Source organism: Panthera pardus, unplaced genomic scaffold (assembly GCF_024362965.1).
Source record: "Panthera pardus isolate Hobbes unplaced genomic scaffold, ASM2436296v1 HiC_scaffold_17, whole genome shotgun sequence".
Classification (NCBI taxonomy): domain Eukaryota; kingdom Metazoa; phylum Chordata; class Mammalia; order Carnivora; family Felidae; genus Panthera; species Panthera pardus.
In genome coordinates, this window is record NW_026526732.1 from 33,130,593 (window position 1) to 33,274,771 (window position 144,179).

General features: G+C 38.5%; 2 protein-coding genes and 1 pseudogene across 3 annotated transcripts; 2 read left to right on the forward strand and 1 right to left on the reverse strand.

The window, feature by feature from the left end:
* Positions 1-2,421: 2,421 nt before the first annotated feature.
* On the forward strand, positions 2,422-46,554 carry MED23 (mediator complex subunit 23). Of its 2 annotated transcripts, XM_019420579.2 has the most exons (30): positions 2,422-2,616; positions 2,958-2,989; positions 3,152-3,239; positions 5,881-6,005; positions 7,010-7,121; positions 8,859-8,957; positions 9,558-9,659; positions 10,246-10,315; positions 11,801-11,913; positions 13,382-13,477; positions 14,023-14,040; positions 19,124-19,324; positions 20,909-21,052; positions 23,101-23,246; positions 24,242-24,487; positions 26,297-26,439; positions 27,456-27,630; positions 29,243-29,406; positions 31,830-31,954; positions 32,986-33,191; positions 33,281-33,461; positions 34,904-35,074; positions 35,511-35,727; positions 37,286-37,522; positions 38,841-39,006; positions 39,826-39,898; positions 40,907-41,121; positions 42,065-42,185; positions 42,935-43,066; positions 44,880-46,554. In XM_019420579.2, the coding sequence occupies exons 1-30, from the start codon at positions 2,569-2,571 to the stop codon at positions 45,045-45,047; spliced, it is 4,134 nt and encodes a 1,377-aa protein (XP_019276124.1). In that variant the 5' UTR covers positions 2,422-2,568; the 3' UTR covers positions 45,048-46,554. The 2 variants fall into 2 exon arrangements, with proteins under 2 accessions (XP_019276124.1, XP_019276125.1); XM_019420580.2 differs by lacking the exon at positions 14,023-14,040.
* A 1,735-nt stretch (positions 46,555-48,289) lies between these two features.
* ARG1 (arginase 1) lies at positions 48,290-59,508 on the reverse strand. The gene is made up of 8 exons (XM_019420581.2): positions 59,374-59,508; positions 55,790-55,862; positions 53,124-53,298; positions 51,407-51,566; positions 50,113-50,207; positions 49,687-49,791; positions 49,111-49,247; positions 48,290-48,889 (listed from the first exon to the last, which is right to left on the reverse strand). Exons 1-8 carry the CDS (start codon positions 59,428-59,430, stop codon positions 48,723-48,725), a joined length of 969 nt encoding a protein of 322 aa, XP_019276126.1. The 5' UTR covers positions 59,431-59,508; the 3' UTR covers positions 48,290-48,722.
* Positions 59,509-84,398: 24,890 nt separating this feature from the next.
* LOC109249819 (actin-related protein 2/3 complex subunit 5-like) lies at positions 84,399-87,612 on the forward strand (annotated as a pseudogene).
* The last annotated feature ends 56,567 nt before the right edge of the window (positions 87,613-144,179 follow it).

The window sequence follows — 144,179 nt, forward strand, 5'->3', positions numbered from 1 at the left end:
GAGTAATATATTTGGGGTTCCTGAGTGGCTCAGTCCATTGAGCATCCAACTCTTGATTTAGGTTCAGGTCATGATCCAAGGATCCTGGGTTCCAGGCCCTCCTCTGGCTCCTCGCTGAGCATGAAGCCTGCTTAAGATACTCTCTCTCTCTCTCTCTCTCTCTCTCTCTCTCTCTCTCTCCCCCCTCTCTCTCTTCCCCCCTTTCTCTCTCAACAAAAAAAAAAATTAAAAAAGAAATGAGCAAAGGACCCAGAATAACCAAAATAAGCTTGAAAAAAATAATAAAACTGGAGAACTTAGGCTACCCTATTTTGAGACTTGCTAATAAGCTACAGCAATTGAGACAATATGATACTGGCATAACAGTTGGAACCCTCACACATTTGTTGTATTAGAATATAAAAATGGTAAAAACCATTTTAGGGAACTGTTTGGCAATTTATTATAAAATTAAACATATACTTCCCATATGACCCCAAAATTGCGTTCCTAGGCATTTACCTAAGAGAAAAGATAACATATGTCTGGTTGAAGACTTGTTCAAGAATGTTTATAGCAACTTTATTCAAATCATTCAAAAACTGAGAATAATCTAAATGCCTCCTAACAGGTGAATTGATAAATAATCTGTAGTATACTACAGATTGACATACATGGATGGTTCTCCAAATATAAAGTTATGTGAAAGAAGCTAGGCACAAAAGAATACATACTGTGTGATTCCAGTTATATAAACTTCAAGAACATGCAAATTAATTCATAGTTACATAAGTTAAAACAGTGTTTGGGGGTTTGGCTGCAAAGGAACACCAGGAACTTCCTGGTGTGATAAATATACTCCATCTCTTCACTGAATTGGCAGTTGGACCAGTGTAAACATTTGTCAAGATTCATGGATCTGTACATGCAAAATGTATGTATTTCATTGTTTATAGATTACACATCAAATGAAGAAATTAATATCAGGGGAAACACATGAAGGTATAGGAATAGATGGTCAATTTTTATTCAAAGGATGGAACATCAGCAAGCATGTTATAAAAATTAATTTGTATTTGGTTATAAAAAAATATAATTCTTTCTTGACCATTCTTCCTTTTTAACTATACAAGCCCTGGCCAATATTGAGATTTCAAGCATTTGCTAACACACTCATTTGGAAACAGAGTGAAAGCCTGGAAATCTGCTAGACAGTAACTGAAAACTATCTTAAAAGTGTTTCTGGGGCCGTCCGGGTGGCTCAGTCGGTTAAGGGTCCGACTCTTGATTTCGGGTCAGGTCATGATCTCAAGGTTCTTGACATCAAGTCCTGCATTGGCTGTGCTGACAGGCTGACAGCGGGAACCTGCTTGGGATTCTCTCTCTCTCCCCTTCTCCTTGTCTCTGCCCCTCCTCACCCCAAACAAACTTAAGAAAAGGTGCATCTGATCAAAGATAGTCCAAAATAAGATAGTCTGTTTAGCACACAAAAATAACTCTGGTCTGTCATTCTTCTAGCTTGGATATTTTACAAAATTGATTAATGCATTATGGTTCATTAAGTACCTAACATTGTGTCTAGCTCTGAGCAAAGGGTGAACAAATATTTCATAAATGAAGTACTCCACTACTTATGCACCAAGGTGTTAAATGAAGATAAAGAAGAGACCCTAAATCAGCTTAACTGAGGAGGTCAGGCTTCCAGGAATATGTCAAACTGATGCTTGAAAAAATAAAGTGGTGAGTGAGGGGTATACTCCACAGTGCACTTAGCCACTGATTTGACCATGCCAGTAGATCAGCCTTCCTATTTGCCAACCCTTCTCCACCCCTACCCTCACCAAAGAGGCTAGGTATTCAGTAATAGGTAATAAATAACATTTATTATTTTATATGATTATAACTAAAAATGGTAGATATTATTATTTGATTATTCTAATTAAAAATCAGTAATAATGCGTTCACTTATTTTTTCAACCTTTTTTGAAAGCCTGCTATGTGTCACACACTGTGCAAGTCACTGAAGTTACCGTACTTGAGAAGATAAGGTCCCTGTCGTCAAGAAAGGTGTGGTCTCAAATCCAGGCTCCAGAAAGTCAGCAGGTGACAGACATCATGTTCACCTAGGTTGCAGGAGGAGCATTTCTCGCTGGCTGCCATTCCCTGGGCTCCAAGCTTTTTTCCTTCCCAGGAGCCAAAAGCACTAGCCCTGAGCCGGAAGCATCTTCCTCTCCAGCCGGGAGGTGGCGACCTGCAGCAGACGACGCCTCGGGGTACTTAGGTTCAAAGTTCCACTTGGGGGCGCTCTCGTCTGGCTCGCAGGCTGGCCTTCTCCACCGGCGGAACATTTGGCTGGGTCTCTGGTTTCTGCAGGTTTCATAACCCGCACGCACCCGGCACTTCCGGGCTTCCGGGCAGACTCCTGCGGTTTGCTGGGCCTCGAAAGGGGATCCTTTCCGCTGAGCGCTAGAGAAAGCGACTCCTGAGAGCCCAGGTTTCCGGCGGGCGTCTCCGCCCCTCTGCCCCTCAATTCCCGGAGCTCGGGTCTAACCCGGGCCGCTCGCTGGGCGTCCTAGGAAGGCAGGGGCGATGGTCCAAATGGAGACGCAACTGCAGAGCATTTTTGAGGACGTGGTGGTGAGTGGAGCCACCAGGGATAAAGGGCAGTGGCCGGGCGAGGGGGACACTCGGTGGCTGACTCAAGGAACCCGGCCCAGGCAACCTGTCCCCTTCCTCTCCTTTGTTGTGACACCGTGCAGGTCCGCAAGGGTTTAGGAATCTCCAACAGCTGTCAACTTCAAAGTCGCCTTTGAAATCCACAATACCCTTCGTGACAGACCAGGCCGGGATTGTTATTTTGTGTGTGTCTCTGATTGAGTTGATTTGTCCTATGTTACATTGTAGTGTTTTTCTCGAGGTCCCTCCTTTTTTCTTCTTCTTTTGTTTGTTTTACATCGTTTACTTTTTGTTTTTTACAGAAAACGGAAATTATAGAAGAGGCTTTTCCTGGGTGAGTATATATGCATGGCAGATTTTTGTGTTTTTACATGAGTGTATTTTTGTAAGATTTTACTTTGGTTTGTCTTGGAGATATGTAAGATCCATAAGATTCTGGTTATGTTGAATTACCGTTTTAGAACTAGTAGCAAATAATCTGACTTTTGTGTTTTAGAATGTTTATGGACACCCCTGAAGATGAAAAAACAAAACTAATTAGCTGTTTGGGGGCCTTCAGACAGTTTTGGGGTGGTCTTTCTCAGGTGAGCACTGCATTTTTACGACATTCAGCTGATGATTTTTGATGCCTTCTTTTTTACATTATTTTGTTGTTGCTGTTAAGGTATTTCTGGAAAGGGAGAAATAAGTTTGTCAATACTTTTTATTTGTATATTCGGGCTTCCATTTGTTTCCATTTGTATTCTTCTAGTGGAGAACCAGTACTGAGAAGTCAAGTTGATAACAGCACAGTGTGAGATGTCTTTAAAAATCTACCCCATGTTAGATTATATAAAACCATTTTCATCCTATTTTGATTTATTTGGTGCAAGGGAAAAGAGCTGTGGTAGAAGTGTAAAAGATACAAATTTCATTCATTTTCTCAACAAAGGAGCTACAAAGCATTGATACAAAGATACTATGATCAAAGATACTAAAGTAAAGGTACAAAAAAATGCCACAATAAGGATACTATAATAAAGATACTAAGATATTACAATAAAAACGAGGAAAGGAGCAGCAAAACTTAGTAACAAAGAACAGTCACCAGAAAATATGTTCATGAAAAAGACAAAATGTGTGATCCTTAAAGAGCTGCTGTTCCAGTAGTGTATTATCTTCTCATGGTGAATTATTTGTAGGAAAATGAGAACCGTTCCCATTTAAGCCACTGGTGATAAGACTTGCTGCTCAAACATGGGTTACATAATGGCATATATTCTCTTTTTTTTAATTTTTTTTTTTTTATTAGAGACCCTGAGAGGAGGAGAGGGGCAGAGGGACAGAGGGGGAGAAAGAGACAGAGAGAGAGTGTCTTAAGCAGGCTCTGTGCTCAGCACACAGCCCGATGCTAAACTTGATTACTTGACCCTGAGATCATGACCTGAGCCAAAATCAAGAGTCGGATGCTCAACTGACTGAGCCACCCAGGCGCCCCGGCATATATTCATTTAAAAAAAAAAAATGTTTTAATTACTTTCTAATAGGTAATATATTCATATGACTCCAAATGCAAAAGGTACCAAAAAGGGGGACCCTACGAATAGTCTGCCTTCTATCTTTCTTAACTTAATCACCTACTTTTTCATGTCAGCAGCCAGTATCCCCAGTTTGTTGCCTTCTGGAAGTATTTTACACATGTAGAATCAATTTTTATAAAACATTCATATAATGTGTACACTGTTCATTAGCACCTTTTTTCCTCTTACTATTAAATTCTGAAAGTAATTCTACATTAATCCATTGAAAGTTACTTCTGCCTTTCATACAGTAGCATAATCCATTATATGACTGTACCTTCCTTTATTTAACCAGTCTCCTACTGAGTGACATTTAGGTTATTTCTTAGGTTATTTAAACAATACTAAATGAATAACAATACTTTAAACAGTACTAAAATGAATAATATTCTGCATAGGACACTGTGCAGAATAAATTCCTGAAAGTAGTATTGGTAGGTTAGAGGGTATGTCTATTTATAATTTTTATACAGATTGCCTAATAGCTTTTCCTAAGGGTCATACCAGGCAAGGGGAGAATAAGCGTACCTGTTCCCAGCCTCACAGTAGGGTGTTAATGAATGTTTCTTGATGTTTACCAGTCTAAAACAGGAGAAATTATATGTCATCATGGTTTATTTTGCATTTCTCTAATATCGAACATCTTTTCAACATATTTTAATTTTTAAATAATTTATTAAACATTTTATTTTAATTTGGGTTAAGGATGGCCTGTGTGTTCAAGAAGTTTATATTCTAATGGGGGAGCCAGGAAGAAAATAGATATTTCTTTTTTTTTTTTTAACGTTTTTTTTAATTAATTTATTTATTTATTTTTGAGACAGAGACAGAGCATGAACGGGGGAGGGTCAGAGAGAGGGAGACACAGAATCTGAAACAGGCTCCAGGCTCTGAGCTGTCAGCACAGAGCCCGACGCGGGGCTCGAACTCACGGACTGCGAGATCGTGACCTGAGCCGAAGTCGGCTGCTTAACCAACTGAGCCACCCAGGCGCCCCAGAAAATAGATATTTCTAAATCATCATTATATTTTCAACAATAGAAGTGTGTTTGAGGGACAGTAGTAGTGCAGAAGAGGAGGACATGTAGGTCCCTCTTGAGGGTATCCTAGAAGACAAACTGATATGGGTACTACATTTTGGTATCAGGTTATACAAGTCTAGAAATTTGATATGTCATTGGATTCATAATTAGGCTCTTAGGGATTAGATTTCACACAATTCTCATGAGGCTGATATACTGACTCACAGTGGATCCCCACCCCACCCCCCTCCCCCAGCCCAATGACAGGAATGTTTATATCTGCCATTAAGGGCATTGCTTACAATTTCTTACACAGTACACAGTCTTTGTTAGCGCTTTCTACTGACCATGAAAATACTAAGAAAATCTTACTCCCTCTGGCAGTCTCATGTAATAAAAATAGTGGGAATTTAATCTATAGAATTGTATTGATTTTAAGTTTAATATGACTGAAATACTAAATCTGAATTTTTTCATTTTGTCTTTTTTTTTTAATTGTTTTCATTCATGAATGTTTATAGTGGAGTATTTCATTCATAGTCTTGATATACTCCCAGGTATATTAGCTATTTGTTAGCTCTGTATATGGCTATATGTAAAATATCACTTTGGACCTAAAATATAATCATTTTTTAATTTTCCAGGAATCTCATGAACAGTGCATCCAGTGGATTGTTAAATTTATTCATGGCCAGCATAGTCCTAAAAGAATTTCTTTTCTTTATGACTGCTTAGCGATGGCAGTGGAGACTGGTCTCCTTCCACCCAGGTATGTTCACTGATAGAGCAATCCAAAGAGTTTTTTTTTATTAATATTTGGAAATTGATCCAGGTTGTTATAATAGAGTAAAAGAATGAAAAAGGAGGTTAGGCTCAACAAGTAATCCTTCATAAAACGTCAGGTTTTAGTTTCTAGCATATAGTATTCTTAGAATTGTGTACATAAAAGCTCAAAACCCGGCGGGCTTTGCCTTTCAACTCAGGAGCTAGGATCACTTAACTTTTCCTGCACAATGAACTACATGAACACATTGTGACTTAAAACAATAATAACCCTCTTATTAACACTCATGGTTGCAGTGATTGACTGAGTTCAGTAGGCAGTTTTTCTCAGGATCTTGAGATTGCAGTCGGATGGTAGCTATGGCTATAGTTATCACAAAGGTTTCCCCATTCATGTCTGGTGGTTGATGCCTGGCTGTCATCTGAGACTCTAGCTGGGGCTATCATCTGGAATCTACACATGCCCTCTCCTTGTGATCTGGACTTTCTCACAGCATGATGGCACCCAACACAAGCATTCAAAAGAAGGCTAGACAGAAGCTACATTACCTTGCCTTGGATGTCATAAGCGCCCCTTTTGCCATAATCTTAGGCCTGCCCAGATTTTAGGGAAGAGAGTGTAGACCCTTCTCCCACCTCTTCATGGGAGTAGTGTCAGTGTCACACTTTAAAAGAGCGTGTGGGATTGAAAATCTTGTTTCAGTCATCTTGGAAAAATACAATCTACCGCAAACTGATAGATGGTAAGCATTTCATCTATAGTTTCTGGTAGATTTCTGTCTAGCAAGAATATACACAATATTATCGTGTTCAGTTTTGTGTTCTTTCACTTAAGTGAAAAAAATGTACATAATTTTTTAAAGTACGTTTGAAAAGTAATGTTCCTTTCGCAGAAACGCTATGATAAATACACAGAATACACAGACCTTGGCTGTTAGAGAATTTGAAAAAATCTGTTATGTAACTGGAATGGGTATTCTTATTTTCTAGGATGGTTTGTGAATCCCTGATAAACTCTGACACACTGGAATGGGAAAGAACGCAGCTTTGGGCCTTAACATTTAAACTAGTTCGGAAAATAATTGGGGGAGTGGATTACAAGGTATTTTTTCCTAATTATAAAAAGTAATCACTTTCAGACATGATTGATTTTTAGTGTGTAGATCTTAATTTCAGATGGAATAAATGAAATGGAAGCATTTATTTTTTGTTGTATTTCCTAAAGGAACTTAAAATTGCTCAGTGTTTCCCATAGCTTCTCTGCTCTCCTCCCAACATTCTTTTTATTTTTAAATTAAAAAAAAATTTTTTTTAATGTTTATTTATTTTTGACAGAGAGAGAGACAGAGCATGAGCAGGGGAGGGCCAGAGAGAGAGAGGGAGACACAGAATCCGAAGCAGACTCCAGGCTCTGAGCTGTCAGCACAGAGCTCGACGCGGGGCTCGAACTCACGGACCGCGAGATCATGACCTGAGCCGAAGTCGGCCGCTTAACTGACTGAGCCACCCAGGCAGCCCTCTCCTCCCAACATTCTTAAAAATTCCAGTCCTAATATATATGATGAGTAGGAAAGTCACCAGCAGATTCTGTTGCCTTTTCATGTCACAGATCTTACAATGTTGCGCCCCTTTCAAATGAAAGAGCACAGAGCAGGGGCATGTGAAACCATGAAGGGATGTAGTCATCAGCTGCTAAAGGGAGCAAGCCCTGTTTCACCTCTGCTTTGACCTCCTTTGACCATATATGCTTCAGCGCTCTTCTCTTGACCCAGAATAACAGCACACACTCTCACTGTGTCTCGTAATACAACTCAGGGTCTCCCTTGCTGCAAACACCATTCTCCTCCATTCAGACTACCTTTGTTATTGTCCTTTTTGAAAGGATTGCCATTGTCTGACCCTAGGCTTTATCTGTATTATCTGTATTTTCTCTAATCAGAAATGACTTAAACTGCCTAATTATTGATCTGCATCATGATTTCATACAAAATTAATTCTAAGAAACTTTTTTATTTCTTTCTTTCTTTTTTTAATTTTCTCTTTACTTACACTTCACTTTCCTTAGCAGGTTTACTTGGAGTTTTTCTTTCTTCACTTGATCTTAGCCAAAAAGCCGAGAAACAATGGAGTTTTTGCTTTCTAATTTGTAGGATGCCTTATAATTTTTTTTTCTAATTTCTTTCATGTGTATGTTTTGTCTCTTTTTTGCAAGACTGATCACACAGTTTATACTCAATAAATGCATGTTAAATGAAATTTTTTCTCTATATATCTGATTCTGCTCTGAAATAAGGCAACTAGTAATAGATAGGAGATGACCAATTAACAGAATAGCCTTATTGGATAAGTTTGAGTGATTAGGTATGTGATAGATGAGAAGGGGGAGTAAAGTTAGAATACGACAAAGCGAGTAAGCAGAAGGGATCACCTGCCAGAAAATTTAATATTATGGCCCATGTCTCAGAGTGTTTTCGAATTCTATTTAAATACATTTTTGTAAGCTCAAATTAAACTTTTTGGACTCTCATAATAATAGAAAGTGTAGTAATGTTGTGAGGGTCCGAAAAACTTAGCAGAGTGTGGACTGATTTTTATTTGTAAGTGACTTTCTTTGTTCATTCATATTGTAGGACATTCTTTAGAATTCTGTTTTGCAACATGACTCTTCTCTTGGGTTAATGTTAGGGACTTAAATGTTAGCTCTGATTCAGAAAAATTGAAAATGTGACATTGAAGGTAACATTTTTTTCTGATTATGTGATGTTGAAATTTTTAGGTGTTTTAACCTAGCACGGGGGGCACTACTTAGTTTTAACCTATGAGTTTTTTCTTATATCAGGGTGTTCGAGATCTCTTAAAAGTGATTTTGGAGAAAATCTTGACAATTCCCAATACAGTGAGCTCAGCTGTTGTACAGCAGCTTCTAGCAGCAAGAGAGGTAATTTAGGACATGTTTGCAATTCATTGATCATAATCTCAAAAAAGTCTATTTTTATATAGATCTGTGCCTTTAAAACATATGGTAGTTTGTGAACTGTTCCATTTGGGTACTTCTACAAAAATCACTTCTAGTTTTACTGTTTATTATATTTTTATGATATGATTAAAATGTATTTTACTTTTATTGTATTTCTAATGAAAATTTTAATTAAGTCATAGCTTTTAATTATGAAAACAATATAGACTTAAAGTATTTTCAGCTGTTACAAGACCATAGCCTGTGGACCACTGAAAGATCTTTGTGCTTAGTGACTAATGTTGCAAGAGTTGTTACTTTGATCTGTTGCTTTCCTCTTAGAGGCTACCAATATTTAAAGCAAGGTTATTTACTAACATCCATTTCATTGTCCATTAATCTTCATTTTTAGAGATTCTTCACATATAAATGAATTCTTTTATGCTATAGTGTAAGCCCATTAAACCCATAATATCATATCCTTGCTTTTAATATCTTTGTTCTTGTTGCCACTGTTGCATATAAAGGGCTTATCTGTGGAACTAATCAAGAACAATAACATTGTTCTTTTATTTTTCTTAGGTTATAGCATATATCTTGGAGAGAAATGCCTGTCTATTACCAGCCTATTTTGCAGTCACAGAGATCAGGAAACTATATCCTGAGGGAAAACTTCCACACTGGGTAAATCTGATATTTTCTATATTTTTTAATAGAAATTTTAATCAAAAATAGTTATATTAATCTAATTTTTGTGGGTTTTTTTACTTATTTTTTTAAAAATTTACATCCAAATTAGTTAGCATATAGTGCAACAATGATTTCAAGAGTAGATTCCTTAGTGCCCTTACCCATTTAGCCCATCCCCCCTCCCACAACCCCTCCCGTTATATTAATCTAATTTTTGTGTGCTTATTTTCAAAATGGTCACTTTTATCCTGAGATAAAATGTGCTTTTTTTTTTAATCATTATAATGTATTTGTTTTATTTTTCTGCTATCTTCTTGAGACAGTTTCTATATCATGTGTTAAAATATACCAGCTTCATCAAATAGCTAAGGACATGGTGGTATGATTTGGCTTAATTCAGGGACAGATGAACTGGGAAGTAATTCTTTGTAAGGAAGTATAAGAGGACTAACTTTTGAGTCATTTTTATATGCTAGGTATTGTATTAAATCTTAACATATTGTCTCATTTTATATAAATGATGGTTATATTCAGAGCAGTCTTGATTTTATTTTTGTACTTGTTTTTGTTTTGTTTTTAGTTACTTGGAAACTTGGTATCAGACTTTGTGGATACCTTCAGGCCCACAGCAAGGATAAACTCCATTTGTGGTAGGATTATAATTTAAAATACACTAAATAATACCTGGTTTTTAGTCAGCTACTGAACAAAATTTGCAGATGTACCTTACACATGTCCTAGTGGTTTGTTATTTTGATAATTCTGTAGAAGCTTAATAATAGCCATTTCCTTGTTTTCAGGTACTTTTTGTGTTGAGTGTAGGGAGGAAAACACAGGTGTCTGGACTAGGTCTAAGCTTCAGGTGGAATCATTCTAGAAGATGTTTTTCCTGGTGAAAAGAGGGAACTTTTATTAGAGCTAGTAAAGCCCCATGGAATCTCCAGGCAACTAGAAGTCTCATCCGATCTGTCCCTCTGAGGCCATAGTACACAAGACTATCAGGTTCTTTCAGCCCATTCCAATTCACACTTTTGTTCTATACTTCATTTCTTTTGTTTTTCATTTTTTCATGTTTTGTTAGACTCTCGGAATTTTTTAATTTATTTTTTCCTTAGATTGTTCTTTTTGAGAAAAAGAGAGAGAGCAGGGGAGGGGCAGAGAAAGAGAATCTGAAGCAGTCTCCACTATCAGCACTGAGCCTGATGCAGGACTTGATCTCACAACCCTGAGATCATGACCTAAGCTGAAACCAAGAGTAGGACATTTAACTGACTTAGCCACCCAGGCACCCCTCAGAATTTTCTTTTAAAAATAATCATGTGATTTGGCAATTTGTGCAGTGCGCAGCAGTGTTTGGGTATATAGACCATTATTTAGTTGATGACCAAATTTTCAGCACTTCTTGTGAGTCAGGTGCTATTCTAGATTGGAAATACAAAAATAAAGCAAACAGACACTAGACAGGTAGTTCTCAGACGTCTAGCTTTTGTAACTGAGTGGATATTGGTATCATTTAATGAATTCTAGAAGTGGTGCAGATTTGAGAAGCATGATGAGTTCAACTTAAGATGTGTTAAGCTTGAGGTGCCTGTGGGACATCCAAGTGACAATATTCATTAGGCAGTCGGGTATCTGAGTTGATGGTCATATGCTACATCTAAGGCCTCTAGGAACATCATGTGTAAAGTGAATCGTGTTGACCCTAGACTAGAGATCTGTAAACTTTTTCTATAAATGGTGATATAGTAAATATTTTAGGCTTTAGGAGCCATTCAATCTGTTGGAACTACTCAGCTCTGTCATTGTGGTGCAAAAGCATCAGTGTTCCAGTAAGACTTTACAAAAACAGGCAGCAAGCTGCATCTGGCCCACAGATTATAGTTTGCTATCTCTAACCTAGATACTTGGACAAATGTAACATTTTTGAATTTGGAATGTCTGTACAATTGGTCTTCGACCATCTGGACTAAAAATAATCAAAGAAAATTCCCGAAATTTATATCTAACTACAAGCTTTTTACAATCAGTGTCTGATTCAGCCCAGATATTTATTAAATATTCACAGAATGATCAAAGGACCAGGCACTTCTGTGTTCATGTTTACTTAAAAACATTTTTTTTTGTAATACATACAGGCCGCTGCAGCCTTCTGCCAGTTGTAAATAACTCGGGAGCCATTTGTAACTCGTGGAAATTGGATCCTGCAACTCTTCGTTTTCCCTTGAAAGGCCTCTTGCCATATGATAAGGTATGTAGATAAATATAATGGAATTTTCGATCCATCTAACAGCCTTCATCCTGGATTATTTGATGTGTTGTGCTAAATTATCTCTTCATAGGCTGAAGAAGTACATATTTAATGAAAAATGGTTTGTGGTTTATCATGTGATTCTAGTATCCAATTATTCCCTGTGGTTTGTGATATTGTGGATGTTTATGCTCCAGTGGACAAAGCACATAGACTAAGAAAACTGAATCTTTAAGTAGAATCCTTGTTTTTATTCTTCCTTTACAAAGTGAGGACCAAAAATGAATTTGTGTGGTTCTTAAAATTTGAAGAGTGAACCTCTCCTTTGTTAGATTTTTTATTTTTATTTTTTTAAGTTTCTTTAAGTAATCTCTACACCCAACATGGGGCTTGAACTCACAACCCTAAGATCAAGAGTCACATGCTCTTCTGACTGAGCCAGCCAGGTGCCCTGACTTTTGTTAGATTTTTTAAAGAGGGGATGGAAAGGACAAAAGTGAAATAGAGTATTCCCAAAGGAAAAAAATCTATAAGTATCAATAAAATGAAGCATGACATACAGATACAACACTATACTGAAATTTGATAGATTCATTATAGTATGGTTGAAATGGTTACAGAGCAGGGTATGGGGAAGACTAGATATTTTTCATGTAAATGTTTCGTGTCAAAAATGATGTACAGAGCGATTAGGAAACTTGCTCAGAAGTGAGGAGAGTGAATAGTGAAACTAAGGTCACAATTCTGAGTTCTCGGCATATTATTAGTCAGCAAACTTTGGAATGTGAAAGAGTGGTAAACTACATGGAATTTATAGTTACCATGATAGCAATGATATTGAAAATAGATAAATAACTTATGCACTTACTGTATGCCCAGCACTAAGAACTTTTTTGCAATAACCCTTATTCTCGACTATCGTCTTCGTGTCTCCATTATACATATGATGCAACTGAGACAGAGTGGGGTAGCAGTTTGGCTAAGGCCCCTTGTTTAGGAAATGGTAGAGTCAGTATTTGAACTCAGACAATCTGATTCCAGAATCTACACTCTTAACCCCTTTACTATCAAGTCATTTTCCTCCAAATTTGGAAGTGGTGTTTATATTAACACTATGAAAGTGATTGGAAACTGCCTCCATTCCTTTGGTTAGATTTCTGAGCAGAAGATTCTTTCCTTACAGTGATGCTTAAGACTTTCATGTGACTGTAACTGAAGTCATTTCAAAATTTAGCCTCTGTATGACCTTGGGCAAGTCCCTTCATCTCAGTTTTATCACCTATGAAATGAGGGGTGGGGTCAGATTAACTGTAAGCACTAAAATCCTATGATTTTTTTCCACTAGATACTGCCTACTGTATGAAGGTAACAAGTGCCTTTAGTGGATTTTTTTTATCCCAATTTCAAATTATTTGAATTAACATTTACTTTGATCTTGAAGCAATAATTTTTTTTATTTTCTTTAAAGGATCTGTTTGAACCACAGACTGCTTTGTTGAGATATGTATTGGAGCAGCCTTATTCCAGGGATATGGTCTGCAATATGCTAGGTTTAAATAAGCAGGTACTGTACTATGCTGGAAACCTAGTAAATTCTGCATAGAATCTGCACTATTCTTTTCTCTTTTCTTTGCTAGAGCTAACTGAGCAAAACAGTTAAGAACTATTTGGTGATTTTTTTTTTTTAATATGTGGTTTATTAAACAATGAATTGTTCCTATCATTTATATATTGCTTTAAAAATGTTTAAATTAAAAAGGAGATATTTTAAAAGTTGGTTTATTTTGCATTGCTTTTTTTTCTATAAGGCCAGTTTCAAGTATACCTTTTGCCAGAGAAACCTACACATGACTTAACCATAATTTTTGACTTTTTTGTTGTTTGGGTGCCTATTTTTATAACCCTTGGTATCTTCAGCGTGGCCTGGCTGCTGATTTTTTCCCCCCTTTTTGGTGTATGTTTGTTTTTGGTGGTTTAACATGTGGGAGGGTTTGTGCTGACTCTGGGTTCCTTGAGGCTGGCCTCATAGTCACTGTTTTGTCTTTTCTTTTTTTCTTCCTTTATTTTTGTTCTGTCCTGTCTTGTCCTGCCCATCCTCCAATGCTCTAGACCTTGAACATTGCTCAGGTATGTTCACAACCTTACTGTTGTATTGTGACTAACGATACGCTGGCCGCTTTGTAGCCACTGATTCCATTTAGAGAATACATGTATGGTCGGGGCTTGAAATTGGCAGGACCATGCTGAGACCAAGGCCACTAAAACGAATTTCTTCTTGGGATATGAGAGTTGTTTTTGGTGGATTGTTTTTGGTTTTGGTTTTTGGTGTTTGTTTTTTTATATTCTTTTTTTTTCTTTTTTCTTTTTTCCTTTTTTTTTTTTTTTTTTAACAAAAAGAGACAACACCTGGCACACAATAACACCTGTCACTTTTTGATGGGTGGTTTTTCCTTCCCACTCCATTTTCCTTTTTTTTTTTTTTTTCTTTTTTTATACTTTAGGGCTAAAGCTCGCCTTGTGGAATTTTCAGACATGGAAAGATTTGTGGTGGCCTTTATCTTTCCGGATTATTAAAACATAAATAAATAACATCTATAAAACTATTTACATTGCTTTGCCTTAAAACAAAAACAAATTAAAAACAAAACAAAAAAGAGGGAAAAGCACTTTACTAGAGATACGTTATTTTAAAAGTTGGAGTGGTAAACTTTATGCAGGGAAGGTTTTTTTGGAAACATGGGGATTGACTAAGAAATGTCACACTCTTAGGTGACCCCACACCTGCTTGACAAACACCCTTCTTTGTCAGTCTTTGCCAGAAGTGTCCTCCTCCTAGAGTGGGCTCCTTGCAATTGAAGCTCACCTGTGGTGGGAGAAAAACACTATGGCCAAACTTTACGAACCAAACTCTTATACAGTCCCAAGTCTGTTCCAGGACTTTTCACCTTTGAGATTTTAAGCAAAATAGTGGTTCCAATTATTTTTGTTAAAAATTTTTGAGCCCAACATATTAAAATAGACCAGCTTTTTGATTTTAAAAAGACGTTCTTGTCTAGGTTACATAAAATAGCGTTACTGTTTGCAATACTATAGTGAAGGTTGTGCCAGTGCTTCCATTTATAAAGCCCTATTTTTAAGGACATATAGCTTGGCCATAAAACTTGCTCAGTGTTGAAACTTTGCATGCCAAACCTCACCCTAGTAGCAGTATCTCTTTTATTATTTTAAGTTTTTTCTTCTGAAAAATTTACCAAGTTTCCTTGTTTGGACAAGCCTATGTTCATGTGAAACTGAACTGCCTCACACTACAGTACCTGACAGTCACTTCACACAATCTGTCAATTTAACATCTTAAATAGCAAGTCATTATTTCTGATCAGCTTTCACTTGAGTTAGAGGTAAGTATTCAGCCAACTTTGAAAGAATGCTTCATGCTATGTCTTAAAACTAATTTTTGCAATGAACTTTAAGTCATACTTGACTCAATTTTTTTTTTTTACAGTTTGGTGGATAAATGTACCCATGGTCATTTGAGCTGCGAGTACCTTCCCCCAGATAGCCTTGGCTATCATTAGCTTTTTTCTCTTGGGATGCAGCTCTTCTCAGACTAGAAATTGACAAAACAATTCATAGAAGAGTATTTCTGATTTGATTATTTTAATAACAAGTTTCAACCTAAAAAAAGTTTATGACTAAGACATAAATCCGTAAAAAATAAAGTTTATAATGGAAATGCTGACAGAACATTATTAGTATTGGTCCCACTGTAAACATTGTCAAAAGTTCACAATTCATCAGTAATTGTTTGGTACAAAACTCTGTAGTGAATGGACTTGTAGATGGAAGATATATGCTGAACTGACTTGATATATTAATTTTACCACCTGGAAAGTAGAGTAGAAAGTGAGAATACAAAGTATAAGGCATATGATTAAAAATAAACAAGTTATCTTATCACATCTTTTATCATTACAGAACTATATCCTGCACTATACTTTCTTGTCCTTTCTCTAGCAATGCAATAATTTACTCAAAGCTTGAAACTTTTTAAGAGCTGTCCATATTGCATTTTCCAGTAGGAATTGGGCTGTATTTTATCCTAAAGTTGGTCACATTCAAAAAGTCGTAAATAGCCCAGTTCTGTGACCAGCAAGGTGGAGTGTTCCCAGTGGAAGAATCCTGTTTTATATGTTCACACAGCTTCATGTTCTTTCTGCCCAAGAAGAACATCATATAACAGATACACCCCTCAAGCTCTTATGTGGTGGTGTGTGAACTCTGGCCACCCTGAGACAGTGATAGACCAATCACTCAATTATCTTTGAAAGGCACCATTGAAAGTGGTATTAACTGGCATAGGGCTGATTGGCAGAGAATATGATAAATAACGTACAAAGGGATTTTTCTTCCCAACTTGTCCTGAATAGGTATTGCTCTAAAATTGATTTCTAGCACTGAAATAATGGTTTGAAATTAACTTAAGCCCACCTAAGTACAGTATGTTAAAATTTTGCCACAAAAGCAGTACCAGAACTGTTACATCAAAAGGGTCAGGGGCCACTTAATCTAGGATATGGTTACTTGGACTGAAAAGCATTATCATTTTCCACTTGAAATAGTGGTGGGAAAGAATCAGGGGCATGAGTGGAGGTCAATGTTAATATTTCTATTAATGCCTTGTGCCTCCTTTTTAGCTTTTACCAAAGCTGAACATTTTAAATAAGTTTCCAATACAGTTTGAACTATCATGCAGAAATTGAAATGGTAAAATATTGAACTTAGATTCTTAATGTTAAAACAAGTTTTAACTAAATATTCATGTAAATATATAAACTAGCTAATTCAACTAAATGCCTAGATCTCGAAGGATTAAATTTACAGAAGCTTTCAGAAAGCATGTTGTGAACAGCCATAGAGCATCCATTGGCTTACAGAAGTATCATAGCCTAGTGATTGATAATCTTTATCAGATCATTAAACTGCTTTACAAATTTTCATTTGTTCCACTTTGTAAAATAATATACATGGTGGAGAGTATTAATTTTAATGTACTTATTTTTTAGTAATGAAAACTAAAGCCAAACTTACTATTCTAAAGTAGTTAGCGTAGATCATTTTATATTTCAACAGGGGTTTGTTTGTTTTTTTTTTTTGTATTAATAAAATTGGCAAATAAACAGAGGAACTAACCTATCTTGAAACTTGGTTTGAGAAATATCCTTGGCTTTCATCAAAACACCTGGGAAACACAGAGTTAATCCTGATAAATGTTCTGGCACACTCAGACGCCAGGGCATTAGATGTCATAGAGATTCCAGGCTGATTTAATTCTTAACAGAAAACTTAGAGGGAATTTGAATTGTGGTATGTATTGAAAGATCGTCAGCTTTAACTGTAAATTTCCTAGTTGTTCTTACTTTGTCAAAATCTTAATATTTTTGGTTTTCCTCTTTAAGTCATTAACTGTATGACTATTACTACACCCTAAAAATATGTAGGTAAAAGTCTGGTTTTTTAAAGACACACAGCTAATACTAAAAAGGGAAACTCCAAAATGACTCAGGTGCTAAAAACCAATTTTATTTAGTTTGCTCTTTTTTCCCCGAAGCAGACTGATGGAAGACCATCATGGATGGAAGAGTAGATGACAAATTGGTTAGTTTCCAAACTAGAAGGAAATTCCCATCAGTAATGAAAAATTCCTACTGGAAATCCTGGCTTTACTTCTTTTCACAAATTTTTCTGACTCTTGTATACTTTGAATGATTTCACTCTAAATTTGTGTTGTCTGACACATTCCTTAGGTTGTTGGTGGTTGGCAGAACTAGTGAATTTCAAGCCCTGTACACAGTAGTTTTGCATGCTGATTTAAGAAATAGTTCGTAGTGTTGTCTGTTGCACTTTGCTCTGCTTCATAATGATAATTACATTTGGAGGGAAAGTACTGTAGTCCCAACTGGTGGTGTTAATATTGCTATTTGTAAACCTGTAATGTGGTTGAACTGTGATCATGGCATTGTGTTTTGGAAAAAATATGAAACAACCATTGATGCTTACTGTTTCGGATAGATGTTTGTTTTATTTGCATGCTTTAAGAAAGTGCAGCTATATTGGAGCTTTACAAGTTTGGAGCTGGCAAAGAGCATGCAAAAGAGGGGATGCTATTCATTATGTTTTGTTTTTTTCCCAAATCCGTCCCCATTTTGCATTTTTTCCCTAAATTTAAAGAAATCATATCCCTTTTTCATGGCAAAAGACTAATAATCACATCTAAAGCTTAGAAGGAAAGCATCTGTATTAGTAATTGTATTCACTAGAAAGGCTTCCAACTGCCTGGCTATTAAGTCATATAACATATTTTATAAAAGAAATATGAAAATGGCTTAAAATATGGCTTAACATATTTCTTTTGGTAAAAGCATATTTTTTAAATCACTTTAAAAGCATAAATCTTTTTGCCTCTAGAAAGGGAAGTTGCATTTTCATTTTAGTGTTTAAATTCAATTCTTTTTCTTGTTTTAGATTTTAAAATAGTCTAATTTGAAATTAAAGCTGCATTATGTTTGGCTTTTAAGAAGGAAGAGCAGAGATTAACTTTGAGGTCGGTTATTCAGTAGAGGAAGTTTCCATTTCAATATCAGGATCAATACCACACACCGAAAAACAGATACTGAGTGTAATCTGGCAGCTATTTAGATATATCTCTGTGTGTAAAGGTACTGTAAACTTGTGGTGGTTGCTTTAAAATACATAGATTCTCACTGCCTTGTTTGTTCTCCTCACGATATTTGATTCTTGGAAATTCGGGGTTCTTCTATTTTGAGTTAGAATAGAAAATTAATACTACTATCCTCATTTCCTATGCTTTTTAAATTATCTTTTTTTCAAAGGATAAATAACTAAATTTTCTGCCTTGCAGTACCCTTTGTCAAATTGAAGCAGTGATGTCTGATGTCTGTAGTAAAAGTTAAAAGTGAATAGGAAGTCTGTTTTGTGTGAGATCTGAAAAATAATCTTTGTAATGGAACTCACCCTCTATGATAATGTAACGTGATGCAGCTTTAATAGACTAAACCTAACCTTAACTTTCTAAGTTCAACTTCATTCCATGCTTCTCAGCCTCTTGTTACAATTAATGCCCATTAACCGGTAAACTTCTGAAACTAACCGGGAGGCTTTTGGAATACTGTATCTAATCTCTGCCCTACAGCACAAGCAGCGTTGCCCTGTGCTGGAGGACCAGTTGGTGGATCTGGTGGTCTATGCCATGGAGCGGTCCGAGACCGAGGAGAAGTTTGACGATGGGGGCACGAGCCAACTCCTGTGGCAGCACCTCTCGAGTCAGCTCATTTTCTTTGTGCTTTTCCAGTTTGCAAGTTTCCCACATATGGTCCTTTCTCTTCATCAGAAGGTGAGTACCAACTGTCCTGTCGGAGCCACTTCACCTGTCGATTGGTCGGCTTTAGACGGGTATCGACGCTGCCTAGTGGTTTTGGCAGTGGCAGAAGCTCTGAGCCCTGATGGCCGTTTTGTTCAGTGCCTTTATGGCTTCTAAACTTTCCACTTTCTTGTCACTGTAAATATTGGTTTCAGTCATTCATTCCACATATTCATAGTGCGAGGACCAGGGGATACAAAATGAAAAGGCACTACAGTACCCTCAAGGAGCTCCTTACTCATGGGAAGATATAGCCATAAACAATTTGATTACAATAATAGTTCGCATAATGGAAGCATGTTTTCCTGCAATGGAAACAAAGGAGAATAATCCCTGTTAAAGACATCAGGAATGGCTTTAGCAAAGAGATATTGAAGACAAATAGAAATTTGCCAAGAGGAAAAGATAAGAAAGTGTTTCCATAGCAGTAAGATGATCATTTTGGAAAGGACAAAAGTGTGTGAGAATTGGAGAGAAAAATATAAATGGGGAAGTGTTAGTGAGAACAGAAAGGCAGTAAGGCAAGACCAGACGTGGAAAGCTTTATGTGGACAAACGTATTTGTTCTAATGAGTTTAGATTCTCTTTGGGCGGCAAATGAGGAGGGGAATGACCTCATCATATATACGTTGGAATAATTACTGCTAATTGCCACATGTAGGAAGATGGGGACATAAAGATGGACAGGTCCAAAGTCAGAGGCAAGGATGTTGGTAAGGGAACCTTTGCAGTGATCTGGGTGGGAGATGCTGACGGCCTAAGCCAGAAAAGAGAGGAGGAGCCCAAGACCAGAAAAGCTGAGAGGTGAATAGGACTTGGTAATGGGTAGGTAACAGAGGGAGTAACAGGAGTCTGGCATCACTCACTGGTTTCTACTTTGGCAGTGAATGAAAAAGTGGGACAATGAATCCAAAACAGGGAACACAAATGGACGAGTAAATTTGTAGAAGAGTTGGTTTTATCATAATGTTTTAGACATGTTGAATGCAAATAAATGTTGTTATAACATCTCTACAGCATGATTTTTGGGGGGAAAATTTTTCGTAAGTATTGTTAAAATCCTTCTAACCACCAGTTCCCCCCACTGCCACCCCCACCACCACTGATTTCTGTTCTAATCTACAGGAAACCAGGAAAAGTGTTTTTTGATACCCACTCCTCAAGGATTTTAAATTAAAGAAAAAAAAATCCTTTTTGTATAATGAAGTATTTCTTGTGTTTTGATGAAAGATTTTTAGCAATTATCTTATATTAAACTTGATTCTCTTGCATACATGATCAACTTAGTTATGCTCTAAAACATTGAACTTTTGATATGTATAGTTGTTTTGGGATCAGGGAGGAACTCTATATATAATATTAAAATAAAAGGCTTTGCTTGGTGTGTCTTAAGTTGAGATTAAGTATTGTAAATGCCAAAGTGGGATGCTAACTTTCGGAGAACAGGGTTTCTCCTGTTTTTTGTGGGGGTTTTGTTTTGGTTTTTTTCCCTTTAAACTTTACTACATCCATCTCTTTAACCAGCTGTGTAGATCTGTATTTAAACATCTTTTACAGTTAGCAGGGAGAGGACTGATTAAAGGCAGAGATCATCTAATGTGGGTTCTCCTGCAATTCATTTCTGGAAGTATTCAGAAAAATGCACTCGCTGATTTTCTCCCTGTCATGAAGCTCTTTGACCTTCTGTATCCAGAAAAAGAAGTAAGTTTTACAAATTGTTAACAGTGTGATGAGGGGAGTATGTCTAATTTATATGTAAGGATTTTTGTGTGATTTTGTGAACAGGTTACCAGATTTGGAAGCTGAAAACCTGGGTTCTTTCCCAATTCTGTGACTAAAAATCATGAGATGGTACATTAGTCTCTCTTGATATTAGTTTACTCATGGAAAGTGAAGAAATTGAACTAGATTAGTTCTGAAGCTTATCTTAAATTGAACATCTATAGCAAGCTCTTTCTCTTTTTTTTTTTTTTTTTTTTTTTTTTTTTTTTTGAGAGGGAGCATGAACAGGGGAGGGGAGGAGGGAGAGGAAGAGCAAGTATCTTCAACAGGCCCTGTGCCCAGCACGGAGTCCAACATGGGGCTCGATCTCACAGTCATGAGATCATGACCTGAAACGAAATCAAAAGTGGTATATTTAACCAACTGAGCCAGCCAGGTGTATTTCTCTGTATTCTAAGTAGGTTTACAATTTTTTAAAAGCATTAAGCTGTTTTGATCTATACAAATCATTGAATGATCAAATAACATCAGTGTCTGTTAATGTCTGTTTTTGTTTGTTTGTGAGTTTAGTATGTTCCCCCATTGTTCTGTTAGATGAGGTATTTGGGTAAAATATGGTATATATTGACGATTGCCATTTCTTTAAACACATGTTATTATGGAAATTTTTAAATGCACAAAAAAGGTAGGGTGAATAAAAAAATAAACCCCTGTGTACTCATCACCAAAAAATATTTTCTAAGTTTTTCATTAGTCTCAGGTATACAGTATAGTGATTCAACAATTCTGTATGTTAGTGCTCATCAAGATAAGCGTACTCTTATCCCCATCACCTATTTTACCCATCCCCCCACCCACCCACCTCCCCTCTGGTAGCCATCACTTTGTTCTCTATAATTAAAAGTCTATTTCTTGGTTTGTCTCTCCCTTTTTTTTCTTTGCTCATTTGTTTTGTTTCTTAAATTCCACATATGAGTGAAATCATATGGTATTTGTCTTTCCCTAACTGCCTTATTTCACTTAACATACTCTTTAGCTCCAACCATGTTGCAAATGACAAGATTTCATTCTTTTTTGTGACTGAATAATATTCCATCGTGTGTGTGTGTGTGTGTGTGTGTGTGCGCGCGCGCACGCCATATCTTCATTCATTCATCAGTGTACACTTGGGCTGCTTCCATAATTTGGCTGTTGTAAATAATGTTGCAGTAAGCACAGGGGTGTGTGTATCTCTTTGAATTCATGTTTTTCTGTTTTAGGGGTAAATACCTAGTAGCGTGATTACTGGATTGTAGAGTAGTTCTAACTTTTAAGGAACTTTTTGAGGAACCTCCATGCTGTCTTCCACAGTTTGCATTCCCACCAACAGTGCACCAGGGTTCCTTTTTCTCCACATCCTCACCAACACTTGTTTCTTGTGTTTTCTGTTTTGGCCATTCTGACAGGTGTGAGGTAATACATCATTGTAGTTTTAAGAAACATCCTTGCTTCATCTTTCCACTTATCTTTTTTTGTTAATACTAGACAATTTTAAAGCAAATTCCACATGTCCATATCATTTCCCCCATCAGTATACAATATGTATAGTGTGTGTGATAATATATATTGAATACAGTACTTATTTAGATTGCATATTTCTTAATTTTTCTATGTTCTTGAAAACCATATATGTGACCTTTAGAAATTCTGAGTTTACAGTATATTTATCACATTCAGTAAAATTTCATAATGTGTCTGTTTTTTAAAGAATGTAAATTTTTGAATGATTGTGAATGCTCTGTGACAGCACCTGTGAATTTCTGTTAATTCCTTGGCAAGTAAACAATCTTATAATAGTTTTAATTTTTTATTGCTGTTAGATCTTCTGATTTATATTATTAAAGAGTCAAAGAACAATTGAAGCTGAACTAATACAGGGTATTTTAAAAAGAGTTATATCAACAATGGATTATTAGAATACATATTTATTAAAATATTTACAATTTGTTAATTCTTCTCTTTCTTATAATATGCAAATTGTTTTCCAGTATATCCCAGTTCCTGATATTAACAAACCCCAGTCAACTCATGCCTTTGCAATGACTTGCATTTGGATTCATCTCAATAGAAAAGCCCAAAATGACAACTCCAAGCTACAGATTCCAATACCTCATTCTCTAAAGCTTCACCATGAGTAAGTAATTTGTAGCTTAACAGTTCATTTTTTAAAATTACTGTTTTAAAAAATAGCAATGACATTAGCCTAACGTCATTATAGGCTAATGTCAGTCTCGGTATTTGTATGAAGTATAGAAATTTCCCCACACCCACTGGAGGTAAAGGTGAATATTTAATTGCATGTCCTGCCAAGAGAGACTGACCAATAACCTGCATCAGAAAACAATTAGAAAATTAATTCTGTTTATATGTATGCAGATATATAATTTTTAATTTCCAGGTCTAATCTTTGCTTTTACATGTTTTACCTTATTTAAAGTTCTTAATTTCCAAAAGTATGTGGAAATGTTTCCAAATTTCCTAAGCACTCAGGATTTGAGGGTGATCTGACAGATCTTTTTCGCTCCCTGGCTGCCAGGACTGTTTGAGCTTTTCTGGCTGGTGTGCTCCCTTACATCATTTCCAGAGCTGTGATAACTCAAAGAAGATGCTCTTAAAAAGAGCATAGGACTTGGCTTTAGATAGTCACGGATATTAGGAATATCTGAACTTCCCACCTAGAACTTCTGAAAAGGATCCCCAGATCTCTTCATAGGAGACTGTAGGGGAGTCAGACTTCACATTCCATTTGGCTGTCCCTTTATGAGACATTCCTCAATCATCTTTTCACAGTGACATCTATAATGAAGGCACATTGTTATACTTAGCCAGATGGATAATAAATAGAATTTGTGAGTTACTTGTTCATTATTTGAATCTTAGTGCTGTGTATGTAGTAATACTTAACACATATTCATTAACTGGTAGCTTATTATTTAAGTTCTTGTTGATATGCTACTTAAACTTTTGTACGTTAATCACTCTATATTTTGAGCAGAAACTATTATTCCTGTAGGAATAAAGATAGTATTGGTAAATCATTTCATGAAAGTAAATGTTTTTTAAAACACAAAGCTAACTTTCTGGAAGTTACTTGCGTTTTTTACTGTTTGATGGTACTTGAAATTGTAGGTTCCTACAGCAGAGTCTTAGAAATAAAAGTTTACAGATGAATGACTATAAGATCGCCCTGCTGTGTAATGCATACTCTACAAATTCAGAATGTTTTACATTACCCATGGGAGCTCTGGTAGAAACTATTTATGGGAATGGAATTATGAGAGTACCTCTTCCTGGAACGAGCTGCTTGGCTTCCGCGTCTATTACTCCCTTACCCATGAACCTCCTGGACTCACTGACGGTTCATGCCAAAATGAGGTATGTTCTTTTTATTTATTTGGTCCTGTGTTGGGGAATTGATATCGGTGTAGTACAGGCATGATTTCATGATTATGTGTGTGTTTTTTATGGTCAGTTGCATTTTTTCATGATTTGGTTTATTATAAAAGTTATTTATTATAGGAACTCTAGAATATAAAATAAACCTGAAGAAAATAACTGCTATAATCTCATCATAACAAATAAGCATTGTAAAATTTTTTGGTATATGTTCTGAGTCTTTTTTTCTATGTATAAATATATGAATTTATGGGCTAGGTTTTTTGTTTTTTTTTTTAATAAAATGTGTTCTTACAGTAACACTTTGTTATAATCACCTTTTCCCCATAATAATCTGTCAAACACCTCTTTAGGTTTAGTGTTTTAAACACTAAATTAAACCAGTGTTTAAAACATCTGTTTTAATTGCTACAAAGAAGTCTTTGGTGTGGCCATATATAATTATTTAGCCAGTTCTGCATTGTTGGGCATGAGTTATTCATGGTGTCTTACTATTATAATGATGGCTAGAAGACTATTTTTATGTCTTTACATCTACCCATAGTACATTTTTATCAAGTAATTTGCTGGAAATAGCTGAGTCCAGGAATGTGAAAATTATAATGCCTTTGCTGTATTGATTACAAATAGGATGCTCTTAGAATTGACATTATGGTTTCCAAAAGACAGAAAATGCTCTGTTGGGTGTGATTCTTGAACCTTAAGTACCCCTTAAGAGCCAAGCTGATAATGTAAATGAGTGACATTCTGCTGAGTGGAAGAGAGTCAGATATTAGTGCACATGGAAGTGTGTGTATATAGAAGGAATTGAGGCTGACTGAAGCTTTCCTCATGGTGCTGCCATTTTAGCTAATTTCTATAATGTAAGAACGTAAGCTAATGTAACTAAATCTTCTACATTTTTTTTGAGAAGGGGTAGAAATCCAGATTTTTATTTCTAGTCTTTCAGCTCTTAAGTACTGGCTCAAACATCAGACACTGTGGGTGAAAGAGAATGTATCTGTGGGACATCGGTTCTAGAAAAGCCATGCTCTTTTTCTCATGGTAAACATTGTCATAAAATTATACATGTGCTTTACCTGCTTGGGTGACAGAGTTGAGGGAAGCCCTGTTAGAACCCAACATTTGGATCTTAGCAGTGATTTTTTTTTTAAGTAATTCCATAATAAAAGTTGTTTACTTTCTCAAACAGTTTTAGTTACATATTTGAAAGAGAAAAACAGACTAAAGCCATCCATGCATGTTCTTTTATTAAAATTATTTTTGAGGTTTGGGTTTCTTTTTGTGTTTTAGTTTTTGTTTCAGTCTTTTTTTAAAAAAAATATGTATTTTGAGAGTGCACAGGGGAGGGGCAGAGAGAGAGGGAGAGAGAGAATCCCAAGTGGGCTGTAAGCCGTCAGTGCAGAACCTGACGCAGTGCTTGATCTTATGAACCGTGAGAGCATGACCTGAGCCAAAATCGAGTTGGACGCTTAACCAACTGAGCCACCCAGCTGCCCCTGGTCTTTTTATTTATTTTTTTTTCAATTCAAGTGCATTATGAGTTGTACCCAAATTTTGCTTTTTGCATGAGCAGAGGGATCCTGATGCACATTGAAAACACCATGGAAACCAGAATTCGTCTCAGGTTATACAGTGCATCACTACCAGGTGTCCTGCATGGCTGAAATGATTAAAATGGAGCTCATTCATTTTTGAACTTAGATTTATACCAAGTTTCCTATAAATACACTAATCCTATGTTTATGTCAAAAATATGGATTTTTCTTTTCTTTTGTTTCTCCTCAGCCTTATCCATAGCATTGCTACCAGAGTGATAAAACTTGCTCATGCAAAATCCAGTGTGGCCTTGGCTCCAGCCCTAGTGGAAACGTACAGTCGTTTATTGGTCTATATGGAAATAGAGTCTTTGGGCATCAAAGGATTTATCAGTAAGATGGGACTTTCTGGTGTTTGTACCCATTAACCCATTCATTCATTCAACAGGTATTCTTTTAGGTGCTGGGGATACAACAGCGTAAAGATGTCACTGCCATCATAGAGATTACCTGCTAATGAGGGAGACAAGTAAATAAATGAAGTATAGAATATGTCAGATGATATGTCTTATGGAGAAAAATAAAGCAAAAAAGGGGGGTAGGAAGTGTGAGAATCAGGAGAGTAAGCTGCATTTTTAAGTAAAGTTATTATGATAAGAAGGGGGTATTATGTTAAGTACTTGGGATACAATGAGCTAAACAGACATGGTCCCTGTACTCATGCAAGAATCTGTGGTCTCGTATGCTTCTTTTGCTAGTTTGCCCCTGGGGCTAAGTCTGGCAATAGGAAAGGAGTTTTCCTGCATTTTAGAAGACAGCTTGTAATGTTTATTAGTTGTTACATAGTTCTAAATAATATATACTTTGTAATATAGAAGTTTTTTTCTGATTCATGGTAATTGTAACTTTTCACTAATATGGTATAATTTTAGTTTTAACCATAATTACTCTTCTTCCCAGATAATCAAGGGTTCAATAAAACTTTTTGGGGAGAGAGGAGGGAATAGGGGTGGGTGTAATGCAATCTGTATATTAAAAAGTGATCCTCATGCTTCAAAAGACTGGAAACATTAACTTTATAAAAGTAATTTGAAAGAACTGAGAAGTGAGGAAGGGTAATTTTTTTTTTCATTTATTGTCTCTTATTTTTCTAGATGAACTTGAGTCTCATTTGTCAAATTCCAGGGGGAAAAAAAGGGCAAACTTGGTATTATAATTAGGATCTGGACTTTTTTCATTACCATTAAGGGAGAAATTATGGAGAAAATTTGGAAAGTGTGTGTGTGTGTGTGTGTGTGTGTGTGTGTTCATGATCAAATCTTTATGTAGATTTTACTCCATGTGACTCTTGAAATGTTTTTAATTCATAACTTTTATAATTGGTGCCTTAAATTGTCTTATTCCTCAAGGTCAACTTTTGCCAACTGTTTTCAAGTCACATGCCTGGGGGATCTTGCACACACTTCTCGAGATGTTCAGCTACCGGATGCACCACATTCAGCCTCATTACCGAGTGCAGCTCCTGAGCCATCTTCATACTTTAGCTGCAGTTGCACAAACAAACCAGAACCAGCTCCATCTCTGGTGAGTTCTTTGATGACTGTCTTCCCTTAAGATTTATTAGAAACTTTGTTGGAGATGGGAACTTAATCCTTGATAGTATTTTTATTCATTTGTCATAAAACTCTTCTTCTAGAGCATCTTATTTCCAATATAGAAGTAGAGTACAGCTCTTAAATAGAAAGTTATTAAGATAGTTGAGTCCTTGCCTAGTGATCTTTGGACTGAGAAAAAGTACTTTCAAGGCCTTTGATGATATGTTCTAATTTAGCCCTTTAGAATATTGGATTTAGGAGGCGCTTGGGTGGCTCAATCGGTTAAGCGTCAGACTTGGGCTCATGTCATGATCTCACAGTTCGTGGGTTGGAGCCCCGCACTGGACTCTGTGCTGATGGCGCAGAGCCTGGATGGAGCCTGCTTGAGTTCTTTGTCTCCCTCTCTACCCCTCCCTCCCTCCCTCTCTCTCTCTCTCTCTCTCTCTCAAAAATTAAACATTAAAAATATTTAGAATATTGGATTTTTTTTTTATTTTTTTTTTAATTTTTTTTAATGTTTTTTATTTATTTTTGAGACAGAGAGACACAGAGCATGAACGGGGGAGGGGCAGAGAGAGAGGGAGACACAGAATCGGAAGCAGGCTCCAGGCTCTGAGCCATCAGCCCAGAGCCCGACGCGGGGCTTGAACTCGCAGACCGCGAGATCGTGACCTGAGCCGAAGTCGGACGCTTAACCGACTGAGCCACCCAGGCGCCCCTAGAATATTGGATTTAAATATACTTTAGATTATGGTTAAATTGTCATGTCATTTTGATTTTGTTTTAAGTGAAAATATATTTGAGATTTAAAAATATAAATTTTTTTTAAGGGGCACTTGGGTTCTAATTTAGCCCTTTAGAATGGTTGGTTGAGCATCCAACTTCTGCTCAGGTCATGATCATCGTTCAGTTTGTGAGTTCCAGCCCTGCATTGGCCACTCTGCTGTCAGCACCCACCCTGCTTTAGATCCTTTGTCCCTCTCTCTCTCTGCCCCTCCCATGCCTTTGTGCGTGCGCGTTCTCTGAATGAATAAACATTAATAAAATAAAATAAAATTTTTTTAAATATAATTTTTTTAAATAAGAGGCTACTTTAACGTTTATTTATTTTGAGAGACAGAGAGCACAAGCAGGGGAGGGGCAGAGAGAGAGGGAGAGAGACTCCCAAATGGGCTCCATACAGTACAGAGCCCAACGTGGAGCTTGAACCCACAAACTGTGAGATCATGACCTGAGCGGAAATCAAGAGTTGGATGCTTAAGCGACTGAGCCACCCACACACCCCTAAAAAATGTAATTTTTGAAATCCTATATATCCAGGTGAAATTGTTTAGTCCTATAAGCTGCAGGCTATCTTTTTCAAATATGTAAAAAATGTCAGATGGTGTTTGCTATAACATTTGGTATCTCAGGTTTTTAAGACAAAGTTCATTCTTACTCAAAGGAGGAAGGTTTTGTTTTTTTTTAATCAAAGAAGAGGAATTCAAAGTTTGCATATTTTTCAATTGTAATTAACCTAGAACTAGATTCAATTCTATAATTCTGAAATTTTATATGCCACTTAACTTCTTCACATTTCTTTTTGTTCTCTCACCTTTTAGTGTTGAGAGTACCGCACTTAGGCTTATAACAGCATTAGGTAGTTCGGAGGTACAGCCACAGTTCACACGCTTCCTGAGTGATCCCAAAACGGTGCTGTCCGCGGAATCTGAGGAGCTGAACCGAGCCTTGATATTGACCTTAGCTAGAGCAACTCATGTAACAGGTACAGTGAATGTGCGACCATCAATAGGGAAAACAAATGAATTAGAGCGTGCTGTGTCCTTAGCGATTATTAAAGAAGCATCGCAAAAAGACCCTTTTCATATGTTTAAAAAAAAAGTTGTTTTAATACCTTCACCATTTCAATCATTAATGTAGGTTCTTCTGTGTACTATCATTTTTTAACTAGGTTGAGCTTCAGTTTCCAGCCATTTTACATCATTTTTAAATAGTGGTTCTTGACCTTTTTTGTCTCAGGACCACTTAACATTTGTAAATTTTTTTTTAATGTTTACTTTTTCAGAGAGAGAGGGAGACAGAGTGTGAGTGGGGAAGGGGGAGGAGGGGCAGAGAGAGAGGGAGACACACAACCTGAAGCAGGCTCCAGACTCTGAGCTGTCAGCACAGAGCCTGAGGCAGAGCTTGAACTCATGGACTATGAGATCATGACCAGAGCCAAGGTGGAATGTTCAACCGACTGAGCCATCCAGGTACCCCAGGACCATTTCACATTCTTAAAATCATACAAATTCCCAAAGATTTTCCATTTATATGGATTTTATCAACATTTATTATTTTATCAATATTTACCTTATAGATATTAAGATAGATGCTTTTTTAGTATTTGTTTGATTCCCTTAAAAATAATAAACATATATTAACATTCTAATTTTTTATGAAAAATAAATTATATATTCTCTAAAACAAAACTTTAGTGAGAAGAGGTGCCATTTTTTCACATTTTTTACATCTCTCTTTAATATCTGATGTAAAGAAAGCTTTGCTAGATTCTCAGATTTACTTCTGCATTTCACCTATCTCAATATGTTATTTTAGAAATGAAGAAAATATGGCCTCACCCAGATAACAGGTTGGAAAGGAGAGGAGTATTTTAATAGCCTTTCCGATAATTGTGAATATTCTTTGATGTCACACAAAATTGGACAAGTGATGGTTTCTTAAATGTTCGGTGCAATGTAGAATGCAATCCAAAATTCTATCAGTGAACTTTTTTTACTCTATTACATTATAACCCATTGGTCTGTTTTGCACATTTAATGGATTTTTTTAATCCATATTTTGTAGCTTCATGAATTAGTGTTTTGGAAGACATTGGGTCAGTGAATTATATAGATCTTATAAATGTTCACACACTTCATTATACAGTATCATAAAATTACATTTGTTTATATCACTACACATTTCTTTAGGAAAATCTTTAAGTTTTATAAAACTATTAGGTTTATAGTAGTAGATACAAGTTTTCCAAAATTTTGATTTTTCACTTGAAGTGTCAAATTTTATCACTGGCAAAAGATGTGGTCATTTGTTTTCCTTGAAGTAACAGGCTCCCTTTGTTAATTTTCAAGAAATTGTGTGCTTAGTGCCCAAGTCTGAATAACTGTAGTTTTCTGTCAGATGTTCTTTTAAGTAAAAATGGAATTCCATTTTTAAAAAAAGAGCTAATTTCACTCAGTATTCAAATAATTGCACAAGTACTTTTCCTTAAGATACCCATCATACTTTGATGTATAATAGTAGCTAGAACACTATTCATACCTCCGTTTTTATCACACAGAATATTAAAATGAGATGTACTTAAGGGCTGAGATACAGTCTTTTTCACTACTTCAAGGATATTCTTAAGTAAAACTGACTCCTTCTCCCCACCCCTGACCCCCAGCCAAGAGCATAGTGAAGATTACAATGGCTGTTAGTATAGTTTGGTGCCACAGTTTGATTTGTTCTACAGGCCAGCAGTTTTACCTATCATTACCTTTGCACTATTGGTGCACATGTTAACACAGTAAAAAGGTCAATGCTGTCTTATTATAATTATTTTAGTAGTTTTTACCTCATCAAATCCGTGAAAGGATATTGGGGACCCACAGACTCCACAGACCACACTTGGAGAACTGCTGTTTTAAAGAAATAGTTACTGGATTTAGCAGCCTGAAATAACATCTGTGTGGACTATCTTATTTTATATAAATTAACCTTCTTGATTTAGAGAGTTATAGTCTGTAGCTGTTTCAACCACTAGAAAATATAGCTGCTTTTGTAATTATATTTCCTTGGCTCAGTGAAGTGCTGACTCCTTATTGTCAGAGTCAACTACATGAGCATTCGTGGTGGGCCTGTATCACTGTTGTATCATTGGTGCTCTGTAACCTTAAAAAAACTTAGATTGCAATGTCTTTTGTCTTCTTTCCACTAATTGTGTTCTTACTTACTAATGCGATCATTCAAAACACTCACATAGACTAAAAAAACTTAGGTCCTAAGCTGAATGTAACTAGTTAAGCAGTGAGCGTATTGCAGTGAAATTCCTTGGGTGTGCATAATTGTTTGTTGCTTCCTCTGTGATATTTAAGAATTGTGGGTATGATCATTTATATCTCGATTACATTTTTTGTTTATGTTTAGATTTTTTTACAGGCTCTGACTCAATTCAGGGAACTTGGTGTAAAGATATACTTCAGACCATCATGAGTTTTACTCCTCATAATTGGGCATCACACACTCTTAGCTGTTTTCCAGGCCCGCTACAGGTAATCTGGTCTTGAATTACATGTTGAATATGTAAAAATCATTCTTCCATTTAATATATATAAAGTCATTCTTTCCCATTTAGTGTTGTACTAGAGACTTTGTTTTAGTGATATCCAAAGGAAATTAGCTTTTATTTCTTTTTCAAAAAATCTTTGCTATTCCAAGTGTCTTGACTTGTTCCTTGTCGTACTCTAGGACTGTATATATTCTTAAAAATTTAATTATGATCTCATATTATTAACAGTTTTACAATCTTGTGAGAATTAACACATTACCTAAAAAATTCTTTCTCTTAGAACTGAAATGGGGAGAAATACAAGTTAATGGAGCTGCACAGAATACACATTGGTGCACTTGACTGAATTTTTTCTTAATCACACAGAGAGAAAAACTATAAGCTTGGCTTTTATAATATGGAGAAAAGAAAACTTCATCTGTCCTCTACTTTGCAAAGAAAAGTTTAAGCATAATGAACATCTGCTTTCTATAACTTCTAATAGGGCTAAAGCATTAGTTCTCAAATTTACCAGAATCACCTAGAGGGCTTGTTCGGATACCGACTGCTGGGCCCTAGGGGCAGAACTTCCAATTCAGTAGGTCTGGAATGGGGTCCAAGACTGCATTTCTTACAGGTCCCAGGTGGTGTCATTACTGATGGTCTGAGACCCATTTGGCTGTGTAATAGATTTTCCTTACAGAGATGCTAAAATATGTAACCAAAGGATACATAAATTTCTTTTTTTTTTTTCTTTTTAATGATGAACAGAAGTATCAACAGATGATTGAAGAAGCTTTGAATTCAGGCTTGCTTGGAATTTCTGTTTAGGAAATCTAGAAAGGGAATCTTAGAGATACCAAATTAAGCCTGTGTATTTTCCCATTATAGAAATTCAAGGCTTGATTACTAAGTTGCTTGAGGTTGCCTAGAGTTTATTAGTGTCATAATCAAGCCTAGAACTGGCTTCTTAACTCTGTAGCCAGTGTTCTTTCTAGTATAACCCTTGAAGTAAACTTCTCATCTTCCTTTTAGGCATTCTTCAAACAAAATAACGTACCTCAGGAAAGCCGTTTTAATCTGAAAAAAAATGTGGAAGAGGAGTATAGGAAGTGGAAGTCGATGACCAATGAAAATGACATCATTACCCACTTTTCTATGCAAGGCTCTCCTCCTCTCTTCCTTTGTCTTCTCTGGAAAATGCTCTTGGAAACAGATCATATAAATCAGATTGGCTATAGGTAAGCCAAAAACCTAGATCTGCATTCCATTTGACAATCCATTATTACCATACAGCAATATAACTTATTTTTTACTCTCTGATTTCCAGAGTATTAGAAAGAATTGGAGCCAGGGCCTTGGTTGCCCATGTGAGAACATTTGCAGATTTCCTAGTATATGAGTTCTCTACATCAGCTGGGGGTCAGCAACTCAACAAATGCATTGAAATTCTTAATGACATGGTATGGAAGTACAACATTGTTACATTGGACAGATTAATTCTCTGCCTGGTAAGAATATGCTTACTTAGGAATAAGTTTCCAAGCCGCCTCATTCTGTTTTGGATCAGTGTGTGTGACTGATAGACCTTGTGCTGATCAAACTATATTGCCTATAATCAAGTCTTACTATCAATTCCCTAAGGAACTAGAGATTTCCCAGTGTATTTATTCATTCATTCATTCAGTAAGCATGTATTGAATATCTGCTATGTTTGATGCACAGAAAGTATAGAAGTAAGTAAGACAGACATGATCCTGATCTTGTGATGCTGTGAAAGTATAAACAGTTAGTTAAACCCTGAGTTGATTCCCAAAGGCTCCCACTAGAGGCAGGAGTGGTAAAAAGCCATCGTATTTCTTTGCAGAGTGTTAATAATCATTTCTGTACACTTTGGTAGCCACAGTCAGAACTGAATGTTTCACATAGCCACCCAATATTCCTCAAATTATTTTTTTCTCAACTTTGATGTCTATTTCAGCAAAAAACTTTTAAAAATTTTTTTTAACATTTATTTATTTATTTTTGAGAGAGAGAGACAGGGCGTGAGCCGGGAAGGGGCAGAGGGAGAGGGAGACACAGAATCCGAAGCAGGCTCCAGGCTCTGAGCTGTCAGCACAGAGCCCTATGTGGGACTCAAACTCACGAACCGTGAGATCATGAGCTGAGCTGAAGTTGGATGTTTAATTGACTAAGCCATGCAGGCACCCCTATTTCAGCAAGATTTTAAGAGAAGACACTGAATAAGGCTGGAAAATACTTATTTTTTTTAACACTGTAGTGTTGGGGCACCTGGGTGGCTCAGTTGGTTAAGTGTCCGACTTCGGCTCAGGTCATGATCTCATGCTTCATGAGTTTAAGACCCACGTCGGGCTCTGTGCTGACAGCTCAGAGCTTAGAGCCTGCTTCGGATTCTGTGTCTCCATCTCTCTCTGCCTGTCCCTCAATCACTCTGTCTCTCTCTCTCTCTCTCAAAAATAAATAAACATTAAAAAAAATACTGCAGTGTTGATATTTGGGGTGGCTTAGTTGGTTAACATTAACCTCTTAGCTGCAGAACATAAATATGGTTATGATATAGTAGGGGAAGTAAGCTAAGTCTATAAATCAATAAGATAGAAGGATCAGATAGAGGTGTGAGTGAGGAAAATATCGCCAGGCAGTAATGAGAGCACATCTACCCAGGTGATATATCTTGAAAAATGGGTTAAATTTCAACAAAAGAAAAAAGAGTGATACTTTAGACAGAAGGAATGGTGAGAACCAAAAATGAGTAAGAAAGTTAAATGCGCTTAGGGAATTCTGAACAGTTGGTTAGGGGTAGACTCCACATATGTTGAAACTGTAATGATAGTGAGGTATTACTATATTCCAATTTAGACTATCTAGTGGAGGGGCCATGCTTTTGCACAGGTCAGACATTTTAATATCATTTTTCTGTTTTTCTCCAAAGGCCATGCGTAGTCATGAAGGAAATGAAGCCCAGGTTTGTTATTTCATAATTCAGTTGCTGTTACTCAAACCAAATGATTTTAGAAATCGAGTGAGTGACTTCGTGAAGGAAAATTCTCCAGAGCACTGGCTACAGAACGACTGGCACACCAAGCACATGAATTATCACAAGGTACTCATTCAAATCAGTGCTTCTGTGACTCCTTCTTAAGCCAGACTTAGGTATTTGGCTAATTGATTTGGCTGTTTTCTCTGTGGTTCCACTGTTTTCTCTCTAATCTGTACAGAAGTAACTTAGCTCTCTAAACTTCCTCGAGGTTCTAGAATATCTCTACCGTTAAGAATATATTGAAACTGCAATTTTAGTAGATGTGAGTACTTACATACAAAATGAAAGGGTTATCACAAATTTTCTATACATAAATCTTTTTCGATATACCTTTGGGATAATAGAGATTTTTGTCAAGTGAAGGACTCTAGATTTCATTGCGCTGCAAAACAAAAATGTTTTCATATTCTTTTAAAAATGACAAGTTTATTTAGCTCTATTTTTTAAGAGAATTTAAAAAAAGATGTCCTAAACATTTCCCATTTTCTCACTTCCACAGAAGTACCCCGAGAAACTGTATTTTGAGGGCCTCGCGGAGCAGGTCGACCCTCCTGTGCAGATTCAGTCTCCCTACCTCCCCATCTATTTTGGAAATGTGTGTCTTCGATTTCTCCCAGTATTTGATATAGTAATCCACAGGTTTTTAGAGCTGCTTCCAGTTTCCAAGTCACTGGAGACTCTACTAGATCACCTTGGTGGCTTATATAAATTTCATGGTGAGCTTTTTCAAATTTTAATTGTTTTTCAAAAAAAATGTTTTGGGAGTAAGTGCTATATAGTGATGCCATGAAGTATAAAGTAGGTGACATAACAATATGAATAGGTAGGTCATAGCAGATGTACTAAATAGCAGAAATAAAAGTGATATGCAGGAGAGGCCCCCTTTTACATAGTGTGTGGTTAATTGCCAAATGTGTAGGGAAAGAGAAGCGTTATGAGTTCAGAGCAGACTGATGTTACTGTGAACTAAAGGGTCTTGGCAGGCTTCCTGGATGATAGGATTTGAGCTGTGATGTATGTGATTTATCTAAACAGGAAGAAGAGAACATTCTAGGCAGAAGGAATCTTTTGGAAAAATCACAGCATTTTAACAACAGTGTCCTCATCGGCTAACTTGAGAATTTAAACATTGTACCCGACAATGTAGATCACCTTTGCCAGGCTCAGAAGTTTTGATTTTATAACATGCAGATAATCAAGAGTCAACTAGATGTTATTGAGTAAGGTCATGGCATAGAGAGCATTATTTTAGAAAGTTAAATCTAGTTGTAGTCAGTAGCATGTTTTGGAAGGAGGAAGCCATTTCAAAAACTTAACGTCAAAAAATTTCAGGTGTAGGATTAGTATCTAAACAACTGTAATGGCATTGGGAATGCGAAAGAAGGGACAGATAGTCCAGGGAGAAGGAACAGGCCTTGACTGCTGCTTGTAGGGAGAATATAGAAAGAAAAGAAGAGAACTACAAAGTTTGAAACCATGTGACTAGAGAATGGTGGAGTCAGTGACAGGAGCATGAAAGTCCTAGAGCAGCCACTGTGGGGACAAAGTATATTTCTCTGGGGTGGCGGGGTGGGGGGCAGTTCTTCTTAGTCCTTTATCTAAGATGTTTTCCTCCTAACCAGAAGTCTGAATTGCATGTTAGCATTACAGAGTAAGTATGAAGTTCAAGTGAGCATTCCTGTAAAAACATTTTGTTTTTGTTTTTGTTTTTTTGGATTAGGTAACATGCGCATGGTAGAGAAGGGTACGCAGGGAAGAATAGTTAGTCCCATCCCTGATCTCCAGCTAGCCAGTTTCTTTCTCTGTGGGCAACGACTGTTACCAGTTCCTTGTGCTTCCTTCCTTAGCTATTGTGTAGTTAGGGTTGTTTTTTTTTTTTCCCCCACAAATAATATATAATACACACATTGTTCTGCACCTTGTTTTAATACCTGTATAGTGTGTTAGGATGGATTATTTTTATCAGTGCATAAAAAGCCCATTAATCCGTACATGCCATGATTTACCCTGTTTTTGACCATTGAGGCTCTTCTGATCTTTTTGCTAGTATCAACAGCGCCACAGCAGTTATTCATTTACATACCATGTATATATTATTCGAAGCCTTCTGCCTTGTTTTGAAATAAAAATATTCATCGTACGCAACTTCCCAGCATGTGAAATAGTTTCATTGGCTTCTGAGCTATCTTTTGGTAATCTTGAACACAGAGGGTTAGTTTTTCACAGTTGTTGGTAACTGGATAAACTTCGTGATGATTGTTTTCTTCTTGGCAGATCGGCCAGTGACTTATTTGTATAATACTCTGCACTATTATGAAATGCACCTGAGAGACCGCCCACATCTCAAGCGAAAACTTGTCCATGCCATCATTGGCTCACTCAAGGATAATCGACCCCAAGGCTGGTGTCTAAGTGACACGTACCTGAAGTGTGGCATGAATGCACGAGAAGAAAATCCTTGGATCCCTGATGACTCCTACTATTGCAGATTGATTGGCAGACTAGTAGATAATATCCTTTTCATTGTGATTTTTCCAGACCTTTCAGAAATAACTATATGTTGATTTGTGAGGACACATACTACCTTTTCGAGGTAATATATATTTTTTTAAGTTTATTTATTCATTTTGAGAGAGACAGAGACAGCACGAGCTGGAGAGGGGCAGAGAGAGAGGGACTGACAGAATCCCAAGCAGGCGCCCCGCTGTCAGCACAGAGCCCAACACAGGGCTCAAACTCACAAACTGTGAGATCATGACCCAAGCCAAAACCAAGAGTCGGATGCTTAATGACTGAGCCACCCAGGCACCCCTCAAGGTAATATTTTTATACATGCCAAGGCTTCAATTCTTTTAAGATTATTTTTGTTTTTACTTTTGTAAAGGTTTTGACATCTTAAATTAGCAACATCAACTTAGCTGCCAAATAGGCAGAAATTCACTCCATTAAAATTTAAATCTTAAAAACAGACCTTACAAGATTTGTTTCAAAGAAAAAAAAATTGATCTCCAAAAAAATATACTATGTATTGTAGTAAATGCATCTGTTTGCTACTGGAGAATATAGAATTTTGTTACTTTACTTTATTATTTTTTTAATATGAAATGTATTGTCAAATTGGTTTCCATACAACACCCAGTGCTCATCCCAACAGGTCCCCTCCTCAATGCCCATCACCCACTTTCCCCTCCCTCCCACCCCTAGAATTTTGTTGCTTTAAACAAATCCTTGGATGCTTTTAAAATATATTAATAGATAATAATAAAACTTGTTTTTCCCTCCTTTTTAATGAAAAAGCTGATTTACTTATATTTTTATTTCTTTTTTTGATTTCATGTTTTAAGTTATAAGCACACTATGTTTAATATGTTTGTATACCATATCACTATTTACTAGGTAGAGCAATTTTACGTAAATGGGCACGATTTATTTTCTTACACAAAGAGATTTATTTCCTGAAGTAAAAGAATTACTCATTATAATGTTCTTACTACCTGCTTTACAACTATTGAAAGAAATAGGTAGATGAAGCCTAGGGCTACTTTGGTTGCATCTATGGCTGTCATGTCACAGTTATAAAAGCACACCTATAGAAGACCAGCTATTTCTACCTTGTGATTATGCATTTCAGTTATGTCAAACGTATTAGTGTATTTGGTTCATGGTATTTGCCTCTTAATTTCTGCTCACTTATTGAGGCCTCATAATCATAAATTGATAATCAAATGAGATGCTTACATGTGAAACATTGGAAAACTGTAAAGCACTCTACAAATATGAGCCATTAATTTCAAAACAAGCAAACAGTTATTGCTTTAATCATCTGCACCGATGGCTGGCAAATCTCCCGGTCCATTCCCAAACTGCGACTGGAGATTCAATGAGTTTCCCAACCCAGCTGCCCATGCACTGCATGTTACTTGTGTGGAGCTCATGGCCTTGGCCGTTTCAGGTGAAGATGTTGGAAATGCTCTTCTAAATGTCGTCCTGAAAAGGTGTGTATCCTGTTTCATGCAGTAAGATTCATTGTTTTTTGTAAAGAGAATGATATTTTATTAGGAGCTGTTAGACAAATCTGTTGTCCCAAGGCTGATGCACTTGGGACGGTAACTGTCTTTTGGTCCCAGATTTTGTCTTTGTGATATAGATATAATGGAGGGAGCCCTGGACAGGGTCAGAAGACCTGGGTTTGTTCCCACGTCTACTATTTTTTTTTTAATTAAAAACAAAATTTTTTTTTTTTAACATTTATTCATTTTCTAGAGAGACAGAGCACAAGTGGGGGAGGGGCAGAGAGAGGGAGACACAGAATCTGAAGCAGGCTCCAGGCTCTGAGCTGTCAGCACAGAACCTGACACAGGGTTCGAACTCACAGACAGCGAGATCTTGACCTGAGCCAAAGTCAGACGCTTAACCAACTGAGCCACTCAGGCGCCCCCCACCCCAACCTCTACTCTTTAGTAGCTGTTTGACATTTAAGTTAGGAATAAGGTTATCATCTCACTAAAGATAATCTTTCAAGATTCCTTTCTTGAAGATCAGCATGAAGTGGGGGATAATGATTGGAGAAGTGGAAATAAGTGGCAATAGTCTTAACATCCCAGCAACCGCTGTTAAAGGAGACAACCAAAAAAAAAAGCTTTTGGATATTTAAATTTTTACTCAATGAAAATCCATTGTAGTTTTATTGGAGTAGATCAGTTGTTAGCCCCAATTTATATATGTTGTCAAAATAAGATCCATTATTAACCGTACAAGGGTGTTTTTGTAATTTCACATTTTTCATATTTTTCTTCTGTTTTCTTCACTTATAGTCAGCCTTTAGTGCCAAGAGAGAATATTACAGCATGGATGAATGCAATTGGACTCATCATCACTGCACTGCCAGTGAGTTAATCATTTTGATTTGTACCAGAATACAGTTGTTCCCTGTCAGCCAAAAGAATAAGATGCATGGGAAAAAAAAAAAAAAAAAAAAAGATGCATGTAAGATGCCCTTGTATAAGGACGTCATGCAATTAAGGAAGTGGTTCATATTTTTCAAGTTTTCATATCATTGTTGCTTCAGACACCTACAGTGACTATTTCGTTTGCCTTCTTCAGATCTAAAAATCTGCCTGACCAATGGGTCTCGGTATCCTTTGTCTGACCAACTTTAGTTCTTACATTATCTATCCAACCTTAGTTCTGATCTGCTTTTGACCACTTAACATGCTACATATCTAGAGCCTTTCACTCATGCAAATAACACTTGTTGAGATATGTCTGAGGTACTTCTGATGTGTTATAGAATGAGACATTATGCAGAGCCCATCTTCCTTCTGTCAGCTTCTCTGAAGCCTGTTCATTCTTTGCCAGCTTAGGTTCTGCTTCTTCAGTGAACCCTTCCTGGACCTCCCCTCATGTGAAGTCTCCCTTCTGTGACCTCACATGTGTCTGCTTAGCACTATTCAGTTGTCTATTGTGATACCTTTTGATGTCAATGACATTATCTAACTCTGTGCTCTCCAAACTTGTTTGATTATGCACCTCTATGAATCATTTTTTCCTTGCACACCTCCAAAATATCTATATTTATCTGTGAGTTATATATGTGTACCAGTGTTGTCTGTATAATAGGTATTGGTAAGGGCAATTTTCCATACACTAGTATCAGATACTAGCCCTCTAACTCACAGACACTTATCCCCAGGTTCTTAACTGTATTTGACTTACTGTGAAACCACTCACTTTTGATTTCAAAATCTCCATTACACAAAAACACAAGCTAGATAAGTAAAAAATTTTAAAGAATGAGAATGTGCCATTATGTTAGGCTTTGGAGTGGAATATTAGAAATGGGGTGGAATACTGGATAAGTGATCATTTTCATCAGGCTTTCCTCTCATTTTAAAGGAGCCATATTGGATTGTTCTTCATGATCGAATTGTGAGTGTTATCAGCAGTCCCAGCTTGACCTCTGAGTCAGAGTGGGTTGGCTATCCATTCCGCCTCTTTGATTTCACTGCTTGTCATCAGTCCTACTCCGAGATGAGCTGCAGCTATACATTAGCTCTCGCACATGCTGTGTGGCACCATTCCAGCATTGGGCAACTTTCTCTCATTCCCAAGTAGGTATTATGATTTCTTAAATAAATTGGACTCTTTTTGTTTTGTGTGTTTTTTAACTCATTTACACATGAGGTATGCATCTCATTCAATAGAACAACTTGCAAAGTGAATTTTAATTACATAGAGTTTCTAAATAATGAGGAAGCTCTTTAATTTCAGAATTTTCTGTAAAAATTAATTTGTATATGCAAGAAATAACCTGATATCTAGTTTTCCATCACAGTTTCAGGAGACTTCGTCAAATGCATGCTTTTTCCAGAATATATCTCACAAGTTGTATTTTGAACTGTATAACTCATATTAGCCTGTTTTCTGATTATTTTTTCTTGACTATACAATTGGTATTACTTAAATTCACATTTCTTGAGTATGGCATTTATATTAGATTGGCCATTCTCTTTTTATTTCAGATACATGTTTTTCTACTATTCAAAAGTAGAACATTACTGTGAAACCTTCCATAAGCCAAAATGGCGTAAAGTGAAGCATATCCCACTCTTTCTAAAAGTTCATGTTATGCCACTTCGCTTTTATGGAAGACCTATATTAGTACCTATTTTTGCAAACCAAAAGAAGACCAAAGAGAATTTTTGCTTTTACGAAAAAAAAAAACCATCACTATAATAATGTAGGTCTTTTGTAAAAGCTAAGTGGCATGATGCAAACTTTCAGAAAGCACTCAGGGGATCCGGGGGTACCTGTAATTCCCCTCTGTCACTCAGTAATTGTACTGTTGAGAATGACTCCTAAATCTGAAGTAATTTATTTTGATAATCAAATGAAAATAATAGCCAGTGAGAAATGTAAGATTAATTAGAAAGAGAAACTTTAAAAAATATTACAAATTTTACAAAGGCTTGGGTAGGCTACATCAACAAAGTTCAAATAATTCAAATGATTTAAAGTCACAGGAAATTTTTATTTTTAATCTTCGAATTTTAGGTTTCTCACTGAAGTCCTTCTTCCTATAGTGAAAACTGAATTCCAGTTGCTTTATGTGTATCATCTTGTGGGACCATTTTTACAAAGATTTCAGCAAGAGAGAACTCGATGTATGATAGAGGTAAAATATAATCTGGCTTTTCTGTGATAAGATTAAGTCCTAAAAGATCTATGTAAGTTTATTTCCCAGTGTTTTCCAACCTGCATATCGTAACCATTAGTAGTGAAATTAGTTTAATAGGCTCTAAAAGCAATTTTAGAGGATTTAGCGTGCCTGTAACTTAGAATGCGTATAATGAGTTTGGTGCGGGATGTACTGAATTGGAAATATAGGGGAAATAACCATTATCAAGCTTGAGAAGAAAGTTAAGATGGAGAAGTGCATTTGAGAGCCTGCACTATAGTGCAGAGGAATTGATTAAAATCATGGAAATGGATGAAGTCAGTCAGTCTTACAAGAGTATAGAGAAAAGAAAATGAGACAGGAATAGAACCTTAAAGTATGAGCCACCAAATGGAACTAAGAAGGTACAATCTGAAGTATCTCTGAGACTGTGGTTATCTCAGACACTGAGAAGTGGTTTCTACAAAAGAGATTGTCTACCTCTTAATTTTAAGCGACATTCCTGAGTTACGAAGAGAAACTACGTTTAAGCCCTGTTGGGGGGGGGAGTTTTGTAGCACTCTGGATTCCATTATTAATGCAGACCGTATATATCCCATGCACATAGAGGTTTGTATGGTCAGCGACAATTCTTCAACAAACATGTTATCCCTCTGTGTTTGTCTTGTAATGGAGTCCAGCTGCATCATTCTAAATTACTGAATATTTTTGCCCATTTAAGTAATTTTATATTATTTGTTAAATAGATCGGTGTGGCATTTTATGACATGTTGCTGAATGTAGACCAGTGCAGCGCCCACTTAAATTACATGGACCCCATCTGTGACTTCCTGTATCATATGAAGTATATGTTTACTGGTGACAGTGTAAAAGAACAAGTAAGTTAACTTTATCTTTTAATGATGTTTAGTTTAGACAACTTGACTATGTGATGATATACTTTTGTTTGAGATTTTTAAATTTTTTTCTTTTAAGAGGAGAAGGCTGATGTTATTAGACCTTTTTAGGCTATATGAACACATTATTCTGCACGTATAAAGTAATAGTAAATACATGTTATCATTTCTCAAACTTTCCCCCCTTGATATTTGCAGCAGGGCATCTGAAAAAGACCGAGGTTGTTGATTAATAGTAATCTCATTAGAAAGAAACAGTATGGTATGACTACTTTTTGAAAAGACCAGGGAGGTGTGGTGTAAAGAGTAAAGGAGGTCCTGCTTTTCCCCCACAGTGATTAGGGTACACTCTGGGGACATTGGACATATTGCAGCATGACTAGAAAACTGAAGCCAGGGGGATCACGAGAATAATTCGGAAAGGGTATTTGAAGGAACTGGAGGAACTTAACATGAATTGTCAAAGTCCCAGGGAATTGTTCATGTTCTCACTATTTGGAGGATTGCCATTTGGAATAGGCATTAGATTTGTTCTGTGTCACTTCAAAGGGCACACAAACTCCAGTGAAGTTAAAGGGAAGCACGTTCTGAGTCAACATATAAAGAGCTACTTTCTAGTAAAGTCACTGGAAAGTGGCAAGGACGTCCTTGAATCAGAACTGAGTTTCCTTATCTGTAGGAAACAGAATCTTGGCTCTTTTAGAAGGATGGAGGTAGGGCAGGTAGGTGAAGGCAGGTGAACTCCTCTCCATACCTTAATGTTATTCTTTCTCTGGTAGGAAAGGAAGGTAAGTTGATATATAAACACATGAATCCTAGTCTACTGGATTGTTTCCTTGGACCTAGGGACATGGGGTAGGGAGGATGTTGATTCCTTTATGCCTCAGCAAGATTGTCAAGGAGATTTGAGTGGGAACCAATACAGAAATGTTTTATTTAGCATATCCTTTATATTTAGGCCTGAAAAATATGTATATTTGGGACACCAGGGAATACAGAAAGGAAAAATTATTAATGGGCTGATTTTTCCTGGTAAGATCAAAGAGCATTTGAATGAAGCTAAGAAAGCCATGGAACTGCTTGATGTTTTTATTTCGAAGTAAAAGTAGATTTTTTTTTTTAAGTTTATTTCTTTATTTATTTTGAGAGAGGGTGTGAGCACGGGAGGGGGAGAGACACGGAGAGAGAGAGAATCCCAAGTAGGCCCCATGCTGTCAGCTCAGAGCCCGATGGTGGGGCTTGATCCCACAAACCGTGAGATCATGACCTGAGGCAAAACCAAAGTTGGAGGCCCCTAAGTAAAAGCAGATATAATGTTATTTTGTTTCAATTCCAAGTATAAATCAAAACCAAAAAATTAGCTGTGTTGATAAATGTTACAGATAGAAGTTATTCAAAGAACTTCAAAGTATAATCATGCCTCACGCTTCTGTGATGGTGGCATTTTAAAAGGATGAAGAACGCGTAATGTACGCTATACTAGCTTTTGACAGTGAGATGACTGGCTAGCTAGGGAAGTGGGTATGTTTTTGTAAGTGTATGCATGTATAGAGATATGCACACACACATATACACACATATATAACATATAATGTGTGTGAGGGCGAATGCAGTTTTTTCCTCGTGTACGAGAATTTTATTTGCTTTTGTTAAAACCTGAAACACATAAGAAACTCTTCATCCAGCCCACTCTACTCCCTAGTTTATCATCTCCAGATAGGCATAAGTCACTTCTTTCAAGGTGGGAAATTGAAGTTCTCTGGTTAAAATATTTTTTAATGTGTTTATTTCGCAGGTAGAGAAGATTATCTGTAACTTAAAACCAGCTTTAAAACTCCGTCTTCGATTCATCACACACATTAGCAAGATGGAACCAGCTGCAGTGCCCCCACAAGCCATAAATAGTGGGTCTCCAGCACCTCAGTCTAATCAGGTGCCAGTGTCTTTACCGGTCACTCAGTGAGGGCAGGGTGTACCGCGGTGAAAAGGAAGACACATCTGTCTTTGGAAGTGGACTCAAATCTATTAAATCTGAACATGATCCTGCTACATAGAGAGAGATACAGTAGAAGCAGTGATGTTCAGATTGTTTTATTTTGATTCAAATGATGAATCTGTTGATACTTTACAACTCCCATCTCCCTACCGGTATTTTTGTCTCTAAGAGATAAACTACATGTTGCTCATATCCATCACAATTTATTAGAGCTACCTAGGAATACTGAGGTATCTATGATCAAATGACTCTTACTAGATCCTTTCGATCTTTCCTATCTAGTCCCCGGTTTTATTTTTAATTTTTATTATTAATGACTTCTGCTTTCAAATACATTGTTTTAAAGGCAACACACATGTGAAATAGTTATTACAAATCATTTTATACATAAATCTATCTTGGTGTATCTTTGGGATAGGAGATTTTTGTCAAGTAAGGGACTCGAATTTTCACTTCATTGCAGGAGCAAACACAGTTTCCTATTCTTTTAAAAATGGCTTAAAATTTTTACCATAGATTTCCAAAGAAATGGGCTAACATTTCTATTAAGGCAGATTGGCAAGTTTTTGCTTTTGCTATGGACTTGAACTTACTGTATGAAATGAGTTTCAAAGCCATGTAAAAAAATAACACAGAAAGGCATAAACTTAATAAAATAATACTTAAATGGTGATTCTCCAATCTCTGTTTCTAAAAGTAAATTAATTGCTTTTCCAGGTTGACACTCTCACCTGGCCAATGATGTGATTCTTTAAGTTTTTATACTCTTGAAATTCTTAAGTTAATGTATTTTTAATTATAGCATACATTGTGGTTCTTTATGGTTTATCAGATTTTAAGAGGCAAACTTAATTTGGGGAGGATGGGGCAATGGCGTTAAGATTGTAAGATTTGAAAATAATTAGTAAAATCTGTTGAATGAGCAAACCGTCTGATTAATTACTCAGTCTGAACGGGTGTCTGCTGTGTTCCAGGCAGTATGCTGGCTAGGTTGTAACAAGAGAACTGGGCTGTTTCTACAGGTTGTACACTGCATTTGGTGACTGACACTGACCTAATAAACTGTAGTTTACTCTCATTTATTTTCTCCACTTTCCTGACATTGACCTAGGAACTAAGAGTTACTGATTTTTTTTTTAAGGAATCAGAAATGTGGCCAACTCTATTTTAGATTTTTATTTCTGAATACATTTCTCTTAGATCTCTCCTTGTGGTTCATATTATTGTAATCACTACATCTTTATTTGCCATGCAAGTCTGGCTTAAAATGTATGTAATGGTATAAGTAATTTTTCTAGGTTAATAATTTCCTTAAAATTCTCCAGAAATGTTATGCTAGAAATGATTTCAAGTGTTCCCTTTGGCATAGTTTCACTTACTCTTACTGACTTGAAGAATATATTGCTTTGAGATCCTAGAATGGAATAATTGTGACTCTGGTATTACACAAACAGAATAAAGGAAGTGAAAATCAGTGTGACTGTCTCAAGGACAAATACATTCCAGTTAATTTATTAAAAATTCCATTTGTTTCCTCTCTAGCTAAAAATAAGGGGATATGATTTTCCCAAAATAGGCTTTTAAAAGAATTGTTAATCAGAGACAATAGAAGAAGATAGAAGCTTTATTTGGGTTTAGAATGCACCTGAGGGAAAAACATCGCCTTTATATTCATTTCATCCTCAAAGTTTTTCTTTTTGAAAATGAATAGTAATCTAGAGTGGCTCTGTCCCATAGGACTTTCTGCAGTGGTGGAAATATTCTGTATCTGTGCTGTCCAGTACAAGACTCAGAAGGTCCGTGTACTGAGCACCTGAAGTGTAGAGCTGCATTTTTAATTTTATTAAGCTTTAAATAATTTAAATAACCCCACGTGGCTATTGTATTGAACATTATACTTTACAGTAAGATGTATCATAATTGCTTTGACCTAAAAGTAATTCAGTAAAATACGTATCTGACAGAGTCTATAATGTCAACAGTTAGATTTAAAATTCTGGATTGCTTGTGAAAAATCAGGTGATAGGGGCTCTTTAACACATAGCTGTTACAACAACAATAAAAATCCTTTCATGGGACCTGCTTCATCACAGAGTCCATTTGAGTTTCTATGTAAGTTGGGGAGAGGGGGAAGAGTTTGCTTCCCTGGTTTTAATTATATACCTGACCCTTGAACAACACAGGGGTTAGGGGTGCTGCCCCCCACACATAGTCGAAAGTTTGTAACTTTTGACTTCCCAAGAGTTTAACCACTGATAGTTTACTGTTGACTAGAAGCCTTACGGATAACATTAGCAGTCAATTAACACACATTTTGTCTGTTACGTATATAATATACTGAACTCTTACAATGAAGCTAGAGAGAAGAAAATGTTATTAAGAAAATCCTAAGGGGGCGCCTGGGTGGCACAGTCGGTTAAGCGTCCGACTTCAGCCAGGTCACGATCTCGCGGTCCGTGGGTTCGAGCCCCGCGTCAGGCTCTGGGCTGATGGCTCGGAGCCTGGAACCTGTTTCCGATTCTGTGTCTCCCTCTCTCTCTGCCCCTCCCCCGTTCATGCTCTGTCTCTCTCTGTCCCAAAAATAAATAAAAAACGTTGAAAAAAAAAATTAAAAAAAAAAAATCCTAAGGACAAGAAAATACATTTACAGTACCGTATGTATCAAAAAATTGTATATAAGTGGACCCATGCAGTTCAAACCCATGTTGTTCAAGGGTCAACTGTAGTTTACTCTCATTTATTTTCTCCACTTTCCTCACTATATTCCATAGCCAAGATGAGTTTTCAGGGTGTTTAAGGATTTCAGCTAATGAGATACACTCTGATTACAATGAGTAAAAGTAAGAAGTTTGGAAGCCACAGATCATTTTAAGTGAAATTCCTATCCGAGTTAGATCTTAGAAACAATAGCAATTTGATTTCTTTTTTCTACCTCCAGGGTAGGCCTCCAGAAAGCCTACGTGAATAGAAGCTTTGCTTAAAATATAAACCAACACCATGTCTGAGGTTTTTACAAAAGTAAAACATGATCGTCAAACATTAATGAATGTGGAGATTCCCCAGGCCCTATCATTGCCCATTTTGCAGTTGAAGAAACCAGACCCAGAGTTTCATTTCACCAGGCTTACAGAATTTTGAGGATGATGATTTCACTGTGGCTTTTTAAATCCTTAGCAATTCCATGTATTTAGAAACATGTAGACATGAGAGAACCTTAATATAGAGAGTTTATTATAAAAATCACATCTTTTGAACAACATAAGAATATGATCCCTTTCAGGTGGGGTAAGCTTAATCTGCTGACATCAGGAGTCCCATTCTACATGTGTGGGCTTAAACAGGTGTGTGTTTGTTTTAAAGGCCAGCAAATGTTATTTGGAAGTTAACGTATCCTTCTCTAAGGATGTCTTTTGCCAAAATGAGAAATACAAACTTTTCAGTTTCACAGAAGTTAGAATGTCCAAGTCTTGAATTTCATACCAGAGGGAATTGATAGTTTATACTAATTTTAATAATAATTACCAAGGCAGAAGATTTTTTGGGAAGATCAAATCACTGGGGCAATAGCTGTAAGCTTAAGTAAGTTATTAGATTGGCGAATTATGACATTAGCTATGAGATTTTTACATGGCATGTCCACATTTACTTAGGTGGGTTAAGGTAGTCAATAGGCTTATGATTACCCTCCCGAGCAACTCCAAAGCAAGCCAAGGTTACTGTTACTGCTGTGTTCACTGTTCGAGTTACTTCTTCCGGTGTCTTCCCCAGAGATGGGTTCACTTCCATTATATCTAATCCTGAGAGTAGCCCTGTAATAACAAATGAAAATAATGTAATTTGGTAAATAGTTGACGTTTTTAGTTCATAACCTGACTTGAAATATTATCCAGGAGTGTAAAGAGGTGGGGATTGCATCATGAGATGGGCATTCTGGAAGTGTCCAATGGGCCTTGACTTTGAGATCAGGGGGTATAAATCTATATTGGCCATGTGTACACTTGCTTCTTTATTCACCCCAGTTTTTACCTACCTGTTTTGTAAATTTCTTCTGTAATGTAGAGACCTTCTCTGTAAGTCAGACCTCCCGGGACTGGTGTGCCAGTAGCTGGTGTGAAGGATGGGTCCAGTCCATCAACATCGAAGCTCAAATGAATTGGCCTTTTCTTTCTTTTAAGAGGTGGGAAGGACACTCAGCTTAATTTTTTTTTTTTTAATTTTTTAATGTTTACTTATTTTTTGAGAGAGAGAGAGACAGAGTGTGAGTGGGGGAGGGGCAGAGAGAGAGAGGGAGTCACAGAATCTGAAGCAGGCTCCAGGCTCTGAGCTGTCAGCACAGAGCCCGATGTGGGGCTCGAACTATGAACCATGAGACCGTAACCTGAGCTGAAGTCGGACGCTTAACCAACTGAGCCACCCAAGGCACCCCAGGAAACTCAGTTTAAAGTTAGTGGTTTAATATGTACCACAGAAATACAGTTCTTACCTTGTTTCATCAAAAGTAACAATCCAGTGAAGTTCTATGATTTTATATAGAGTCCTTATTAATAACTTAACATCTATTAACATCAGTAGTAAGTCTTTTTAATAATATTTACAAGGATCATACCTTCCTAGTAGGTAGCTGAGTGCTTCTTCCATCACCTTGCCAATGCCCAGTTTATCCACTTCAGTCATTGAAAAATACTTAATACCCAGAGTTTTCAAAATATAGCTATGAAAGAGGAAATATTAATATAACCTACAATTAATAAAGAGTCTAGTTCTATGCACTACTGTTTCCTTTTAAAGAAAAGATCGTTGTGGTATGATACATAAAATATTTGAGTTCTGTGACCTATATGTATATATCAATGTATTTTTAACAGCAAGCCAATATAAAATTCACCTGAGTTATATACATAAATACTTATATGGATATATAGATATCGATATAATGCTTGGTACTTAAAACAATTTTTGTGTCACAGGTTTGACCAGCATGCATGCAAAAGGGAGAAAGCGAAGGTAAATCGCATCAAGGAATTAAACTTACTGTTCCCCAGGGTCCACGTCTCTCAGGCCAATATACACAATATCTTTGGCGGATATGCAGGGAGTCACCCACGAGAATCCTGGTACATCAGGGATCTAAAATTGCAATGTTTCCATTTGGTTAACATGTATGATTCTTGAGCAGATCTTACCTTAGAAGTAAAGGGCACTTATCGGACTGCGTATATCTTACATTTAGAACACGAGTTTCGAGGAAATCATTAAAGACAGTACAAAATTCAGAAGAGAATGCCTGCCTCCCCTTGTGGCACTCTAGATTTGCTTACCCACCCTCACCCTGTGGCCCAGACCTGACCTGAATCATTTGTCAGCATTTACCTGCTCTGTGCCCCATTCCACTGGACCCTGTTTTCCCAAAACTCTGCCATAAAGAAATCAGTGTGCTTTCATTACTTTTGTAGCTTCCTTCTTTCTCTCATCAGTAAGGACTTAATCCCAGAGGATGGCTTAGAGTGACTGGGGGAATTTTCGGGCAGCCCTTTGGTTGCTTTCCAGATGTCCCAGAGCCAGAGATGGCTGTTCCCATGTAAGTTTATAAACCTATCACTTGGTCATCAGTTCTGAGCCTTTAACAAGGGGATTTGCATCCCCAAGGATCATCATAAAGACCAACATACTAAAGCTATATCAATAAAAATTGTTTTATTGATATGCTACAGAATATCAATGAAAATTATGAACCACAGTGTTAAATCTGGAATGTCATATGTGTTAGAAAAGAAGCTTCTAGGGAACAGGAGGTAGTTCTTCCTCTTGCGATGTAGATATGAACTTCTCACAGTAAAGATGTTAAATAATAAGCCATTGTAATACACATTTTAAAACACTTTTGAAAATTCCCATGACATGGAGGGGACACTCGGTAAGAATGAGAGGCTGTGTGGCATGCAGTAGGAAGACGTAGGTTGTCGGAGACCAGTTTTGGCCCTTGCCTTGCCATGTACTTGGCATGTGATCTTGAGCAAGTTATAACCTCTGAACCTCTGCTAACTTGCTTATATAAAGGATCACTTTCTGCCCCACCTACTAAAAAGGGTAGTTTAAAAATCAAAAGGGAAGATATTTGTAAGGTCAGTTTGTAAACTACCATGTACGGCAGAGGCACAGAGCCTCACTACCCTTATCCGCCACCCCCTTTGCTTATTGACTGCTGACAAAGTGGATTGAGATCACACCACAAATAAGATGGCACAGGGTTCTTCCTTCCTTTCTATCTCCTGAACTTCTGCTAAAGCGATGATTGTTCTGTAATAGAATACCAACCAGCCTTTTACCTTTCCTTTTAGTTCCTTCAGGAGGAAAGACACAGGCTGTCCGTGCAAGTTCCCACTTGTGGTTGTCAATGGAGTGTTGATATCAGTGTGAGCATCCACCCAAATGACGCAGAGATCTGGGTGGACCCTGGCATGGCCAGAGATGCTTCCAATCGCCATACTACACAGGAAAAAAAAAGTTTGTGTAAACAACAGCTTTGCAGTTTATGACATCCATCATATTATTAACTCAGTGCTCTCACTTGGTTTTCCTTTAAGTCAAAATGGCTGCTATTTCTGACAGATTTTTAATTAGAGCTGCCAATTAAAAGAGAAATCATAGCTTATGTTAATTGCTAGCAAGTTATGTTTGCATCAATGGCCTTGCTAAAAAACTTGTGATTTTTTTGTTTTTTGGAAACCACCTTCTAATAAAATTGCAAATTATTATTTTAAGCAAAAAAATCTGTATAAAACACTAACCACATGAATTCCTTAGCATGAGACACTATTTAATTCTCAATATTGTATCAGGCTGATTTTCTGTACTCTCAATTCTCTCGGTAAATACTTCATTCTCTCAAGTGAATTACCACAGAATCCTTCCATTTTTCCTAAAATCCAATTATTTTACAATGGGAGAGTATCACTCAGAAATCCTTGTATTCATTTCAGCCAGGATATCCTGGGTGCTTACTCACTGTCAACACTCAGATCCTCTGCTTGAAGTTTGAGTATTAATTACTCAGCTTGATGTTTGTTTTCCCTTCAGATTTCTTGTCTTGAGGCTATATGCCACTCTTAAAATTTCCACTTACAAATGTTTCCACTTAAAAAGAAAGTGAACCCCAGTTTCTCAGCTGAGTTTTAGGGGAAACCAAGGAGCTGAGGTGATTGACTCTTACATCAAGAGTGATTGTAATGTTGTACTTTCTGACCTGATCAGACTTCTGATAATGTATCCAGCGACCTTGAGGGTAGACGTTAAGAAGGCTGATGCACAAAAATATTTTTGCCACATTTATAATTGTGAAAATTTGAAAATTACCTGAGTATCTGACAATATGGAGATGTATAGTGATTTTTAATACCTTGATGAAAAATTATGCAACAATAAAAATTATGCCTATCTATATCATGAAGTAACATAAGGAAATCTGTGCTTTAGGTTAAGAATAACGTATAGGATAACACACGCACTTGGTAAACAAAATCAGGTACAATAAAAACAGTATGGCAGGAAAGAAATATGCCAGAATTTCAGTTTCATTTGAAATGGTTGTTAGGAAGCTAAAATTACTACAATCTTATTTACGTGTGTGTATGTTTCAAGAATTTGAAAATATTACCTTTATAATGGGCAGCATAGACTTTAAATATTGACTTTAATAAGTTGTTCCTATTACCCTATTATTGTATCAAGTACAATGAGCTGGCTGTGACTTCCTCATGCTTATTTATTTCGGAATGTAAGTTTGTGTGGAATTGTTTACGGAAATCCATTCATGTCATGTATTTTCTGCTGTAATAAAGATAATGCAAGACTTCAAATAGAGGGGAGTCTGTGTTTCCAAAAGAAAGTAGCAACCAATGCAATTAAAAGGAAAAAAGGCAGAAAATTTGGTATTAAGTATTGATCAGTGCTTTCCCTTTCATATTTTCTCTCTCCTCATGGTTTTGGTCATCCTCCCTCATGCCATTTGTGCCAGACTTCATGGAGAAAAGCATTAAACAAGACCTGTGGTCTCCGCCCAGCACCAGGCTGGTCCTTCCATTCTTCTTCACCTCTGCCACCACACCAGCCAGCTGCTCATTCGCTTTTCCCACAGACCTTGGATTCTTCACAATTTCAAAGGGAGGATCATTAGGGACGTCAACAAAGGGCAGGTCCCCGTAATCTTTCACATCACACCCTATAATTAACACCAAAAGTTTCAGGTTACTACATAAAAAAAGATGAGTCTGTGTGCGATGATTCCAAATTTACAAAACAGTGCACTTTTATAAGCAAAGAAAGCATCTGGAAGGACTGCAAAAGTTGCAAAGGCAGAAGAATCCATGTCTACTTTTGCCTGACGTCATCCTCTCAGCTGAACACCGGGGTCTCGGTCAATACTTGTGGAACCAATCCAGTTAGGCTGGACACTAAAGTATGACAGCGATAATCTTCTGGTTTGGGCTTAACGAGTGGCTTCGCTCTCTTGATCTCTGTGTGGCCCTCTCTCTGCCTATGTTCTTTCCACCTTTGCAATAAGCGTGTCTTGTATTTATAATAAAAAATAGTTTTTTTTAGAAGAATGTGTGTGTGTGTGTGTGTGTGTGTGTGCATTTATGCCCAGAAGGAAATACACTAGTATTTTCTAAGTTTCCTGACTCTGTAATTAACAGTCCTTGGTTTCAATCCAATCTGTCACTTGCTGAAGTAGCTCAGCTCTGTCCTCTGTGCATTGGACCTGCCTCAGTAATGGTATCAAAATTCAATAAGTATATTATCAGCAATGAGCCTAACACTTCAGTGAACTCAGGAAATAAAGGCTTTATTATTATACTTTTATAATAGGGAGAAATTGCAGGTAACCCAAAGTTCCTAAGGACATGGGTGCATTTGCTAGAAAGCCTTGCATGAAGCTTCAAGGTACAGAGAGCTTCATGTAAAACCGACATGGGACCAGTTCAGTGTTCTGATCTAACTAGTCATTGTATATTGTATTTATTTTATGCTTGCGCATATCCGTGATTCAGTAACACCTTTAAGAGATTTAACTTGATATAAAATCTGACCAAATGATGCTTGTTTACTGAGACACTAGTCCAGTCCATTTACCCAACATTTCTGTTCTCTAGCTCCCTCCTTTTTTCAGCTTCATGAGGTGTAATTCTTATTTACTATTTTATTCTTATTTAATTAATTCTTATTTACTATTTTATTCTTATTTAATTAATTCTTATTTATCATTTACTAAAATTCACTCATTTTAAGTGTACAGGTCAACGAATTCTAGAAATCTATAGTCTTGTAACCAGAACCATAATCAAGATTTAGAACACCTCCCCTATGCCCCCCAAACTCCCCCATGCCCCTTTGCAGTCATGCCCTGCGCCCACCCCAAGGTAGGCCCCCCTGCTGATCATCTTGCTGTTGCTGTGCTTTTGTCTTTTCTAGAATTTCACGTAAAAGCGGTCATACAGTAGGTAGTCTTTTGTGTCTGGTCTCTTTCACTTAGCATGTTGTCTTTGAAGTTCATCCATGTCCTTGCTTGTGTCAGTGGTCTGTTCCTTTTTATTGTTGGGTACTATCTTATAGTACGGATGTACTACTTGTCATTTATCCATTCACCAGTTGATGGGCATTTTGTTTTTTGTTTTTGTTTTTGTTTTTTTTTTTTGGCTATATAAATAATGCTGCTAGAAACATTCAAGTGCAAGTCTTTGTGGGGATGTGTTTTCACTTCTCTTGGATAAATACCTAGGAGTAGATTTGATGGGTGAAAAGGCAAATGTATGTTTTTTGGAGAAACTGCCAAACTGCTTTCCAAAGTGGCTCTATCATTATACATTCCCACTGGAAACGGGAGGGTTCCAGTTGCCCTGTGTCCTCTCCGATACTTCATCAGGATGTTATATGCAAAGACAACATCTGATTTAGCCTGTACTTTTAAATTCTATATCATTTTTTCCTTTGTCTGCTCACGTATGTGTATGTGAATGTATATGTACGTGTATACGCACATACACACTATGCAAACACCAGGTGCTATCGTCATCATCATCATCCTCGACATCATCATTTACTTCCTTTTACAAACAGGGGTCCTCTTGCTAGCATTGTACTTCCTGCTGCCCCTTACTTTTCATTTGCAAATCCCCCACCTCCCTTATCACCCACCCAACCCCAGTTCTTGCACACAGATTCTTATACAGTAAAAAGTTTGGCTGGAAAGACAAAATACCTGAGTGAAGATATTCATCCAACAATACTTACTGAGCATTTTCTCCACACACTGCCATATATATATATATATATATATATATATATATATATATATATATACATACACACACACACACACACACACATATATATATATATGATTGTACTTCTAAAGTTATCACTAGTGCTGCAATTCTGTGCGATAAATGTCATTCCAGATATACCCCATTCCAGCAGGAGCCTCTACCTTTTTTTTTTTTTTTTTTTTTGAGAGCACATGAGCACACAAGTTGGGGAGGAGGTAGAGGGAGAAAGAGAGAATCGTAAGCAGGTGGCACACTCAGCGTGGAGCCCAACTCGGGTCTTGATCCCATGACTCTGGGATCATGACCTGAGCGAAATCAAGAGTCAGCACTTAACCAGCTAAGCCACCCAGGTACCCCAGGCTGATCGTCTTTCAATGGAAAAATTACCTTGTTCTTTAAGTTTCTCAAGCAGGCCAGCCTTTCTCAATACTGTAGGGCCTTCTTCCACGCCTCCTCGTGGCTGAACAATTAAACAATAAAATAATTCAGATGTGATCAGCTGCCCACAATAGAAACTCTTCTCATTATTTAATCAGTTGAGTTCCTACAGAGCTGGGAATTTACACCATCTCATTTAGTCATCACAGCAAGGCAGACTGAATTAGTCCTATGTTAAAAATGAGGATCTAGAATCAGAGAGGTTATAGAGTTCTCCTATGGGCACACAGCTAACAAGTGGCAGAGCCTTATTTCACATCCAAGTTCTTTGGATTCCAGAACCTGCATCGCCTCTCCCCATGACAGACACCATGTTATCAACAAGGTGAGCACGTATTTTGTGCGAAAGCACTCTGATAGAAAATCATGAAAAAGAGAGGGCTTCTTTCTTGGGGTAACTCATAAGCTAATATGGAATTTGTATATTGAACCCCAGTTACGGTACTAGGAGAGTTACTTCAATGCAGATACAAGATGCTTTAACGACAAAAACAGGCTGCTCCTAGCTCAGCTGGGGACAGAGCATGTGTCAGGTAAGGCTACATGCAGTAGGTGACATTTCAGCAGAGTCTTGCAACACAAGTAGGTTTTCAGGAAAATGGATGGTGGGATGGAAAAATACTGCAAACCCAGGGGAAAACTTGGGTAAAAGCATAAGGGAAAAAAAAAAGCAAGGCAGGAGAGCCCTACGTGCATGTCCTCATGGCAGTGAGTTAGCAAGCTCCTGGGGAGAAAGCAGGCAGCAGAACGTCATCACTTGGGAGCTGAATCCACAAAGACCAGCCCGGTATTTCAGGTTTTGACCTGGTTAGGCACCATGGACAAGAATTCTCTTCTTGTTGTTTTTACATCAGAAAATCGAACACACTTCCTTCTTGCAATAAATCCTCTCTAGACTCCTGGCAGAATAGAAGTCTTAAGAAACAATTTTCTTATGCACCTCTCTGATTCTAATTTCCAACAAGGCTTTTAGACACAGAACGTTATTTTGCATTGTCCCATGAGATGTGCCAAAAGGCTCATGTGTCTATATCCCTGGGATTGGGGCTATGGCACCAAACGAAGCAAATATTTCTACCTAATTCCAGATGACTCACCCTGGCTGCTAAGCAAATCCTCAATGTCAAATTCCTGTTCCTGACACATGTTGCTCCTTTTCTCCATTCCCTTCTTGAACGACTACCCTCCCCCCCCCGCCCCCCCCCCCCCCACACACAACCTTCATCAAGCAGATATAATTTCCCTTTCTTTAAACCTCAATAGAGTGCTGCTTGGCTCAAGTTTTGCCTTTGGTTTTGTACTTGCTTGCTTTGTCTTTCCTCCTTATTAGAGTTCAGTCCAATGTTCTTTCCACTTCCGGCGCTGTGTGTTGTAGTTAGGGCCGACACTTACTAGGTGCTCACAGATTGTCACCTTGAGAAAACTCCCTGGCCTTTTCCCCTTTCCTTTCAAGCTTTAGAACAAGTCTTACAGATGCCTTGGTTGACACTATATCTGCTCTAACACAGTGGTTACATTTCCCAGAGTGACTCTTTCCATCATTCTTTATTTGTTTGAGTCAAAATGCTTCTCACGATTGGTATCTCCTCGTTGCTTGGTTTATCCGCCCAGTTTGGAAATCATTTTGTTAACTCTACTGACTCTGAAGCTGGGTCCAGATCCCTAAATGCCAACAAGTGTGAAGTATGCTGTGGCTCTACAGGCATCGACCCAAGTCAGGTGCATAGGCTTTGAATCATACAATCCTGTCTGGAACCACACAGCCAAGGCTAGCAACTTAGCAGATTACTAAACCTCTCTGATCCTCAGTTAACTATAAAATAAATATAATACCTCATTTTTTGCCATCGCCTCTCCCCCACCCCTCACTGCCTTGCGAGGGAGTGAGGCAGGGGATGGAGGCTTTTCTCAGACTCAACCTTCTCCTCATCCTAATCCTCTAATCCTCTCCTTTGCCTGTTTGTCAGCCTTCTACCTCCTTTAGGTGAGGAGAGATGCTAATATGCTGGCCACCATTTCCCTCTATGCTATGGCTTAGTGCAAAAATATCTCTGCGTCCTTACTACCACGAGACAGTAAGCTTCATTCTCATGGGGCCATTAATAGGGGAAGAGCTGTAGAGAAAAACAAAAAAAAAGAAATACCAAGAATGGAAAATGCATCAGGCTGTATTTCAAAATACTGTCCCTTTGAAGGGCTATCCCTATCAGCATAAGGTCCTCTGCCGAGGTCCAGGGGCCAGAGTATGCTCAGGCTGTTACCTCCCTCCCTCGCTCCCTCCCTTCGGCCTCCCTTCCTTCCTTCTGAAATTTTTTGTTTTCCTGCCTCCTTTCCTTCCTTTTGGTCAGCTATTTTAATTCTGTCTTTGCTAAAACCTGTCCCAAGAATAGGTGAGTACATTGTGGGTTTTGCAATTAACTCCAGCACTAGAAGAAACATTTCTCCGTCAGCCAAATGTCCCCATGATTCGGGAGAGGACTTTAAAGGACTAGGAGGGAAGTGCTGCCGTATTTACTGACAGTCCAAATGCAGTTTGGGTCTCTACCCTCTGACCTCCCCCAATCTGTTTTGCAATAAAATGCCAGAGTGCCAAGCGCAGGTTCAAAACTAAGAGGAGCGAAGTACGGCCTACATGGGCAAAGAGACAAAGAAGACCCCGTTTGAAATAACAACAGTGACAAAGTTTCACCCCTAGGAGTTTCAATTCGCTTTGTCAGGTTGCCTTTGTTTTTGTTCTTTATTTCCCCCTTTAAGCACAGATGCATCCTGGAGCCTAAGGTGTCCATAATCACATTCTATCTGCCAGAATGAGTGTGCCCAGGCAGAAGAAAAGACCATGTAATGAAATGTTCCTGGCATGTGTTGGCAATCAGGGAATTTCATAAATGCATCGGTCCTTTCAATACTGCCAACTTCCAGTTGGATTTTCTTTTCTTTCTTTTTTCCTCCCTCAAAAAGGGCTACACAAAGGGTTCTGCCCAGACCATGAACTAACACTTTCACAGAAGCATTAAAGCCCTCAAATGATGTGAATCAGTCATAAAGTTGCATAAAGCAATAACATTTAGGTTATGCAAATTACAAGAAGTCTGAAAATTGCTGCCAATCTATGAAATGGCTCTAGGCATTAATACATCCCTAAACCAATGTGTTTTCTTAAAATCCTCTTGCCCTCTATGTATGCACTGTAAAACCCAAAACCACAAGAACATGGAAATCTCAGTGAATAGCTATAATACAAAAATAGTCCATTTCCATTCAAATAAAAATATGTTCTCTTAAACAATAAGAAGAAGAAAAACTTAGTAGATTCAAATAGAACTGGCTGTGGCTGAGATTAGGAACCACCAGGATAGGTGACATGGTGATCATAATTCTACAATGTTGCAAAAAGGTAAGAAGACTTTAAAATATATATTTCAGGCCCAGTTGCACCAGGGAACTGAACTAACCAGACATGAACATTTTCCTAATTCTAAAGTCTGAAACTCTGTGATAAATTCCAGTTATTCAAAGCCGGGTGTTTTACTCACCTGGCCCTTTGAGAAAGGCACTCCGATGATCCCAATGGATTTTGACTTGGAACTCATGCTCTGCCCCTTTTCTCCGCTGCACTGAGTTCTCCAGCCAGGCACCGCTCTCTACAACCCTCAGTGACAGAGGACACACATTTTTTCCCCCCATTTATAACTGGGTCGAATCTGTTTACCTTATTCTAATGAGGAAGACTGGCTCCACCCGCTGCACCAAAGCATGACAGGCAAACCGGGATGTCTTGCGAATTCTTCATACCTGGAATCACCACGAGTCTTTGGAGTCCAGGTCTCTAATTAGGTGAGATTATTCATGTCACCGGTTCATCCCATTTTACAAAGTCAGCTGAATGACTGGACTCTTTCCTGACCACAACCTTGATTTCCTAATCATGATAATCTTTTTTAATCACAACCAATTAATCATAACCACACAAGTAGCACCACGGTTCTAGCTGTGGCAACTCGGGGCAGGGCACTTGCCTCCTCCAGGCCTTTGAATCTTCCTGTGTGGGACAGGGCTGGGCCTGGTGAGTCGGTCTCTCACTTCCCCTCCAGTCCTGCAATGCTGAGTTCAGGTGTCACACAGGAGGATTAATGTTTAACCCATGGGACACGCCTCAGACACCACCAGGGTACAGAGGCAGGGAAAGCATATGATTTGCTTTTCTGGTCATTACTTAAAAGGAAAACGAATTACCTGATTCATAACCCGAAGATGTTACCGTACTCATTTTGAAATACGGTGTGCAGGAAAATAACAATTTTTGGAAGCGTAAGGTCCTAATCAAGACATAGAAGTAAAAAGAGCCAACATTAAGTTTTTATCATGTGCCAGATGCTGTCCTGTTTTATATTATATCATTTAATCCTTTACCGATTTCACAGCAAGTCTGACCATTAGTTCCATTTTATGATAAAGACACTGAAGCTCAGAGAAGTTGCCAAATACTATGCATAGGTGATAGGGAAGAGCCATGATTCAGTCTTAGGCATTCTGGGTCCACCCAAACACTAGGCTTTACACTCCAAACACGGGTGAAGCGTCAGCTTTCTGTGCCTGTCAAACCTGTGTGTCCTTGGAAGTTATTTATCATCATGCAGAAGTATGAATTTAAAAGAAATGCACCCTAAAAATTCCTCACAATTTAAACTGATACCATTGACATTTAAAAGGAAATTTCATTTAGTAGAAACTAATGTCTTTTTCCTATTAACGGAAGAGAATATTGTGGAGTATTTAAATGCCATAAGGGCAGGAAGCGTTGTCTGCTCTATCCCCAGTGCCTGGAACAGTGCTGATATGTGATAGCCACTCAATAAGTATTCATTGAATGAGCAAATGAGGAAACCAAGGTCTCACAAGTCTATCTTGATAGGACCTTTTCTAATTAGGCTTCTTTTTTTTCAGAGTTTTATTTATTTCTTTTGAGAGAGAGAGAGAGAGAATGCAGGGGAGGGCGAGAGAGAGGGAGAGAATCCCAAGCAGGCTCTGTGTTGTCAGTGCAGAACCTGATGCAGGGCTTGATCTCACAAACTGTGAGATCATGACCTGAGCTGAAGTCAAGAGTTGGATGCTCGACCGACTGAGCCAGCCAGGTGCCCCGTAACTAGGCTTCTTATCTTTCCCTTGTGAATTGGTCTATGTATCCTAGATATTTACTTGTGGTGTTTTGCATAGCTAGGTATTCACTTCTCATGGTGTTCATGTTGCAAATAGCTATTTCCAATCTATCACTGTTTACTCTGATAACTTTGCATAGGTTATCACTGAAAAATCTTTCAGTTTGAAATAGTTGAATATTTCCCCCCTAGGGCTTTGTGTTTTGGCAATTTCATTTAAGTCCTTCCTACTCCAAAATCACAAAATGTATCTCTATATTTTTTTCTGTTTGCTTTAGAGTTTCCTTCACATCTAGTTCTACATCCACTTTTACACTAGTTCTTCCATCTATATTTTTCCCCACATAGTCCACCAGTTTCCTCAACAGCACCCATTGAACAATCCATTTGTTCGCCACTGAGTTGTACCTCCAACGTGCACTAGGTTGCCCTAATGGCGTAAGTCTGTCACTGAGTTCTTCTTTTCCATTGGCTTGTTTCCCTGTGGCCGCACCGGCTCCCCCCTGTTTTATTATCATGGCTGTGTGGTATACCTTACCATTCTTTGGGCAAGAATAACATTTTTGCTCTTCTTTTTCAAAGGTGATTTAGCTACTGCTGTGTCTGGGTGGCTCAGTCGGTTGAGCATCTGACTTAGGCTCAGATCATGATCTCACAGCTCGTGGGTTTGAGCCCTATGTCAGGCTCTGTGCTGACATCTCAGAGCCTGGAGCCTGCTTCAGATTCTGTTTCTCTTTCTCTGCCTCTCCCCCACTTGGACTCTGTCTCTTTCTCTCTCAAAAATAAATAAATTAAAAAAAATTATTTATCTACTTATAGGCCTCTATTCTTCTACATATTTAGACCAAGTTATTAGATTCCTAAAAAAGAACCCTCCTGGAGTTTTTACTAAATTTATAGATTAATCCATAGAGATTTGCTTTCTTTCAAATGTTGTTGTCAGCATTTTTTATTTTACTCTAACATCCTGAAAGCTCCTTTTATGCCAAGTGGAGGTCGCCTCCCTACTGTTTGATCCATTGATTACAACCCTTCAAACCAAGTAAAACTATCTCTTGACTGCCATGTCTTTCTTGGGTCCTCCATTGTTTAGCCTCAATATCCCCAAATACTTCACTTGGGGTGTGTGTGTGTGCGTGTGTGCATGTGTGTGTGTGTGTGTGTGTGTGTGTGTGTGTGTGTGTGTTACATAACTACTACTGTTTTCCAGGTTACTAACCTAGTCACTCTTCAAAACATTTTCTGGCTTCCCTGTGCCCTTCTTAAGTAAGTGGCTCCATCCAGAACCACATGCATACCTCTAGATATAGATGGAGTCATCTGGCCCATCAAAGAAAAAAATGGCAATGCTTGAATCTTCCAGGTCACTGATAAAAATGTGGAAAATGGCGGCACTTACGTAAGAGCTTCTTGGCATTCCACTGGAAACCTCAACTCAGGCTGGCATAGCTCCATTAATTAATCACCAATCCATAGGTATAGCTGTCCTAAATCCCCAACTTAACCACTTCATCTTGTTCGTAAGGACATCATAAGGAAAACTGCCAAGTGTGTCTAATTCTTGCTATGCTTTGTCTGCTACCTTTTGTCATCTACCAGTCTGACTTCCCAGTCAAAAGTAATGAATTGACTTTGATGCATACTGTTCTTGGAAAATATGCCAACATCTGGTGATCCCTGCTTCCCTCTGCCCATAAACACAAACCATGTTTTCAGTCTCCAAAGTTGTCATCTCAGGACTTCCAAAGGAAGAAGACAGAGGCTATCTTACCTGTGTCATCCCATCAGGGCTCCACTTTTTCCAGGCCAACTCTTTTATTTATTGTAGAGTGTGTGTACAATACATGCATATCTCTCTCTATAGATATATAGATATATAGATAGATAATAGATATAGATATAGATATAGATATACATATACATATACATATACATATACATATACATACACATATACATATACATATACATATACAGTGTTGTTAAAGCCCTTTTCCTAACAATACAAACCTCTTAACCAATCTCTTTCTCTCTCTCTTTTTTAAATCCTGTCTGGTATTTTCCTGAGAATGGGATCACATCTTATTTGATTATGATCCAAAGCCAGTAGGATGAGATTTGACACATGGGCCTTTGTACTAGTTTCTTAAGGCAAAATACCACAAACTGGATGACCTAAGACAGCATAAATCTACTGTCTCATCATTCCAGAAACTAGAAGTGTGAAATCCAGGTCTTCCTTGCCTCTTCCTAGCTTCTGGTGATTTCTCAGCAATCTTTGCCATTCTTGTTTTGTAGATGCATCACTCTAATCTTCCCGTGGAATTCTCCCTGTGTCACTGTGTTTTCACATGCCCGTCTTTTTATAAGAGCACAGGTCATATTGTGTTAAGTGCCCATCCTACTCTAGGATAACCTCATCTTCACTAATGGCAACTGCAGTGACACTATTTTCAAATAGGGCCACATTCTGAGGCACTAGAGATTGGGACTTTAACAAAACTTTTGGGGGAATACAATTCAACCCTTAATTTCCCTCAATGAATATTTTTGCAGTAACAAAGAAAAGATAAATAAGTTGCATGATGAGAGGAACCAAAAAATGACATATCTCTTAGTCTCTACTTTTTTCTCCTTTTGAAGCTCTAAACTGTGACTAATTTCTTGCATTAACTTTTCCTCAGCCAGCTCACAGATAAGGCTCTGTTCAGATGAAGATCAGGATTTCTAGCACTTTTAGGGAGGGCTGGAAAATACACAGAATCCAAAGAACTAAATCTCTAATGGAGTGATTTCAAGGCACATTGTCCCGACTCTTTAAGTCCAATGCAGTAAAGATAGGGCTGCTGCTGGAACACTTCAAGTTTTTGGAAAAGTTTACACTGGATAATTCCTGGATAAGTTACTTAGTCATATCTCTGGGTAATGACTCTCAACCCTTTGAGGCAAACCGGAAGCCTAAGTAGAGAACGTGGCCACGAAAGAAGGTAGACTTTGAATGTCCGGCTCATGTTGCTTCATGTTGCTTCATGACTATATGTTTATAATCTCTTCATCTGTCTTCACCTTCCTCTCTCCTTACCCAGCCAGACTTGAAACAGCTTTCCTGGGAGTTTGGAGACTACAGGAAATAAAATACCAAAGAATAATATTACTGATATCCCTAGGAGCAGAAGGAGCTCAAGACCACGTTGCACCAGGTGACAGAGGGTAACCCAAAAGTGGGAGCTCCACCCACATTGGTTCCCTGGGTTCTCCAGAGATATCACACAGTGTCCAATGGGCCTTGGTGTCAAGAGAAGATATTTAAGTTCCATTTTGGAAGCTGCAGCTACATATTAAAGAGAGTCTAAAATAGGGAGAAAGAAGAAAGAAATAATAGGAAATTAAAATCACTAAGTTCAGGGGCATCTGGATGGCTCAGTCAATTAAGCATCCAACTCTTGGTTTGGGCTCAGGTCATGATGCCACTGTTCATGTGATCGAATCCCACATGTGACGCTGCACTGTCAGTACAGAGCCTGCTTGGGATTCTCTCTCCCCCTTTCTCTGCCCTTCTCCAACTCATGCATGCCCATCGTCTCTCCCTCTCTTCCTCAAAATAAACAAACAAACTTTTTAAAAAAGATCACTAGGTTCAGGAGCACATGAGTCCGGTCTGGGTGACATCTGGAAGTAGTATGGGGACTTAATGTCCTGCACTAATGGGTAAAGATTAGAACCAGAGAACAAGACACCATTATTTTAATCTAGATTTTCTCTGAGGTAAATGTAGAGAAACCCAGAACATAGCATGGTAGACAAAAATAACTGTGGCCCCTGAAGTAGAGTGGCTTGTCCAAATCACACAACTATTTGAGTCTAAACGGAGACTGGAATCCGCATCTTTTGGATCCTGCTAATGCTATTCCTACTTCCTTGGGCCACCTCTCTTCACCTGTGAGACTTCTTTGTTCTTATAAATGAGACAGTCATCCTATAGCTTTTAAAATATTAAAGGGATTTTCAGAATCTCTCACACACTAAACCTGGTGAGTAGTAAAAAAACATAGTCTCAAACATTTGACAAAAAAATCTCCAGAAAATTCATCATGTTCTCCACCCAAATCCAAAGAGGCAAGCCAAATTTGTATCTTATGTTTCTGTATTTTCTTTCTTTTGATTGGTTCTATTAAACGGTGCATACCTTCGAAATCCAACTTCTCTGGAAATTTAACAGAAATTAAAAGCAAAATTCTTTCTTTGCTGAGAGATTTTAGTGTGTCTTCATATTAATTGGCACTGAATATCAATTTCTTATAATTGTTAAAGGAAATCAGAAGAGTGTTAATTTAAGAGATGGTAAGTTGGTTTTTGCTTTGTTTTTGTTTTTGTTTGTCTTCCTTTTTGTTTTTGCTTTTGTTTTGTTTTTGTTTTTGTGTTTTTGTTTTTGTAAAATAAAATATCTGGGCTAAAGCTCTGAGAACTAACTTACGTAAGTTTCCACTGAGGCATTTCTGACGGAAAGTGTGTTTTTGTTTAGTTGTTTTTAAGATTCTTCTCTTCGACTTTGGTTTTCTGTAATTTTAGTGTGCTGTATCTAGCTGTGGATTTCTATACATCTTTCTTGAATTTGTTAGGCCTCTTGAATCTGTGGGTTAATAGTATAAATTTTTAAAAATTCATAGCCAAGGGGCGCCTGGGTGGCTCAGTCGGTTAAGCGTCTGACTTCAGCTCAGATCACGATCTCACGGTCCGTGAGTTCGAGCCCCGCGTCGGGCTCTGGGCTGATGGCTCAGAGCCTGGAGCCTGCTTCCAATTCTGTGTCTCCCTCTCTCTGCCCCTCCCCCGTTCATGCTCTGTCTCTCTCTGTCTCAAAAATAAATAAACGTTAAAAAAATTCATAGCCAAAAAATAATAAAATAATAATAATAAAATCCATAGTCATTTTTATGTGCTCATGTCTCATATTCTGTACCTCATATTCTCTCTCCTCTCCTTCTGGGATTAAAGTCAAAGGTATGTTAGGCCTTCAAACTTTATTCTCTTATCTCTTGCTCTTGCTGCCTTTCCACCTTACATTCTGGAGAATATCTGCTGACCTGTTCCCTGGTTCAATAATTCTTTCTTCAGCTAAATCTGTTCAATGAATTCTCAATTTCAGTTATTTTATTCTTTTTTTTGGTATGGTTTCTTTTTTTCTGTACTTATTTTCAAATCTTCTTTTATTTCCTTAAACATATTAAATGTAGTCAGATTGTAGCCTGTATCTGGTGATTTTATTTTTCTGTATTTATTTTTAAAGTGTATTTATTTATTTTGGGATAGAGAGAGAGTATCTGTGAGTGGGGGAGGGACAGAGAGAGAGGGAGAGAGATAATCCCAAGCAGGATCCGTGCTGTCAGCATGAAGCCCAATGCGGGGCTCAGTTTCATGAACCACAAGATCATGACCTGAACCCAAATCGACAGTCAGATGCTTAACCGACTGAGTCACCCAGGTGCCCCAGAATCTGCTGATTTCAGTATTTGAAATCTTTGTAAGTCTATTTTTGTTCTTACTGTTTCTTTCTTAGGGTGACTTTTTTTTTGTTACCCAGTCATCTTTGTTTCTGTACTGATCATTGTTCATGAAAATACTTTCAGGAATAATGTGAGAATATGACGAAGGTATCCTCCTCCAGAAATTTGCATAGTTTCAAGGTACATGGGGGCAAAATGAGTCAAGGACCACCTTAAATCAAATTCACGGGCTGATGTTCCCTGTACCTCCCAGGTGAATTAAAATTTGGATGTAAATCTTTATGAAAGTTGGTTAACTTCTTATTCATCTTACTCTAAAGATCTAGCTCCTTAAAGTCACAAGTTTTTCTCATGTGTCTATTATTTTTAGCTCTCCTCTTCAGTGCTGAACTTTTATATGTCCTGAGCTTTGATTTATGTCTGAGGCTACCAAAACAAAAGTTACAATTGACCGGAATTGTCAAATTCCTCACTCCTGGGTGGCTCAGTCAGTTGAATGTCAGATTCTTGATTTCGGCTCAGGTCATGATCCCAGGGTCATGGATGGAGCTGTGCATCAGGCTCCATGCTCAGCAGGATGCTCCACACTGAGCATGGAACATGCTTAAGATTCTCTCTCCCTCCCTCCCTCTGCCCCTCTCCCCAACTCATGCTGCTCTCTCTCTCTCTCTCATAAAAAAAAAAAAAAAAAAAAAGAATTGTCAAATGCCCCAGAAAAAAAAGCAGTTTCTGTTCTAGCTTACTCCTTGAGGTTCCCATTTTATTTTTTAATTTTGGCCTCACAATTCTTTACTGCCATGTTAGGTCATCACTGCTTCTAAGTGACTTTTGCCCGGTAGTTTTAGTTTTTTTCATCAAAAGAGAAGACCTCAATAGCTAGCCTACCATTCTTGGAAACTGAAAGTGTACAGGTGGATTTTTTAGAGCACTCAGGCAAAATACAGTGGGAATTGTAGTTTTTTATCTTTCCAATGACATTGCCCAAAAGAATAAATAGGAAAGGTATCCACCCTTAGGATAGATACGTGAACCAGAAGAATGCCATCTTGGACAAACATGCCATGATGACCACTTTGTGACCTGCAACCTTCTTGAACACAGTCCCCCACCCCCATTATTTATTTTTGTTTAATTACACCCTTAAGTACACCCTGGGGGCACAATATCTTTGATCTATTTTGGAGATATGACTATGATTCTCAAATATTTCCTCCCAGGCAGTCTCACAGTTACAAAAGCAGGCCTTACAGGAGGTGGGATTATGGAGATCTATTAATCTTGTAGCCACCCAAGACATGCTTCTGTCCATAAGTCCTTTTAATAAACTATTTCTTGTCAAGCTGGACTTGAGGGCCTTTTTCTTCAGTCTTATGGCTCCTTCAGGTTTTGGAGGTCATTTTGCATGCACCTTTCTTTCACAGAACAGTAGACATTCTAAGATGTGGACTAAGGACAACATGATCAAGGGGCCCTGGCTCTCTAGTTCTCCAGAGCCAAGAAAAAATGAGTCAGAGTCACCTCTGAGATCATAAAATATCTTTACTTGGCAGAGTCTAGCAGTTTCAAGGCAACTGTTCAATTTTTTTTAGCCTATGTACTATAAATCTCTGGTGAAGGACAGAGCTCCTCTGACAAGCCTAAATGCATGCCTATCCTCTATGGATGGTTCAGAGCACATGCTTCTACTCAGAGAAGGGGGAGCTAATTAAGTCAAAGGACTCTAGTCATCTAGATTCTTTCGTAAACAATCAGTAAGTATTTTCTTTTTTTTTTTTAAATGTACTCTTTTTTTTAATGTTTTTTTTTTTTAATTTATTTTTGAGACAGAGGGAGACAGAGCATGAGCAGGGGAGGGGCAGAGAGAGAGCGAGACACAGAATCCAAAGCAGGCTCCAGGCTCTGAGGTGTCAGCACAGAACCCGACGCCGGGTTTGAACTCACAAACCGAGAGATCATGACCTGAGCTGAAGTCGGACGCTTAACCGACTGAGCCACCCAGGCACCCCAACAATTGGTAAGTATTTTCTAAAAACCACTGTACTTAGTGCTTGCTTCTATGCTTTTTGTTATGTGAGACCCAGAAGTATCATATATGACACTACCCTTAACTCAAGATGGATCTAGGATCACAGATTGCATGAGCTTGTCACCTCTGCTTAATTTGGTATTGTTCTTCAGTTTTTGTCTTTCATGAACTTCAGACTTTTAGGGTCTCTCATTTTAGGTTTGTCTAAGGTTTCCTCTGATTGAATTCAAGTCTGTGTTTTTGTAAGAATACCACAAAAGCAATAGTGTATACTTCTCAATATATAATAGTAGAAAACATGTGATGGCAATCTGTCCTGTTACTATTGATGTTAACTTTAATCACTTGGTTAAAGTCGGATCTCCCAGGTTTCTCCACTATAAAGCCATTTTCCTCTTCAGAATTAATAAGAATCTTGTGGGGTGATACTTTAATATTGTGCACTTATCCTGTTTCTCATTATACTTTGACTCACTAAGTTTAGTATCCATTGGAGATTCTTGACTAAAACAACTATTACTCTGATATTTGCTAAGTGGTGATTGTTTACTTCCATTATTTTTTAAGTCTTTAGTTGGAATTCTGCTCTACCAAAGAGCTTTTATTTCTCTCCCACTTGTTCAGTTATTCAATTATTTACATGTCCATGGACTTGTGGATTCTTATTTTACTCTGTGGGTTATAATTCATTATCCATTATGGACTGAATGTTTGTGGTCTCTCCAAAATTCATACCTTAAAGCCCTAATCCCCAATCCGATGGTCTTGGGAGATAAGAGCCTTTGGGAAGTAACTAGGTTTAGAAGAGGTCATGAGGGTGGGGCCCTCAGAAGGGGATTGCCCCTAGAAGAAGAGACGCCAGAAAGCTTACTCTTGCTCTGTCTCCACACATGCACAAAGAGGTCAGGTGACCACAGTGGGATGGCAACCACCTATAAGCCAAGAGAGGCCTCTGAATGAAAACTCTCTTGCCAGCAGCACCTTGATCTTGGACTTCAGAACTGTGAGAAATAATTTTCTATTGTTTAAGCCACTCAGTCTGTGGTATTTTGTTATAGCTACCAGAGCTAAGACATCATTATTTTTTTTGTTGCTCAGACTACTCCAGATTTAGTCAATGTTTTAGGTTGACTCCTATACCTTTGTTTATATGACCGCCACATTTATTGAGCACTTGCTTTCTGGCACCACAAGATATTCCAGGCTCATCTATAGAAGTACTTCATTCTATACTTTTCCTGCTATCATCCTGCTAGCCATTTGTCCAAGGAGTCCCAGGTCCTTTTATTTTAGAATGGCATGTGAAAACAAGATGTGTGCTAGAAGGGCCCATTGGTACTGAGAAATCATTCCCTCTCTGGGCTCTTTCAGCACATTGAGCTAAAAAGTAAATGTGTGTATACACATGTACACACAATCACATGCGTACACACACACACACACACACACACACACACACACACATCCTATTCTTGTATCTGTCCATCTGAAGATATTGTAAAAATCACAAGTTTTTACCGATGGAAATATATTGGATTGTACTGATACTCCAATCCAAACCCATAAATTTCAAGGATTCATTCTAGCCTTCTGTTTTTCTGTATTCATAACTCCCTTTCTGACAGCAAGACACCCGGCTCTTGTTATCCACGATGTATTCATTTATTTATTCATTTGTTTATTTTATTCTTTAAATTTTTTAATGTTTATTTTTGAGGGAGAGAGAGAGAGAGAGAGAGAGGGTGAGTTGGGGAGGGGCAGAGAGACAGGGAGACACAGAGTTGGCTCCAGGCTCTGAGCTGTCAGTACAGAGCCCGATGTGGGGCTCCATCCCACGGACCATGAGATCATGACCTGAGTCAAAATCAGATGCTTAACTAACTGAACCACCCAGGTGCCCCAATTTATTTATTATATTCTTTATTTATTTATTTTTTAATTTTTTTGTTAACGTTTATTTATTTTTGAGAGAGAGAGAGACAGAGCATGAATGGGGGAGGGTCAGAGAGAGAGAGAGAGACACAGAATCTGAAACAGGCTCCAGGCTCTGAGCAGTCAGCACAGAGCCCGACGCGGGGATCGAACTCATGGACCGCGAGATCGTGACCTGAGCCGAAGTTGGCCGCTTAACCGACTGAGCCACCCAGGCGCCCCTATATTCTTTAAATTCATCAAGTTCTTTGTTCATCTGCTGTTCTCCTTTTTTCTCCTTGATGACTTTTAAAATCTTCTTTTATATTAAGACTATTAATTAGTCCTTTGTTGCTCAAATGTGTTGCAAATGTATATATTTTTCTTTACCTTCTTATGTTTCGGCTTGAGTAGTTAAAAATACTTTTCTTTGAGACATTAAATTCATTAACTGGTGTTTACTTTCTCATAAATAAGCATATTCTTGAGAAAAGGGAGGAAAGCAATGTGCACTGACCAGCTTTACCTATCCTACAGGTGTATTGAATTTAGCATGATTTCACTTCCCATGTAAACTCAATTCCTCCCTTTGGCTTAGGACAAGCAACTGTCATATAAATGGGAAAATCCACATACAGTAACAGCTCACCAGTCCCATTAACTTGGAGGAAGACCTGTCTGAGTGAAAAGTCTGAATTATGAAATCATTCCAAAAAATGTTGCTTTGTGGGGTGCCTGGGTGATTTAGTCAGTTAAGCACCCAACTTTGGCTCAGGTCATGATCCTGTGGTTAGCGGGTTTGAGCCCCCTGTCAGGCTCTGTGTTGACAACTCAGAGCCTGGAGCCTGCTTTGGATTCTGTGTCTCCCTCTCTTTGCTCCTCCCCAGCTCATGCTCTGTCTCTCTCTCTCTTTCTCTCTCTCTCTCTCTCTCTCTCTCTCTCTCTTTCAAAAATAATTAAATAAGCATTAAAAATTTTTTTAAGTGTTGCTTTGTTACCTTCACATAAATAGTAACTAAAACAGCTGAAATTTTAAAAATTATACATATATAATTGACATATCAAACACAAGAAAATACAATCAGATGATGTTGTTAGTGTTGTGTTTTAAATTATCTTAACTAGGTTAAACATTCTCATAAATAGCATGTTACTTATGATGTTGATGTTTGGCCAGCTCCTTTTTTCTACCTTTTATTCAACTGTGAACAAGCCCAGAAAATTACTACAGATGTTAAGTGGGGAATAAAATTGTTTACATATGTATTTATTATATGCACTGATTTATGACCTGTATATTTAATTGTACTGATTGGATTTTCAAAGCAGCTTACTGAACATCACTTTTCGTTTTTAATTATCAATAGCTTGTCATAATGTTGTAATGGACTTTACATAAACAGTCACTATAATTATTATCTGGCTTTTGCATTGTGAGTTTAGAGGTTTTGTTCCCTCGGTGCTGTTTGGGTGAGAGCTGGTTGCAGAAAGAAGAATGTAAAAACATTATTTTGGAGTTATGACATGACACACTCCTACTTACTATATTTGACGTTAACAATTGTGGGATGGTTGTGAAACGCATTAATAAGCATTAAGCAATTTAGGGACAGCTGGGTGGCTCAGTTGGTTAAGCGTCTGACTTCGGCTCAGGTCATGATCTCACAGTTTGTAAGTTCAAGCCCTGCATCAGGCTCTGTGCTGACAGTGCAGAGTCTGGAGCCTGCTTCGGATTCTGTGTCACCCTCTCTCTCTGCCCCTCCCCCATTCACATTGTGTCTCTCCCTCTCAAAAATAAACAAACATAAAAAAAATTTTTTTAAATACGTGTTAAGCAATAACTGGTTTGAAGTGCCCTGTGCATTAGTAGGATTGTAGGGGCCAATGCTCTGCTGGCGACGGCAGAGGACTAGGAGATGCCTAACATGATCTATGCTGTGCATGGCTGCTTTTGGAAAACACTTGAAAAGATCATTCTTGAATAGCATGTAACATCTGAACTCATCAAACTTCATTATCTTTTAAGATCTGAACTCAGGCAATAAAATTTAATCTCACATGGAAACTGGCATACAGCTTTCAACCCTGGGGCAATTTTTAAAAGTTCTTCTTTGAACATTTTATCAGTTGTCAATTACTTATTAATGAAAACTCTATGACAAGATCACAGAGGGCTTGATAAGGAGGAGAAGCAGAAACACCCCATGCTGTCTTTTCTTTGAGAGGCCTCCCAGGCAATCCCTGATGCTCTCAGCTGTGCTAGCTGTCAACAAGAAGAGAAGTTATTGTCAAGGGACACTCAGCACCATGGAATAGCGTTCTAACCCCCTTTGTATTAAGGGGCCATGTTTCCATTTTGTCCCACCAATAGCATTTGATAGGTACTCAAATAAATACTCGTTAAACTGAATAGATAAAGAATTTTAAGAGGAAGTTATTAGGGTTATAATCAGAACCTTTAGTCCAAACAAATTTCTAATGGTCCTTAATAAAATGCTAACAGATGTAACAACAATCTTAGACATTTTGTTGGTGTTTTACAATGCACAATGCCCTTTCAAGTTATTTATGTCATTTGATCTTTGATCTTTGATTAACTATTCCCATTTTTCCAAATAGAAGTAAACTCAGAGACACTGGTTGATTTGCCCAAGGCTTCATTGTCACTGGTGAAGCTAACTTTACGCAGACTTAATTTTAGTCCAAATGCTATCATTCACTGGATACTTTTGAAATATTTTGTCCCATTTGGTTATAGGTTTATCCTATACAATTGTCAAGAGTTATTAGTTGACACTCTTAAAACTATATTTTCAACAATTTGGTTCAAATGCAGTCCCCAAATTGTTGTTTGAATAACATTCTAACTTTGTAGAATAGCTCATCAAGATAGACTGGTTTAACCCTTGATTTTATAAAAGAATATCAACACTATTTGGTTGATCTTAAAGTATTTGACTGGAACCTCCTTCAATTAATGTAACTTTATATCTGCATCTACTGACACAGAAATGATTTAAGGTGAAGTAAGTCATCAATTCTGATTTTTTTATGCAGGTTTTATTCAGGGGTTGAACTAAAATCTAAGAAAACAACATCCTTGGGCATCACTTAGATTCACAGGAGACTGGTTTCCCTGAGTTGCTTTCTACTATCGTGAAATTGACTTTGGGGGGAAGACACAACAACAAGTATCCTTATAAAATCAAGATCTACATTTGTTGCAGGGATATTACTGAGGTCATTATATACTATGTCTTTAAGTGTTCCCTACATGCAGTCCACTGGGTAATTTCTTTCAGAACGGAGTTCTATACAGTCTTTGCTTGGCCTGAGAAACTCTAAATTTTCTTCTTTTGGGCAATAAATACTATGCAACTGACTTTTCTCTTAGGCTATGTTTTCCAAGAACTCAAAGCCAAATTTGTGTCCCACCTGTAGCCAGTTATGTTGAACTATACTATATGTTGAAATAGTTTCCTAACTATTTGTGTGTGTGCGGGGCGGGGGGGGGGGGGGCAGTGGTGTGTGTTTGCACCACACTTTCATTTTATCTGGTCCTGATTTTTAATTTATTTTTGACTGTTACAGTTTATGTGTTGCCTAAAAGCACCCTCAAATTCTTTATACTCTCAAAGCATGAAAAAAAAACACCAAAACCCCCAATTAAATTGTAAATTTTAAATGTTTTCATATACTCTTTTTTTTTAAATGTCATTGGCTGATTTGTTTGCATCTGTTGGAAAAAAAAGACCCTAAACTGTTCGTGAGAGTTATGAATAGCCACAGAGCCCCGAGAGTATAAAACTACAACTTTTGTTTGACAAGCAGTTTCTCAGTTGGGTGGATCTAATCTCTTTTCTCCAATTTAGGGATATCCATTGCTTTGCATTCCAACTAAGGTCCAGCTTCTGCACATGGGTCTTCCAGAATTACAAGATGTTTGCCAACAAGGCACTTGGCATCAGGGCTATGAGTCGTGTTTACTCTGCTGTCTATGGACTTGGTTGCCAAGCCACTACAAGTGAACACCCAGGAGGGTTTGTGCTATTGGGAGGCGTTTCTACCGTTTCAAGACTTTGAGACAACTATATGCACGTTTAAGATCTGATGTTTTCTTTTCCGTATTGTCAGAAGGAAGTCACACCCTCATTAAGACGCATGTAGTCTTAGTATCAGTTGAATTCCTATTGCTGTTATAAGCATAGTAAAACTCGTCCTTCTAGAGGTGGCTTAGAGAAAACTATGGTTAGAATATTTATAGGATAAATGTTCATAAACATACTTGATGGTTGATTAAATAAAAAAGAATCCAAGATGGCAGTGATAAAAGAAAGTGGGCAAATGGTGACCTCTTCACTCATTACAATCTGAGTAACCATTCCTACTCCTTCCTTCAACCAACAAATACTTATTGACAACATTCTTTGCGACAGGCAACTTCTATTCTCTTTCCAGCATGAAAACAGTGGATATTTACAAACCAGTATCTTATAAGACTAAACTCCCAACGAAGGTGTTAGGCACCGGTGGTATCTATAAAATAGACACTCTTTCATAAAAGTTTTACATCTAAACATGAATATCTTTATTATTATTACTATTATTATTATTATTATTTCATTTAAATCCAAGTTAGTTAACATACAGTGTAATAATGGTTTTAGGAGTCGAATTTAGTGATTTATCACTTACATATAACACCCAGTGCTCATCCCAACAAGTGCCCTCCTTAATACCCATCACCCATTTAGCCCATCCCCTCACCCAACACCCATCCAGCAGCCCTCAGTTTGTTCTCTGTGTTTAAGAGTCTCTTATGGTTTGTTGGGACACCTAGGTGGCTCAGTCAGTTAGGCATCCTACTTTGACTCAGGTCATGATTTCATGATTCATGGGTTCGAGCCCCACTTCAGGTTCTGTGCTGACAGCTCAGAGTCTGGAGCTTGCTTCAGATTCTGTGTCTCCCTCTCTCTCTGCCTTACCCCCCACTTCTGCTCTCTCTCTCTCTCTCTCTCTCAGAAATAAATAAACATTAAAGTTAAAGAAAGAGTCTCTTATGGTTTTTCTCCCTCTTTGTTTTTACCTTATTTTTCCTTCCCTTCCCCTATGTTCATCTGTTTTGTTTCTTAAATTCCACATATGAGTGAAATTGTATGATATTTATCTTTCTCTGACTGACTTATTTTGCTTAACATTGTAATTCTAGTTCCATCCACTTTGTTGCAAATGGCAAGATTTCATTCTTTTTGATTGCTGAGTAATATTCCATTGTATGTATATACCACTTCTTTTCTATCCATTTGTCAGTTGATGGACATTTGGGCTCTTTCCATAATTTGGCTACTGTTTATAGTGCTTCTATAAACATCAGAGTGCATGTACCCCTTCAAATCAGCATTTTTGTATCCTTTGGATAAATACCTAGTAGTGCAATTGTTGGGTTGTATGGTAGTTCTACTTTTAATTTTTTGAGGAAGCTCCATACTGTCTTCCAGAGTGGCTGCACCAGTTTGCATTCCCACCAGCGGCACAAAAGAGTTCCCCTTTCTCCTCATCTTCACCAACATCTGTTGTTTCCTGAGTTGTTAATTTTAGCCATTCTGATAGGTATGAGGTATCTCATTGTGGTTTTAATTTGTATTTCCCTGATGATGCGTGATGTTGAGCACCTTTTCATGTGTCTTTTGGCCATCTGGATGTCTTCTTTGGAAAACTGTCTATTCATGTCTTTTGCCCATTTCTTCACTCAATTATTTGTTTTTTGGGTATTGAGTTTGATAAGTTCTTTATAGATTTTGGATATTAACCCTTTATCTGATATGTCATTTGCAAATATCTTCTCCTATTTCATAGGTGGCTGTTTAGTTTTGTTGATTGTTTCCTTTGCTGTGCAGAATATTTTTATCTTGATAAGGTCCCAATAGTTCGTTTTTGTTTTTGTTTCCCTTGCCTCTGGAGAATGTCTAGTAGGAAGTTGCTGTGGGCAAGGTGAAAACGTTGTTGACTCTTTTCTCCTCTAGGATTTTGATGGTTTCTTGCCTTATATTTAGGTCTTTCATCCATTTTGAGTTTATTTTTGTGTACAGTGTAAGAATTCTTCTGCATGTCGCTGTCCAGTTTTGCCAGCACCATTTGCTAAAGAGACTTCTGTTGGATATTCTTTCCTGCTTTGTCAAAGATTAATTGGCCGTACGTTTGTGGGTCCATTTCTGGGTTCTCTTTTCTATTCCATTGATCTATTTGTCTGTTTTTGTGCCAGTACCATACTGTCTTGATGATTACAGCTTTGTAGTACAGCTTGAAGTCTGGAATTGTGATGCCTCTAGCTTTGGTTTTCTTTCTCAGGATTGCTTTGGTTCTTCAGGGTCTTTTCTGGTTCCATACAAATGTTAGAAAAATAAAATTATTTATTCTAGCTCTGTGAAGAATACTGGTGGTATTTTGATAGAGATTGCACTGAATGTGTAGAATGCTTTGTATAGGATCGACATCTTAACGATATTTGTTCTTCCAATCCATGAGCATGGAATGTTTTTCCATTTCTTTGTGTCTTCTTCAATTTATTTCATAAGCTTTCTACAGTTTTCAGCATATAGATCTTTTATCTCTTTGGTTAGGTTTATTCCTAGGTATTTTATGGTTTGGGGTGCAATTGTAAATGGGATAGATTCCTTAATTTCTCTTTCTGCTGCTTCATTATTGGTGTATAGAAATGCAACCGATTTCTGTACGTTGATTTTATATCCTGTGACTTTGCTGAATTCATGTATCGTTCTAGCATTTTTGTTTTTTGTGTTTTGTTTTTTGTTTTGGTGGAATCTTTAAGGTTTTCCACATAGAGTATCATGTCATCTGCAAAGAGTGGAAGTTTGACTTCTTCCTTGCTGATTTATCTTTGATTTATTTTTGTAGTCTGATTGCTGAGGCTAGGTCTTTCAACACTATGTTGAACAAAGTGGTGAGAGTGGACATTCCTGTCATGTTCTTGACCTTAGGGGGAAACCTTGAGCTTTTCCCCATTGAGGATGATATTAGCTGTGGGTCTTTCATATATGGCCTTTTTGGTATTAAGTATAAATATGAATATCTTTAATGAGACTGACTGGGGTATTTATCATTTGAGTTAGTTAACTCTTAGTTATTCACTGGATGATTTCTGAGATTCCTCAGAATTTTAATTTTCCTCCTGCTGATAGACCAAAATAATATTTCTTCTTATTAAAAAAATGGATATGTGCTTATTTTAATATATCTACAATATTGAAAACGTGAAGCAAATGAACATTACCCACAACCCTAGCTCTCATAGGTAAATACTCCTAATATTCTGCTCTATTACGTTCTAATATTTTGCATATTTACATATTTTTGTTTGGGGGGACAATTTTGCTTTTTGGGAACAATCTTACACCTTGATTTTTTCCTCATGGATTTATTTTCTCAACATATCTCATATTATTAAAAAATATTGGAAGAATTTTTTAAAAATATTTGAATATTCTATCAAATAATACTTATTAAATACCATAATTAATTTGAATAATGACTATTTAGATTATATCACTCTTCACTACTGTCAAAAATACTGATAGGGCTTCTGAGGGGCTCAGCCAGTTGAGTATCCCACTCTTGATTTCATCTCAGGTCATGATCCCAGGGTTGTGGAATCAAACCCCAAGTCGGGCTCCATGCTGAAGCATGGAGCCTGCTCAAGACTCTGTCTCTCTCCCTCTGCCCTTCTCTCCTACTCATGCTCTCTCTCTCTCTCTCAAAAAACAAAAAATATTGTGAGAATTAAAAGTTATTTCAATATCTGATCTTCTATGAATAAATTTAAATAAAATGGCAGTGGCATTTGATATAATTAACTGCTGAATTTAGTCATTTCTCTTTTTACTTGTACCAAGAACTTTGGTTCCTGACGGATTAAATGTTTCATGGATTAAAAACTCTGATTTTCTGAAAATGTTTGTTGATGTAATAAATCAATATTCACATGTGGATGAAGAAAGCAATATTCCTAGCAAGCACAACATCATCTCTTTCTTAAACATTTGGCATTTCCAGGCCAGCATGAAGCATGAGCATTTAGAGACCATGGTTGTGATGAAATAAGCAATGTGGGCTAAAGTCATTTATACCATTTTCCCTTGAAGCCTTCCCTTTCCTCTGAGATGGTCATTTTATTATTTTCTATTTTCCCTTCTGATGAAATGCACTTGTATAATCCAACATGATAAAGCTGGAGGTTAAAAATTATCATTCATAAATCAGATTTGCAACATACCAGGAGTGAAGCAGCCTTGGGCAGGGAAATGCAGAACTGTTTGTGCATCTCCCACATGTGAACCAGTAATTAACCTGATGGGACCGAAGGGCTTCTGGAGGCTTTACAAGTGGTCCTTCAGACTTCACAGAGAATAGAGGTGTAAGTGTGAAATTCTGTAAAAGAAAGACTTTGCACCTATTGCTTTTGCCTGAAGAACACAATGTGACGATTTTGTTCTAAGGCAAGTAAGTCGTTAGGATCTGTGTTACTTGCAAGAACCATGGTGTTGTTAAACAGCAAGCACGTGCCAAAATTCTGTTTCACCTGAAACTCTTCCCACAGGCTGTTGTCATGTCAGGATCATGTAACCAAGCCAAGTGAAGATTTGGCAAATGTATGTTTATTCTCTTTAATATAAAGACATATCACATCCATCGGACCCTAAATGGATAGTTCGTTGCTTAAACAATGTGTTTAACTTTTCTTCAACTTACCAAAGAAAGCAGATCATTCTTAGAGAGGTATTTTATTCTATGTGACTTCAGTGCAGTCTTAGATGACCGTATGAGTCCATCCATTCTACAGGCTCTCCATACAAATGCCAAGATAAATCTCCTATCAAATAAGAATGTTTTCCCAGCTTAAACTGGAGGCAGCTCTCACAGCAAGTAGAACTGGGAGATGGTGAGCAGTGGTGCAAGTAATTTCTCAAACAGTTTAAGGGTGCTCTTACAAGAGGAGTTTGGAGTTCTGTCATATGAGTCTTTCCCCGGGGTCATTTAGGAAGCATATGACTGTGAGGGCTCTGTGCATTGCAATCAGAGAGAGGATCATGCAACGTGGGGAGAAGTCCATAGACTCTAGAATCAGAAAGGTCTGGGTTTGCATGCTGAACGTTTGACCTTGAACAACATCTACAAAATGGGAATAATAACTCTGAGTAATTCTTGTGAAAAATATATTAAATAATGTATGCAATATGCCCAATGCAGTGGCTATCTATACTAATTGCTCAATAAAATGGTGGCTATTATTATTTTATCATAATAGATATATCCCATTATTTAATAAAGATCACTCTAATAGGAAGGGCAGTGACTTTTATCTGATGTTTGTGACCCCTTGCAGATATTCCAGAGGGCAGTGACTTGCAAAAGTTGCCTGTCATGTAAATCAAAAGCCTACGATCTCTTCAAAGCAAAGATTTCTCCATTCATTGTGAAATAGATGTCTTAACAGAAGCTGTTAGCAGAGAGGCTGATCAGTAACAAAAATTGATCTATTTGTTGCTAGGGACAGCAATTGGAAGGTAAGAGCCTCCACCCACAGAATTGAGTTCCTATCCTCGAGTTTCATACAGACAATTCAGAAATTGTCTTTTATCTTTTTCATTAAAAAAAAAACCCAAAAGAGAAATTAATATTTATTAATTAACTAGAAAGCGGGATTTGGAGCTCCTGCGCTTGAAGGGTGAATTAGTCCAGGGGAGGTGGGGCGTCGGGACACAGCTTCCAAAGTGCCCTGTGATGGAAGCAGGGCTGCCTAGTCCTTTAAGGCTCCTAGCCTGGAGCCACAGTGCATGCATGCTGGGAGCCATACCAGGTGTAGACCATGGATTTTTTTCCTTTTGGGGCTATGGGTGTTTATCAGGAACAGAAGGCACATTCCAGTCGTTAAACCAATAAGTCTCAACTATGTTGCATATGGGGATTTCCTGGAGATGTTTTAGGAATACCAATGACTGGCTCCCCACATCAGACCAAATAGGTAAAAACTCACCTCCAGGGGCCAGGGCCTCCGTACGGCATATTTTGGTTTAGGCTAGTGGATACCAAACTTCAGCATGCTGACACTTCTGACGAATCACTTGAAGGGCTTGTTAAAGCAGATTACAACCCTACATCTAACATAGTGCTTTTTCATAGTATAGGTGCTCTAAAAATAGCTGAAGAGTATCAGATTTACATTTGAAAAGAACAGCCTTCTAGAACAGAATTGATTTCCTAGTGTCCGTGGATAGGTTTGGTCATTCTTGAGCTCCTAAAACTAGCTGCAATAGTTCATGGGTTTGTTCGAGGACAGTTCCTTATCTTCATCAGATTCTTAAGGGGGCGTGGATGGGGGGCCCATGACCTAGCAATGTGATTAGACACTCTAATGAGAATTGTTATTTTCCTTTAGGCTTTGTTTTCATGAAGAGTAAAAAAAAAAAAAAAAAAAAGTAATCTTTTGTTTTCAAAAAAAAAAAAACAAACTTCAGTATTCACAAGCACAAAAAATCATTTCATCTTGTTAAAAATAATAAATCAGCCACTAAAGACATGAGACTCTTCACCTAAGAGCCTTTGCCCATCATTTGTTCTGCCCACGCTTGTTTTACCTGGAACAGAATTTATTGCAGGTTGAAAAATAAAGGGTAAGACTCTTGACTCCCCAAGGCAGAGATATTATCTTGTCATCTTTGTCCCCCTAGGACCTGCCCAGGAAAGGCATACCATGATGGGCTAAAAGTAGAATGATAATGATAATACACATTACCCAATTCTGGAAAAGCATACAAGGAAACGTCAATAAAGTATCATCTTATTGCACTCTGTAGTTGTGAATTGGAAAACTTCTTTGACTATTTTTCACATATGTGTTTTTATTTTTTTTTCCTTTCTTCCAGCCAGTGCTTGCCTTTCAAGAGTCAAAGATTCACCTTCAAAAGACAATCTTCTTCCTAAATGCATTTCCCTTTGCAAAGTATATGACAATTTAAAAATTTTTTTTTACAATGCTTGGCTCTTATAAACTAATACCTTCATTTTATTGCTGTTTTGGGTACATACATTAATGTTACTCTGTTATAGCATATGAAATAGAATAGCATTATAATTATAGTTAAGAAAAAAGTTGTGAGGGGCACCTGGGTGGCTCAGTTGGTTAAGTGTCCGATTTCGACTCAGGTCATGATCTCACAGTTTGTGAGCTCGAGTCCCACATTGGGCTCTGTGCTTGACAGCTTAGAGCCTGGAGTCTGCTTCAGATTCTGTGTCTCTCTCTTGCTCTCTGCCCCCCCCCCCCACCCCCGCTCACACTCTCTCTCTCTCTCTCAAAAATAATAAAATAAACATTAAAAATTGTTTTAAATGTTAAAAAAAGTGATTTTTTAAAGTTTGTTATTTATTTATTTATTTATTTATTTATTTATTTATTTTGAGAGAGCAAGAATAGGAGAAGGGCAGAGAGAGAGAGAGAGAGAGAGAGAGAATCCCAACCAGTTCTACATGGTCAGTGCAGAAACCAATGTGAGGCTCAAACTCAAGAACCTTGAGATCATGACCCGAACCAAAATCAAGAGTCGGACACTTAACTAACTGAGCCACCCAGGCTCCCACAGAGCTGTGATTCTAAGGAGAAGAGACCCTAACCAATGGCCAAAACCCCTAATGCAGTTCTTTCTATACCAAATATGTCTCAGATTTACATACAACTTAGAGAAATTATCTCTTGTTCCATAAAGGGTCAAGTGAAGGCTCTATTGACTAGTATTTTTACAATGGCAACTATTCACCAGGGTGCCAAAAAATATAGCAGTAATCTGCACCTTTCATAGTGCTCTCGCTCACTCTCTCTCTCCATAGTGCTCTCTCTCTCACTTTCTCTCTCTCTCAATGTGTAGATGGAAATGGCCTCAAAGAATTTTAGTTTTTTAATTTGCTTATTTAAATTCAAGTTAGTTAACATACAGTGTAGTGTTGGTTTCAGTATTAGTGTTTCATTAGTTTTCAGCATTAGTGTTTCATCACTTACACATAACACCCAGTGCTCATCCCAACATGTGCCCTCCTTAGTACCCATCACCCATTTGGCACATCCCCCCACCCAACACCCCTCCAGCAACCCTCAGTTTGTCCTCTGTATTTAAGTCTCTTATGGTTTGCCTCCCTCTCTGTTTTTATCTTATTTTTCCTTCCCTTCTCTTATGTTCATCTATTTTGTTTCTTAAATTACACACTTGAGTGAAATCATATGGTATTTGCCTTTCTTTGACTTATTTTGCTTAGCATGATACATTCTAATTCCATCCACATTGTTGCAAATGGCAAGATTTCATTTTTTTTTGGTTTCTGAATAATATTCCATTACACATACCACATCTTCTTCATCCGTTCATCAGTTGATGGACATTTGGGCTCTTTCCCTAATTTGGCTATTGTTGATAGTGCTGCTGTAAACATTGGGGGGGGGGCCTCAAAGAATTTTAAATACATGCATAGTTTATGCATAAAATTGATCACTCTGTACATGGAGTTCTGTGGTTTCTTTTAAAACTTTACAATGCATCACAAACATGTTTTCCATTAATAAAGATCTACCTTTTCCTTTTGAAAGACTGCAGAGTATTCCATTGTGTGAATAGACAATACTTGGATTCTTTTAACCAAATCCTTATTTAGATTGTTTCCAATTTTTCCCTGTGGTAAACATAGCAATGGACCTTTGTGTCAGCACAGCTTGATGCCCTTGTCTTTCAGAGGGTTAGTGTACCTATCATTAAAGTTTTCTTCCTTCTATCCCCAGTGGTCAAAAGTCCTGGATATTATCTATGTCTATCACCTAGCAGCCATAGAACCTGGGAGAAATGACTTACGTTATTTCTTCTGTAAAATGGAAACACCAATCACTGCCTCTCACATATGTGACACGGAGGGGAAAAAATGGAGGTGAACATGTTTTGCAGACCCTCTACTCATCAGTACTTTGTATCTTTTGTCTCCTACACGGAATGCATATTTTCGCTCATGATATCCAGTTTTACCCTGAACACTCAGTAAACGCTCACTGAATGAAAAAACCTGTGAACGGCATCTACCAGCACTCCTCACACTGTTCTGGGCACTGCCTGCCAACGAGTGACCTGGTGCACTGCTTCCTGGGACCACCTCCCTGACCTAGTGCGTTAAAACCTGTGTGTAAAGGTGAGGGCAGAAGTAGAGAGACCTGGATTATGACTCTTCTCAAACTTCCCAGGTGATTTGGAGACAGATGAAAATTTAGAACCGTTGGACCAGGCTAACACTCATCAGCAGTCATCATTTAGAGCTCCCAGGTAGGAAAGGGTCACACTACCTCTTTGAGTAGAGGAGAAGCAAGTTCAATACAGGAAAGTGTCCCCTACATGTTTTACTGACTTAAGTCCCATCAGAGGGTCCTGAGAGATCCATCACAGAATAGGCATAATACCCAAATAGACAGTAAATTTCTTGTAAATCAATTTCCCAAGAGGGGCTTCAGCTTTTTATTAAGTTTTAGGGTGTGTGGATGTCTGGATCTAGAGGAATAAAGTATTACCTGTCATGACTGCTAACAGTCACACTGCATGTGAGCTGTGCAAAATGTCCCTATGGAAATAGAAAACTAGGCCAGTCCTTTCTGAGTAATGAAGGCCATGAATAATGCACAGAGAAGGTAGTTTCTTTTCATATTGTTCTTACCGTGCTAATATTTGTGACCACTTTAGAAGGTAGAAAATGCAGAGAAAAGAAGAGGGGGGAATACATTAAAAATGCATCAAGCAAAAAAATATCAAATCAAGCCAAGTTCAACAACTAGTCCTTGCTTTCTCATCTGGTGTAGTAAATGGCTACATGAGAGAATGATGAATAAAATCATTTCTCTGAAGATTCGGTAACAAGAATAGCTCACAATGGGAGAGCTTGGTTAGTGTCTAAGCTGGGTCAAGTGTTTACATATAGTATTTTATTAAACCTCATTAGTTTGCCAATCAATACAATGTTTTTAATAAAATTAAATGTGGAACGAAGGTAAGAAAATATGAACAAGGGCTGCAGATACTTCAAGCCAGCAGTCAAGCCAGAAATCTTGGCTTGTCCTAAAGGTTATTAGCTTCAGTATCTGTGACGTCATTTGCCAGATGACTTTATTGGACAAGGCTGTGGTTTGGTAAGCCACCAGGTGAACTACTCTGGGGAGTGTAAGGTAGTCCTCTTGGGAAAGAAAAACAAACACGTTTGGAACATCTAGTGCTGTTTGATATTGTCACCAGTGACGCTGAGGACAGAGCCGTGAACATTCCCATCAGAATTAAGGGAAATAGATGTCAGTCAGTTAATATTTGACTATCCTGTTTGTGTAGTACATAATATAAGGCATCTTGTAGAAGGTGGGTTCGTATCTCAAAGGAGCTTACAATCTATGTGGGGGGTGGGGTGGGGGGAAAGGTATTAATTCCCAAATATTTTTATTTTTAAGCTTGTATGTTAACCCTCAAAAGTGGCCCGAGCATTACAGACTAGTGGGTGGGAATCAAGAGATGAAAAACAAAGGTAGTGAGGCTCATGGAGCCAGTTGGAAGGGGTCCCAGCCTCAAGGGGGATGGTTAGGCATAAGCTGGATGGTTAGGGAGTCACGGAGAGCATCTGAGACCACCTCTGCTGGAAAAGAGCACAAGAGAAAGAGGAGAAAATTAAGCCTCTGGTTACCAGCCTTGTCCCAGTCACATTATGCTTTAACTCCCCAGATCTGTGTCTGAGGGTTCAGTGCTGTCTTCTCTCTGCCCCACAGGCCTCATAGGAGCCCCCACACCCCCACCTTCCTTTTCCTTCTTCCTGAATCTATGCAGCCTGACTGCAGCTCCTTCAGTGTTGGCGCCCCTCAGAGGCACCAGCAAGGCGTGGCATCCCCAGCCTCCCAGAATCCAGTGTTCTGCTTCCTTCCCAACTTTGACCTTCCCTGGAAGTCTGAGTGTGCCCCGGATGCCACTGTGCACCGATGTTCTCTTGGAAATCAGCCGTCCCCTCTTTTCAATAACCTATTATAACTGGGCAGGGGTTTGATTCCAGTGGTGACCAAGGAGCGCTCCTGCCTATTCATATAAATGGTGATGGCAATAGGAGCAACGTTTCTTAGTCCAGCTCCCATGTTCTGAGCAGTGAGCTAATGATATGTGACAAGGATCACGGTATCAGAAGCAGGCAAGGGTCTGTCGTGTGGTCACTTCTGCTGATATTCATTGTTCCATTAGTTTCTTGGCTGCTTCTGCTCTTGGGCAGCCGGGTCTACAAAGCTCATTCTGTCCTCCTGTGTCACCCCAAGTCTTCTCCAGATCCACTCCCTCCTTAGCTATGTCTCCTTTAGAGTACAATAAAACCCACACCTCTGCTTATGACATCCTCCATGTTCTGTTTTGGCAGAAACATTAGTGTGTGAGTTCTCCCAGTTTGATCTTGATACTCAAAGATGAGATCTTTGGACTTCTAACAGACAACTCACTGAATTTCTTGGTACCCTAAAATATCTGGATCTTGAAATTGAAAATTGTGTTTTGAAGATGAACATCTCCCTTATTGATGGGTTTGAAGAATCTCAGTAGGAACCCCAAAGTCAATAGTTTGACCCTTTGTCCCATTCCTATCTCCTATACCCAAAGCCATCTTTGCTGCCAGAATGAAGGGGGGGAGGATATTGAGACTAGGAAATTCTGACATTGGATAGAAGGCTACACCCCATCGAGTTGAATATCTCCAATTACCATCCTGTACAAGGGAGGAGCAAAACAGAGAATTCAAAACTTGGTTGCTCTTTTCTTTTCTTTTCTTTTCTTTTCTTTTCTTTCTTTTCTTTTTTTAAAGCAAAGTAATGAGGATAAAACAAATGTCAAGGACAGGCTGAGAGAGTGGGTCAAAGATAATTTATTACTGATGAAGTAAGGACAGATGGTACATTCTTTTTCCTCACTCTTTGTATTTAGTATTGTTTAATCATTATTTTTTCATAAAGAGTATTTAGGTCAGAGTTCTTAGTTGTAAGCATGAAAAACATACTCTGGCCAATTAAGCAGAAAAAGAAATTTGTTAAAGACTCCCAGACAGCTCAGAGAAACGTTGGATGAGCTGGAAAAACAGGCTCAAGGCTCTGGGCACATGGCCCCAAACATCACTGCAGAGGGGGCCTGACGAAGGGACCCTTCCTGTGACCACTGCCCACAGAGCACCAGATGCTACCAGTCACCCTGTTGCCACCAAGTGGACTTTACCAAATCTGCAAATGACATAGTCACCCACGCCACTTTTGCACCATAGACTGATCTTTGAAGTGCTCAAAAGCCTCGCACTCCTGCCATCAAAAGGGATATTATGCAGAACTCCTTCCCCAAGCACTGTCTGCCAGTTCAGCTTGCTTGGAGGTATGCCAATGCCATTTTGCAAGAGGAGTGGGGCATGAGAATCCATTTTTCTGGCTCTATCTACCCTTAAGAGGATACATAGTCACTAGAATATGGTGAAACTGTTCAAAAGATGGATTAGGGAACTCAATACTCTATGCAGTTAGAAAAAGGCAGAGCCCTTAACCTCCATCACAGGAAACATGACAGCTACCCTACAGGCAGCCCTGAAATATCCCCCCATCAACACCAAGAGTCAGGCGGTGAAAGCTCGAACAGGCAGCATCGTCTTGAAGGGGCGCACCTCTTTTAAAGCTAATGATATTGAAAAGGCTGTTCAATCCCTGGACAAGAATGGTGTGGATCTTTTAATGCAGTACATTTACAAAGGCTTCCAGAGCCCTCGGACAGTGGCAGTGCCGTGTTATTGCAATGGCATGGAAAGACACTTGCTGCCAGAGGAGTGGGGTCCATTGTTCGAGTGTGGACTGCAAGGAAAAACGTGTAGTCCAGCAGGGTCTGGGTCTCTCCTGTGGGTGTGGGAGTTGCTGGTACAAAGACCAAAACAACCAAACGCCACTGTGGCCCTTGGCAGTGTAGCATGTTTCTCTCGGCTTTGCCTTCTTGCTTCTTTTTTCATATCTGTAAAGAAGGAAACTACATATCAATTTTCCTTTCATGAAAATTGGGATAATACAGAGGAAAAGTTTCAATGTGAGTGTTTCATGCTGTCAAAACTATTTTGGTGATGTGTATTCCTCTCTGTATATCATATAATTTGCCTTCCAGCTTAATCGTGCAATTTTAACCCCTGTTGGCTGGTGGGTTTTTTTTTGTTGTTGTTGTTGCTTGTTTTGCATTTTTTTTGAGGTGTTTTGTTTTGTTTTTGACTAACAGTGAGAAAGTTGATCTGAATTTGAGGCCAATTTCCTAACTCCTTGCCAGCCAGGAAATGATCTTTACCAAAAATATCTTTGAGAAACTGGTAGCTATTAACACTGCAAAACTGGACCATAATTCCCTTCTTTAAGCAAAATGTGTTTCTGGAACAGGTGGTACATGAACAGCACTACCGAGTTCCAGCTTTGTTTGTGCTTATCTCAAGGTCACGTGAGCTTAAGTATGTCTCTTCCTCTCTGCATCCCTTAAGCATGGCCTCTCAATATCTCAATGGTCTCCAGGGTCCAGAGCAAGAAGTCTTGCTCTACAAAAATGTATCTCTGAAATGCCAGAGCCTGTTTGGCATGAGCATAAAACTTTGTTCTAATAATATGACCCTATTTGGGGAAACTACTCCAAATCAGAAAAAGTGTGAAAACATTGATGAAGTTCAAACTCTGGACAGCCTCTGAATGAAATGCTGTTTTCTTTAGAACTGTAATAGTTGCCTTAGCCATTATGAGGTATATAACAAGTATGTGATATGCCCTGTTAATGTCTTCAGTATTCTTCAGGATAATTAGGATCTTAAAAGTTTTGGTTCAGATCCAGACACATACACATTCTGTATTTTAGCTCAGTGGTTTTTAAAAAAGGAAAATGCTGTACAGCAAACAGTGTTTACTTATTGGACAAACCAATTGGGTTCTCAAAAAAAAAAATGACTGGTGCTTATAAAAAGTTAGTATTCAGTAACTCCAAAACAAACCACCTGGATGGATATGGCCAAGAAGGAAATCAGCTGTGGTTCGTGTTTACATTGGACACCGGTTTCATAATCACTGTCTTAAGTGAAAAATGTGGGGAAATTCTACAACCTCTTTGCTGTTTGTGAGACTTGCTTTTTGTTTTGTTTCATTAAAATTATAAAGTTCAGAAACTAAAAAAGAAAAAAGAAGAAAGAAAAAGGGAGAGATACAGCACTGTGGGGAGATCCCCAGGATATCGAATTATTATAAAAGCAAGGGAGAAGAAAAATAAACGACATGCTACATTTTGGGTAGGAAAGGAGGGCAATAAGAAAAAAATATGCACTTGCAAAAATGAACACTGGCAGGATAAAGAAGAAATCATTAAAAATGGTTGCCTAGGGTGGGGAGAAACAAGGAATAAGGTGAGGCTTCTCATCTGGGTCTGATTTCTGAGTCACTCCCTACTAAAACTAGCATTTCTTGTAAATCCCAATGGCTGAAGTGGAAAGCAAAGCAAAACAAATGAACCTAATTGTATATTAAATTCCTAGAGTCACTCCACAGAGGAAAGATGAATTTTTTTTTTAATTTTTAAAAAATATTTATTTTGAGAGAGAGAGAGAGAGAGAGCAAGGGGACAGGCAGACAGAGAGGGAGAGAGAGAATCCCAAGCAGGCTCTGCAGTGTCAGCACAGAGCATGACGCAGGGCTCGATGTCACAAACTGTGAGATCATGACCTGAGCTGAAACCAAGAGTCAGATGCTCAACTGCCTGAGCCACCCAGACGCCCTAGGAAAGATGTATTTTAAGAAACTTTAAAATAATGTACCTTGACTGTGCATTCTTACTGGGATGCATTCTAAGAAAAGAAGAAGAAGAAGAAGAAGAAGAAGAAGAAGAAGAAGAAGAAGAAGAAAATCTACAAAAGTTTTTTAAAACATTTTTTAGTGGTAATACTGTTGTTTTTTTTTTTGGTGTTGTTTTTAAAAGCATTTCTTTGTATTGTAAGATAAAAGATAAAGGGACAGAGATAAAGAATTAGGTAAAAATGCTGTATTGCTACGATTCGATTGAAAATACTAATATGAACTCACTTTTTAAATATATATAAAGTTTAAATATATATATATACATGTATTATATGTATTATATATGTGTGTGTGTGTGTGTGTATATATATATATATATATATATATATATATATATATATTTAAACTTTCATTACTGAAATATCCAAGATGTAATGTCACTGTGTTTGCATCTTGCCATCTCAGAACAGTGATTTTGGTCTCTCATACCAAAGGCACAGATTTAGTGCCCAAAAGCAAGCAAGAAAACTTTCAAAGATTAAGGAGTTACTCTCCCCCACTCATGCTCTGTCTCATTCTCCTTCAAAAATAAATAAGCATTAAAAAATTAAAAAAAAATATTAAAGACTCATGTCAAAAAGACCCAGGAGCCAGCTTAAAGTGTCTTCCACTGGTTCTATTTGTGATAGTTTGAACAACCCCCCCCCCCATGATTGTAGTTTATTAAAATGCATTGAATTTGTAAAAATCCACAAGTCTATATTGATCTTAACAAAAGGGAAGGAAAAAAAAAAATCTCTCCACCATTCCAGACCGTTATTAAACTAACTCTTGTAGGTGAGAAAAAAGAATTTTCCCTCCATCCTTCTCAGTTCCTAACTGAGACATCCCCAACCCTCAGTAATAAAAGACGTATTAACAGGAGAAAAATAAACAGAACATATAGGAAATGATAAAAGTAAGAAATCATTATTTTGCAGCACTTAATAAAATCATTGATTCAAGCAAGGAACTGACCTCAGTAGGAGGCTGATCAATGGGAAACTGGACGCGTGTATGGGGTCAAATAACAACACAGGATTAGTTCTGGTCACCATGGATGGATCAAATGTTGCCACCACATTTGGCCTCACTCAGCATCCCACAGGTGAGCAACCAGATATCATGAACCTCCTGATGAGATCCAATATGAAGTAAAACACACCATCTAGAATGTACTGTTGCCAAAAAGGGTTGGATCTAATTGAGCCTTTGTATCTAACTCCAGTTTATAGGGAAAAAGTAAATGATACCACAAGGAAACAATCAGATAAATTCAGAATCTGAGGTATTTTTTTCACTGTGAGCCATTGCCTTCAGAAAGAAAATGCCATTAAAATGTGACTGGTCATATTAAGAGATTTAAAGAAATAACAATCAGTTGCAATACTTGAGCTCAAATTGGATCCTATTTTGGAGTTAAATATGATTTGGGGGCATATAGGGATATTTAAATGTTGACTAGTTGATTGATAATACTAAAGATTTTTTTCTTTTTTTTTTCTTTTTTTTTTTTTTAACGTTTTATTTATTTTTGAGACAGAGAGAGACAGAGCATGAACGGGGGAGGGGCAGAGAGAGAGGGAGACACAGAATCGGAAGCAGGCTCCAGGCTCTGAGCCATCAGCCCAGAGTCCGACGCGGGGCTCGAACTCACGGACCGTGAGATCGTGACCTGAGCTGAAGTCGGACGCTTAACCGACTGAGCCACCCAGGCGCCCCAATAATACTAAAGATTTTAAAACAATATTTTTAAATGAGAAAGTGTTATTTTTCTATGTAGAAAAATGCTTTTACTTTTGAAAGATGCAAATTTTGTGGTGGAATATCTTGATGTCTAGGAAGTGATGAGCACAGGGTATTGTATGGAAGTGTTGAATCACTATATTGCAGGCCTGAAACTAAGATACAGTTAACACTGTATGTTAACGAATTGGCATTTAAATAAAAACTTAAAAATTAAAAATAAAACAATTCCACGTAAAAATAAATATTCAGCAATCTTCTGGGTATAGAGGAGGAAAAATAGTCTAGTTTATGGGAAGTTATCAGGCAAAGCACAGTAAACATGGTATGGTGGCCAATTTAAGTCCTTTCCTGCTGCATTGATGAGACTTTTTTTTGTAAGTTTATTTACTTATTTGGAGAGAGAGAGAGAGAGAGAGAGAGAGAGAGAGAGCGCACAAGCAGAAGAGGGGCAGAGAGCGAAGGGGAGAGAGAGAATCCGAAGCCGGCTCCGCACGGTCAGCACAGAGCCCATCGGGGCTCAAATCCAGGAACTGCGAGATCATGACCTGAGCCAAAATCAAGAGTGGGACACTTAACTGAGTGAGTGACCCAGGCACCCTAACATTGATGAGACTTTGTAGAAATGTAATCATCCTCTTTCTGGGACAGAAGTGTAAATGTCCCTTCCAAAAGGGTAACTTCTATTCCATTTTCAGAACTATTCCTGTGTCTGTTTCTTCAAAATAACCAGCTGAAGATAATCCTTAGGCCAAAGAGGAATATTTTGGGGAGGCATCCTCTGCTCCCCTTCAGGGGCAATTTCAAAACACATTCTTCACTGAGCTAATTACTTTCCGTGATAGAATATTTAATTGCATTGCGTTTCAAAGTTGTCATATCTCTGGGCGAGACAGGGAAACCTAAGGGAAAAAACTGTCTTTTTTTTTTTTCCTTTGCTTCTTTTCCTGCTTCTAGCTAGGACCTGCATCCCCACCTTACACATGACTCAATGTGTGTCCATCTCATAAAGGTCAAGAAGTTAATGATTTCTTTGGAGTCTTCCAGCACAACAGGTGACATCTAAGGAGTGTCTGGGTGAGGTGGCCATGAACGTTTTTCAAGACCACTGACTCCAAATACCTTGACCCCCAAGACCCTTGGCTCCCGGGTGTAAGTGACTTGTGAAGGACACCTGAGCACTCGTCCTTGTTCGACCAGTTCCTGGTTGTCTGAAAGGATACATCCACCAGATCACTGTCCTCGGTAAAAACTCCAGATCCCAAACAAAGACAAGACTCATCCTCCTTTTCCTTTCTGAGTCTCCCAGACCCTCCACCTGTATCTTCTCTATGTCTTCAATAAACTCTGCTCTCACTCCCTGCCAGCCCAAGTTTGATCTCCATCCTGTGTGAAGGCCACAGACTCTCTTGGCTGGTTCTGCCAGACCCCCTCGGAGTCCCTGGATCTGGCCCGCCTGCATCGTGGGGATTTGTAATTGCTCAGGCTGACTCTTAAGTCTGTGTTAGCGATGCTACGTCAGGCAGCGGTAACAACCCCCAGTGCCACTGACAGTGAATGTGGGCTGTTAGTTTGTTAGGGTTCCACTAATAAACAGGTGGCTTCAACCGCAGAAGTGTGTTCATTCTGGAGGCTAGAAGTACAAGATGAAGGGGTCAGTAGGGTTAGTTCTCTTGAAGGCTGTGAGAGAATCTGCTCCAGCTCTCTCCCCTAGCTTCTGGTGGTTTACCAGAAACCTCTGGTGTTTCCTGGCTTCCAGGTACATCACTCTAATCTCTGCCTTCATCTTTACAAAGCCCCCTTTTTATAAGAACACCGGTCATGTTGGATTAGAGCCCACCCCAATGACTTCATGTTAACCTGATCATTTCTGTGAAGACCCTATCTCCAAATAAGGTCACATTCTATAGTACTGGAGGTAAGGGCTTCAACATATGAATGTGGGGGGACACAATTCAACCCTTAATAGTGGGGAAGAGCAAAATCTGTAATTGTGATGTCAAACCATCATAGTTCTGAGAAGCCTAGGAATTCAGAGAATACACAGCCTGAGTAGCGACCCAGAGGAGAGCCCAATAGACGGGGTGCCACCCACCCAGCCTTTGACTAGAACAGCACTGTCTGTGTCTCTTCACATACTGATGTGCACATGAGATTTCCTGAAAAAAGAAAAATTGTCAGAAAGGAGAAAAGAGGAGTTGTTGTTCAGTGGGTACAGGGTGTCCGTTTTGCAAGATGAGAAAGTTCTAGAAATCTGTTGCGCAACAGTGCTCATATAGTTAATACTATTGTACACTTAAAAATGGTTAAGATGGTGTATTTTATGCTACACGTTTTTACCACAATTTCTTTAGAAAATAAATTTGTCAGAAAACCGTGCTCTGACCAGTCAGAATGGCTAAACTTAACAACACAAGAAACGACAGGTGTTGGCAAGGGTGTGGAGAAAGGGGAACCCTCTTACACTGTTGGTGGGAATGCAAACTGGTGCAGCCACTGTGGAAAACAGTATGGAGGTTCCTTAAAAAGTTAAAAATAGAACCACCCTACAACCCAGCAATGTCACTGCTAGGTATTTACCCAAAGGATACAAAACTACTGATTTGGGGGTGACTGGGTGGCTCAGTCAGTTGAGTGTCCAACTCTTGATTTCAGGTCATGATCTCAGGATTGTGGGATGGAGTCCCACATCAGGCTCCACGTTGAATGAGGAGCCTACTTAAGATTTTCTCTCTCTCTCCCTCTGCCCCTCCCCCCTGCTCATGCTCTCTCTTTCTCTAAAAAAATTACTGATTCAAAGGGATACATGCACATGTTATAGCAGCATTATCGACTATTATGTGTGTATACATATATATTTGAATATTAATCAGCCATAAAAAAGAATGAAATCTTGCCATTTGCAATGAAGTGAACGGGGCTAGAGAGTATTATGCTAAACAAAATATGTCAGAGAAAGACAAATGCCATATGATTTCACTCATATGTGAAATTTAAGAAACAAAACAGATGAACATAATGGGGGAGGGGAAGAGAGGCAAAGCAAGAAAACAGACTCTTAACTACAGAGGACAAACTGATGGTTACCAGAGGGGAGGCAGATGGGGGATGGGATAAATAGGTGATGGCATTAAGGAGGGCACTTGGGATGAGCATCGGGTGTTGTACATAAGTGATGAATCACGAAATTCTACACCTGAAACCAATATTGCACTGTATGTTAACTAGTTGGAACTTAAATAACAACTTGAAAAGAAGGAAAAAAAGAAATCCATGCTCTGTCTGGAGCACTAACAGTGCCCATCAGCCTGTTCCAGCCCCACACAGCGACAGCAGCCTTTATACAGGAAAAACAAGTGCCAACCATATTCTGTCCCTCACTAGATCTCCACATTTTCTTCTTGCCCTAAAATTCCAAGAATCTATGAGAACTAATTGTCCGGTTTTACAAAATTATTTTTCCTGTCTCGCAAAATTATTTTTCCTTGGTCTCTTGATTGTGCACCTGGTTTTCTAAAGAAATGTCCTGATTCATAAACATATTTTTTTGTTTACTGACAGTCATAGGCATAGCACAAAACCTGCAAATTTCAGTCTTGCTCCTTTCGGATAGTTTTTATTACGTATGTCTTTGAAGGCGAAGGAAAAAAAAAACACAAAGAAGATAAAATAATGCCATTATCCAATGACTATTATCCTTTAGAATTAGAAATCAAAACAGTATAGAAATAGACTGCCAAAGTTTGTTATTAAAATGTATTACACAAGGGGGCGCTAGATTAACACATAACAGAATGTCTGAAAAAAAGGACTGACATTTAAGTTAGCTTTAGTATATAATTTAACCTGAAGTGAATTTTATCCATCAGTTTTTCAGAGCTGAAAATTGGCAGTATTTACTAATGAAAGAGTCTTTTCACATTCAACATAGAATTTAATCTCTCTTTACTGCTGAAATTCCAAGTTTTTTGAATAAAACCTCCAAACATACACACACACACACACACACACACACACACACACACATTTACACACCCACAAATGCCTGGCAAATACATACATACACCTCTCACTTGATCTGAAATGGCAATGGGGTGTTATATTACTATGCATTTTTCTTACCCATGTAATGTGTTATATTAAGTAATTAGAAGTAGTTGTCAAAATAAATTAAGTAAACTCCATTGGTGATGCAGCATGCCCTTGAGAAGGTTGCTCATTTATATGGTTGCTTAGTTCAAATCTATAAGGGAATTCTGTGTTGTCATGAATGTGCAGTTCATTCTGGCAGGCGTCTTCCTAACTGTACCCTTAACCATCCCACAGAGTTACTTATAGAAACTATCAGGCCAAATCAGCACAATTTTCAGGAGTGAGAAGAAATATCTGGAAACATGCATGTCCTCATTTCAGATTTGTCCAAGAAATGTCCAAAGTATAAAATTTTGAATTTATGTAGCAGAAAAAGATCATCAAACTCTAATTAAAGTTCAAGGGGAAAAAGTGCTCACAATGCAAAATCTTATTCTATTTTACAGACTAGGTATTCAACTGATAACTTTGCAAAAAATAACCAGAAATCTTAACTAAGTCTCTCCCCGCCCCATCACATAAAGTTAAAAAAAGAGAGGGGTCTGGGGATAGGTGTACATGGCTTTAAATCCCAGAGCCTTGGTTTCTACCTCTAAAATCAGATCAACATTCTCAACATATTTGCTGTATTGTGATGACATTTTCAATAAGATAATGGTTGTACATCATGAGGGTCAAATAATATTTATAAAGTGTCAGATATTCTTTTTCTGCTTTTTTTCCCTCTTCCTTTTTTCCTTTCTTCTTTCCTCGGTCTCCTTTCTCCCCTCCCAATTTCTTTGATTTCAAAAGGTGTCAGGCTTCAAAGAGTAGGAAGCTTTATATGTAGCTTTTACCACCATGTTTAATATTTTATTATTTTTATCTGTTAATCTCTTCTTGCACCCTCCGTGGTCACCTCATACCCCACACTTAGATTTATAAGCTCACACAGGGAAATCCTTGGCGTCTGTACTGCAAACACTTTACATAGTATCAGGTGCAGACTATGCGAATCAACCATATTTGAATGTGTATTTCAAAGGTTATATTCTTTTCCTGTTGTTAATTTCAGCTCTACTGAGAATGCGATGATCTGTCATAGTCATCTGTGTTTGGTAGGTTTTTAGTGATAGACGACAGATTCCACTCCCACCAGTGTAAGACAGATTTTTTAAGGGATAGAGGCAGTTCACAGAATTGTTGGAATAACTTCAGAAATGGGCCGAGCTTCCAGGAGCTGCTCCCTTGTCCACAGTTGGAAGCTGTCAAATCAGAAAGCCACTGATTGCCACAGCTGCTGACACAAATGTGCCACCTCTGCCATGATCTCCAATGACAAAGTGGTTGCCCCAAGTTCTGCCTTTCCCGCCCCGTAACTCAATTGCAGCTGAGAAACTACTACAGACAAACCAATAACAAAAGGCATGAAAAGGAAATTAAAAGCAAACCATTGCGTATTGCTAACACACCATTGCTTTTCGAAATATGAAAAGAATTTCTATAACTCATTCATTTCTTTGGTTTCCTCAAACTACACTCCAGGAATAAAAGGATTGATAGATTTGATTATGTTAGAGTTGACTATTGCATAACAACAGACATAATAAATAAGTGACAAGATACAGACAGAAATCCTTAACAGTGTATAACTGACAGAGGACTCAGTTTGCAGAATATATGGAACAAAAATCACATACTTGCTTAGGGTTTTTAAATTGGTATCACTTTGAAAATCAAGTTGACAATGTCTAGTAAAATTGAAGATGCTTATACTTTCAATGTAGCAATTTCTAGATACAGTCTTCAGAGAAATTCCTAGACTTGTGTGCAAGAGGGTATGTACGAGAATATTATTGCAGCATGGTTTATAATGGCAAAAAAAAAAAAAAAACGTTAAACAAAATCCAGTTCAGCAATAGGAGAATGAATAAATAAATTGTGGCACAGTCATACATTGAATACTACAGAGCAATGAAAGTGAATGACCTAGAGCTTCATGTATCAGCATGCATACACTTCAAAAGAAAATGGATAGGGCTCCTAGCTGGCTCAGTCTCTTTAAGCGTCTTTTACTCATGTCATGATCTCACCAGTTTGTGAGTTCAAGCCCTGAATCAGGCTATGTGCTGTCAGCGTGGAGCCCATTTCAGATCCTCTGTCTCTGTCTCTGTCTCTGTCTTTCTCTCTCTCTCAAAAATAAATAAACATTAAAAAAAAAAAAAAGAAAAGGGATAAACCTCAAAAGAAAGCACTGGGGTAAATTATTGAAGGGTACACATAACTTGATATTTTATATGATACTTTAGATGTTTTCGGCTAGCTACATGTATATGTAGTAAATGTGTAAAGATATGCTTGGGGAAAAAAACAGACCAGATTCGGGATGGTAGTTACCACTGGTGAGCATGGTTTGTGGGAGGGAACTGGGTTCTGAGAGCAGACCACAGGGGACCCCAACCACGTTGGTAATATTTGATTTCTGAAGTTGAATGACAGATACATAGATATTTATTCTATTATTTTCTACATCTTTGTGAAGTCTAAAATGTTTCATTATTAAAAATAAATCAAATGAAGAACTATGACAGTGTAATGAAGAGGCAGTAATGATAAGTAATAATATTAATAATAATAATTAAATAGTGAAAGAACACAGGCTGTGAAGTACAACAGATATGGTCTTAAATTCCAGCTTCCCCACTCTCAAGTCATTTGACCTTGATAAGTGACAACATTACAGACCCTCATGTAATATATAAGAGTATTAATAGTGTTCATGTCATGCTACATGTACCCCCACTCCCTGCTATCCTCCAGGGAAAGAGTGTCTGACCTATGGTTCCTATGGTTCAACCATACTGATCTTTCAGAATGCCTGCTGTTTTCTCTAACCACAGGACCTATGCACATATTCATGCTATGTACTTTACCTCATAGCACTCATCTGACCTGGTCGTTGTGCGCTATGTGGGCAGTTGTTTGATTAATATCCATCTCATGGCCAGGCTGCTAAATTCCACAACAGCAGAGTCACTATTATTTTGTGATTTCAACGTTGTATCCCTAGAACCTAGTAGATTTCCTGGCTCCTTCAGTGCATTCTGAAAGCATTCATATTGAAAAGTGAATGCATAAGCACTTAATAATAACTACTGATATTATTATTTTGTAATTTGACTAAGGCCATAGCTACCAAGTGAAAGAATTGAAATTCAAAGCCACCTGAAGGACTGTAAGGTCTCTGGGTTGACACTGTGTTACCAGGTCTCCTGAAGGAGGGTCAGTTGGGTCACCGCACATAAAAGGAACTGGAAAATGAAGTGTCTAAGCCACTGGTTCTCAACTGGGGACAATTTTGCCCCACATGGGATACATGGCAATGTTTGGATGCATTTTAGATTGTTATGACCGAGGGACGGGGAGTATGCTCCCAGCACCTACTGGACAGTGGGCAGAGGTCAAGATGCTACTAAACACCCCATGGTGCCCAAGACAGCCCCCATAGCAAGGAATTCCCTGGCCCAAAGTGTCACTGACACTGAGGTCGACAAACTTGGGTCTAGGTTCACCCAACCTTGTGTCTGGGAATTAGGACCATATTTTTAATCACCCCTAGAAGACAAAAATCTTACAGAACAGCCTCCTTTCTTCCTCAGTCATCTTGGATTCGAGCAATTAGGCTACTCTGTAGTCTCAGATTTCTGGATATTCAACTTGCTTGTTGAATGTGGCCAGCACTTTGGAGGGTTACCCATGAACTCTGAAATCCCAAACAGCTCCTCTTTCTTTCTTTCTTTCTTTCTTTCTTTCTTCTTTCTTTCTTTCTTCTTTCTTTCTTTCTTTCTTCCTTTCAACTTTGATTTTTCTTCTTGGCCCATTTACAGGACTCTGTGTGAAACCTATTTTTCCCATTAACTTTCAGGTTTTCACTTCAGGGTTTTTTCTTCTGTTTTCAATGTTAAGAAATACTTCTCAGTCATGGACAGCTGGGAATAAAATATTTTAATGAGTATTTTACAGTATGGGGTCGGGAAGGGAATAATAACCATGCCTTTCAGTCATACGCCCAATTCTTTCTGTTGCTTTAGTGTATAATGCGCATTTTTTTTTTACTTCATCCCAAACAGAGAATTGTTTTCTCTTCCACCCACAGCAGTGCTGACTGCTAATGGGCTTATTAACCAAGTCTCCTTACATCACTGCCACCTGGAGCCATTAGCATGTGCTGTGAGTCAGGGATACAGAACAGGGCTCCAGGAGAAGGAGATTAAATAGAAACGTCAACATCACAATGACCTCAGGGGTACTGTTGTGGGTTCCAGAGTCTAGCTGGAGATATTTTGGTATTGCAGAGCGAGAGGAAGTAGGTTTTACTCATGGCAGACCAGTTAATAACAAGCTATATGGCAAAGGACTAGAAATGCCTCTGCTTACTAAAATATTTACTTGTAGTCAAAATCCTGCTACAAAAGTTCTATGTGACACTTGCCTTGAGAACAAATGAAAACGTACCTCTTACTAATGAAGATGAGTGAGAATAAGGTCTAGAAATTCCTACACTTCCCCTTCAGCATTTAGGAGCTGAACAAACTACTTAATCTCTTTCAAGTCCCAGATGCCTCATTTTTAGAATGAGGCTGATGATGGTACACACCTCACTAGATTATTGTAAGAATTAAACGAAACAATGAATCTAAATGGGCAGATTACCGCGCCTAACACATACTAAGTGCTCAGGAATAGCTATTATCATCATCCTTATTATTAGCAATCCTAGGCAGTTCTGAACACTTTTCCTATCCCTAGAAACATCTGAAAGATGACCGTTAACACGAATTATAAAATATAATTAACTAAAGTGGAATTTTTTTGTTTTCGGGAAACTTTCCTGGAGCACATTTTATTGCCCGAGGTAAAGGACAATGCTTCTTCACCAAATGTATTTTGAAATGTAGCAAGAAGACAACTCACTGTTTGGAATTAATGTGCTATCTCTCGTCTTCCCTAAATTGGTTGTCTTGTGATCTGACAAGTTATAAACCATTCAGTGTCATCATAAGCTGAGACTCTCAGAGTAGAACCTACACCTGACTGCAACGATAAGAAGACATTGATAATAGGTTGTCTTTGCATTAGAGGAAGTGAAGGTAACACTATCTGACTGTATTATCTCTAATTTAAGTTTACAGGTTTATGCGTCATACACATGAATGTATCCCGTGTTGTGTCGTTAGTGTCCTGAGGGAAGGAAAACTGTGGTTGTTTATCTTTGTGTTTCTGGCACCTAATTTTACACCTACCAGGTAGAAGGTTCTCGGCTACTTGTTAAGGCAACAAAATAGTTTCTAAGTGTTAAATGCTCATGACAAGTCTCACATGACTGTGTGAACTATTAAATAAAAACCTCACGAAAGCAGCATATTCTGCATTTTAAAGCAAAACTTAATATGTTGTTTATTCTCTCTGGGTTTATTACAAAAGAAGTTAAGGCAAAATTGGGTGGAATGTAGCTGAATATTCTATTTATAAAGTGTGTCTAATGGTCTGAATGGGACTAAGGACATTGTGTTGTCATGGTGACAGTATGTGGGGCTGTTCTGCACAAAGACATTGTCAGTGTATAAAAGGAGATTATTTGGAAATATATTGAATTATTTTTCTCTTATTCAAAAGTCCTAACAACCGTCATCTAAGGATGGTGATAAGGTAGTGAAGTGGCCAGGATTTGAGTTCAAGGTGATACACTATGAAACCCAATGTAACAATTAGAGGACATTGAGTCATTCACTAAATAAACATTTAATGAGTGCCCCTGTGTGCCAGGCACTGTCTAGGTTTGAGACTAAATGCCTCGGATGCCCTACTAACCTAGACTGACTTACTGCTATTAGTAAAGGGGTGTCTTAGTCCATTTGGGCTGCAGACTGGGTAGCTTATAAACAACAGAAATTTAACCACTCACAGTTCTGCAGGCTGGGGGCCTGAGATCAGGGTTCCAGCATGGCTGGGTAAGGACCCCCTTCTGGATTACAGACTTCTCATTGTATACTTACGTGGCAGAAGAATGTGTGAAGGAGCTCTCCAGAGCCCCTTTACAAAGGCACTAATCCCATTCATGAGGGCTTCACCCTCAGGACCTAATCATCTCCCAAAGGCCTAACCTCCACCTCCTAACACCATCACCTGAGGACCTAATACATCAACATGTAAATTTCAGGGGTACACATATGTGCAGCAAGGGATAACATTAGAAAGTGACTTGACTTCTTTGAATCTCAGCTTCCTCATTCCCTACATCATTATACCTAGAACAGAGAATACAAAAGAATTAAACAAGATATAGGCTGCATATTAAATTACTGCATATTAAACAAGATACATATCACAGCTACTTTGTGCAGCATGTGTTCATAATTATGATGCGGATTATTATAATGTACAAGGTCACCTGTAACACATGCCAAGTGAATGGCATAGACTCTGAAGACCGTTGGAGTCCAGACACAAAGGGAGTCTGGGAGGGCCCTGAATGGATTCTGACAATCACTTTCTTTGACTTTCTTTCACTCTTAAGTATATATTATCTATTTTAGAAACATCGCCCTTCACCTCTTGCCCCTTGCCATTATATGGTAGTGTTAAACTACAGAAAAAACTTTATGGAGATTTTTTTCTCTTGAAATCAACTTAACTCAGAGATGTATGGACTATGCTCCAAAGTCAAACAAAAGCCAACTATCTCTTGGGCAGACTATCGCAGCTTTTATGAAGAATGCAATTAGTCCAAACTTAGCTATACCATTTATTTACAGTCTCCGAGAACCTAGAGACAATTCATTTTATGCCACACACAGGATGCATTTATTAGGATACTTTGAGCTTCAGTTTTTGATACTGAAATTGGCTTAAGATTTTGTAAGGATATTTATTAGCTTACACAACTGTTGGCCAGATTTCTGTGTTGGTTAATTTCACAGTCTAGTGATGTCAACAAGGACCTAGGTCCTTACTGGGCAATCTCCAATCATCCCAAGGTTGGTTACACTCATGTTTATAAGACATAGATCTGCAGTGGTATGAATTTTCTTGTTCAGACTGAGTGGGAAAGACAGAAAACCTAGCTGTCTTTCCCATAGTGTTTTCTTAGCAGTCTAAAAGCTTCATTTCAGATGACTCTGGTAAGCCTCTCCTTGCTTGTCTTTGAAATTGTCCTGGGCCTGCTTCTGTTAAACCTTTATTGGCAGGGGAATGGGATTATTGTGGTCAGTTTAGGTTAAGTAGTTGGCATGGAATGGATGTTGGTGAGTAAGCAACAATATGTAATACACATAGAAGATTTGGGATTTTATTTGAATCTTTAAGCTATTCTTCAATCATTTCTATTTTTATTTGATTTTATGAATTGGCTTGGGTCTTTAACTTTTTTCAACATGAAATAAAAACCGTAACCAACCACACCTGTGACACAATCATAATCTACAAAAGATTCAACCTCAAATACATCTGAAAGAGCAGTGATTGAACAATACAAGAGATCATGGGACCTCTTTTCTTTTCTACCTAGACTCTTTTAATGATTTCATCCAATTTCATGACTTTAAATATTAACCATTTATTAAGGCCTACTGAATTTTTGCCTGGCCTATATCTTCCCTGAGAGAAGCTTCTTATCAAAGAGCTTAATAACACCTCCAATTAGGTGTCTAATAGGTATCTCAAACTTAAGACATTCACAACTGAACTCCTGCTCTTCCTCCCAAAACTGTTTCCATCCGAAATCTTTCCCATCTCATTAAATGTCAGCTTTTCGCCCTTTCAGGACAAAGGAAGAAGATCTGCTCATATCTCCAGCCTGGTCTGGACGCTTCAACCTCAGACTTTATCAAAGCACTTGCCTTGGGACAGTAGGCCCTGTGCAAGTGCTTATAAGGGGTGCTTCAACTCACAAACCATTATTGATATTTGTGTTTAATTCTGCCAGGAATTCCTGGAGACGAAGATCTTCTGGCAAGACAGGATTCATGCATTTCAGGTATCATTACAAAAGCACCAACATTTTACCATAATTTTGACAATATTAACTACTACAAAAGTAATTATCCAAAGTCACGATTTGAAAGAATACAGAGAGCACAAAAAACCATGAAAAGATCCCTTCAGTTACACCATGGGGAAAAATTCATTCCCCTTGTAGTGGGATGCTCAGTACAGCTCATCTTGATTTAATTTCAGTATCTCTCCTCCTTCCCCATATTTTCACGCCTCCTCAACTCTCTGCCAACAAGAACTTGCAATCTAATAAAGAAAGCACACAATTATCTATAATATAAATCAGACCCTTGACACAGGAGAATTAAGCAATTAATCTAAAACTCTAGTTGAGGGAACATTTAAAGGCTTTACAGGGAAGCCAGGCCAAGAATGAGTAGGTATCAGTGGTAGCAAAGTGGGAACATGTGGCAAGAAAATATACATTCAAAGCACAAAGCAGTGGAAGTGTCAGAGGATGTGAAATTTGACTTTAATGTTTTGGGTTTCAGAGTAGATCTCAAAGGTGAGAACAATAGGTGACAGCACCCTCCCATTGAAACAAAAGAGCTACATCATCCTAAGGACCTACTACTAAAGGTGGGCAAGATTGGTTCCACAACCAGGATCTTTATATTAACTTGTTTGTTTTTTTTTTTAAACTGGAGACACACCTGCTTAATGTTGCTTCACCTAGAATTTTCAAAATATACTGGATCCAGAATCCTTGCTTCACTCTGATAACATCTATTGTTCAACAAACCAAGGATGTTCAATATACTGATACAACGGGTGAGGGAAGTAGGAGGGCTCACAAAGTGGAGAACTATTCATATGGAAGCACAATGAAAAAGGCAGGAGAGGTAATGCAGGAATATAGAAGAATGAAACTAGAAAATAGCAGTGGTTGGGGTGCCTGGGTGGCTCAGTTAAGTGTCCGACTTCAGCTCAGGTCATGATCTCACAGTTCATGGGTTTAAGCCCCACATTGGGCTCTGTACTGACAGCTCAGAGCCTGGAGCCTGTGTCTCCCTCTCTCTCTGCTCCTCCCCAGCTCACACTCTGTCTCTCTCTCTCTCTCAAAAATAAATAAACATTAAAAATTTTTTTAATTAAAAAAAAAAAGAAAATAGCAGTGGTTGACTTAAAACAATGAGATGGAAAAGAATCTCTTCCCAAAATAAGCCTATTGTTGTATTTCTGCACTCTGATGATATGTTATCTTCTGGGGCATTTTTTTCTTCTCTATTCACTTTTTAAGGCTATTTATTTATTTAGAGAGAGAGAGAGAGAATGAGCAGGGGAGGGGCAGAAAGAGCAGGAGAGAGAATCCCAAGCAGGCTCCATGCTGGCAGTTCAGAGCCCAACACAGGTCTCGAACTCATGAACCATGAGATCATGACCTGAGCCAAAATCAAGAGTCTGATGCTTAACAGACTGAGCCACCCAGGCACACCCAGGCTTTTTATTTTTAAATAATCATAGATTTATAAGAAAGTTGCAGACAGTAGACAGCTCCCATATACCTGTATCAGCCTGAGAGGGCTGCCATAAGATAGCACAGATTGGGTGACCCAAACAACAGACATTTATTTTTTCACAGTTTTGAAGTCTAGAAGTCCAAGATCAAGGTGCTGAGGCTTGGTTTCTGGTAAGATTCTCTTCCTGGCTTGTAGACAGGCACCTTCTCACTGTGTCTTCACATAGTCTTTCCTCTGTGCACATGCACACACATACACGCATGTGCACATGCAGGGTGAGAAGTCTGAGGTCTCTTCTCCTTATAAAGGCATTAATTATAGTCTTATTGGGATAAGGCTCCCCACTTATGATCTAATTTATCTTTAATGATATCTCTAAAGACTCTACCTCCAAATATAGTCACAACGGGGTTAAATCTTCAACATATGAATTCGGTGGGGGTAGGACGCAATTTAATTAACCATAATCCTCACCCAGTTTCCTACTGTTATCATCTTACATTACCATTTACAGTACCTTAAAAAATGTCATCTCCTGCCTGTCTTCTCCTTACTCATCCCACTCTGGAATGTCAGACACTTTGCTGGCTCACACTTTTTCCCTTGCTGTTCATCTCCTTTAAATCTTTGCTCAAATGTCACCAGCCACCTCGAGGATATAAAGGATGAGGGAGGATTCTTTGTAGCATTTTCCTTACCATCCCCACCTCAGGCCTAGTGAGGGAGCCCCAAGAGAAGTCTTCGCAGAGAGGATGTTCTGGCTAGGAGTCCCCAGAGAGTGCTTGTTGTCCTACAGAAACCTGTTAGCCTGGTCTTACCGGAAATGCATGGCCTACATGGCCCCTGCTTCCTTTGTAGCTCCTAGAATGGAATATAATAAGACCTTGGAAGACTCTGACATGTGTCCCCATGAAAATGAGGGTCCCCATGAAAATGGCAGCAGGAGGAGAGTGAACTGCAGTAGAGGGAAACAACTACAATTCCATGGACGTGGAATAAGGTGTGTGACCTTTGTGTTTGTGCTTGTCATCCTCAGGAGGGTAGCCAGGCTTCAGTCAGCTAGAAAGGACCTGAACCCAGAGGACTGCCTGTTGGGCCAAAGGATAGCAAGAAAACTGGCTGGAAGGTACCACTGGCTGGGCAAGAGCTGAAAAGGAGCGATCAGTTAGAGAGTGTGTCACCAGTGTCAAGGTACAGGGTGGAGGCCATTGCTGGAGAGGGAGTGTCCAAAGAACCGATACTATTACTTCTAGAGAAATCAACAGTTCAAAGTCTGTCCTGGAAGGAGGCATTCGACAGCTTCATGAGAAGGAACAATAGCACCAGCTAAATAAAATGCATTTGCTCTTCAGCCCTCATCCCTTTCCCCTGATCTGATCCTGGACAAGTCAGAAGTAGCAGAGTAAAAGAGAAAGAGTAGAAGAGTCTTATGGGCTGAACTGTGTCTTTCCACGCCCCTGCCCCAACTCCCCACAAATTTATACATTGAAGTTGAACCTGCAGAGCTTTTGAAGGTGAGTGTATTTGGAGTTGGGGTCTTTAAAGGGGTCGTTAAGTTGCAATGGTCATCAGGGTGGGTCCTAGCCCAGTATGACTGGTACCCTTAGAAAATAAGGAAATTGGGACAGATACATGTAGAGGGAGAGCCACATGAAGAAACAGGGATGAAAAGATGGCCATTTACAAGCCAAGGAGAGGAAGCTCAGAAGAAACCAATCCAGCTGACACCTTGATCTCGGACTTCCAGCTTCATTTCCAGAATTGTAGGAAATCCAAATTGCTGTTGAAGCCCCTAGCATGTGGTATTTTGTTATAGCATCGCTACAAACGAATACAAGGAGCAGGGTGGAGGACTAGGTATGCAGAAGCATAGAGCCTGTGTGTGCCAGAGGAAAGGAAGAAGTTTCCATTTGACCGAGAGATGAAGTTTTGATATGACATTGGACTTGCACTGTTCCAGGCATCACATTCATAGTCTAGGCCAGGTGTTGACAATTTCTTTAAATTCTTTTAAATGTTTATTTTTGAGAGAGAGAGAGAGAGAGAACATGAACAGGGGAGGGGCAAAGACAGAGGGAGACACAGAATCTGAAGCAGGCTCCGGGCTCCAAGCTGTCAGCACAGAGCCTGATGCGGGGCTCAAACTCACAAACCGTGAGATCATGACCTGAGCCGAAGTCTGATGTTTAACCGACTGAGCCACCCAGGCGTCCCGGCAAAATTTTTTTCTAAAAGACCAGAGAGCAAACATTTTCAGCTTTATGGGCCATACCATCTCTCCGCAACTATTCAGTGTATTATGGTCGCCTGAAAGTAGCCAATACGTAAACAAACAAGTGTGGTGTGATGTGTCCCAATAAACTTAATTTATGGGCACAAACTTGAATTTCATGTAACTTTCCTATGTCATGAAATATTCTTCTTTTTCTAATTATTTTTACCAAGCATTAAAAACGTATTTAAAAAAATTGGGCCACTGAGGAGTTTCCAGGTCCTGTGACAAGACAGTAACAGAATGGAAGAGAATAGGGTGAACAATTTCTGCGTCAGGGGTTTGGGGGATATCCATGTGCTTGGGGTTAGGGGATTAAAGATGGTGGATATAATTCAAATCGTTGGCCTTGGCTGAGAGCAGTACATAAAAATGCATGGTAATTTGGTTTACACGAAATACTGGGAAAAATTGTGTTTGCTTTGCATTAAATTCAGTAAGAGTGATATTATGATCCTAGAAGACGGAACACAAGGAATTACTTGTCCACGCTAGTGTTTTTAGCTTTTGAAGCCTGAGACAGAGCCCTACCTTCCTAATTCAATCTCAGTTGTTCCCCCTAAGTGATGAAGAATTACAGGAGGATAGTTTGCTTTCCTAGCGACCCAAACATTTCTGTCCGTAGGAATTTTCCTTTGTTTCAAGAAGGGAGAGATTCCATACCATGATGTGGGAAGTTCATAGCACTGATGGAAGAAAAAGTACCACTGAATAATCAGACATTTCATATATCTGAATTTAGAAATCTGATCTTCTAAGTGATTCTTTTCCTAGAAGCCATGAAGCTCTTAATTGCTTTGAAACAATTTGACAGCAGTCAGAGCAGGGTAGACCCACCTGACCACCCCTAAGGGTGCTCATTTTATTCCTTTTCTGTCCTTTATGCTCCACTTACTCAAAACATCTTTAAATTATTCATTACACTGCAGGGAAATCACTCAAAAGGACTCTCTTTGGATGTGTCTCATAATAAATGAAAAGTGGTCTTCACCTCTTCAAACTTCATCTAGTCACCTTTTGGAAGCTCCGATCACATCCAACAGCCCTTCCTCTTCACCATGTCTCCTGCTACCAATGTGGGCAACTATAATACCCATTATCAGTAAATTGAGAGTACACTCACAAAGGCAAAGAAATTAATAAAGTTAATGAATTAGAAGGCAAACATAGAAGTAGAATTAATGAACAAAATCAGGGCTATTTCTTCCCCCAAAAAGGCAATAAAAAGAGAAAGAATAGCTAAGATTAATCAAGGAGAAAGAGGCTAAAAAATGTACAAATTTATCAATGAGAAAGGCAGTAAAATCACACACAGGGATACATTGGAAGGTTATAATAAAGTATCATGTGTAGCTTTTTGCCAATAAATAGGAAGATCTAAATGAAATTGCTGATTTTCTAGAAATATAAATTTTAAAAGTTGACTGAAGAATAAATAGAAAACCTGGATAGACCAATTATGACTGAAAAAATTGAAAAAACTCCCAAAGATCTACTTTTAAAAAAATGTGCCCTGCCCGGGTGATTTTACAGATAGTTATCCTCTATCTGACCTTCAAAGAACAGGTGTCTCCCATGTTATTTAAATTAAATTACTGCTGAGCATACAAAGATGGAAATCTTTCTAGTTCATTTTAGAAAACTAGCATATTTCTTATACTATATCTGATAGAGATAGTACAAAAAAGTAAAACATAGATCAATTTCATTTATGATGAGGGAGCTTTCCTAAATAAAGACATTTTTTTATAGCATTTCCATGTCAAATAATCCCAGGTTTCTTACTCTTTCCTCATAAATCCTGTATCTAATGCTGGGGTATGAACGAAGTTTAAAGGAGCAGCAAGTGGAATTTGGAACTTCGGAAAAGACCAAAGTAGACCCCAAAACGTAGTCATAAATAAATTCTAAGATGTTTACAAATGGCTTGTGATTTATCACAGCCAGTCTTTAAAATCTAAGGGTGTTTTTGATTTATTAGCTCCCAAAGTCAATGCTGATGATCAGCAGTTCATCTAGATCCTAGAAGTTGCAATGTAACCAAATTAGACCAAGGCTTTGGGGAAAAATACTCTCTACTCTAGCTCATTTTGTGTGCACACAATGGGCTTACATGTCTGATTCTCAGACTTGGGGTCAGCATGTCACAATAGTCAAGTCAGGGAATGCCCCTTAGCCTTACCTCAGACAATCTATTTTTTTCTGAGTCATGTTCAGAAAATGTGATCCCAGAAGGAGTAAATGGCAATATGAACACAGAAATACTTCTTAATAGCTGGTTCAAAGGTGAAAAAAGGAAGATTCTTAAAATCAGGTGATACAGCATTACAAACAAGATACACACACACACACACACACACACACACACACACACACTCCAAATCATGCCTTGGTTAAGACGTCCTGAACAGAATTTACAAGCCCACTAGGGTCCTGTAATGCCTCCCATCCTGCATAGTCTTTTGCAATATAACTTGTCATCTCCCCATCAAAAGCTGGAGTCCATTTCCCCGCCCCTTACATCTGGGCTAACCTTGTGACCCATTTCTCTGTAAACTTTTAATTTTAAAATAATTTTAATTTATAGAATATTTACAAACATAATATAGCGTGTTCCTACATACCCTTCATCTGGCTTCCCATAATGTTAACGTCTTACACAACCAGGATACATCTCTCTGATATATTTTGATCGATAGATTTCAGTGGTGGTGGGTAGTTCCTTAGACTGGGTTTGGAATGCTTTTTCTTAGAGCCCAACTTGAACGCAGTCAAAAGCTCAGGCAGTCTCCTGAGACTCACGGAGAGAACCGCTGTCCCCAGTCAACAGTCCCAACTGAGCCCCCTGCTGGCAGCCGGCACCAACTGCCAGCAATGTGAGTAAGGCTATGTTGTCCTTCTAAAGTCCCAGCACCCCAGCTGACACCTCAGAACACAGGACAATCACCTGGTCAACTCATAGAGTTGGGAGAAATAATAAATTGTTATTGCTTTAAGCCACTAAGTTTGGGGGTAGTTTGTTATGCACCAATACGTAACTGAAACATCAACTCTAACTATTTTGACATTTATATATGTATACTAAATAAAATTAATCCAGACAGGCTGGATGCCAAAAAAAAAAAAAAAATTTAGATAAGCAATATTCTATCTCTCTAATTCAAGCACGCTAGTCTCTTTTATTATCAGCCTAAATATAAAGCAAAGGTGTTTTTCAGTGATAAAACTCAGCTCTGGCATTAGAAGATTCAAAGATCTAGCTGGCTAGTGGAGAAAGGCTGATAAGGAACCTTTTGAATTCTGATTTGAATGAAATAATGTTCATGTTTACCTATTCAAAAACTACATTTAAATAAAGAATCCGCAGACATCTGAACTAATTTGGTTAGTCACACATTCCCTCTAAGCTTAGCTGTGAAATTAGCAGTTACAAAAATGTCACATAAGCAGGACCCATTGCGAAGGTTCTCTCGATTACCTAGATCAGGAGCCAGCAAATGTTTTCTGTCAAGAGTTACGGTTCTCAGGCTGAGAGGCAAAAATCGATAATGTTTTATAGGAACTTACAGAACAAAAAACTATTTTTTAATTGACGAAACTCAAAGAGTTTCAATAATAATTGAGTACACTTTTTTGTAACACAGGTCTATTAATAAGAAGAATAGAATCCTCTTTTCCGGGTGTAATAATTTTCTTATTTAGGGTTCAAATGTAAAAACCATTCTTACCTTACAGAATGTACAGAAATAGGCGGTAGGCTGGATTTCGGGCAGTCTACAGTTTGCCAAGGCTCTGGCACGCCAGAGAGGCAATTTTGCCATGGGCAAAGTGGGCATTCCTGTACGTTGTTGGTTGGTATGCCATGAATGCACAGCTCTGACTGCTGTTTACCAGGCCATTTTCAGGATCATGTTCATAAGAAGCAATATTAGGGGATGAGGTACGTCTCCCCCAGACTAGGAGTGGGAATGTCATAAAAGTGGTGGCTTCCCCAAGATGAGTGTTCCTCTTCTGTAATGCAACTCAGTGTGTCTGCAGGTATCCCTCATGGGCTCCTTGAATTGCCCTGGCGAGACTTGGGGACCATGAGAAACTGATGGAGATGAACATGAAGATCTATCTACTACTTTTGCTGTGATTGATAGTCCTTGTTCTCTCTGATCTAGGAGTCTCATGTCTTCTGCCGTCATCCACGAGAACTTGCTAACTTGTAAGTAGGAAAGGTATCAGACCCGTCACACTTCTTGCCACCAATCCATGATACAGGAGCTAAGATTATTATGGGACAACCAATGACACATTGGAGGAAGTTCAAACACAGGGAAGAGACTGGTCTAAGGGCAACATGCCATAACCTGGTCTTAAGGGAGAGCTCTGGAAGTGACATTCAGTGTGAGGTGAGGGTGCAGATTGGACGAATCACCACTGCCAACACCGCCTATAGCCCAGCCAGTAGAAATAGCCCAGCCCTACTGGTCAAAATTTTTCCAGTCTCAGTTTAGAGTTTATCACTATTTTTTTTTAAGTTTTTTTTTTTTTATTTAGTTTGAGAGAGACAGAGAGAGAAAGAGACAGAGACGTGTGTGTGTTTGAGCCGGGAGGGGCAGAGACAGGAAGAGAGAATCCTGAGCAAGCTCCACACTGTCAGCACAGAGCCCAACATGGGGCTCAATCTCATGAACCGTGAGATCATGACCTGAGCTGAGATCAAGAGTAGGACATTTAACCAACTGAGCCACCCAGGTGCCCCAAGTTTATCATTTTTATGTTTTAGTCAAAGATGTAAAATATCCTACCGATAATCCTTGAGTAAGAGAATCCTAGAATAAAGAATTCTAAGCCAAACGCCAGGAAGAAACGTTAGTTTATGAATCAGTTGCTCAACACTCAGTACACTAAGGAGTAAAGAGTTCCTTTTCTATCAGGAACCTGAATCTTTCCTGGTACATTTTCTATAGCATATAGTAGAAGACAAAAAGATATATATGAAAGTTACAATAGTTTCCTAGTGCTGCCATAATGAAGTGCCACTAATTAGTTGCCTTAAAACAACAGAACTTTACTGTCTTGCAGTTCTGGAGGCTAAGAAGTCTGAAATCACGGTATCAGCCGTGCTCACTCTGACACCTGTAAGGGAGATTCCCTCCCTGCCTCTTCCCAGCTTCTGTTGGTAGCTGGCAGCATTTGGAATTCCTTGGCTTATAGCTGTGGCATTTCAGTCTCTCCTTCATCATCACATGGGATTCCCCTCTCATGCGTATTTCTCTTCCTCTTCTTATAAAGACAACAGTCATATTGGGAGAAGTGTCCTTCCTACACCTGTGTTACCTCACCTTAAGTCCACAATCTGAGATAATCAGATAAGTCCACAATATGAGGGGCTGGGGCTTAGGACTTTAACATATTTGGGGGGTGTGGGAGAAACACAATTCAACCCATAACAAGGGTCTAAGGCTCACAACGTGGCTGTGTTTATTCAATGTGACTGGGAGAAAACCATGCTTCTTCTCTGTGTTCTAAAAGTTTAGCAAACCAAGGTTCGTTTTGGGCGGTCCATTTCTTCTTTTAAAGACATGACTCACAGGGGATGGGTCACAGTGGCAACAGAACAATTGGCCTGACTCACTGCTTATGTGGCATCTACCGACCTAAACTCCCAGCATTGCGAACTCTGAGATGTATGCCAATGTGGCCGCTCTCTCAACTTGAAAGAATTCCTGTCTTGCCACTTTTAAGGAAAGACCTTTAGTGCAAATACTGATTCCTGCTACCATGTCAAAATTCATGGAGAAGATGGCAAGTTTATTGTCGTTTGTGGGTTTTTATTTTTGTTTTTGCCTTTTTGGGTTTTGCGGTTGGCTTTTTCTCTGACACCACATAGATAATGTCTTTTCCAACATCAATTCTCCAATTCTGACCCTATCTGCACAGTTAGCGTCAGATCCCACAAGTTAGAGGACTCAGTCCCACCACCAGATTCCAGATGCCAGCGATAAATCAGGTGCCCAGGCTACTCACACTTTTGGCTGGCTGACTCTAAATTTGATGATTCCCACAGATCACCCCTATCTCAGGTTCAATAATTTGCTAGAATGGCTCACAGAACTCAGGGAAACACTTTACTTACATTTATGGATTTATTATAAAGGATACACCTCAGAAACAGCCAGATGGAAGAGACCCATAGAGCAAGGTGTGGAAGGTAATTCAGAGCTTCCCTGCCCTCTCTGGGTACGCCACCCTCCCTACATTTCCGTGTGTTCACCAACCCAGAAGCTCTCCAAACCTTGTTGTTCACGAGTTTTTATAACCCAATCCTTAGCCCCCTTCAGTCCCCAATGGTTCACCCGCTAATCATGGTTTTAGTCTTTCTGGTGAGCAGTCCCCATCCTGAGGCTATCTAGGAACTCCACTCTGAGTCCCTTCTTCAGTATCAGCTCAGGTGTGTTATAAAGGGGTTCAATATATGTAACAAAAACACTCTTATCATTCAGGAAATTCCAAGACGTTTAGGAGCTCTGTGCCAGGAACCAAGGACAAAGACCAAATATATATAATATACAGATCTTCCTCAACTAAAAATGGGTTACATCCAATATATCCATCATAAGTTGAAAATATCCTAGGTCTAAAATGCATCTAATACACCTAACCTACTGAACATCATCTTAGCCTGACCAAGCCTAAACATGCTGAGAACGCTTACATTAGCCTACAGTTGGGCAAACATCATCTAATACAAAGTCCATTTTATAATTTTATAATAAAGTATTGAATATCACATGCAATTTATTGCATCCTATACTGAAAGTGAGAAGCAGAATGATTGTAAGGGTACAGAAGGGTTTGTTTTTTGTTTTTGTTTTTTTTTTAATCCTGGTTTTCCTATTTTTTTTAAATATATGAAATGTATTGTCAAATTGGTTTCCATACAACACCCAGTGTTCATCCCAAAAGATGCCCTCTTCAATACCCATCACCCACCCTCCCCTCCCTCCCACCCCCCATCAGCCCTCAGTTTGTTCTCAGTTTTTAAGAGTCTCTTATACTTTGGCTCTCTCCCACTCTAACCTCTCTCTTTTTTTTTTCCTTCCCCTCCCCCATGGGTTCCTGTTAAGTTTCTCAGGGTCCACATAAGAGTGAAAACATATGGTATCTGTCTTTCTCTGTATGACTTATTTCACTTAGCATAACACTCTCCAGTGCCATCCACGTTGCTACAAAGGGCCATAATTCATTCTTTTTCATTGCCACATAGTACTCCATTGTGTATATAAACCACAACTTCTTTATTCATTCATCAGTTGATGGACATTTAGGCTCTTTCCATAATTTGGCTATTGTTGAGAGTGCTGCTATAAACATTGGGGTACAAGTGCCCCTATGCATCAGTACTCCTGTATCGAAGGGTTTGTAAATGCACTGGTTGTCCACCCTTTTGATCGTGTGGCTGACCAAGAACTATGGCTCCCTGTCACTACCCCACATCATGAAAGTACAGTACTGCATAGCGGTAGCCCAGGAAAAGATCCAAATTCAAATTTTGACGTGTGATTTCTACTGAATGTGTATCACTTCCACACCATTGTAAAGTCGAAAAATCATTAAGTTGAAACACTGCAAGTCAGGTACTATTGGTACAATATATTTATTTTTATTATAGCCCATGCAATCGAATTATGTGTTCCCTTAAAAACTTCTGGGAATATGTACTAGACTCTCGATATGCATGGAATGAATAAAAAAGAGACATGGCAAATCCATTTTATACAAGCCACCCTGCAAGGGCAAGTCTGAAGTGCAATGGCAAAGATGGCCAAAGGCATCTGCATCATCCACCCTCTATCTCCCATGCCCACCAACTATCTCCCCCGTGATGGTGACAGGTCCTCTCCCCCAGCTTCTGCTCAGTTCATTCTCACTGCTCCCCTCATTTCTTGTATTCTCTCTCGACCCACACTCTGGTCAGCTTACCCCAGCTACAGCCCCCTTCCCTGGACATCTTGCAGCCAGAACCGGCCTCCTAATATATTTCTGACCAATAAGTGGAAGTGTGTTGAGTGGGGCAGCTAGAAAACTTTGCTTACATACTAAAATAAGGACAGGCTCAGCTGACACATCCCATTTGCCCCTTCTTATAGATTTGGTGTGGATGGGGTGGATTCATTGGCAAGCTTAGCATAAAGAATTCCCACATAAACCCTAGTGCACTTCAGGTGTGAATGCAAATTGATACAGCCACTATGGAGAACAGTATGGGGGGGGGGGGGTTCTTGGCAGGTTAGAAATAATCGACATGAAAATACCTACCACAACGTGTGGCACCATAGTGCTTGTTGAGTAGATTACAGATGTGTGAATTTTAAAACATCACTTACTATTTGACGATTCAGGTTGGATAGCCCAGCATATGAAGATATTTAGTTTGGACATTCCAGCAGGTTGAAGGCCATTAAACCTGAAGAACTGGCACAATACTGGAAGCAGACAATGTTTTACTGTGTATGTGTTAATATGTGTATATGTTTGGATTTTACACTGGTGATGGGCATTGGAAAGTCTGTGCTTCTTTCGGTATTGTAATTATAAACTGGGAGTTACTGGGTTAAAAGGTCATGTAACAAGTTAGTGGAGGGAGCAACTCACTGGCAACTTGGAGCCATGAAGAGGAACTATAGGGAAACTGATCAGTGCTAAAGGACAGGGTAAAGAGGAGAAATCACCTAGCAGTTCTTCGGGGGTGTGGGTGAGGGTAATAAATGTCAGGGTAAAAATCTCTTTTACGTAATAGGCTAAGGTAAGGCTGGTTGTGTTCAGTCTGCAAATCCTATCTGACAAAAGAGTTCAAACTTTTTGGTGAGGGGGCGCCTGGGTGGCTCAGTCAGTTGAGCATCCAACTTCAGCTCAGGTCATGATCTCACTTCTCGTGAGTTCGAGCCCCGTATTGAGCTCTGTGCTGACAGCTCAGAGTCTGGAGCCTGCTTCAGATTCTGTGTCTCCCTCTCTCTCTCAGCCCCTTCCCTGCTCACACTCTCTCTCTCTCCTCTCTCTCTGTATCCCTTTCTCTCTCTCAAAAATGAATAAACTTAAAAAAAATTTTTTTTAATTTTTTTTTGGTGAGTTAGTGCCTTTCTTTTGTAACTTTTTTCTGTGTAAATATTTTTTGCAAGAGGAAACAACATTGCATCTAGGAAAGAGAGCACTGCCAGGAAACATGTGGGACTGTGACACCTGGAAATTTCTGGAATCTTAGAAAAATACTGCTCTCAATAGGCTGGCATGCTATTAATGAAGGAAACCAGCGATATTTACTTTAAAATGGGCTGTTTTTATTCTCCTTTCAAGTGACAATTTAGAAAATAATACTTTTTTGTGTGCTATTATTCCCTATGGTATAAGTTTTTCTGGCCTATGAATATTTTGTATTATTGTATAATAACTTTATTCTTTGGGGGAAACAGATACATATTCATTGTAAAATAAATTCATCTATAGAAACTACATGGGAATGCAAGCTGGTGCAACCACTCTGGAAAACAGTATGGAGGTTCCCCAAAAAACTAAAAATAGAACTACCCTATGACCCAGCAATTGCACTACTAGGCATTTATCCAACGGATACAGGTGTGCTGTTTCGAAGGGACACATGCACCCCCTTTTTATAGCAGCACTATCAACAATAGCCAAAGTATGGAAACAGCCCAAATGTCCATGGATGGATGAATGAAAAGAAGATGTGGTATATCTATACAATGGAGTATTACTTGGCAATAAAAAAGAATGAAATCTTGCCATTTGCAACTACGTGGATGGAACTGGAGGGTATTATGCTAAGTGAAATTAGTCAGTCAGAGAAAGATAAAAATCATATGACTTCACTCATATGAGGACTTTAAGAGACAAAACAGATGAACATAAGGGAAGGGAAACAAAAATGATATGAAAACAGGGAGGGGGACAAGGCAGAAGAGACTCTTAAATATGGAGAACAAACAGAGAGATCCTGGAGGGGTTGTGGGAGGGGGGATGGGCTAAATGGGTAGGGGTATTAAAGAATCTACTCCTGAAATCATTGTTTCACTATATGCTAACTAATTTGGATGTACATTTTGAAAGATAAAAAAATAAAATTAAATAAATAAAATTAAATAAAAATTAAATTAAATTAAAAAAAGAAAACTACAAAGAAGAAAGTATAAAGCATGCAAATTCTACCACCTAGAGAAGGATTATTACAGATAATATTTAATACCTGTTATACTTCCAAGTGTCTCCCTAGGAGGGTGTATGTGCATGTATCTCTCTTCTCTAAGTGTGTGTGTGGATAAACACATATACACATATATGCATAAAAATATATGGTATGATATACATATATTTGTATTATATGTGATGTGGGCATCTTTCTGTGTCAACAAATATGAATGTACATCTCTGTTTAACCAAGGAACAACCTACAGAATATGTAGCTATAGAGAAAAAAATGCTGAAAAAAAAATTTTTAAGTTAAGGGTACTCTTTTCTTTCTTTCTTTCTTTCTTTCTTTCTTTCTTTCTTTCTTTCTTTTAATGTTTTATTTATTTTTGAGACAGAGAGAGACAGAGCATGAACGGGGGAGGGGCAGAGAGAGAGGGAGACACAGAATCGGAAGCAGGCTCCAGACTCTGGGCCATCAGCCCAGAGCCCGATGCGGGGCTCGAACTCACGGACCGCGAGATCGTGACCTGAGCTGAAGTCGGACGCTTAACCGACTGAGCCACCCAGGCGCCCCAAGGGTACTCTTTTCTAAAAAATTTTTTTAACATTTATTTATTATTGAGAGACAGAGAGACACAGAGTGTGAGCAGGGGAGGGGCAGAGAGAGGGGAGACACAGAATCTGAAGCAGGATCCAGACTCTGAGCCATCAGCATAGAGCCGGACGTGGGGCTCGGGCCCACAAACCACGAGATCATGACCTGAGCCGAAGTCAGATGCTTAACCGACTGAGCCACCCAGGCGCCCCAAGATAAGTGTACTCTTAATCCTATTTATTTTACCCATCCTCCCACCCTCTTCCCTTCTGGCAATCACCAGTTTGTTCTCTGTATTTAAGAGTGTTTTTTTGTTTCTCTTTTTCTTTGTTTGTTTTGTTTCTTAAATTCTACATATGAGTGAAATCATATGGCATTTGTCTTTCTTGGACTGACTTATTTTGCTTAGTATTATAGGTCCATCCATGTTGTTACAAATAGCAATATTTCATTCTTTTTCATGGCTGAGTAATATTCCATTTTGTATATATGAATGTGGTGTATACATAGCACATCTTCTTTATCTATTTATCTAAGGATGGACACAAGTTAATTCTACATCTTGGCTATTGTAAATAATGCTGCAATAAACATAGGGATGTATATATCTTTTCAAATTATTGTTTTCATTTTCTCCGGGTAAATACCCAGTAGTGGAATTGGAACTGGATCATATGGTAATTCTATTTTTAACTTTTTGAGGAAACTCCACACTGTTTGCCACAGTGATTGCATTGGTTTGCATTGCGACCAACAGTGCAAGTGTCCTTAAAATAAATTCTTTAAAACAATTTTTAAAAATGACCAACAGAAATTGTTTTAACAACTATATCTGTGTATATATAAATACATATTTGTTTGGCTACTTGAGTTTTTAAAATTTGTCCTTGTTCATTTTTCAAAATATTCAAAAAGTACAAATCTCCTCTGACTCCTGCTGTAGCTATCGGGTTTCCCTCCCTGAAGGCAAAAATGTCATCAATTATTTGTTTATCCTCCTAGAGATAGCTTACAAACAGTTGAGCAAATGCATATATTGCATTTATGTAACATAAATGCATATAAACACCAAAACATAGTATTGTCTCCTTCTTATATAAATGGCAGCACATTATACACACTGCTTTGTACCTATTTTTTTCAGAAAAGCTACATGTTTTGTATGTCATTTTAAGTCTTCTAGAAAGACCTTTCTCATTTTTTATATTTCCAGTGTATTCCATCATACAGATACCCCATCATTTAACTAGTCCCCTATACATAGATGTACAAATTGTTTCCAATAATTTACTACTGCAAACAATATTGAAAGGAATTAAGTGATGAAAGTGCAAGTTTACATGAGTGGGAATATGCAAATATCGTTGACATGTCCCAATTTTATTTTAACTGCTTCCTTGATTTGTGGCAAAACAAAATACTCCAGGATCACTTTTTTTGGACTTCTCTGTCCAGCCATGAACCTGATCATTCTCTAAGGATATTTGCTTCCTTTTAGTGAGGAAAAGATTTAGAAACCAATATTTGGACAAAGAGTCACACACTAAATATAAGGACACAGGTAGGATAAAAGAAGAAGGTTGAAAAAGTTGTATCATCCAAATACCAATCATTAGGAAGCTAGTGGGGTTATATTAATGTCAGATAAAACAGACTTAAAGAAAAAGGCCATTACCAGAGATTAAGTGGCATATTTCAAAATCATAAATGGGTCAAATTATTAGAAACACATAACAATTCTAATTGTGTATGCATCTAATAATGCTGTTTCAAAAGAAATGAAGCAATAAAAAAAAAGGAATAAAGAAGAAATGGACAGATCCAGGCATCAGAGTTTTTAGCATCTATCTTTCAGTAACTAATAGAACAGGTAAGCAAAAATCAGCTGGAATATAGCAGTTTTCAACAATATTAAACAAGTTAACTTAACTGATGTTATAGAACACTGCAACAAAGAGCTGCAGAATATACATTGTTTTCAAGCTCATAAGGTACATATACCAATGCAGGATATATGGATAGGGTCATAAAGAGAAATTAAAAATTTTAAAGTATGTTTTCTGACCACGATAAACCTATAAATGAGTAAGAAAAAGAAAGCAAGAAAATCTCCAAACACTCATTGTTTAGCTAATAAATAACACCTTTGTAAATAAGTTGAGGGTCAAAAACAAAATAATAATGACATTTAGAAAATGTTTTTGACTGAATAATAATGAAAATATATCATAGCAGTTTTTGAGATGCAGCTAAAACAGTGCTTAAAGGGAAATTTATAGTCATAAATATATATAAATTAGGGAGGAAAAGCATTAATACTAATCATGTAGACTTCCATCCTCAGAACCTAGAAAAGGAAGAGTAAATTAAACCAAAAGAGAGCAAAAGTTACCTTTCTATAAGGATCTTTTAACACTATTTTTTTCAGGTCTTAAAAAAGAACACTGTAAGTTCCATCTTTGATTTGTCTTTGTCCTGTGTCCCAATGGCTGTAGCTATGATTCAGTGAGAAAAAGTTCCATTACCCAACCTGCATTATTTGGACTTCGTTTCCTTTCAATTATGCTTGCAAATTAGCCAGTTTTACCCCCCTGAGGCCATTTCTTTCTTACAACAGCATGCTCATGCTATCAACATTCTGCTTCAAATACCTTTCTAATCCCACACGTTCATTAGGCCATTTTCTGCCTTTTAGGGCATAGCAGACGACAGTTTGGCCAAATGCTTCACCAGTACATAAGACAGATCATAAGTTTTCTAACTTCCTTTATTGGTTTTCATACAACCTGGCCCCTAGGCCCATAAACGATACCACATATAATAGATTTTTGTAAAGGCAACAACCCATTTCTAGTGCCACTGTCTATATTAGTCAATATTCGCTACATAATAGACTCCAAACTTCAGTGGGCTTTCAACAATGAACGTTTATTTTCACCCTCACGGGTCTGCACATTGCAGTGGTTTGGCTGATCTAGTCGAGGCTCGGTGATGCCAAGCCCAGCTCCAGGTTTTTGGATCCACTTTATTTTTGTTACAAGTGTCTTTATATTCAGACCTTTACGAGGCAGTACTAGCTACCTGGGGAAGATCGAAGGAACACTTCCAAAGACTTTGTGAGTCATGTAAGTTAATATTCCAATGGCCAAAGCAGGCCACATAGCCAAGTCCAAGGGCAGGAAGTACGCTCTACCACCATGACCCAGTGTGGACATGTATCCGGGATGGAGGAAGTACTAGGAATGTACTATCCAAAAGCAAAGGTAACAACAGTTTAAATAAAAACATACTAAATCCATTTCCACTGAAATCAGAAGACTGTGATCACCGATATCAGCAATATTAACGAATGCAGCATCATAAAATAAATTAAAAATTTTATTACTATATTACCTGAGTAAAAACCACATCGAAAGTTAGCCGAATCAGACAAATTCACATTCCATGGGAAAGGAGGCAAGATCAGGATTAAATATTTTGGACATGAAAATACGTAATATATATATTACAGTTGTAGGCACCCTAGATCGGCAATCCTCCTCTGTCAAACATTATTTTTCAAGGAGAGGAAAAAAGGGATTTCATTCCCCCCAAAGACTGCTTTCTAAAATCTCATGGACCAGTTTGGAAAAATGCTCACGATCAGGTGTCTGTACAACATACAACGATGAAATTCTAGGAAATAGAAGACAGCAGACACTGTGGTTTTTCTCAAATGGCCACACCTGGTTTGTCTTCATGCTAAAAATGATGTTATTTATGCATACGAATGAATCATCATTGTAGAGCTAGTGCTCTGCTCTGCCCACTTTCATTTCTTCCCGTTGTTAATTTCTAGTGTCTGAAAATTAGGTAATAAATCAAAAATAGCTAGAGGCCCTCCTACCAGGAACCCTTTCTTGTTTTTAAACGATAGTGAACACTGACACTCCAGTCACTTATCTGCAATAGCATAAGGAGAAAACATACCCATCCGCCCATGCTGCTCGCCCTGAATTGTTTCCAACTGAGACACCGCTCCTCCTGCCAAGGTACACGACTGTGAAGCTCGTTTCACATTTATTCCTCCTCTCTGTTCAGCGCTCCTTCTGGACTCTTGAAAGCAAGAAGCCTGCCACATCTGATCCCGTTGTAAACACCTTTTTTCAAGCAAGCAGACTATATTTAGAGGGCATTTGAGAGTTGAAATCATCACTCTAAATCATGGGAATAGCTTTTCCTCTTGGGTCCCCTTAATGGAAATAGGTTATTTTCGACAGCTCCACAAGACAAAGGGGAGAGAACTCTGTATCTGGAGGGGAAAGAGGAGATTAATGTGGAGGTAGAACCAACCGGTGAGTTGTAAGAGGTAGGGCAATCTTGCAACTTTATATAAATCCCTGGCAGATCAAGCAAATCTCTCTCCAGATGCACATCATAGGACACAGCTGAGTGAGATCAAAACCAGCTGAACTTAGGGGAGGGTGATTTACTCTGAATTCTTGGAGTCCTGATTTTCTACCATCTTATTTAGACAGAAAACCCAGTGGGAGAGAATTATAGTACTTGTCTTTTTATCTGGAATCAAAATATTCAGAAAAGCAAGATAAGTCAATTAGGGAAAACAATGATAACTGATTATTTGTAATAATGACCTCCAGGCACTATTAGAGGACCTAAAATCCCTCTGATTCCTGAAAAATTAAATCGTGAGCAGTATACATTTTTTAAACTTTAATTTTAGTTAGGATGCAGTGCAATATTGGTTTCAGGAGTAGAATTCAGTGATTCATCACTTACATACAACCAGTGCTCATCACAACAAGTGCCCTCCTTAATACCCATCACCCATCTAGCCTATACCCCACCCACCTACCTCCATCAACCCTCAGTTTATTCTCTGTCATTAAGAGTCTCTTGTGGTTTGTTTCTCTCTCTCTTCTTTTCCCCCTTTCCCATTTGTTCATCTATTTTTTTCTCAAATTCCACATATGAGTGAAATCACAAGGTATTTGTCTTTCTGTGATTGACTTCATTTAACATAATACATTCTAGCTCCATCCATATCGTTACAAATGGCAAGATTTCATTCTTTTTGATGGCCAAGCAATATTCCATTATATATATTATATATATTGGAATGTCTTCTTTATCCATGCATCAATCAATGGACATTTTGGCTCTCTGCATAGTTCAGCTATTGTTAATAATGCTGCTATAAACATCGGGACACATGTACCCCTTCAAATCTGTGTTTTGTGTCCTTTGGATAAATACCTAGTATTGCAACTTCTGGATCATAAGGTAGTTCTATTTTTAGGTTTTTGAGGAACCTCCTCAGTATTCTCCAGAGTGGCTGCACTAGTTTGGATAATTTTAACGTGACAAACTGATTTATTAGATTCAAATTCTTTGAAAATTGGTCATTCATTTATTCAGTCAACAAATACTTATCTGACATCTACCAATTCTTGTTTCAATGAGGGGCAATGGACATAATCACCCAAAGAGTAGAATCAAGATTAAGATCTCTATAGGAGTTAACCGGATAGAATAAGACACAAAAGGAACTTGGACCCCAAACCAGACTGAAGCAGGTTGAAGACCTGCTTGCATCTTTTCTTAGCATACCCAACCTCAAGCATGTTGGGTGATTTTTTAACTCAATTGTTCATCTTGTTCCATTTATCTTGAATGAGTTCCTAACCATCAACACCTGATAAAATCCACCTTCCTTGAATATGCACCTCACTTACAAAAGATACTCATTTTGTATTTGTTGAATTGAGTATATATGAACATAAAATATTTTTTATAACACATTTATCATTTAAGAAAATTCAAGAAATCATTAATGTAAAACCAGGACATTTCACACTCTGAGTTCATTTCAAGAGATAGCAAGTGTAGCTCCTCAGTGAATAAAATAAAGTAATTCTCTTATAAATTATTCCATCAAGTAGAATGATCTTTCAAGGGCATTTTCCCAAATAGAATGACCTCTCAAAGTCATGACCAGATTCAGACACTGCCATGCAATATATCTAGAATTTAATCAGATGTTGTTTTAATAAACTAAATGCTTACAAAATACAAGAAGTATTTGAGAATGCACAGCAAATTCAAAGATCTTTTGATGCAAATGCAAAAGATCTTTAAATATTTTAAGAGATTTGTGGCAGTTTTAAAACGTGGTCACATATTTGTTCACACTTTTGTCATAGAAAGGAGGGACTATGTCCCCTGCCCTCCTCTTGAATATGGATGGTGCTTATGACTTGTCAACCAATCATGTCTAGTGGCAGTGAATCCTATGTGACTTACAAGGTTAGATCACCAAGGTCACACAGTTTCCACCTGGCTTATGGGAACACTTGTACTTAGTGCCCTAGAGTGCCCATGTAAGAAGTCTGACTACCCTAAAGGTACATTGCTAGAGAGGGCACATATAGGCATTCCAATTGACAGTCTGAGCTAAGCCCAGCCTTCCAGCCATTTCCCCAAAGTATGAGACACATGAATGAAACCACCTTGAACCTTTGGACCATTTAATTCTATTTCATAGTTTTGTGGGTCAGGAATACTACAGGGTTCAGTCGGATGATCCTTCTGTTTCACATGGTATTAATGAGGGTCACTTGGTATAACACAAGAATGAACCAGCTGATTCCTGCCCAAATTCCTGACCCACAAAATTTTGAGATATAATGAGATGGGGTTTTCTTAAGCACTAAGTTTTAGAGTAGTTTATTATATAGAAATATGTAGCTGGAACAAGACACCTCTTCCAGCACCACCTGCAAGAACAAAAAGAACATAAGAGAGTCATTTATGTAGCTGCTGAATAAGAATCTCCTACTCTGCGAGCAGATATAAGAATTGGGTGCCATATAGCCTAAGTACAAGAATATGGACCTTGAGAGTCACCAGACCACCCTACTCGAAAACGATAATATAATAGGTCAAAACATGCCCCATCAATATTATCAATAAGATTCCAATCAATGTTCCAATCTAAATCTTCCACTCTCAGGACTTTCAGCTGGCAGAGAAAATATCCTTCAAAATGTATTGCAGTGGCATAATTATTTCCTTGATAGTTAAGCATTTTTCAAATCTGTAAAGATTTAGGATTGGCTATAGAAATGCATAAGTAATCAAAACTACAGTATGAATATTTGTGTTAATAAACCTATGCATTTTTTATATTTTTGTACTTGTGATGTTTATAAGAATTTGGCCAAATAGAGTAACAGATCAGCCTTGTGATTGCAGTTTAAAATGTATAATTGAGTCCTTCATTTGGACTTGTGATTTCAAAGTGAAATATTAATTTTATGTACAGTGTGAATACCTTTAAGAAAACCCAAGTTTCTTTAATATTATAAGTTTAATTTTTATATTTTAGAACACTTAGGAAGGATTCTTTTAGTAAGGTCCACATAGTTTATGTACCAAATGAATTTAAATGAACTTAAAATATTTGAAGACATTTCACTAAGTTTGCAAAATAGGACAAACATTATTTAAAGTCAATATATTTCCTAATTTAAACTCGTTACAAAAGAATTTCCTCTTGCCATAAATTTGCTGAGAGCTATTCTTATTCTTTCTCCCCTGGAGATTTAACTAAGCTGAAGAGAAGTATGGTCACCGCCAGGGGCAAGAAAGAAAAGGAAATTCTTCCCGAACAAGGATGAAGAGTCTGTTAATTATCAGCGACAGAGATCAGCTCAGCAGTTTCCACACACACAAAAATTCTGTCTTGAAAACCAGCCATAACCTGTTGGTGCTCTGAGCTGCCACTCTGCTACAGCCAGGTAAATAAAGGAGCACATTTAAATGAGGGCCACTGTGACAACACTCAGGGAGATTATGTGAAGTGAGAAAAGGGTCTGCCACACCGCCTTGCCCCCTAAGTGACAATGGCACCATAAAGCTTTAATCCTAGAATGCAGAAGTCCTTTCCACTCCATCTCTAGAGATAGAGAAGGAAGGAAACACAAATTTAAAACATTAAGAATCAGAAAATACATTCGTTTAAAAACATATTTGTTTCTTTTTGGGAACGCGCAAGCGGGGGAGGGGCAGGGAGAGGAGGAGAGAGGATCCAAAGCCGGTTCTGCACTGACAAGTTGACAGCAGCAAGCCAGATGTGGAGCTCCAACTCACAAACCACGGAATCGAGAGCTGAGCTGCAGTCCGATGCTCAACCAACTGCGCCACCCAGGGGCCCCAGAAAATATATTCTTAAAATCACCAGGTCTTGCTCTCGGATCCAGCCTACCCTTCCCATATGCTTTTAGAAATGTGCACATATACTTTTGTGGTCAACAGCCCAACCTCTGGCATTTATCTCAGTCACACCTCGTTCCTTATATCTTTCCTAGGTTCTTCAACCAGATTCCTCTGTACTTCAGCTTTCAATGTTTAGCTCAAGTGAAGTTGTTGTAATGATACATTTGGATATACTTCCATTGTCTGTGGTTCAGAAAGCCAGGGTACCCACGTAGATTCGCTGGCCGTTGCTACTTCGAGATGCAGAGGCTCAAGTTACCTGGGAAAGGAGCACGAAGCTTCCCCTCCCCCAGCAGAGCAATAGATGACCTTTATCTTACCAGTCTCCTTTGTGTGTATCTTAAATATTAATCTCCTTAGAATTCTTTTGACTTTATATGAACCACTATCCAATGTGGTGGACCTATAATGTTATCTGAACAGGTCCTCTTCTGCTCCTAGGAAATCACACAGACCCCATTGTGCACCTCTAGCATGTTAGGCAATCCTCTTACCCCAACCCAGTACATTGGCCCCAGCTGACTATAGAAAGGAAGCACCTAGTCTCCATCTGGCCCATTAAAGTCAGTCTCCAGTTTGCTTTCTAACTGGAATTGAGAAGAAAAAAAAAATAATAATGCCTGTTACAGGTTCAACTGTGTTAAGAGTGTGCTGGCTAATTTCCTCAAATTCGTGAATTTTCTAGTTTTCTTTGTGACTGATTTCTAGTTTAATCCCACTGTGGTCAGAAAAGACACGTTGGGTGATTTCAAACATTTGGGTGAATACGAGCATTTGTATTCTAACATATGGTCTATTCTGGAGGACAGTCCATGTGCACTTGAGAAAAATGTGGATTCTGCTGGTTTGGGGTGAAGTGTTATATATATGTCTGTCAGGTCTAGTGTATTTATGGTGGTGTTCAAGGCCTCAGTGTCCTCACTGATCTTCTGTTTAGTTGTTCTGTACATTATAGAAAGTAGGGTATGGAAGAAGTCAACTATTATTGTAGTTCTCCCTACAATAGTTTCTCCCTTGAATTCAAGTTTCTCCCTTGGATTCTGTCCATTTTTGCCTCATAGATTTTAGGGCCCTGTTGTCAGGTGTGTATATGTTCATAATTGTTCTATCTGCTTAATGATGAAGTCTCTTTCCATCCATTCAGAAACTTAAAGGAATCATAACTTTTTTCCCAAGGTACTCAGGAAATTTAATAATAGATTGGGTAGTCCCCTGTTTTATAGTTTAATATTTAACATAGTATTTGGGATATATACAGTAGTTGTCACAGTGCAGGGTCTAGAAACATTTGTATAGTTCATTAATTCACTATAGAATATAGGAATATAGAATTTAAAGGAATATAGAAGGAATATAGAATTTCTTAAAACAGGAAAAAAGAATGACTAAGACAATGGATTTCTAATCACATTAGAATATAGAATTTTGTAGAATTTCTAATCACATCAATATAGAATTTCTTAAAACAGGAAAAAGAATGACTAAGACAATGGATTTCTAATCACATTAGAAATAAAAATCAATTATAAAAACTCCGGCATAACTTCCTCCTTTATGAAAAATGCTACACGATGCAGTTTTTATATATACATAAATAAAAGATTCTTTGCAAGAAGCACCGCTCCCAGTAAATGAATTTACTTATAGCCTGTCATGATGCTCTTAGTAATTTTTAATCCAAAAAGTGATTTATATTCTATGAAATAAAGTACATTCTCTAGTAGTCTGTCATGAAAAGGTAATTTCCTCTAGTTCAAGGCAGCAAATATAAAACAACTATGCTCTGTTCTTTTGCTATTTCTTTATGGTGTTCTTCTGTGTAATTGATTCCAGTGCCCAGATGTGAGGGCTGCTATTTCTCCAAAACTTTAAAGAAAATGGAAGATTAGCTCCCTGTGCTTTTGATGCCTGTCAGAAAATTTCAATAGGTTAGTTAAGAAGCCTGAATGAGTCAGAGAATCTTTAAATAAGAAGACAGTCAAAGTTAGAAGATATTATAGCAGGCTTTTTTAAAAAAAGAAAATATAAAAATAAAAGGTCCCTTTTGATATTTAAGTATGGACTATATGGTGCTGCAAATAGGCGAGAAAAATCCCCAGGCTCACAAAGGGACTATATGATCCGTAAATATGCACTTGTTTGACTTGCTTTCCATACTAAATCTGCTCAGTCTATAGTTCCTCCATTTGGAAATGCACTGTCTCCCCCCTGGAATTGTAAGGGAACAAGGGAGGGCCAGATGTAGTGAGTAGGCTGAATCTTCCCTTGTCTATCACCCCCTCTCCCAATACACACACACACACACACACACACACACACACACATCATTTCTAATTAAGCCTCATGGGAATGAAAGATTGCTCCAGAAATGGAGCTGGGGTTAGGGACAGGGCTTCTATCACCAGATTTGGGGCTGGGAAGGGCAGTGGGAGTGGGCTGCTTTAGCAAAATGGGTTGATCTGGGGAGGACAGAGTCAGCCTGAATCCTCCAGGGCTCCACTGAGCTGCGGCTGACCTACACTGTCCTAAAGCAGATAGATGTAGACAGAAAAAGCAGGGAGAGTGTTAGCCAGAATAGTCTTAAAAGAAAGGGGAGAGGGGGACTGGCCAAGCCTAGTTAGGCAGCATGGACATTTACATAACACCTTACAGTTTGTGAATGTTTTTCATCTTCACTATGCCATTTATTTTTAAGCAGCTGAAGTATGTAAGAGATAGATAATATTATTATTCCCAGATAATATAATTATGCCCATTTATTTTCATAAATCAAGAAGATGAGGCTTGCCTAAGATCACAGTTTCAGTCGGGATAGAGTTATAACTCAGACCGACATCACTTCATGTGTCTTAAACTTGTGTTGTTTAATCGGCCCCAAATAGACCTACATTGTCAGCTGCCGATCAAAACACAAAGTAGTAATGTAAGTCTTTCGACAGCGTTGGAGCTGAGTTGACAATGGAGGTGGATGATAAGAGGTCTGGCTGGGCTGGTAAGTCGTTTACAAGATTTTGTAACATATCCTAAAGGCAATGGGAAGAATGTGTTTAAGTTTATGTTTCAAAACAGGGATCAGCGATTTATGGTTCATAGGTCAAATCTGGTCCACGGCCTGTTTTATAACGAGTTTTATTGACTCACATCCATGCCCATTTATTTACATATTATCTATGGCTGATTTCACGCTACAGTGATAGATTTGAATAGTTGCAACAGAGACCATAGGAATCGAGAATCCTAAAATAATTAGTATCTGGACCCTTACAGAAAGTTTGTTGGCCTCTAGTTTAAAAAGCTTTCTCTGGCTGTGACATTGATTAGAGAGGACCAAGATGAGAGGCACTAAGCCCAGCCAGTTTGCCCCAAAAATCTTAGTAAGAGATGACAAGACTCTGAGGCTAGTTTTGGGCAATGGCAACAATTTAAAATATACTGATGTGAAGACTTAAAGGAGATTGGATAGGTGAGTTGAGGAACTGGAAAGGTAAGATACGATCCAATTGCACTATTAGATTTTTTTAAATATGGTAATTGAAAGGAGATCTTTCTCTGTCTGACTTATTTCACTTAGCATTATACCCTCTAGGTCCATCATGTTATCACAAATGGCAAGATCTCATCCTTACATGACTGCATAATATTCCATTGTGTGTGTGTGTGTGTGTGTGTGTGTGTGTGTGTGTATCATATCTTCTTTATCCATTTGTCTATCTATGGACACTTGGATTGCTTCCACACCTTGGCTATTGTAAATAATGCTGCAGTAAACAGGGGTGCATATTATCTTTCTGAATTAATATTTTCATTTTTTTAGATAAATACCCAGTAGTAGAATTATTGAATCATATGCTATTTCTATTTTTAATTTTTTGAGGACCTTTCATGCTGTTTTCCACAATGGCTGTACCAATTTACATTCCTACCAACAGTGCACAAAGGTTGCTTTTTCTCCACATCCTTGCCAACACTTGTCATTTCTTGTCATTTTGATTTTAGCCATTCTGACAGGTGCAAGGTGATATCTCATCATGGTTTTGATATGCATTTCCTTGATTATCAGTGATGTCAAGCATCTTTTCATATGTCTGTGGGCCATCTGTACATCTTTGGAAAAATGTCTATTTTCAGGTCCTCTGCCCATTTTTTAACTGAATCGTTTGGGGCTTTTTGGTGTTCAGTTGTATAAACTCTTTGCATACTTTGGATATTAACCCCTTATTGGTAAGTCATTTGAAAATATCTTATCCATTAAGTTGGTTACCTTTTTGTTTTGTTGATAGTTTCCTTCGCTGTGCAAAAGTTTTAATTTTGACATAGTCCTAATAGCTTATTTTTACTTTTGTTTCTCTTGCCATAGGAGACATATCTAGAAAAATATTGCTATGGTTGATGTCAAAGAAATTACTGCCTGTATTCTTCTAGTAGTATTATGGTTTCAGGTCTCACATTTAGGTCTTTAATCTATTTTGAGTTTATTTTTGTGTATGGTGTTAGTAAGCGGTCCAGTTATATGTGGAATCTAAAAAGTAAAAAAAGCAGAATCAGACCTATAAATACAGAAAACAAACTGGTGGTAGCCAGAGAGGAGGAGTGTGGGGAGATGGGCAGAATGGGTAAGCAGAGTGGGAGATATAGGTTTCCAGTTATGGCATAAATAAGTCACAGAAATAAAAGGTACAGCATAGGGAATATAGTCAATGATACTGTATTAGTGTTGTTTGGTGACAGATGGTAGCTACACTTGAGGTGAGCACAGTATAAGGTATAGAGATGCTGAATCACTAAATTGTACACCTGAAACTAATGTAACGTCATGTGTCAACTATACTCAAATTAAAAAAAAAATTTAAGATGGCAATTGAAAGCACAAGATTAGATATTTTAGCCACAGAGAGAATGAAGAGTGAGAGAAGAGGCTCTAGGCAAAACTCGAAGAACACAGATGTATATAGGCCAGACAGAGAGAAGCACTCCAAGATTTCAAAGGAGCACCCAGACAGGTGAGAGGACAAGTAAGGGTCAGCAGTGTCAAAGATACCACTGGATGGGGGCACCCGGTGGCTCAGTAGGTTGAGCGTCCAATTCTTGATTTTGGCTCAGATCATGATCTCACAGTCGTGGGACTGAGCCCTGCATTGGACTTCACACTGGGTGTGGAGCCTGCTTGGGATTTTCTCTCTCCCTTACTGTCCCTCCCCTTCTCTCTCTCTCTCTCTCTCTCTCTCTCTCTCTCCCCCCCTTTCAAAATAAATAAATAAACATTACATTAAAAAAAGATAACACTGGGATGGAGATGAGGACTCAAAACTTGCCATCGGATTTGTCAAGAAGGAGCAGTTTCTTTGAAAAGGCACGGGATGTACACCAGAGACAGGCACCACATCCTTGTGGGCTGAGGAATGACAGAGAGGTGAGGAAGTGGGGAGAGAAGTAGACACCACATTTTCAAAATGCTTGATTTTGAAGGGAGAGGTAGAGATAGAGAGGTGGCTGCAGGGAGACCTGAGATTGAGCAACAGTTTTATTTTTTGCTCTTTGTCTTTCTTTCTTTCTTTCTTTCTTTCTTTCTTTCTTTCTTTCTTTTTCTTTCTTTCTTTCAGAGAGAGGCAGAGACAGAGAGAGAGAGAGAGAAAGAGAGAGAGAAAGGGAGAGAGAGGATCTTAAGCAGGCTCCACACCTAGCATGGAGCCTGACACAGGACTCAATCTCAGGACTGTGAGATCACGACCTAAGATGAAATCAAGAGCTGGACACTCAACTGACTGAGCCACCCAGGTGCCCCACTCTCTCTCTCTCTTTTTTTTTTAATAAAGGAACTCTGTGTAAAAGTTTAAAGAATGAGGAGGAAGAGCCAATAAAGAGAGAGGCTGGTGAAGCCAAACCTATCTCAGACACCTCTCTGATGATAGGAGTAAACAGCCCATAAATCAGATGTATAAGAAACTTTAGAAAATTTCTAGAACTATTTAGTCTCTATTTGAAGCTTCTTTCTCCTACATCTGGGAGTGCCTCACCTGGTCATTGCAAAGTTTCCTTCCTCCTGTTCCGTTCAGAATTAACAACAGTGTTTGGGGATTTATGAAGCACCAAGACACTGGAGGTCCCCAGAATATTAACCATCTGCCCACACTAGGTACTACTACTAAGACAGTCATTGTTCCATTCAATGTGGCCAAAATTTGGGCCACAATTTGTCAAGTACAATAGATCTGTTTCTTCTGCCCTCATGGTAGTTTTAACCATGGGATCAGATTGCCTTTGGGCAGGGCACGCACTAGAGTTTTGCACCAACCCCACTACTCCCCCGATTACACCACTCCAAACCTCACACTCTTGTTACCCACCAAGAACACAGATGCATTGGGTGTATGAGGTTTGAGGTTTGAGGACCCGTGTAGCTTTGATCTCCATGGTCTTTCTGGAGGAGGTCAGGCCTTAGTCCCTTTTGTTCTTGGGACCCAAGATTTTCAAAGGTCTTACTGCCTCTCTGGTAGCACTACCAGGAAGCAGGGCATGAGGCATCAGATCCCTTTCCCTATAGCCCTGGGCCTTGGGGAAAATTCCTTGTCTTGGGAAATCCTTTACTTGCCACGCTTATTAAGATCACTTTTCTTGGGGTCACAAATTTCCTCCTCTCTCCAGGGTTTAGGATTTGGAAAACAAAAGCTAGGATTCCCAATTTTATCCTGTCCCTTCCTCTCTGGAGGCAAGGAAGACCAGACCTACAAACTGTTTCAACAAAGAAAATACAGAAAAGGAAAAAATAGGATAATAAAGAATAAGATATTACCAAAATAGTATCTGGTCACTTGGATTTCTTTAAAATAAAAATGCCACTCAACTGTAAGGAACAAAGTATGGAATAAAGGTCCTTGGATGATCTGAGTGAGAGCTCCACTAACTTATTTTTCTGGTGCAAACCCAACAACTGCACAGAAGGGCAGAATATGTGTAATACAGCAGAGTAAATTTAATATCCAAAAAAGTTAGAGGCTGAAAAAGCTGTGCTTTTTTTTTTCCAGCATCTTCACGTAAGAGCAATTGTACCAACCTCTTTCCAGTGCATTTTGGGTGGCATTCTGATTGCCCGCCCATTCACGAAACACTTTCTCGTGGCTTGAGGTCACAGAGTGCTGACACCATTTAATTCACTGTCCCATTTCTAATGTAGGCTGTGTCAACCCCATCAGGAGTCATTTTCTTTTTAAATTACAGGTCAATTTTCTGTGCTCTCTCTGCTTTTCTCTTTCTCCCAAGATGGCGGCTGGAAATAAAGAATATTAAATAAAGAATATTAAAAAATGATGAAGGACCAAATATATGGACAATGTAACATGGCATTTGTATTTTTTTTGTCTATTTTTATCCAAGTGTGGCTCTGTAAGGTGGAGTCCCATGAGTCTATCTATTCTCAAGTCCTGTATATGAAATGTTTTCTCCTGAAGAAGAGATCTGATCATTGCAATTCCCCTGCAGTCACATACTCTATAAAAGCCCAGATTAGTTTTCACCTTAAGACAATGCTACTTATACTAAATTGCACATGAAAATATATTCCATGCCTGGAGCTTGGGTTCAAAAGTATAGAGCATGGGGATGAAAGAGGTTCTCAGGGCAGGCTGAGTGTGGAGGTTGGGTCATGTGGAGGAAAGACAAGTAAAGGTGGGGCAGAGACACAGTAAGGGTCTAGGTAGGAAAACAGGGTTTAATCCCAGAAATGCAGCATTAGGGACTGGAAAATAAGGAAGGGGGAACAGTGAGAAGTGTCTCAGGCAACAAATAGCAGGTGATACAGGAAACAGGACCCATCTACTGAAAAATGGAAAGCCTAGACTTTAGCCAGAGGGTTGAGGGGTCTGAGCCATGGTGAAAGCTAGTGGGCAATAGGACCTCACAAATGTTGTTTTATTTAACCGTGCACAACCATTCTAGCTGAGTCTTCCCTGTGTGCTGAGATGAGGGAACTAAATGTCAGGGGAGTAAGTGATTGCCTGCTCATACATGTAAGAAAGTGATTTGGACCCGATTTGACCCCAAGTCCATTCAAGTCTGCTCCAGAACCTGAATGTTTTCCAACCTCACCAAGACTGATAGGGTGTATATCTGAGGGCTTTTCAGGCAGCATCCTGTCCCAGACAGTTTTGGAGCTTGCAGTGTTTCTTAAAACACAATCTGTGAACCCCCTCAATAAGAATCATTCTAGCAGCTTGTAAAAAAAAATACTGTCTCTTGCAATTCTTCCCAGGATATTCTGATTCAGAGGTTTGGATTGAATTTCAAGAATTTTACTTTTTCTTAAAGCTCCTGATCCAGGGTGCCCAATGATACTGCTCTATCATCCTGGCCACTGTAGTTGAACTATGCTTGGGCATAGACCCAGGCAGGGCCAGTTGGTGTCTTTTCTAGAATTAATATATGTACACTTGAAGACAGCAATATTCTTTCCACTGATATTACTAAGCTTTGAGGTTGTGAGCTGGGTGGCTGGGGTTCATCTCATCTACCATGTAGAAGGAGATTCCCTGTAGAAATTTGCAAATCAGGAATAAGCTTTTGAGCCTCCAGGATGTACTTATGTCTGAACTCTACTTTGGATCTCCTACTTTGATCCCGTGTTCCTTTTTTTTTTTTTTTTTTTCTTCTTAAACTAGTTGGAGTTGGGTATCGGCCACTTGCAGCCAGGTAGCCTCTCTAGAGTTTGTGTGAAACAGACCAGAAGGTTTATATGAGTCCTGTATGAATCACCAGTGTAATGAGAATTCTCATTTCACTGAGGTCATCCTTAGGCTTCATAGCAAAGGGTCTAAGTTACATGGTGGTTTTTCTTGTTCTTCTCGATTCTCACACTATTCTTGGCTGATATGGTGCACTTCCATGCCTTCAATGATCATGATTCAAAAATCATTCTCTCCATCTACATGACTTTTCTGTGGTTTTGGTCTTCAGTTGTGATTCAAATATCTGCTAGAAAGCTCCACTTGGGAATTCAAATTCAACAGGTACAAAAGTTTGTAATGATCTTTTCTCCCTCATATATGATTCATCTCTTGTTCTCCTTGTTTCTGTGAAAGGCACTGCCATTCTCCCATTTCCAAAGCCAGAAACCTGGGTGTCCTCCTTAACACCTCCCTTTTCATCACCATCCTTACCCTTCCATTATCACATCAGGTTGGTTCTGCCATCTAAACTCCAAATGTACTTCTAAACTCCCACAGGTAGCTTACAAAGCTATTCATACTTTGACCATTGCTTACCTGTATCGTTCCATTTTTGTCCCCTTCTCCTTTTGGATTTTATGTGCTAACCATTTTAAACATTTTTAGTGCCTTGAAGCACCTTCTTATACTATCTTTTGTCTCTGGACCTTTCTATAATTTGATCAAGTTGTCTGGAAGTCTCTTCTTTCACCTCTCTCTCTGCCCAGTGAATTCCTATTCATTCTCTAAACTCAACTGAGATGTCACTTTTGGAAAGACTTGCCATAATCATAAGTATGGCCTAAGTTCCACTATAATAAATTCTCACAGTATCCCAGTAACTCCCAATTGTAGGAATACTTCATATGCATAGTTTACTATTCATTTTATTGAGAGCTATGTAATTTGTTTAAGTGGAGAGAAAGAATATGCCAAGGATAGAAAAAGTAAGTCATTTCTTCTGAAATTAATTTTTAAGCTTAACCCAATACAATCATCCACAGTAGGGCGGATAAAATTATTCTAAAATTCATCTAGAGTAATAATTGACCAACAATGAGCTTAAGAAGCTTTTTCAAAAAAGAAAAAGAAATGAAGGGAGATTGGCCTTAGCAGATATCTAAACCTGTTAAAGATATAAATGTTAGAACACTGCTTAAAATCCTTCAATGGTTTGTCATTGCTTTAATGAAACCCACGAACAAAAACCTATCTGAGTTGTGTTTATTGGTAGAACCTAACTCCATCCAGAATCCTACCTACAAGGTAGTCTGGGAAGTGTAGTGTTACCTTCCAGACTATGCAGAAAAAAAAAGAGAAACTAGAAGGTGAACATGGATACTGAGTGCCAATCAGTCATATCCACCACAATACATCTCAAGACTTCGAATTAGTTTATTGGCTTTTTGTAACTTTCTTTTGAGGGGAGTCTTCTCCATGCACCTCTACCATTCCCAAACATAACCTTCATAAGGATAAGAATTACGTCTATTTTGTTCATCATTATATCCATAGTGCCAAACACATAGTAAACACCTAATAAATTTGTTTTATTAAAATTTAAATAAAAAAAGCCCTCACTGTGCTTTGAACTATTGGCCCCACCCCTTAAGGTAGTGATCCATTTTGGGGCACCTGGGCGGTTCAGTCAATTGAGCGGCCAACTTCAGTTCAGGTCATGATCTCAAGGTTCCTGGGTTCCAGCCCCACATCAGACTCTGAGCTGACAGCTTAGAGCCTGGAGCCTGCTTCAGACTGTGTGTCTCCCTCTCTCTCTGCCCCTTCCCCACTCACACTCTGTCTCTCTCTGTCTCTTCAAACTGGATAAACATTAAAAAATTTTTTAGGTAGTGATCCATTTTGGAGTCTACATTTTAAGAGAAGTAATAACAAGTTAGACTTGACTGCAAGAAGATGACTCTGACAATGAGAATCTCCATATACCACGTCATGTAAAGAAATACTTTAGCGAAAGACAGAAACACAAGAAAAATGGGAGTTCAGACTTCAATACTTTGGAAGTCTGTCACATGAAAGAAGGAATAGACTGATTTTGTCACTTCAGATAATAGGACTAGCGCCAACAAATAGATGCTATAAGGAATCAGAGTTTAACTCCGGATCAGGAAGAATTGCTGCCTGACTACTCACTAGGAGGTGGTGAATATCTCCCCATGGGAAATGACTCTACTCAAGAATGTGGTTCCTCTACACTGGGTCTGGGTGGTGGCATGAGGCCTCTAGGATCTTAGGCTAAACTAGAAGTAGTATTTCTTCCAAATCCTTATTGAAATGCCTGAATATGCAAGTGTTAATGGCTCATTGCTTTGGGACTAAGATGAGTTATTCACGATCTTAGCCCATGACAAAGCCTTCAAAACACTTCCAAGCCGCAGCCTGGCTGAACTGTAGATCGAGAAATACAGTGGACTGTCATCAACTCACCTTCCAGTCATCCTACACTAACTAGGATTATCAGTGGGTACTTCACATGGCTCTTCACACAGTTATTTACAATACATTTTCAATTGTACTCATTTGCTATTCACCCCCATACTCTTTTGGTAGGAGGCTGATCTTCTTCCCTTCACCTTAAAAACAAGCAGAGGCACAGACACTTGAAGTAATTTTCACAAGGTCACTAAAAATTAGATGCAGGCTCTGGTACCTGAGCCCTATGCTTGAGTCACGCAGCACGCCCACCCCAACTCCTTCACCCCCCACTGCTGTTCTGCAAGAGACCTGGACTGAGTCTCAGGAAAACAAGATGGTTAGCTTGATTTCTACTTTTCTGTTCATGCTTTTGACTGGGTAAAACAGTAATTGTTATCTTAAAACTTTTCTAAGAAATAAAGAAACTCAGAACCAGGAGCATAATTCTTTGACAGGATACTCATTTTGTAATACAATGCCTGGATTCTAATTACTCTGTCCTTGTTCTGTAAGATTTCAGAGACACATTGCTTTGCTGACAACGATTTTAATAAATCTGTGTAAATGTGGTATTTTAGCGGAGAAGTTGATTGTGTTGATTCCTCCCATGTACAGCTTTAACCATGATGGAGCTGAATAGGGAATATTTCACAGAAGGATGCTTATATGAAGGGACACTTAGTTTGTAGCTATATGTGCACTCCATCTGCCCATTCGTGAATTATTCAGATAATATGGAACAGCACTGTTTAGGGGGTGGTTTTTTTTTTTTATAAATGGTGAAATTTAAATGAGTTCAATTCCCTGAAATAACTAAAAAAAGGAAACTCCATCAGCACCTCCAACACAGGCAAAGCTGGCCAAGGGCTGTATTTATCATCACCAGCTCTGCAGTGTTTTAAATTTTTTCCAAGAAAACTAAAGGAAGTTGGTATTCAAAGAAAAAAGACATAAAAAAATAGCTACTCAACTCTTAAAGGTATTATCCAACATTCATATCTTTATCCTCGTTGGAGGAAGAGAAATAATAGATGTTTATAGATGCTTAACTTTTTGGAACTATGCTAATGATTCGAGAACAAAGCATGAACTGGATGTGTCCCCTTCCATAGGAAGCAGCTCTGAGAGCAACCACAATTATGCCCACAGACCTAGACTCTCACCCCAAAAATGACTTTTAAATGTTTTGGAGTTAAGTAGGCATATCACACTAAGGTGAAAACCTTCCTGTAATAGCCCCGTTTAAAATATCAGAATGATATTTATCTTTTGAGTCACACAAAATGCTATCCAAACAGTCTCTTCTATTAGCCTTTTTCAAAGACTCAATGACACAATTTTATAAGTGTGACATTTAACTGCTCAGAGTGTGAAAAGCACCTTATAAGATTAAGAAAATCAGTGATCAATCACAATGACACATATGTTGAAGGGCGGTTTATTGAGATATTAATTTTGTGATGCTTTATTGTCTGTTTGCTACTTTGCTTGCTTTCTATTTTATCTGTTTGCCTATGAAACAATCAGAAGGAATGAGGAGGATTAGCCCTTTCTCAACAACCCCAACCTTGATAACAAATAAGGATTTAAGTCTACGAGATCTGTGGCACTCTTAACTCCTACTGTAGAATTAAAAGATTTTGAAAATATCTGTCTTATGGAGGTGGTGGGTGAGGAATGGAGGTCTATGAGGTTGGGAGTAGAGATGCAGAGTGGCCTCCACTCAACATGCTTTCTCTAACCGGTAAAGCAGGTGGGCCTGAAGGAGGAACAGGGATGGGCCCCACCTGAGCAGTGGCATTGGGCAGTGGAAAGACAGAATGAGAACAGCTACCTCAGCATTCTAGAGACATGGCAGGACTCCCAGGGAAGGAATACCTGTCTAGTGCACCTAGAGCGGCTAGATCCTGGGAAGGGAACCTCAATACTTGGCAAAGACCTCTTTGCCCCTTTGTTAAGAATAGCAGAACCATCATGGCACCTGGGTGGTTCAGTCGGTTGAGCATCCGACTTCAGCTCAGGTCATGATCTCAGGTGAGTTCGAGCCCCGCATCAGGCTCTGTGCTGACAGCTCAGAGCCTGGAGCCTGCTTCAGATTCTGTCTCCCTCTCTTTCTACCCCTCCTCTGCTCATGCTCTGTCTCTTTCTGTCTCTCAAAAATAGTAAATAAAAATGTTAAAAAAAAAAAAAAGAAGAAGAAGAACAGCAGAACCATCTATTTGCCTCCTAGGTGGTACCACTACATTCAGCAGTGACCATGAAGATCAAAGACCAGAGGGCTCTTCATGTAAAACCTGGCCTGAATAAGAATCTTTAGATCTTTGAGTAACTCTAGTGGGACTAGGGGAAAAGGAATCTAATAATGAGTGAGGTTGAATTTCCCATCATTACAGCAAAAAGATTTGGAAAATACTATATTTAAGGAATGAAAGAAAATGACACATTTTGCATCTTTATGTTGAAGTAAAGGATTTATGTGATATATAGATATATGTATGTATTTCTTTCTTTTATATTATTAGGAGATTATAAACCAAAAGTCCAATTCTAATACTAATTCAATACTTTGGAGCTATGAATACCTTTCTCTATACTTAATTGAAATAATTTAATCTAAAATATTTAAATTTACAATGGAAAATAGTATTGCAATATGGTAATTAAATAAAAGAGGGAGAAATTGGAACAAAGCTTTTATTGTTCTTTATTGTGAATGCTGGCCCTTGAGGAAAAGCAGATTATTAAGACTGGTTTTTGTTATGTCTAATTTGCTCAAGAAAGTAGTGAACAACTTTTCAGGTTAGGTGGTTTGCAGCACTAGTTATCAGATGATGATACTGACCCAACACTGCTTGGTTGCTACTTAAGGAAGGTCATAGAAATGTCATCTGTGGGGAGTATGGTGGAGTGTTGGTCTCAGGGGCAAGCGGCCATCATCCAGTGTCCTGAATAAAGAAACTCTGACATGCGTTCCCCTAGGAAACTTGGTATGACCCTTTTTCCTCACATGAGCTGTGGGTCACACTGTTTGACCATCAGAGTTGGCACACAGACCTGCACTTCCATTTTGCTAATCGTTCAGGACAAACTTTATACAAAGACAGGGTGGGCAGCCATTCTGCTGTGTGCGTTGAGACACGTTAGGCAAGAACCTTGCCCAAAAAACCCACTCTTACCAACCCCACAGCATGTAAGAGATACAGTATTGATGTCTTTGGATCAAGGCCCTTGATAAAATGCCTATATTTTCTAGAAAGATAATCCCTTTCTTTAAGGAATTTGAATTATTACCTTACTTCCATATAGACTGGAAATTTTTAAATGCGTATATCAGATGACCAAATAATAATGGCTATATTAGAGGGAAAATTTCCTTCTCAGGGTTAAAAATAGCATAAAACTACCAACTAAATTTTGTGAAGACATCTTTTCCCACCTAAACAATATTAAAATGGTGAGGAGAACCCATAATAATAGTACCACTTCCTGAGAAGCACCTTCCACAGCCAGAGACATGGGCAGTCTTCAACCCCCCAGGATGGGGTCCAGCTTCCTGCAACGTCCTGGGGGTTACCAAGGGCTCCTTCTGCTCTAAGATGGAGCATTCCTCACCTGAAGCAAGGATGGTGCCCTGTTGGGGGGAGAGGGCACGTACCAGTAAGAAGGAGGATGATGGCGAAAAGCAGAAAATTCACATTTTCATAATTAATAAATTCATAAATTCATGTGAGACAATTACTCCAGTCTTAGCCCCATGTGCAATTATTCTCACAGAAGGATTCCTGTCTTCTTAAATCATGTTTAAATAAATAATTATGTAGCTTCTTTATAGGAACTTACATATTCACTAGCCAATTTGAGATGATGTAAATAAGCCCTTATCTTAAACTATTACTCATGCCTTCCCTTGCCTCGAATTTGGAGACAATTCTCCTAAAAGGTTTTTTGGAGCTTCAAACAAATGATCAGGCTTTTGTCGCATTATTTTAAATCTTACCAAGGTACTAAGAAGAAAACACAGATAGCGACTAGGAGGGCAATGGCAGGATGAGACAGTTTCTGGGTCCCAAAGGAAAGGAGACAGTATAGCTTAGGGCATGTATTCACTTCCTAGGGGCTGCCATAAAAAAGGGTCACCGACTGGGTAGCTTAAAAGAACAGAAGTTTATTGTCCACTGTGAAATCACGGTGTCGGCAGGGCTGTCTCCCTTCCTTGCCTCTTCCTAGCTTATGGTAGCTAAGCAATCCTTGCTTATGGTAGCCATGGCAGCCAGACGCTCCTCGGCTTATAGAGGCATTATTCCAATTCTCTATCCTCACATGGCTTTCTTCCCTCTGCACATGCCTGTCTCTGTGTCCAAATTTCTTCTTTTTATACAAACATGAATCCTATTGGATTAGGGCTCATCCTAATAGACCTCATTTTATAACATATTTTATATAATAACCTCATTTTAACTTGATTACCTCTCTAAAAACCCCATTCCCAAATAAGATCATGTTCTAATACAGAGGGTTGTGATATTCATATACTTTTTTGACGGGACACAATTCAACCCATAACAGGGATGTCAATGTCTACCAAATAAAAATCTGAATTGCAAAAAAAAAAAAAAAGAGAGAGAGAAAGAGAGAGTGAGAGAGAGGAAGGAAGGGAGGAAGGAGGGAGAGAGGGAGGGAAGGAAGAAAAAAAAGGAAAGAAAAAAAAGAAAAGGAAAAAGAAAAAGAAATCAAAGTATAGCCACACTACACCAATAAACACTACTAAGGGAAGAAAATAAAAACAGAAAATGTCTCAATGAATATGGATGGCAAGATTAAAAACATGCAATACAGTTCTGAAAAGCTGCTGGTAGATTCATACAGTGTAGAATAGGGAAGGTATGCTGCTAAAAAGGAAATAGGATAACAAGAAAAGGCAGTGGCAGAGGCAGACTGCCTGCTCACACATTTACGAAGGGCTCGATTGGGATGAATGTTTAGTATGTGTAGTGAAAAGTCAGCTTAAGTCGGGGTACCTGGCTCAGTCAGTTGCACATCTGACTCTTGATTTTGGCGTGGGTCATGATCTCACAGTTAGTGGGTTCGGGCCCCATGTCAGCTCTGTACTGGCAGTGTGGAGCCTGCTTGGGATTCTCTCACTCTCTCTCTCTCTCTCTCCCTCCCCTGCTTATGCTCTCTCTCTCTCAAAATGAATAAATAAATAAACTTAAAAAAAAAAAAAAGAAAAGTCAGCTTAAGTTTACCCAAGTTGCTCAAACATCAAATTGTATTTGTACCCTGTGGTTTAGATTAATATTTCCTTTAAAAAGCAGGTTTTTGAAATATTGATATCTAACTGGAAATCACGGACTTAGTAAGCTTAACTATGAATCAGAAACACTGAACACAAATTTTAGTTTTATTATCTATAGTGAACCCCTAAAAAGGTATGTCCATATCTTAATTCCCAGAACCTATGAATATTACCTTAATTGAATAATTCTTTACAGTTTTCATTAAATTTAGGGTTTTGAGACGAGGTGATTACCCTGGTTTATCCAGGTGGGCCCTAAATCCCAAAACAAATGTCCTTATAGCAGTAAGACACAGACACAGAGGAGAAGATGATGTGAAGACAGAGACAGACATTGGAGTCAAGGAATGCCAACAGACACGAGAAGCCGGAAGAAACAAAGAAGGCATCCTCCTAGAGCCCCTGAGGAATGTGGCCCTGTCAACACCTTGATTTGGGAATTCTAGTCTCCAAAACTGTGAGGAAATAAATTTTTGTTGTTTTAAGCCACCGGGTTTGTGGTAATTTGGCAGCCGTCGGAAGCTAATACTTAATTGTTTGTGTAGTTTTGAATAAAGCCACTACAATCGACATTAGGAACATCATTTCCGATGGTCCCGGGTTGGTTTGAAGACTGTCTCACAATGTAGCTTGTAATTCACACTATTAGACTTCTGTGCCTATGAGATACATCACCGGATACAAACAAAAATGAAAAGCAAGCAGAATAATACTCATTAATTTAAGAATATTTATGGAGAACCTACTAAGTGTTCAAGGTGCTGGGGCAAAGCCATAAAGTCCCAGCCCCGATCAAGTCGGGGCCCCCAGAAAGTGAGAAAATAGACAGATAAAAGTTAATATCTCAGGCAGGAATCTGTGCACCGTAATGCAGAAGTAGAATCGATTCATTGAAGTGGATGGGATGAGGATGCCGGGAGCTACTTTAAGTCGGATGGTCAGGGAAGGTCTCTTCGAGGACTTAGTATTAGAGCAGAGACCTGATAAAAGTAAGAGAGTGAGCCAGACACACATCTTGGGAAAATGGTTTCCAGGTAGAGAGGCCATCGAGTGGTCCAGCCGAGGCAGATATGAATTGTCTTGTTTGTGTCACACCAGGTAGGTCAGAGAGGCCCTAACTGGAAAGAGGGGTCTTTTAGGCACAGTAGGGGCTTGGAATCCATTCTCAGTGTGGTGGGGTAGGGACCAGCCTCCGTCTCCAGCAGGAAAGTCATTTGCAGGTAATTCTTCCTCTTTACCCAGCAGCTCACCTCATCCCAACTGTGGAGCTGCCAGTCAGTTACCACTCCCAGTTCCAAAACCTGCTGCACGCAGACCAGACGTGGTGTCCCTAGATCCCATGCCTCAGAACCCTTCCAATGGCCTGATTTTTTTCCAGTAGGGGTCTTAAGAAGCCTGATTATTAAGTGAAACTTCCCTTTTACCAACTGATTGGAGGGTTATTTAGCAGCTGGGAGCCAGAACAAAAAAAAAAAAAAAAAAAAAAAAAATGGTGAGTCAGGCTTTGAATCCATTTTCTCAGAGCCTAAAATGCTCTGCTGAATGAATTACAGAATTTAGGGGAAAGTAAGATGAAGAGAGTTAGCTCTGGAACAGGAAGGTCTGATTTTTTTTTTCCCACAATTTGAGCACCATTTGTTCTAGAGACTAGGCTTAGAAAATGCTATAACAGCCTTTAGTCCCTGGTACTGATCTCAAGGAAGGTAACCCAGACCCCTTCTGACAGGA

Bases quoted from the DNA above. Each gene is read 5' to 3' on its own strand.
- ARG1 (XM_019420581.2), bottom strand. From the start codon at position 59,430: ATGAGTTCCAAGTCAAAATCCATTGGGATCATCGGAGTGCCTTTCTCA. The intron at 55,863-59,373 runs GTGAGTAAAACA...TTAATTGTTCAG, and splicing joins TGCCTTTCTCAAAGGGCCAG to CCACGAGGAGGCGTGGAAGA. The intron at 48,890-49,110 runs GTAGGTAAAAAC...TTGTTATTACAG, and splicing joins AGAAGAAATTTACAAAACAG to GGCTACTCTCAGGATTAGAT.
- MED23 (XM_019420579.2), top strand. From the start codon at position 2,569: ATGGTCCAAATGGAGACGCAACTGCAGAGCATTTTTGAGGACGTGGTG. The intron at 37,523-38,840 runs ATATCCTTTTCA...AATCATCTGCAC, and splicing joins GATTGGCAGACTAGTAGATA to CGATGGCTGGCAAATCTCCC. The intron at 39,007-39,825 runs GTGTGTATCCTG...CTTCACTTATAG, and splicing joins CTAAATGTCGTCCTGAAAAG to TCAGCCTTTAGTGCCAAGAG.